Source organism: Mobula hypostoma, chromosome 2 (assembly GCF_963921235.1).
Source record: "Mobula hypostoma chromosome 2, sMobHyp1.1, whole genome shotgun sequence".
Taxonomy (NCBI): domain Eukaryota; kingdom Metazoa; phylum Chordata; class Chondrichthyes; order Myliobatiformes; family Myliobatidae; genus Mobula; species Mobula hypostoma.
The window spans coordinates 227,395,913-227,540,091 of record NC_086098.1 but is presented as its reverse complement, the minus strand read 5'-3'; the positions used below and the strand labels follow the sequence as shown (position 1 = coordinate 227,540,091).

At 44.6% G+C, this 144,179-nt stretch overlaps 1 protein-coding gene and 1 long non-coding RNA gene across 4 annotated transcripts; one reads left to right on the top strand and one right to left on the bottom strand.

Moving 5' to 3' along the window:
• Positions 1–26,977: 26,977 nt before the first annotated feature.
• Positions 26,978–29,103, top strand: LOC134336973 (uncharacterized). The gene is made up of 3 exons (XR_010015911.1): positions 26,978–27,584; positions 27,804–27,854; positions 29,047–29,103. It is a non-coding gene; the product is annotated as an uncharacterized LOC134336973 (long non-coding RNA).
• A 19,496-nt stretch (positions 29,104–48,599) lies between these two features.
• Positions 48,600–142,734, bottom strand: LOC134342904 (protein TMEPAI-like). Of its 3 annotated transcripts, none has more exons than XM_063041584.1 (4): positions 142,281–142,734; positions 77,884–77,958; positions 68,805–68,959; positions 48,600–54,243 (listed from the first exon to the last, which is right to left on the bottom strand). In XM_063041584.1, exons 1-4 carry the CDS (start codon positions 142,381–142,383, stop codon positions 53,698–53,700), a joined length of 879 nt encoding a protein of 292 aa, XP_062897654.1. In that variant the 5' UTR covers positions 142,384–142,734; the 3' UTR covers positions 48,600–53,697. The 3 variants fall into 3 exon arrangements, with proteins under 3 accessions (XP_062897654.1, XP_062897655.1, XP_062897656.1); XM_063041585.1 differs by having other exon boundaries at positions 48,600–54,240; XM_063041586.1 differs by lacking the exon at positions 77,884–77,958.
• Between the last annotated feature and the right edge of the window lie 1,445 nt (positions 142,735–144,179).

Below are 144,179 nucleotides of genomic sequence, written 5' to 3'. Positions count from 1 at the left end.
ATTATCTAAGGTGTATGGAGTTAGTAATAGGACAACTAAAGAATATAGGACATTACAGCACAATACAGTCCTTCCGGCCCCTTAATCTACTTTAAGATTAATCTAATCCTTCCGTCCTGCATAGCCCTATGTTTTCATGTGCCCAAGAGTTTATAAGTGCCTTTAATGTAACTGCCCCTACCAACCCCCCTGGCAAGGCGTTTAATGCATCCACTACTCTCTGTATAAGAACATACCTCAGCCATCCCCCCCCCCCCATGCATTTATCCAATAACCTTAAAATTATGCCCCCTCGTATTAGCCATTTCTGTCCTGGGAAAACGTTTCTGGTTATCCACTCGATCTGTGCCTCTTATTACCTTATACACCTGTATCAAGTCACCTCTCAGTCTTGATGAGGTATGAAGTGAAGATGTGGGAAAAGGGAGGCAGATGTGAAGCACTGAAATGGGAGGTGGCCTTATCGGATAGCTGGAGTAGAAACAGAAAATCTGAGAATGCAATGGAGTCCGTACAAGAAGTAGGTGGGGCAGAGTTGTCTTCAGTAGGATATTAATGAGCTTATTGTGGATGTGTGTCACCTGCTGTACCCCTCCAACATAGAGAATAGCTGTCAGAGTAGAGTCAGAGATGGACCAGGTGGTGAGAGAGAGTGTAGAAATTCATGGAGAGGGAGGAATTAGTACTAATAAAATTATCAGGATATTGGACTTTTGTTGACTGAAACTAAAGATGTTAGGCTCAATAGGTATTCTGTCGACCACCCAAATAATTAATTCCCTTCACCATCAGTATGCAGGAACCACAGTACATCACTTGTTCGCTTAAGGTATTCAAACAGTCCAGAACTAAAGAGGACAAGGTGCATAGGAACACCATCCTGAAGTGGAAATAGATTGTAAGTCCTTCAGATTCATTGGGTCTGTTTAACAGATCTTCTTCAGAAGAGATGATTGAAACCAGAGGAGAGATTGTTCAAGGTACATCGATTCAGTCAGATGGTAGAGGACTGATAGTCAATCTGACAGGAGCAGGAGTTGCACAAGGACTGGACAATCATGTTGAAAATGAAATGATTCTGGCCAGGAAATTGGTAAAGTGTCACCTTCAGATAAGATGTGAATGTAACTGGAGAGAGACTAGATAATGTGAGAGAAAGAAAATAAGACCATAAGACCATAAGATAAAGGAGCAGAAGTAGGCCATTCGGTCCATCGAGTCTGCTCCGCCATTTTATCATGAGCTGATCCATTTTATCCTATTTAGTCCCACTGCCCCGCCTTCTCACCATAACCTTTCATGCCCTGGCTACTCAGATACCTATCAATCTCTGCCTTAAATACACCCAATGACTTGGCCTCCACTGCTGCCCGTGGCAACAAATTCCATAGATTCACCACCCTCTGACTAAAAAAATTTTTTCGCATTTCTGTTCCGAAAGGGCGCCCTTCAATCCTGAAGTCATGCCCTCTCGTACTAGACTCCCCCATCATGGGAAACAACTTTGCCACATCCACTCTGTCCATGCCTTTTAACATTCGAAATGTTTCTATGAGGTCTCCCCTCATTCTTCTAAACTCCAAGGAATACAGTCCAAGAGCGGACAAACGTTCCTCATATGTTAACCCTCTCATTCCCAGAATCATTAGAGTGAATCTTCTCTGTACCCTCTCCAACGTCAGCACATCCTTTCTTAAATAGGGAGACCAAAACTGCCCACAGTACTCCAAGTGAGGTCTCACCAGCGCCTTATAGAACCTCAACATCACATCCCTGCTCCTATACTCAATTCCTCTAGAAGTGATTGCCAACATTGCATTCGCCTTCTTCACTACCGACTCAACCTGGAGGTTAACTTTAAGGGAATCCTGTACGAGGACTCCCAAGTCCCGTTGCATCTCAGAACTTTGAATTCTTTCCCCATTTAAATAATAGTCTGCCCGTTTATTTTTTCTGCCAAAGTGCATAACCATACACTTTCCAACATTGTACTTCATTTGCCACTTCTTTGCCCATTCTTCCAATCTATCCAAGTCGCTCTGCAGACTCTCCGTTTCCTCAGCACTACCAGCCCCTCCACCTATCTTCGTATCGTCAGCAAACTTAGCCACAAAGCCATCTATTCCATAATCCAAATTGTTGATGTACAATGTAAAAAGAAGCGGCCCCAGCACTGATCCCTGTGGAACACCACTGGTAACCGGCAGTCAACCAGAATAAGATCCCTTTATTCCCACTCTCTGCTTCCTGCCAATCAGCCAACGTGCTATCCACGTATGTAACTTTCCTGTAATTCCATGGGCTCTTATCTTGTTAAGCAGCCTCATGTGTGGCACCTTGTCAAAGGCCTTCTGAAAATCCAAATATACAACATCCACTGCATCTCCCTTGTCTAGCCTACTGGTAATTTCCTCAAAAAATTGTAATAGGTTTGTCAGGCAGGATTTTCCTTTAAGGAATCCATGCTGAGTTCTGCCTATCTTGTCATATGCCTCCAGGTACTCTGTAACCTCATCCTTGACAATCGACTCCAACAACTTCCCAACCACCGAAGTCAAGCTAACAGGTCTATAATTTCCTTTTTGCTTCCTTGCCCCCTTCTTAAATAGCAGACTGACATTTGCAATCTTCCAGTCTTCCGGAACCATGCCAGAATCTATCGACTTTTGAAAGATCATTGCTAATGCCTCCGCAATCTCCACAGCTACTTCCTTCAGAAGACGAGGGTGCATTCCATCTGGTCCAGGAGATTTATCGACCTTTAGCCTATTCAGCTTCCTGAGTACTTTCTCTGTCGTAATTGTGACTGCGCACACTTCTCTTCCCTGCCACCCTTGAGTGTCCGGTATCCTGCTGTCTTCCTCAGTGAAGCCTGATGCAAAATACTTGTTCAGTTCCTCTGCCATCTCCTCATCTCCCATTACAATTTCTCCAGTATCATCTTCTATCGGTCCTATATCTACTCTCACCTGTCTTTTACTCTTTATATACTTGAAAAAGCTTTTAGTATCCTCTTTGATATTATTTGCTAGTTTCCTTTCATATTAATCTTTTCGCTCTTAATGATCTTCTTGGTTTCCTTTTGTAAGGTTTTAAAGACTTCCCAATCCTCTGTCTTCCCACTAATTTTTGCTTCCTTGTATGCCCTTTCCTTAGCTTTAACTTTGGCTTTGACTTCTCGTCAACCACGGTTGCATCCTTTTTCCACTCGAAAATTTCTTCTTTTTTGGAATATACCTGTCTTGCACATTCCTCATTTCTCGCATAAACTCCAGCCACTGCTGCTCTGCCATCTTTCCCGCCAGTGTCTCTTTCCAGTCAACTTTGGCCAGTTCCTCTCTCATGCCACTGTAGTTTCCTTTACTCCACTGAAACACCGACACATCAGATTTCGGCTTCTCTTTTTCTAATTTCACAGTGAACTCAATCATGATATAATCACTGCCTCCTAAGGGTTCCTTCACCTCAATCTCTCTAATCACCTCCAGTTCATTACACAATACCCAATCCAGTACAGCCGATCCCCTAGTGGGCTCAACAACAAGCTGTTCTAAAAAGCCATCTCGCAGACATTCTACAAATTCTCGCTCTTGAGATCCAGTGCTGATCTGATTTTTCCAATCTACTCGCATGTTAAAATCCCCCACAATTATCATAACACTGCCCTTCTGACAAGCCTTTTCTATTTCCAATTGTAATTTGTAGTCCACATCCCTGCAGCTGTTTGGAGGCCTATAAATAACTGCCATCAGGGTCCTTTTACCCCTGCTATTCCTTAGCTCAACCCATAAAGATTCTGCACCTTCCGATCCTATATCACCTCTTTCTAATGATTTAATATCATTTCTTACCAATAAAGCTACACCTCCCCCTCTGCCTACCTTCCTATCCTTCCGATACACCGTGTATCCTTGGATGTTCAGCTCCCAGAGAAATGCATCCTTTAGCCAGGTCTCAGTGATGGCCACAATATCATACCTGCCAATCTGTAGCTGTACAACAAGATCATCCACCTTATTCCTTATGCTGCGTGCATTTAAGTACAACACCTTAAGACCAGTATTTGATACTTCTTGCTTTGATTTCACTGCAACTTTATTGCACTGCAACTCATCCCAATGGTTACACATTTGCCCCATCACCTGCCTGTCTTTCCTGACATCTTTACTGCTCACTATCTTAGATTTATTTCTGTTTTCCCCTTCCTCTGCTCTATCATTCCGGTTCCCATCCCCCTGCCAAATTAGTTTAAACCCTCCCTAACAGCTCTATTAAACTTTCCCGCCAGGATATTGGTCCCCTTTGGGTTCAGGTGTTTAAAATGTTTAAACTTATGGAATAAAAATAGGCTGAAATGATGAATCTGCCCTGCTTGTGGATCTTGGGGGTTGGGAAAATGGGACTATATGGTTGGAAGCTCAGGAAGGAATATGTAGTGAGAAGTGACACGGTCCTGAGCAAAGTGTGAGGCTGTGTTAGAAGATTCAACTTTGTAACTCAGAGATTGCTTCACTAAACGTCAAACTTTGATTGGTCCTTAGTGAATGGGTTAATGGAAGTTCACTTTAACTCTTCATCACTGTCCTGGTTTGGCCTCTCAGTTCTGGGACTGTTACACATTCCATGAAACTCAAAATAAATTTATTGAACGGATTCGAAGTAGGCATCTTAGAGTTTTGTGATTCAAAACTGAGTTCAGCAAATTCAGTTATGAGAACTACCGGCATTCTGTGTTGATCATCCTTAGATGTTCCCATCCCTTCTGATGACGATATTTGTGTCTGTGCACAACTACATATCAATTAAATAAAAGCATGCCCATTGAAGATGGCTTTAACTGGTATCTTCACACTGCAGCAAGAGAGAGAGAACAATGTGCGTGCGTAGACAACAGCACATGTGCAGACAACAGATCAATACGTAGTGTTGGGAGGAAGTTATTGCTCTAAAAAATTTAAATACGTTAAATTTTCTCCCCCTTTAGATTAATCCAGCGTAGAACTGTATATGTACAAAACATTCAATTTCCCTTTCATAAAACCATATTCCAAATAAACATGCTTTCACAATAACAGTCCATAACTAATTTCACAGATCTAAAAGTTCAGTTTTAATGGACTTCTTGAAGGTTTGGATAAACCTTTCAGCTAACCCATTCATTGCCGGGTGGTGAGGAACTGACTTGAAATGTCTGATGCCATTTTTCTTCATGAACAGTCGTAATTCTTCTGATGTGTATTGTGGCCTGTTGTCACTGACAATTTGTTTTGCTAAGCTATTTCGGGCAAAAATAGCCCTCAGAGCAGAGACGTCCTTTGCTAAGGTGATTGACGTCATTGATATAACCTCCAGCCACTCTGAATGAGCATCCACAGCAATCAGAAACACGGAGTCCATGAATGGACCGGCAAAGTCAACATGTACTCTTTGACATGGTGATGATGGCCACTCCCAAGGGTGTAACTGCGCCTGTAGGGGTGGATTTTGAACTTTTTGGCACCCTGAACAGCTTTTGGTCAAGTCTTCAATCTGTTTATTCCTGGCCACCACACATAGCTCCAGGTGAGACTCTTCATCTTGACTGTTCTCTGGTGTTCTTCATGCAGATTTTCTAACACTCGGGTGTGCAGTTTAGGGGGAACCATGATACAAGATGCACACATCAGAGTTCTTTGACATATCGACAGTTGGTCCCATCTCACTGAGAATTCTGGAAACATATAGTTATCATAAACTGGCCATTCTTGCATTGTTATTTCATAGACTTTTGACAATGTTGGGTCATTCCTTGTTTCCCTTTGTACTTCGGAGTTTGTTACTGGCAACTGGTCCACCAATGCGGTGTGGAACACCTCTGTTGGGTCACAGTATGAAGACTTTTCTTCTTCAGTTGCCAATAGTGGAAGATGTGACCAGCCATCAGCATTGCTCGGTTGTTTGGTACCCTTGAACTCCATGCTCCTAAATATAGTGCCCAATGTTGTAACCGGGTATCAGTCATCAATGGAATTCCCTTTCTGGGATTGAAAATGGACACAATGGGCTGGTGATCTGCCACTAGCGTAAGCTTTTGTCCATAGAGGTAGTGGTGGAACTTCTTTATTCCACCTACTAGACTAAGGGCCTCTCGATTGATCTGTGCGTATTTGCATTCTGTGCTCGTCAGTGATCTTGAAGCAAACGCAATCTGGCGTTCAGATCCATCTTTCATAATGTGTGACAAAATGGCTCCAATGCCATAGGGGGGTGCATCGCACGCCAGTCTGATGGGCAGGGATGGGTCATAATGGGTGTGCAGTTCATCTGATGTTATTAGTCTCCTTGTTTCCTTGAATGCTTTTTCACCTCTCTCTGACCATTCCCACTTTGCTCCTGTCCGTAATGGTGTGTTCAATGGATGCAGCACTGTGGCAATGTTTGGGAGAAACCGGTGGTAGTAGATTCCAAGGCCCAGGTATGATCTGAGTTGTGACCCATTTTCCAGTTTGGATGTCTGTAGCACTGCTTCAATCTTCTCTTGTGACCATGCTTGTTAATGACATGTCCACAATATGAGATTTAATTCTTGAAAAACTCACATTTCTCTCTCTTTGCGCGCAGACCATACTCACTCAGCTGGTGAGCACTTTACCAAGGTTCTGGAGGTGCTGTTTGTCATTCTTGCCGGTCACGATGATGTCATCAAGGTAACGTTGTGTTCCTGGGGTATCTTGGAGCCCTTGGTCCATTGCTGTCTGCCAAATTGCTGGAGCTGATGTGACATCAAAGACGAGACAATTATACTGGAACAGCTCCTTGTGAGTGTTGATTGTGAGGAACTTCCTGCTTGGCTCCTCAATCTCCACTTCCAGATAGGTTTGTGACAAGTCGATCTTTGAAAAGCTCTCCCTGCCTGCCAAAGATGCAAAAATGTCTTCTATTTGTGACATGGGATACTGCACAGTATGCAGCACTGGGTTGATGTTCACTTTGAAATCTCCACATATGCGAATTGCTCAGACCTTCCCTTTCTTGATCACTGGGACAATGGCAGTGGCCCAATAGCTCCACTCAAACTTGGAGAGAATTCCAGATGCCTACAAGCTGTGCAGTTCAGCATCCACTTTAGGATGTAGTTGTAAGGAATTGGACTTGTTTTATGTAATCTTGGTGTTGCTGTTTCATCCAATTCAATTCTGGTCTTCATGCCTTAAGTTTACCAATCCCCTTCTCAAATTCCTTCTCATTAGCATTAGGCAGTGGTGCCAGTCTCAGGTTAGTGCTACCATTTGGGCTGTCGTTGCCTATTGATGCCACACTGAGAGCTTTGATCGAGTGCCTGTCTAGTTGGATTCTTCTCAACCATTCATGTCTGAAAAGCACTGGCTCTCCACTTTTCAACACATGAAGTTCTAACTGCTGTGTTTGGCCTCCATACCTCACATTTACTTTCTCCTTTGGGAGGCACTTTCTTGCCTGTGTAAGTCTTTTAACATCACTGAGGTCTTCTCTAATGGTATCTTAGAAAACAGTCTGTTGTAGTCTGTCAACACACATACAAGTAGCTGGTGAACGCAGCAGGCCAGGCAGCATCTATAGGAAGAGGTACAGTCAACGTTTTGGGCCGAGACCCTTCGTCAGAATTATGGACAAAGCTGACTCTATATCCGGCTCCATTTTTAGTTTTACACCAGAGACATTATTGTGATCTGCTTCAGTTATACTCTGCGGTTCTAGGCATGACAGTTCACCTTTGTCAGGTTCTATGTTTTTCTGATTCTATTTTACATTCGGTAACTTTATGCATTTGCTTAGTTTTGTGCTTGAGACTTTTTACTTGGTTGTACTTTTTTCCTGCCTTGCACGTTCTGTGTGGCCTTGTCTGTGACACTTTCAGCTGGCTTCTTCTTTGAACCAATGCATCATGGGAAGATTTGCAACATCAATAACATCTTTTGCTTTTTGCACCATTCAGGGACATTTTGTGCATTTCACATTATAACCTCCTTTTCTGTAGTTCTGCTGCATCCTTTACTGCAGACTCTTAACGATATTGCAATGGTCTATGCCCGTTCTAAGGTTAAGTCTTTTTCTGCCAGCAGGCTCTTTTGAGTGCTCTGACTATGCATGCCACATACAAGCTTGTCCCTTAATGCATCAGGAAGTCCACCTTCAAAGTCACAGTAATGGCAAAATTTGCGCAGTTCTGCAATGTATTTTGAAATGCTTTCATCTCTTGTCTGTTTCCTTTTGTAAAACCTAAATCTCTCAGCTATTGCCAGTGGTTTCAGTCTCGATATCTTGCTTGCTGGCTTTTCAGGGGTTACTAGGTTGCATAATAGACTCTATGTCCTTGCAGCCATTAAGCTAAGAAGTGGAGGGGCTTCCTTTTGCTTCTCCACATTGTTTGCATTACAATGCAGTTCAGCACTCTCAATATATGATTCCCAGCATTCACTAACATTTGCAAATTCATTAACCTTCCCGACTGAAGCCATCGTGATGTTATTTTCACTTTAAACTCAGCGTGTCTTTCACTGTTACTCACCTCACGGGTCCTTCGGCTTTCTCATGCTGTTTAACTCTCGCTGTTTCGTCCTGTGATAAATTCTGACATTCAGGTTCGAACTAGTCGCTAACTTGTTGTGCCTGTGCACAACTACATATCGATTAAATGAAAGCACGCACACAGGAGATGGCTTTAACTGTGTATTCACATTGCAGTGAGAGAGAGAGTACAATGTGTGTGCATAGACAGCAGTACATGCGCAGACAACTGTTCAATACGTAGTGTTGGAGGGGAGTTAATGCTCTAAAAGAAATGGATCCATATATTACAACCCTGTTTCTTTTTGTCCTGATGTCATTCTCTTTCTCCTTGATCTATTCTCCTTTTATTGTTTAATCTTTTCCTTTTTTTTAATATAAAATCCACATTATAAATACGTATTTCTCGAGATAGGTATATCACCGTCTATTTTTACTTCCGTTTAGTTTATCAGCATTTTTAAAGTTAGCCAAACCTTATGGCTCTTCTGGAGGAGGTGAGGGCTGTCTTTGGAGAACTCACAGTCTCTTCCTAATATCCTTCTCTCGTCCTCCTCCCGTCCCCTGCTTTCTCGTTTCTCTTACTATTTCCTCAGCAGGTCGGGATAACTGCTCAGCCAGGCTTTCCCTTGGTTTGACCACGCTAATGGGCAGTCCTCTGTTCTTCATGTCTGTAGTCGCCTCTTCCACCGTCTGATATAGCTGTATCCCTCCTGCGTAAAACACCCTCAGTTTAGCAGGGTACGGGGTTTGGAATTTAATCTTTTCTTGCTTTAATATTCATTTTGCTTTGGAATATTCCTTCCATTTCTGTAGGACTGCTGGGGGGTAATCTTGATCAAAGTATATTAACTTCCCGTTCCAAAACACCCTCTTCTTACCCCAGGCCCTTTGTAGAATCTCCGCCTTGCTCTTAAATTGAAGGAATCTAAGTACTATTGAGCGCGGCTAACTTTCTCTGTCTCCGGGAGGCCTTGGGGCGAGCGCACGATGTGCCCTCTCAGTTTCAATCTCCATAGTCGGGCCAATCTCCAGCGCGTCCCGCAGCAACTTTTCTACAAACTTCATCATCCACAACCCCTCTGCTCCTTCGGGAACATTTAAAATCCTGACATTTTTCCGTCGCGATCTTCTCTCCTGGTCAAACAATTTACTTTCCTCTTGACTTAATATTTTTATCGTCTTACTTAGTATCTGTTCCATGTTTTGCACACGATCTTCCATCTTCTCAATTCGAGTCTCTCCCACTGCTATTTTCTGATTGACATTGGCGAGCTTGTACTTCATATCATTGAGTTGCTGTTTTATATCTTTTTGGGCTTCCCTTAACGCTTCCAGAATCCTTATCATATTTGCCGCTTTGCCTGAACGAGGCCCCGCGTCAGCCTCGCCACCACGCGCACGTGTAGGAGAGCCGCTCGTTGTACCTCTCTCTTCCATAGGCTCCACAGTGATGCTTTTTTATCTCCATTCTTTTTCCCCATTCTTGCCCCCCTTATCAATTCAGATTTTTCGAAAGATCTTATATTTGATGGATTAACGGGGCAAAATATGCGTTTTTCCGGAGGAGCTGTTGATTTAAGCTGCCATTCTGGACGATGATGACACTGGAACCTACTGCCTAATCTTTTCCGTCTTCCTTTTTATCCCCGACTGATTTTTCCATCCTCCACATCTTAAAATCCATTTTCCTGGTTCAGATGATAGGCCATTGACCTGAAATGCTAACTCTTTTCTAAGATGCTGTCTTCTTGTACTGAAGCATTAAATTGAATGTCGACTTTTAAAACATTACATAACATTTACAAGGAATGAGAGGAAGATTAACCATCTAATGTAAAATCTTAATTTCAAAGTTCCAAGGTTCAAAGTAAAATTCATTATCAGAGTACATAAATGTCGTCACATCCAACCTTGAGATGACTTGATAACTCTTAACAAGAACAGAGGTTACCCAAAATGTCAAGCAATAGAATTGTTTTATTGGTTCAGAAAGAAATGACAGTTACCATGATATATTAGTACACACAGCCTGCTCTGTAATAGATATGATGATTCCTTCGAGGTTGATCAGCCAGTCAAGCAGTAAGCAGTGAAATGTCCCAGCATCAGCCACGGGGAGTTACAACCCTTTTCATCTGTCTTTTTCTTAGACTAATCAAAATGCTAAGAAACATAGAAACATAGAAAACCTACAGCACAATACAGGCCCTGCGGCCCACAAAGTTGTGCCGAACATGTTCTTACCTTAAAACTACCCAGGCTTGCCCTTAGCCCTCTATTTTTCTAAGCTCCATGTACCTATCCAGGAGTCTCCTAAAAGACCCTATCATTTCCGCCTCCACCACCACCGTCAGCAGCCCATTCCACGCACTCACCACTCTCTGCGTAAAAAACTTACCCCTGACATCTCCTCTGTACCTACTCCCCAGCACCTTAAAACTGCGCCCTCTCATGTTAGCCATTTCAGCCCTGGGAAAAAGCCTCTGACTATCCACATGATCAATGCCTCTCGTTATCTTGTACACTGCTATCAGGTCACCTCTCATCATCTGCTGCTCCAAGGAGAAAAGGCCGAGTTCACTCAACCTATTCTCATAAGGCATGCTCCCCAGTCCAGGCAACATCCTTGTAAATCTCCTCTGCACCCTTTCTATGGTTTCCACATCCTTCCTGTAGTGAGGTAACCAGAATTGAGCACAGTACTTCAAGTGGGGTCTGATCAGGGTCCTATAGGCAAAGGCAAGGCAAATCAAGGCGAGCATCAATTCCACCTAAAAGAGCCCTTAGCTGTGTGCCTTTTGCCTTTGGTGCACAAACATAACTGCCCTATCTAGCACTATCCTTATAGTGAAAATAGATGCTGGATATGGAACTGAAGCCAGCCTTGGGATCAAAAACGACATCAAATTTGTGAATGGTCTATCATCCTTTTCTAGGAAGCTTCTTGGGGCTGGAATGAAAGGTCATAGTTTTCAGGACTTATAGAGTCATATAGCATAGAAACAGGTCTTTTGGCCCAATTTGGGCATGCTGACCTAGATGTCTACCCACGCTAATCCATTTTGCCTATATTTAGCTCATAGTTCTTTAAAACTTTCCTATGTCCAAGCATCTTTTAAATATTGTAATTGTACTCACCTCTACACCAACCCCAAGCAGCTTGTTGCAGAGATCCACCACTCTTTTGTGAAAAAGTTTCCCTTCAGCTCTCTTTTAAATCTTTCCCCTCTCACCTTAACTGAGTCCTCTTTAGTTTTAGACTGCCTTAACCTGGGAAAAGACACTGCGATTATGCACCTTATCTGTACCCCTGATGATTTTATACCTCTGTAAGGTCTCCTTTGCTCCAGGGAAGAAGTCCCAGTGTATCCAATCTCCTAACTCAAGCCCTCCAGTCCCATTATTACTTTCATGAATCTTTTCTGCATCCATTCCAGCTTAGTGAATTCAAGTTGGTCAGTAATTATTTACAGCCAATGTTGTCACAAGTAAACTGGGAAAATTATTGCCAAGACCAAAATCAACTGGAATCCTTGATAATCTGAAAAACCAGCTGATGCATGGGAATATGGTCCATGTGGTGGTAACAAGGAGCAAAAGATGATTCACAATTGCGGTAGAAGATGTATCTAGCTATCAAAGTCAATGAAAATCAGGGAAATTGCATGCCTATGTACGGGGAGTAAAAAAATATGCAAATCTGGTCTGTAGAAATAGTGGAATGCACAACAGATGAGCAGAGCCATCAGTGTTGGATTGCTTTGTGATTAAACTGGAGTGGTGCCAGGCTCTGTCGGCTGGATCATCCTGCTCCTGAGATAAAACAAAGTGGATTTTCCAGCCTGGGTCATTTGGTGCCTTTACATTGGCGGATGATACTGTGGGGCAATGCTTACACTGCTGCATGCAGCTCCAGTGTTCTGAATTTGATCTTGACCTTGTGTGCTGTGGGTGCTCCAGTTTCCTCCGACATCCCAAAGATGGTGGTAGTTTACCTGGCTGCTATGAAATACTCCTGGAATAGGTAGGTGTTATGAAAATTAGAAGGTAGTTAATGGGCCTGTGAGAAAGAGCATCAATTACAGGAAGTAAGTGGGATTTGGGATTGATGAGAATACTCCGATACTGTGCAAGGACTTGATGGCCAATTGTGTGAGAATATTGTGAGAAATATGGTGCACTGTCAGCCTAGAAAATTTTGTGCACGGGAAATGGAGACACAGTCAGCCAGCACATTCTGAACCTGTATGAAAGGGGTGCCCCAGAGAGATCTTCGTATTCAGGTATGTGGATCCTTGAAAATAGACTTAGGGGTAGACTGGGTGGTGAAGAAGGCTTCGGGCATGTTGGTGTTCATCAGTTAGGGCACTTAGTGTAAAATCTGGGAGGTTGTATAACATGCTGATGGGGTCTAATAGGTATTGTTTGGGGTATTGTTTTCAGAAGAAAAATGTTCTTTCTTGAAAAGTTGAAAAGTGTGCAGAAAAGATTTACGGAATGTTGCCAGGACTTGAGAGATTTAGTTATAGGGAGAGGTTGAGACAGACTAGGATGTTTTTCTGTGGAGCATAGGAAACTGTGAAGTGATCTTATAGAGATGTACAAAATCATGAAGGTAGAGGGAACGTACCAATCCTGGGCCCAACATATCGACGTAGGTACAAAGAAGATGTGACAGTGGCCATATTTCATTAGAAGTTTCACGAGACTTGGTATGAGATCAAAGACTCTCACAACTTCCTACAGATTTACCATGGAGAGCATTCTAACTTGTTGCATCACCCTCTGGTATGGAGGGGCCACTGCACAGGATTAGAAAAAGCTGGAGAAAGTTGTAAACTCTACCTGTTCGATCATGGGCACCAGCCTGCCCAGCATTCAGGACACATTTCATAGGTGATGCCTCCAAAAGTCGGCATCCATCATTAAGGACCCCCATAACCCTAGACATGCCCTCTTCTCATTGCTACCATCAAGGAGAAGGTATGGGAGGCTGAGGACAAACATCAACATTTCTTCCCCCTCTCCGCCATCAGATTTCTGAATGGACAATGAATCCATGTACACTATCTCACTGTTATTTTCTTGCTCTCTTTTGCACCACTTATTTAATTTGAATATATATATATATTTATTATTGTAATTTACAGCTTCTTTTATTATTATGTATAGCAATGTACTGCTGCCGCAAACCAACAAATTTCACTTCATATTCTAGTGAGATAAAATCTGATTCTGATTTAGATCCTAATTCTGATATTTTTCCCAATGTTCTGCAGTCAAGAAGAGGACACAGGTTTAAGATAAGAGGGAAAATTTATTAGGAACTTTACAGGCAATTTTTTGTTTTACACAGAGGGTGGTATAGATATGGAATGAGTTGTTAGAAGGGGTGACTGGGGCTGCTACATTAACTTTCAAAAGAAAATTGGACAGTTGATGGATAAGAAAGGTTTAGAAGGTGATGAGGCAAATGCAGGCAAATGGGATTAGGTCGGATGGGCGTCTTGATGGCACCGACCGCTTGGGCCAAATGGCTGGTTTCCGTGCTGCAGGACTGACTCTTAACCCTACAGTATTTTGTACCTGCACTAAACAGGATGTAATTTCAGAACCAAATCAGTCCAGATGCAGACAGTTGATGGATAATTCCTTTTCCCCGCGCGACCTGCTGAGTTCTTGTTGCTCGTTGCTCCAGATTCCAGCTTCTGCATGATTTACACTTGCTTTTCCTGTATAGAAAGGACTCACTGTTTGCCTTCATCAGCCTGTTTAAAAGGGGAGCTCCGATGATGGTGTGTGTATAAAAGGGAAGCATTGCCAGCCCAGATTGATCTGCCTCTATTAAAAGGCAAGTATTATCATCCCAGGTACAAATGTGCCTGTATGAAAGACCTGCTATTTCAGACCTCCGTCTTACTCTGCCAGGAGAATGGGGTGCCTGGCGTATCTGTGACCGTGTTAAAGGGATGGACTCTCAAACTTGATAGTGCTTCTATCGAGAGGGCTACACACAGGTCATTGTTGGCCCAGGACATTCTACATCTGCACACCAGAGAGAAATATCAGTCCATGTCTATACTAAAAGGGGAACGCTGTCATTTCAGGTTCATTCAGTGCCTGTATTAAAAGGGGTGAACTGTCACCCAGCTGAACTGAATAGGATCCACATTCAGCAGAATGGGACACACAGACAGCCTTTCCCCCTATCAAATAGGGGATACTACCTGCCCAGGTTTTTTTATGGCTGTAAATCAAGGGTGAACTTCCAGCTGCGGATCACTGCGTACTTGGATAAAAGGTGAGGATCACCTGAGGGGTGCTCTGTTACTTCCAGCTGATTAAAAGGGAGCACTGTCACCCCAATTCTCTATATCTGTATCAAAAGGATAATGTTGTCTAAATGCTTTAAATAATTTTACTTCTAAGTGTTTTGTTTGATTTAAATTTACAAAAATTCATTTTAGGATACTTCTGGTAAGATGGTGGCGTGTTTGAACACAGTGGCGTCTTGGGGGCCAACAAAGGTGAACTTTTCTTTTATAAGTGTGTTTTTTATGATTGTAAGACTATACTGTACTCCAAGAACAATGTGTACAACAGGTCTACAACATCAGTGATCTGTTCGTTGTTTGGAGCCACAGCTGGCGTGTTGAGGGAGCTGGCAGACGAGTCCGAGAAGGAGAAACCGGCAGTCAGGTAGGAGAAGGAGAAGCTGGAACTCAGCTGGGAGAAGGAGAAACTGGCGGGTGGGTCGGAGAAGGTTCTGAGGAGCTGACCTGGGTGCAGACCGGGCTGCTGCCTGCTACTTGAAAACATCGGAGTTGGTGCACAACAGCAGTGTGCAGAGTAACCAGGGGCGACTGTCTTGGATGTTTCTTTTGTGATTGCAAGACCCTGTTGGACATTGGCAATGTGAGATGCTGCAGGCCTGTTTTCCTTGTTTGGTGGAAAGACAGGTGACGAGGCAGTAGCGTGGGCTCGGTTGTAGTGAGGACAAGGCCTCAAGTCCAGGCAAGACAATGCTGGAGATGGTGTAGCGTGGAGTCTGTGCTCAGTTGGAGCTGGCCTCTCCTATCAGTACTGCCCTCCAGTGTTCAACCGATGGAAGGACAGGCTGGATTGCCAGAAGCTCTACTATCAATTCGCATGTTGCTCAGGGACTTGGACTACACATGTTTTCTTGCTGAACGATGTGTGTGCTTTTTCTTTCTCTCACTGCTTTGAATGTACCTAATGCACTTGGGGCCCCAGAGGAACACTGTCTCATTCGACTGTATTCATGTCGGTCTGAATGATAATTAAACTTGATTTGATTAACACTTTTTTCCTATTTTGTATTTTTTTCAATCATTTTGACATGCATTTCAATCTCTTAAAAATATTCCCCTTTTCCCGCCTGTTATGCAAATGAAAGCACCTTAGCCTGTTGAAGATTTTTCAGCAGTTTCTGGCAGCTCCACATACAGTATGGCAGCATTTAACTCAGGACATCTGTCCTGGTGGGACTCTACCACTGATTCAGCATGTCACCAAAACCCCTGACAAACTTCTATAGATGCACAGTGGAGTGTATGTAACTGGTTGCATCATAGCCTGGAATGGAAACACGAAGCCCAGGAATGGAAAAGGCTGCAGAAAGTGGTGAATACAGCCCAGTCCATCGCAGGCAAAGCCCTCCCCTGAATTGAGTACTTTTACATGGAGTGCTGCCATAAGAAAGCAGCATCCATCATCAAAGACTGCCACCATTCAGGCCGTGCCCTCTTCTCAGTGCTATCATCGGGCAGGATGTACAGAGACCTTAAGTCCCACACCGCTGGGTTCAGGAACAGTTATTACCTTACAACCATCAGGCTCCTAAACCAGCGTGAATAACTTCATTCACCACTGAACTGATTATATGACTAACAAAATCCAAGGTTCAAAAAGTAAAATTTATTATCAGAGTACATACATGTCACCACAGACAGCCCTGAGCTTCACTTTCAACAACAGACTCACTTTGAAGGACTCTTTAGAAATCATGTTCTCAGTATTAATTGGTCTTCTTTTGCACATTGATTTATGCTTTTTTTTGTAAAATTCTATTGTATTTTTCCCTGTAAATGCCTGTAAGGAAATTATGTAACACATATGTACTTAGATAATAAATTTACTTTGAAGTGAGGATCCAACTGGCTTTAGAAATGTTGGTAAATGCAGTTACTTGTAGATCAGTGTTATGCCTAGATATTAAACATGATGCTTATAGTAATGCTACAGGGAAGAATCTATGTATCAGTCTGCCCTTGCTCCCCACTGCCTTGGTGCCCAGGTATCTAGAAAGGCAGCAAATGTTATTTGCTGGTTCCACCACATAGTGGGTACTGCAGAAGCCAGAATGTATTCCATCCACCTCCTGCTCCCACGGTTTCACGTGTCCCTTGTTGGGGGGGGGGTGCAATGCCAGTGCTATATCATGCCCAAGGGTGACCTGCAGGCTAGTGGTAGGAAGGAGCATCTTAACTTCCTTTGGTAGAGACATATCTCCACCCTGCCACCCATGCATTCTAGACAGCAAAAACAATATTTTTTTTGTAAGTTATTTTTTATTGGTTCATCATCAAACAAACATTTCCATAAGATGTATTTCAGATATTGTACATATATATCATATCATCATATTTGCCACAAATTTCCACATAATATTTATCTGAGGTATACACTTATAGAAAAGAGAGGAAAGAAAGGACAAGCAAAAGGAGAAAACTATGTACAAGAAGGGAGTGATCTTTTTTTACAACATATTCATTGATTTGTGAGAATGAGAATAAAATCAGGCCTATGAGGTGTTATGTAGTTGAACCATTTTCCCAGTATGAATCAAATTGTTCCAACTTATGATTAACAGATGCTGTTATCTTCTCCATTTTGTAAATGTCCATTGTAATTTCCATCCATGCGTTTAAAGTTGGGCTCTCCTGTGATAACCATTTCCTGGTAAGAGTCCTTTTACCAGCCACCAGCAGTATATTCATTAAATATTTATCTCTTTTCAACCATTCTTGAGGTACATACCCAAAATATATGGTCTTACTTTCTAAGGGTATTTCACATTTAAAAATGTCTTGTAAGGCATTGTGTATCCCACTCCAATAATCTTTGATAACTGGGCAATCCCAGAAAATATGATCATGCTTTGTGTTTTGATTTCCACAATTTCTCCAGCAAACAGGGAGGTTACTATCATAGCGGGATTTCTGAGAGGGTGTAATAAAATATCTTATCAAGTTTTTCCATCTAAACTCCCTCCATTTCTGTGAACTGGTACACTTCCATTGATAGCTCCATATTATTGTCCATTCTTCTTCAGATATAATTATCCCTCCTTCCTCCTCCCATTTTGTTTTAATGTATGAAGTCGAATGTGTTTTAAGATTTGACAAACCCTTATACACGCTTGAAGTGATTCTACTACCGTTATCTGAATTACAGTATATGCTTTTCTAAATAGCTCTATCAAACATGCACTTGCCTTGGTTACATTTTTAACCCTCCTATTAACATACTGTCGCATCTGTAGATACCGATAAAAGTCTTGTTTTTCTAATAAGTGTTTCTCTTTAAGCATTTCAAAACTGAACAGTGTTCTTTCTTTCATTATATTGCAAAGAACTGTTATTCCTTTAGCTGTCCAGTCCTTAAATCTAGCATCCAGTTTATTAGGCGTAAAATCTGAATCATATGCACACCATTTAAGAATTGCAATATCTCTCTCTCTAGTTTATATTCTTTTATAATAGTTTTCCATATTTTAAGAGTCCATTTCACCCATGGATTATCAATAGTATTTATGTACCTTTGTAGGTTGTTATCAGCCAAAATTGCCTGTATGGGGATGGAAAGTATCCCCTCCTCAATGTTTTTCCATTGAGCGTCATCTGATGGGTTGCACCAACATATCACAGCTCTTAACTGTGCTGCAAAATAATAATCTCTAAGAGAAGGTAGGCCCCATCCTCCTATTCCTTGGCTAATTGCAAAGGCAAAAACAATATTTTAACTTTACTCTTTTGGTTGTGATAACAAATAAATTTGAAAGAAAGTGCAAAAACTGACATGAGAAAGAAAACAAAAAAGGAGTAGTTTTTTCATTCTGCCACTTGATGTCAGGATTGTGCTTTATACACTGCAGCTTCAAGAAACGGCAATGTTCTCTCAGGTGAACAATTTTCTACTCATATTACAACTTTGAAACTCCCCTATAGAAGATTTTTTGGTGATACTTTTGACCCTTTTGACAATTCCCAGTATAAGTGCACAGATTAATATTGACTGAGCATTAATAATGCTGTTCTTTAATACAGACAGAGAACCATAAAGCTTGCATTGCTGAGACTGGATGGAACTTGGGAAAACCTGAGCTGAAAAGTTCTGGATTTCTGTTGTACTGCAGACACATACCTTAACATGCCACATCTGATCAGCTAATATCTCCAGCTTCTATGGTACTATCTGACACCTATTTGTTATTTCCATTCATAATTCAAGTTAATTAAAATGTTGCCCACAATTTAAGCTGAAAAGTTTTCTATCTTGTTCAGGCAATCTTAGGCAGGGCAGCTGATGCATAGCAGGCCAGGTTGTAGAAAAGCTATAAAAAAAATCACACACACTGTTCTATGCATTACATTTACATGTATGTTGGTTTGCAATGCATTTACACGTATATTGGTTTGTGATCACGTTGATACGCATGCTCTATGCGCATAGCATATTGTGTGTACTCGTTATAATCAAGTAATTGTGTTTTCAGGAGTATTTGTGATACAGCTTTGTTGCAACAGCTGTGATACTTTCTGTTATATTTGTGGCGAGTATACACTTAAACCTCAAAGACGGAGCATGATCCCTCTTATTAAGAAAGCCTATGAGCTCTACTTTTGGTGTAAAATTGGCGACCAAGACCAAGCCTGGGCTCCTCACATTTGTTGTGCATCATGCGCTCTCGATCTTAGAGCTTGGCCCAGAGGTACTCGGAAATCAATGCCATTCGCTGTCAGGATGATACGGCAAGAGGAGAAGGACATTGTGACAGACTGCTACTTCTGTCTGACCAGTGTATCTGGTTTCTCTGCTAAAAACAAGAAATCCATTGAATACACCAATCTCCCTTCAGCTGTGAGACCTCTGCCGCATGACGACAGTTTTCCAGTATTGAAACCACCAGAAACATGGAGTCTAGAGAAGGCAGATGAAGTTGCTACGATGCATGAGCCAGGAATGGAAAACGAGACTGATACTGATACAGATTTTGAACCCTTTTACGTCGAGTGACCCTCATTCGATAACTCAATCTGAATTAAATGATGTGGTCACAGATTTGGGTTTGTCAAAGGCAAAAGCGGAATTACTGGGTTCAAGACTGCAAGGACAGAATATTCTGAGGAAGCAACGCTTTTGAAAAAATTGCTGTCTGGTGAAATTAACCAAACTCCAAAAATACCATCTGAGTACTTGTTCTCTATTTCGAGTCAGCAGGAGCTGGAGGTTCCCGGTGGCGATATTGCATTTCTTCAAGGAGGCTTTGAGCAGAGCCTTGAAACTTCTGGTTTGTTCTGCTGGTAATCCCTTTCCATGACAGAGTTGGAATAGCCAGGGGTTTAGTGTTATGCACGTGAGTGATGTGACTTGCACACCAAAGCTAACTGAGTGCAATCAGGGCCTCAGTACTGAGGACGTTGGTTCTCATGGCTCTCCAAGAAAGTTGGAGGAGCTTGCAGAGACAGTATCAGCAGTACCTTTCAGGTGTTTGAGGTTCCTGCTATAAGTAGTCCTGGTCTCAGAGCATATAAAAGGGCAGAGATCGCTAATGCTTTGGAGATCATTCGTTTTGGCAAAAACTGAGATCTTGATCTTTAAATCTCCTTTTCGTCTGATGGCCAAAGTCTGTGCTGGTGCATGGAAGATCATAAGAGAGAGGAACAGAATTAGGCCATTTGGCTCCTTGAGTCTGCTCCACCACTGCATCATGGTCGATTTTTTATTCCTCTTAGCCTTCTTTGATGCCCTTACTAGTCAAGAACCCTTCAGCCTCTGCTTTAACAATGCCCAATGACTTGACCATGTATGGCAATGAATTCCACAGATTCCAAACAAAGAAATTCATCCTCATCCTGTTCTAAAAAAAAACATCCTTCTGTTCTGAGGTTGTGCCCTCCGGTCCTAGACTCCCCCCTATAGGAAGCATTTTCTCCACATCCACTCTATCTAGGCCTTTCCAGATTTGACAGGTCTGGAGATTGTGGTTAGTATCTTTACTCACTGAGAGTAGCTCTTGAGATATAGGAAGTGGTTCCTATTTTCCAGAATACTTCAGTGTGGTGTGGCTCGGATGGATGGATGAGGATACTTATCATGTCAGTGTTGATTGTAAGACTTTCTTTCTATCTCAAGTAGCAACTTGACGATAGCTTAGAGCTTGGCTTCCATTTGCTTGCAGATGCAGGTGTTGTCTTTCGACTGCAGCTCAAGTTCTGAGGTTGAAGGAGACCTTGGCTCAGGGGTGTAGTCACTATAGGTTGAACATTTCCTATTTGTTCAGAAGATTAGCTCCACTCCAGAAGGAAACATTTTGGAGGACAGGTGCAAGTTAGCAGTGAGAAGGATTGGAAAGAACTTGTCAGTGCAATAACATAGCTTTGTTCGGCACCAATCCATAATGGTCTCACCAGGACTTGTTCTGCTATAGATTCATTGGTTAGGATTATGTCTTCATTAATTTATTCCCTCCTGATAGATGGAGTAAAGGGCTTCAATGAAGTTGAAAAAGGCTCTTTATAGAGGCCAGTGCTGCTCTATACAATTCCCTTGGAGTTGTTGTGTTGAAGATTCTGTCCATATGCCTCTGATGGATGGAATCCATACTGCAATTTGGTGCTCTTCAGCCATAAGAAAAAAAGCAGTTGAGGAGGAACCTGGCAAGACTTTTCCGATGGTGAACAGCAGGAAGTCGCTCTCCAGTTAGCTTTACCATTGTATTGAGTCCCATAGCATTCCCCATCCCTCACCACCTCATCTTTAACGTTGATATCCAGTCTTCCAACAGAAGGGTCTCAGGGCTTCCAGTTTCTTTGTAGAACAGAGGTCCAACCACTTCTCTTCTAGTAACATCCTCCTCCCCCTGGTGGAATATATTCTTACCCTGCCTCCCACTTCCTACAAATGAAAAATGTAGCCATGGGCGCTCACATGGGCCCCAGCCATTCTAGCTACATTTCTAACTCTCCTCTCCTCTTTCTTGATCTCTCTGTCTCCATCTCAGGAAACAGAGCATCCACTGACATTTACTACAAACCAACTGACTCCTACAACTACCCAGAGTACACCTCTTCCCATCTGAACCTAGTAAGGGCACCATACCCTTCTCTTAGTTTTTCAGTCTCCATCGCATCTGTTCTACATTTGAAATGTCCTCCTTTCTCATCAAGCATGGAGTCACCACCTACATCTCATTTGTTGTCTGTTATACAGCCCTCCCCCTATCTCCCCCAGACAGAACAGGGTCAGAGCTTGCTCAGTCCGCATCGTTCACCAGCCTACCTATCCAGGACACCATTCTTCAATGCTTCCGACAGCTACAACATGATCCCACCATCTTCCCCTTCCCACCCCTATCTGCTTTCCGCAAAGACTACTCTCTCCATGATTACCTGGTTTACTCATCCCTCCCTCTCCCCAGGCACCTGGTCAAGATGGACGAGTTGAGTCGCAGGGCCTGTTTCTGTGCAGCGTGACCTGTGACCCCAGAGGAGCCAAGAACCTTTGCACAGGTGAAAACTGTGACAGACTTCTGTGCAGTTCATTGGCAGTTGTCATTCTGGAGTTCCTGGTGGCTGGGAATAGACAGGTTATCTGTGAGATGCTAAACTACTGTACCTTAATGACTCTTTGAAAGCATCTTTATTCAGCGGTGCTTCTGCTTGGGAGAATAAAGTTGATTAGAGAGTGAATAGTCCAGTAGTTATTGGTAGCTGTCATGGTATGGGGTGATGCAGGAATATTTGAGATCCCTTGCTTGGATTATGGTATAATCATAGGTGTCAGGCACTTTACTCATTCATGTTCATCTGAAACTAGTGGTACTTATTTACTTACTGGCTGTTATACCACTGGCATTTAGGGCAGCTATGAAGGTCCTCCATCTCCAGCGGCGTTCACTGCTTCTTTCATCATGTCAGTAGCTTCCTCTAAGTTTTCACTACTGCCAGTCATGCAAGTCCCGGATGGAGACTCAAGAATACCATCACACCCAGATGTAGAAGGATTCTTCATTGCTGTTTCTGTAACAATTTTTTTTACCAATCAGGGTTGTCAGTTTATGCTGAACCCCCAAACATGCAGGACTAGTAGACCATTCTTAGTCTGTCCTCTAGCCATTGATGTGTTTGGCATGGGTGGCCCCACCAAGATCCCTGACTCCAGCCAACATGACTCTTCTGGGTCATTGAGGAATGCACACCTCCAAACCCAATGACAAGGTTATGGTCCTCTTGGAGGTGAAACTAGTAGTGCACAGGCCTTTTGCAGGCTCATGAGGTGTTAAATATGGCCACCTTAACAACCTTTCACATGATCACAAAGATGGTCCAAATTAGACTTTCAGTAGGATGTTTACTTCTGCTGGATGTTTGCTCTGCTGGTTTCTTTGCAAACAAATTAATTGAGCTTCAGGGAAGGGGAGTTTGGGACTTTAACATCTCTACTCACCTTCAATACACCATATAATCGGAACTAACTTTCATTAATTTGCAAACCTTTGTCTGTTTCATTAAAAAGTGAGATTGTATTTATAAATACATCCTACAACATACAAACTATTTCCAAATTTTAAGAAAAGAGCAATGTTTTCAATTGAAGTTTTATGGCCTTACAAGAATTGGAGAACATTAGAATCTTTTTTCAATTTATTATCAAAAATGTAAGAAGAGACTTCAATAAATTGAAGTTAATCCTCTCTCAAATGGATGCTGGGATGATTTATTTGGTTTAAAACGAAATTTGATGGTGGAATGAAATTTGGAGAGAAGATAGTATTGGAAAATTGATCGGGCATTGTCAATCTAACATTTAAAAGGAGACCTCAACCTGAAAAATAGCTGGTAATTCAAAAATCATAATGAGAGGATACCAGGTTTGAAACACGTAAAAGGATTTAAGAAAATCATGGTGTTTAATGCGTAAAATCACCAGCCACCTTTCATAGCAGTCACCTTTCTGATAAGAAAGCAACCATCATCTTACTGCTATTAGGTGTGAATCTGAACAATATCCAGGCTGCCAATAAACCTTAGAATTTGTCTCTTAAGTACTCACGGGCCAGCTTTGTTTCTAACTTTGGTTGCTGACTTTGTGAAACTTGCACATTCTCCCCGTGAATGTGTGGGTTTGTCTAACGTACTCTGGTTTCCTGTCACGTCCCCAAGATGTGCTGGCACATTAATTGTAGATCACCCCAGTGCAAGCAAGTGGCAAAAGGATCGAAGGTGAGTTGACGGGCACGGGAGTGAGAGTAAGCTTACATATGGCCCCAAGACAATGTCTCCATGAAAAGAAATTGCCTTTTAAACTCACAAAAGAGCATGGGCCATCTACTTTTTGCTGTTGATGTTTCTGTAGCAGGCAATTTCTTTTTTACGAGGTTGAGTTGCTAGCTCAACACTCAGCCCAGCACGGATGGAAAGCGTGCCAGGGGAGCTGGCTGGATTTGAACTTGGGAGCCTTTGCTCCGAAGTCCGGCGCTGATGCCACTACGCCATCAGCCAGCCAATGTCTTCATGCACATGATTGAAAATATTGATACCTGGTTCTATGCAATTAGGATAAAATATATTTTCAGAAATTTATCCAAATCCCCAGCAAAAGGATTGTGTACAAGTGGTGTAAGGTGACTGTATGACTAAAGAGGTAACAGGGAGAGAGTGTTGTCTGCTGTAGATAAGGTAATTTGTTCACAACGCTCTGGTAAACAATCACTCTCAGCTTTCTTGCTCTGACTGATTTGGCACCCACAGGCAACTTCTGCAATATTAGCCAGGGCATGTAAAAGCCTTCAGGAGCTGGGACTATTGGCTGTAAAGCTGTGCAGGCCCTTCCAAGAACACCCCTCAACAACGGCTGTACATGGCATCAATACACGGCAAGTGGATAATCATACACTGACAAGGCATAGAAAGTTGTTCAGCCCTGGAGGGAAGTAACAGTGATTAATGTTCTTGGTGTGATACTAGGATACCGATGGAGCAGCCTCAGAACTTTGGGAATCCTGCAGTATTTGTAGTGTGGAAGAGATTATATATTAGTGTTAAACCAACAGGTTGTTGTATTGGACTGCTGTCCTGATTTTGTGTTAGATATATTGATAGTGAAGCACAACAGTGAAAATAGATTCTCTGATCCAGAGATTTATACACACCTCAAGGGGCTAGGGGTCTAGTTAATAATCATTCCACTGGCCGACTCCAGTACATGAGTCATAAGGCATTTGATTTGTCATGTTACTTATAACTTCTCTGTCAAGTCCCTGAAGACTACTTACCTAATGTTAAACAGAATCTAATACTGGTTCAACACTGCAGTGAGATTATCTTTGTGAATTTACTGAAGAAGATTGAAGAATATCTTGTGCAGAAATAACTATTTTTAGACAGAACTAATTAAAGTTGACAATAGTGGTCAATTATTTAATTTGCCTTCTGATAGATCATTGATGAATCCTTACAGAAAAAAAAAATCATTGTAATTGCACAGGTCATCCACATCAGTAAATTGTTTGTGAACTTTGAGGCCCTCCCAGTCCAAGAGAGGGCAGGGCTCCCTATTTCTGTTGTTAGCTTTTGTCTCCAGCAGTTAGATCAGTCTGTTCCCTATATTTCTCTTAGAGTTGTCACAGGGAGAAGAGCATGTCCACTGTGCCTCTGGATGGGTCACAATTCAATGGGCAGGGCTCTAGTGACTGGGAAGAAACTGTTGAGAGGGATTCGGCTGTGCTGAATTTGAACCCTTCTTAAAGGCACAACACTGACAACTGGTGAAACGTATACCTAGCTTCATTCAAGTCTTTAATTGCAATCACTCACAGCTTGTTCAGTATTTTACCTGTCAAGACACTTGGTGACCAATCTCAGACATAGGGTACCCAACAATCTCAGAATCCTGACTTAAGGTCTCTCCATGCAAGTCTTGGTCCCAAGTTTCAAAGTTTGGTAAGGAGTTAGATCCTGGTTCAGGACTCACCTGCCTCCTACTCCTTCAATGACAATCTTCCACCTCTGCCATTTTAGTTCAGATCCATACCTTTTCAGCCATCTTTGTCCCATTGTACTTTTGGTTGGCACAATATCACCCTCCATGTATGGCTTCGCTGATGTGTGGCATTTTCATTATCCGTACTGAGCCAGTCAGGTACTGAGGAACGGATGACTGATGGCTCCTGAGAACACTGACAAGAATCCCATTCTCCTCATGGCCTGGTGGTCGAAGTGACCACCAGGCCATGAGATCAAAGTGACTTTGACCATGGAATAATTGTTGGTGCCAGACAGAAGGGTTTGAGTTTCTCAGAAATTGCTGATCTCTTGGGATTTTCACACATGGCAGTCTCTAGAGTTTACAGAGAATGGAGCGAAAAACAAACAAACAAAAAAAAAATCCAGTGAGTGCCAGATCTGTGGGTGAAAATGCTTTGTTAATGAGAGAGGTCAGAGAACGGTCAGACTGGTTCAAGCTGACAGGAAGGCGACAGTAACTCAAATAAACACATGTTACAATACTGGTGTTCAGAAGAGCATCTCTGAATACACAACATGAAGTGGATGAGCTACAGCAGCAGAAGACCATGAACATACACTCAGTGTCCACATTATTAAGTATAGGAGGTACCTGATAAAGTGGCCACTGAGTGTAAGTATCATCACAAAAAAGGCACAACAACTCCTCTGCTTAGAAGTTTGTGGAGATTCTGCATGTTACCTAATCTTTGACAAACCTCCATAGATGCACAGTGGAAAGTATCCTAACTGGTTGCATCATGGCCTGGCATGGAAACACCAATGCCCGGGAACAGAAAAGGCTACTGAAAGAGGTGGATATAGCCCAGTGCAAAGCTTTGCATTTACATGGAATGCTGCCACAGGAAAGCAGCCTCCATCATCAAAGATCTCTATTGTCCAGGCCATGTTCTCTCCTTGCTATTGGCATCAGAAGCCATAGGACCCATAACAGGTTTAGGAATAGTTCATACCCTGCAGCCATCAGGCTCCTGAACCAGTGCAGATAACTTAATCCACCACTACTCTGAACGGATTTTACGATCTACAGACTCACTTTCAAGAACCCTTTACAACTCATGGTTCTCAGTGTTATTTTTATTTCCATAGCTTGTCTTCTTTTGCACATCAGTTGGCTGTCATTGTTCTTGAAGTTTTTTTTGTAAAATTCTATTGTATTTCTTCTGTGAAAGCCGATAAGAAAATGTTTCTCAATGTAGTATATGGTAATATATATGTACTTTCATGATCAGTTTACTTTGAAGCTTTGAAGGTAGCATTGTTGTTGTTCTAGTTCTTGCTTTCCCTGTGTGATTACTGTCTGTGAAAGAAAATTAAAAGAGAATTAAATTTTGAATTAACTTTTGTTGTCAAGCTTGACTAGCTAAGTATTGGTCAAGACTTGGCTCATGAGGGTGATAAGATAAGATGCAGACACTGCCTTATTTGTGCGAGCTAACAATAGCTAGCAATAGATCATGCCAGTGGTGAGGTATTGTTAACCTTTGTCCGATATTGGAGAAGAACTGACTAGACGTGCAATTCTAATTTTGTGTATTACGCAGGAACATTTGTAGTCTTGCTCATACCTAACAAGTGCTCCTTGAAATCACTGACCAAGTATTTTTGGCTGTTGGCTCATACCCAAAGTTTACTGTATAAATTTAAGATCTAACCTGACATTGGCAGAGTTGTAAGGCAATGGCTCCCTGTGATCACATATTAAAGTGTTAACCTTATACCGAGGTCAGTGTCTTTATTTCTGTTTGCTAATGGGGTAAAGTCTCTTACAGTAATTTGTAGATGGAATTCTTTTACAGTAAAATATGGTAATCTCTGTAAATTCTTCGACACTGTCCCTAAAACAATACCTTCTCTCTCGTTTGTGCTTTTAATCTCACTATCTGAAGAAGCTGAGAAAGTTTTTTTTGTAGTTATAAATATTCCTCTGTACTCTTCCTTAAGGGCAATATGTCGTATCAAGTAACTGTGGTCAAGAGAAGGAGCTAATGGCTGGTGAGATATGGATGGGATGTCATGAGATCTCTGGGGAAGACAAGTCTGGGTATATTACTGTCCCTGGAACGTAAATACAAATTTATACTGACAATCTTGAGCTAACAGTATGGACGAAAATGCATTGCTAATGTCCAATAACATAAGCTACTTGACCTGGGGAAACAGATCCATTATTGTCTTCCGACTATCAGCCGCAGTTTGGGCCATTAAAGGAGTCACTTCATTTAATCCTGGCAATCAGCTGTCGGTCTGCAGGACCCATCAGCTTTTCGAGCAAGCTGTATGGGAGAATTGTTAGTGGAAGTGCTTAGGTCTAACTCCCTACCGTAGGAGGCTGTCATTCACCTGTCAGACCTCAGCCACTGCCTGCTTGAGAAGTCCATGCTGTTTCTGGGGCCGGTGATCTGGACCTTTAGATTAACCCATTCCCTTTGACTTTGCCATTCCACCTCTGTCCTACCTCACCTGAGTGACAAACAATCCGAAACATTCCTCTCAGGACAGTCACCTTCTCCGTGGTTGAGCAGCAGTGTAAATTCTGTTTGAGTATAAATCTGCTGGCACTGTTAGACAAATCAATCTCAGTAACTATCTTCCAAATGCCTGAATTGACTGGGTCAAAAGATAGGCCCTGTTTTCTCATCTGATTCAGATATACTCTCTCTCTGGATTTCCTGGCTGGAACAACCAGGCACGAGTGTTTAAAAAGAAACAAACTTCCCAAATCTGAGGGGCTGATTTTCCATTCAAATCTGTGAGTATCAGTAATTGTAGTTTTTGTTTGCCATGAAGTATCTATTTCTTACTGAAATTTACAGCAGTTCAGGAGCTCACTGTATCCTGTAAAGACACAGTAAAATGGCCTCCTACTTCATTCAGTACCACTGGGCACCCAACTCTAAACTGCCCCCCCCCCACCCTTACAAGCGTATCCTAACAAGAACAGTCACCACTAATTATCTTGACTGCTTTTTGGAACCAAATCTTGTAAAACTGATTTGCTCATTTTCACTTTGGTCGTACCAGGGCCAGCAGCCAGCTTCAGGTACAAAAGTCTCAGGATGACTTGGTCATGCTGCCGTGGGTTAATTACATCCCTTTGTCTGCACCCTGCCACAGTGCGGCTAAAAATGTGGAAACTGAGCAAATCACCAATAATTTAACCTCTTCTGTCATCCGATCTGTGCAGTACACTTCGTTGGGTTCCTGTCACAATGGTGGTATTCGGGTCCTCCGGCCCAGTCTACTGAAGCACCTCCTTTATCATGTCAGCTGACTGGATTATGGTATAAGGTAAGAAATATGACAAGCTCTTGCTATCCAGAGCCTCATCCCAGGTGACTGATTATGGTGCCATAGACGGGCAGAGAGCTGATGATCTGGTATCTCAGGACAGAACCCACCTCAAGGGCCAGAACAGTTAACGGGGCATCTACTAGCTAAAACAGTGGGATCAACCCAGTCAATCTCCTCACCATCATCACTGCTTAGTGATGTGACTGCCACGGGCACCTTGTCCACGCTGAACCGATGCACTTTATGCAGATCTCAGTTGTCCGTATACTCCTATGCCTTACCTGTCAAAATACCCTTTAAGCACTGTAATCTTCCCGCCTCATCTGGCAGTGTGTTCCAGATAACCACGTACTTATCCACAAGAAAGTGAAGGGTTGTGAAGACACCACACAAACCAGCCTCCCCTCTGTTGACTCTGTCTACACGTCCTGCTGCTGTATCATCACTTTGGTCCCACCCTGGCCGTTCCCTTTTCTTGATGACGACCCCCCCACCCCACCAGTCAAGCAGAAGGTAAAGGTTGAAAACACTTATCAACCAGACTCAAGGACAAATTCGATTCCACTGTTATCAGACTCTTGAATGGATCTCACAAACATTTCAAGCTGACCTCTTGAACTCCTGATACACCCCTCTGTCCAGACCTTTCAATATTCGGTATGTTTCCAAGTGATGCCCTCTCTTTCTTCTAAACTCCAGTGAATATATGCGCAGTAAATTCTGCATTTTATTTTCTCTTTACTGAGAGAGAGGGTCTCCATCAGTCAGAGTCAACCATTGACGTTGCATCCTAGACCGTCTACGTTCAGTTGATATGCAAGCCTGGGTGGTACGATACGGAGAGCGAGCTGTTGCCCAGGCAGCAGGCTCCCCCTCGCCACACAGCTGATGAATCCAGAGGAAGGACAGAGACAAATACAGTTTGGTACCAGCAATGTCACAGGAGATGCCAGTCAGTGTTGAACTCAATGTAGGACTGCCTTAGGGACTCCAGCTCTGGATCTTTCCTCAGAGTTTACTCCCGAAGTCTTCCCCATAAGTGGGTGTAGCTGCAAGGCAACAGAGGTTTGAGATCAGAATTTTCCTTCTCCTAGATGAGCTGCCAACCACGGCTGACAAGCGCCATCTCCCCTAAGCCTCTGGTTTTAAGATGCTAGTAACCTGCCTTTGACCCTTCTCCTGCCACTAGAAATGGTTCCACTGGGCTTAGTAGCTTAGCCAATCGTGAAGGCTGGACTTGGTTATCAGAGGCTATTTGAGACGCACACCACTGAGGATATTTAGTAGGTAGTGGGATTTTACCCTCACTACCCAACCCCCTTCCCCTCCCCTCCCGGCAATGACAACTGTAACTATGGTGATGTAATTATGTATGTCATGATCTGTCTGGATGGCAACCATTTGCCTGGTGGGTGTGACCACATTGTAAAACAAGCAGCGTAGTCCGCAGATCAGAATACCTTGCTCAGTCTTTGTCAGCTGTTCCTTGGCCTCTTTTTTCCTTGTCAGCTTCATCGCCACCTGCTTCCAAACCTGATTCAAGAGCGCCCCCTGCACTGTGTTTGCTTTCATGGCCCCATTACACCATTCATTATTTTCCTACCACTTTCAATATTTGGAATAACTCTTCACTTTCCCTTTTCCTTACCTATAATTCATATGCATGTATGTTATTGCAATCTTCCTGAAGTTTCACCCAAAGGAACCCTGGCCTCTACACTCCATAATCACATTCATGATCCCCGTTGGCCATCTCTTATCTAAATACTTTCAAATGCCATTCTCTTCTAAATGTTTCACCAGTTCATTCATTATGTCTCTTTATATTTCTACCGAGAGAAGTCGATGTACAACTGTCAAAAATAACTCCCAGCTGTGTTGTCTGAATGTTACACTGAATTTGCACTTAGATGGAGACGCCCCACTGATGATTATGAAAGGTAACTATATCTGAACTCTTAATCACAAAGACAAAATAAAAGCACTCACAGGCTACGCAATGTAATTACTACCTGCCCAGACCAGAGGTTATCAGTCTCAGGCAGACATGGTATAGCCAACATTCTCTGAATCCCAGGAAGGTCTTTCTTTGCAAGTGCTGGTCCCTGCTTCTTGTGCTGTTCCACGGTTTGGTGAGGAATTTAATCCTGTTTCCAGGGCTCATCTCCTTCTTATTCCTCCTGTAAGACAATTGCTCCTTGCCAGTCTAGTTCTTGTCCAACCCATTTCACCCTCCTTGGCCCCATGGCAACAGGACTATGAGTTATCGCTTTACATTCCACTTAGCGGCCCACCAATGTGTGGTATCTTAAGTTATTAATACTGAGCCAACCAAATAGAGAGGAACAGATGGTTGCTGGTTCCTGACAGGGTACAAGGATCCTTTTCTTCTCTGGATCGGGTGGTATTTCTCTTCTTTATCAAGGCCTTTGATTATCTCCATTACCATGGAAACAATCCACAGAGAAAATTAGGCTTTGGTTTCTACGGAGATGTCATCTCACAATTTCAGTTGAACTGGCCCCAGTAGTTCACAGCTCTAATTACTACAGGTGGCTTCCCGAGAACAATTCCCAACTCAGAATTCTGCTGTCAATCGGTCTCAAACACTGCTTCTCTGAGCCTGTTATTGGTTTCTGACTCCCACACCTTAGCATGCTCAGAGAGCTTCATCAGGCATTAACTGGCCAACCAGGTGTCCATTCTATCATTCTGCAAGATGTGTTTTGAGCCTGTGGGTTTCATAGCACAAACAATGATCTTTCCCGTGGAAGGAGGCAGGGGTTTGGATCCCTGTGTAGTTATCACTGTAGGATGTGTCATCTCTTGTGAAGAGAGTCACAATTACAGGATGTCCTCCTCTCCCTCGATGTAGGTTATGAATGAAGTTCTTCTCCACCAAGTTTTCAGAGCTTCAGCAGGTTGAGACCTTATTTCAAGGTAGATATGTGACTTTTTTTCTGGGTGACAGTGGGACTAGACCAGCTCGTTCACTGTGGGACTGAATTGGGGGTAACCTGAAAGGCAGACTCACATGAGGAGTTCTTCCAACTGTTCCTTACATTGGACTCTGTAGGCCACTTTGTCCTTCAGAAGAGCAACTTCTGGTTTAAGATGGTTCTGGTGAAGATCAGCAACTACTTGCTGGTGGCAAATAAAACAAAGAAAACAACTAGATACTTTATTACCTGGTGAACGATCACTGCCAACAATAGCTTGTAACTCCCCTGTCGGAGCTGAGCTTTAGAACCGCCTGTATGACTTGGCATTTTTGCAGGGGGAGCGGAAGTCTTGATCATGCAGGATGGTTGCGGTGTGATGTGTAACAAGGTGCTGGGGTCCGAGCCGGAGAGCGGGGAATCAGCCAATGTTTGGCTGGTGTGGACCTGGAGGCCATTCGATTCAGCAGAACTGAGTCAAGGAGAGCGGAGGCAACGCGGAGTCAAGGTGGCGGGGCGAGAACAAGGAACAATCTGAGCTTTGATTGATTTAAGCACCGAGCTGAATTGGAAAAGATGGACATGGGCCAAATTTAAGTGGCGGACGTATCGAAGTGGCAGGCCCTGGGTCTGAAATCGAGGAATGACCTGAGGTTTGAAGGATTTTAGCGCCAGGCCAGATCGAAAAGGTGAGTGATGGGCCAGTTCAACTGCTGCTCTGCATGTTTTACTCATCTCTGCACTGAACTGTGGCTGTGGCCTGCAGCCATCACCGTGTGGACTCACTTCTGTGAACTTCAGTTCTCAATGCAATTTGCTGACTTTCATTGTCTGCATGTTTTTTTCCTCTTTGCACGTTGGGTGTTTGATAGTCTTCCTTTGTTTTAACGGGTTCTGTTGGGTTTCTTTGTTTTGTAGCTGCCTGTGAGAAGATGAACCCAAAGGTTGTATAAAGTATAGATACTTTGATGATAAATGTACTTCGAACTTTAAGAAACTGCTGCACCTTTACTGCATCCATCCTTCAGCCTTGTGCACACTTCTGGCTGTCTTACCGGCCACAGGATAATTCATCTGCTTGTCTTCAGCCCTTCCAAGTGATGGTATTAGGACAAAATGCGAGTTCATCTGCAGCGCACCTACTCACAGAACAAAAAGCCTATCACTCACCTAGAAGTTCTGATCTTAATCCTCACTGGGATGTAACTTGGGGCTTCAGCTACAACCTCACTGGCAAAACCCTAAACACTACAGATTAGCAAAACTCTGACCACTTTGAACCAAGTGGACTTTTTAAAATCCTAATTGTGTTCTGTGTTGTAAAAGTTGTTTAATTTATATTTTTGTGAACACTGCTTACATGAAGCCGTGTGCATGTGATGCTGCCAAAAGTAGGTTTTTCATTGCTCCCGGGCGTACCTGTGACGAGAAGTTTGATTCTGACACGTCCCTGGGCTGTAATTTCATGTGCAGCCGATCCCTTCCACAACTCATACTCTGCTGTTTGTTTCTGCTCGAGGGAGATCGATGAAAAGAAGGCTTCATTTCAGCCCACAGCAGCAGGCAGTTGTATGTGTAGCCCCTTTACACGAAGAACATGCCCTCTCCAGCCAGTTGATCTTACCACACTGTTGAGCTGCCTTTGATGCTCTGGGAATCTACTCCCACTCCCCACACTCCCTCATCATTGCTGCTACCATTCACTCAGCAGCAACTGTAATACTGTGGAATGTCCCCTTAAGAACACAAGAAAGTAGGAGTAGTCCCTTCCAGCCAGCCCTGCCGTACCATGTGATCAGAGCTGATCTATGCTGGTTTCCACTCCCCTTCGGTTCCCCATCATCCTCAACCTCTCCGCCTTTCAAATACTTATCTACCCATGCCTAGAATATATCCAGTGACCTAGCCTCCACCACCCTCACGGGCAGAGAATTTGAGAGGCTCCGCTCTGACAGAAGAAATTTCGATGCCCTTTAGTTTTAAATGACTGGTCCCTTGTTCTGTAACTATATTCGCTTTGTGTGGATTCTCCCACCAGCCACTAAGGATGGGTATAACAATATCTTGATGTTGTGTCTCAACGTGTCAACATCTACCTCCTAAGGTCACCCTTCACGTTTCTAAACTGCAAGGAATGTGGATCCAAACTGTCTCGCCCCTCTCTTTCATCCCAGGAATTACCTCGATGGTAATCCTTTGCACTGCCTCCCGTGGTGGAGAGCACACCTGACTGGCCACATACTAACAACCGCAAGAACTTGTGACACCCCGGTGCAGAGTACCGTCAGTCTCGGCACGGCAACTCTGCTTTGTGAACCTCTAAAGTTGTCACTCCCTTCGCTACCGTCACAGACTGCATTAGGGTCACGCACGACATTGCCTGGACAGGGAGCCGTTAAGTCAAAGCGCCATCTAACCACGGCAACACTTGAAGAAGGTCCAGAAGGTTCTACCAGTGTAGCAGTCGACAATCATCCTTCACATAACAACACCGGGCCAGGAGAGGTCGGCAGCTCCCTCAAGCCCACCCTCTCATTCAATATGACCACAGCTGATCATCCCCGCCGGCCTCATTTCCTCCTCTGTTCTCCAAATCTTTAAAGAAATGTCATCTCCCACTTTAAATATACCCAGTGGCCCAGCATCTACAACCATCAGTAGCGAGTTCCAGACATTCACCAGAGAGGAAAATCCGGAGCACCTCGATGTTAAATATCTGGCACCTTGTAACCAAGTTACCTTATTGAATTAATAATTGAAATAGTCAGTCTGAGCATTTACCATATTGCTGTGCTTAGCTCAGACTGTCTAGCCCCTCCCTTTCATCCCAGGAATTACCCCAGTGAATCTCCTTTGATCTGCTTTCAGTGGTAGAGACGACTCCTGCTTGGCGACATACTACGCTCAGCTCAGGTGTCATGGTGCAGTGATTCCACTCCAGAAATCTTTTGTTAATTGTAAACATATGGGGATGCCCTGAGGTGGTGAAAGGTGCTACGTAAATGCAGGGTTTTTTTCCTTCTGATGTTGCCACATTAAATGCAAGTTATTGTTGTTCTAGGAAGCTCATGTCATGATAAGTAGCACGTCAACAAATACTCTAATAAACTTCTGTGGATGTACTGTAGAGGATATCCTGACTGATTGCGTCACAGCCTGGAATGGCAATTCCAATGCACGGGAATGCAAGAGGCTGTAGAGAGGAGTAGACACAGCCCGGTCCATCACAAACACAGCCCTCCCCGCCTCTGACAGCACAGGTACTGCCTCAGGAAGGCTGCATCCATTATCAAGAACCCTTGCCAGTTGTGTCACAGCCTCTTCTCAATACCAGTATCAGCAGGAGGTACAGAAGCCTGAAATCCCTCACCGCCAGGATGAGGAACAGTTACATTCCTACAGCTATCAGGTTCTTGAAATGCTTCACACAAACCTATTTCAGCAACAGTTCTTGAACTAACCGGCAAAACCCTAATCACTGCAGCTTAGCAACACCATGGCCATGTTGACCACTTTCACATTCAGAATCCTGTTTATTATCGGAGACAATTGTAGTGAAATTTGTTGTTTTGATACGGGAGCCCCAGGACCCACACCACCAGGCTCAGAAACAGTTATTACCTACCCCTTGACCATCAGGCTCTTCACACAATTTCACTTGCCCCATCACTGAACTGTTCCCACAACCAATGGACTCTTCATCTCATGTTCTTGATATTTATCTATCTATCTATTTATTTATTATTTTAATTATTTATATGCATTCATTATTTATTTAATTATTATTCTTTCTTTTTGCATTTGTACAATTTGTTGTCTTTTGCACAATAGTTGAACATCCAAGCTGAGTGGTCTTTCATTGATTCTATTATGGTTATTATTCTATAGATTCATTGAGTATGCCCACAAGAAAATGGTGACGTTTATGTACTTTGATAATAAATTTACTTTGAACTTCAAACAGTACAGTGCAATACATAAAATTATCGAAGTCACAATGAAAAAATATTAAAAATAAATAGTGCATAAAGAGAGCAAATCAGTGAGGTAGTGTTCTTGGATTCATGGACCATTAAGAAATCCGACAGCAGAGGGGAAGAAGCTGTTCCTAAAATGTTCAGGCTCCCGTGTCTCCTCCTTGGTGGTAGTAATGAAGAACGGGCATGTTTTGGATGGTGAATGTCTTTCAAGATGGACAGCTCTTTCTTGAGGCATCACCTTTTAAAAACCGTCCTCGATGGTCGGGAGGCTAGTGTCCATGATGGAGCTGGTTGAGTCTACAAATTTAACTGTTGTTTTTCCAATTCTACTTTCTCATAAAAAATGTGTATAATTTATGTTTTACTTGTGAATGCTACTTATCAGGTGGTATTTGTGATGCTGCTTCAAGTAAGTTTTTCATTGCTTGACAATAAACTTGACTTTGAACACTATAGTCCACCCCTACTGCTACCATGACCTTGGCCCTGATTGTGTTTATTTCTGCAATATTGACTTGCTTTACACAGTTTGTTTCTTTACTGTATTGTACAATTTATATTTTGTGTTTTGTCCAAACCTATGCACCTGGGACGATGCTGCAAGCAAGAATTTCATTCTACCTGTACCTCACTGTACTTGTGCATAAGGCTATAAACTCAGATGTCCTCACCCACATCTCTTCCATTTCCTGGACATGCACCTTCCTGTCGCCATAAGAAGGATAGAGTTTCTTTTGTCCTTACCTATCATCCCATGAGCCTCTGTATCCAACACATCATCCTCTGCAACTTCCACCATCTTCAATGGGAACACATCTTTACCTCCCACCCACTCCCCGCTTTCCACAGGGATCACTCCTTCTGTGATCCCCTTGTCCATTTGTCCCTCCCCACTGGCCTCCCTCCTGACACTTATCCCCGCAAGTGACTCAAATGCTGCACTGCCCATTCAGGGCCCAAAACAGTCCTTTCTGGTGAGGTGACACTTCGTCTGCCAGTCCGTCTGGGTCACCTACTGTATCCAGTGCTCTGGTTGGGGTTGCCCCTACATTGAGACCAGACAAAGACTGGGGGGACCGCTTTGTCAAATACCTTTGCTCTGTCTGCAACAAGCAGATTTTCCCGGTAGCCAGCCATTTTAATTCCACTTTGCTTTCCCATTTTGACATGTTGTTCCAGGGACTCTTCTACTGCCATGGTGAGGCCACTATCGGGTTCAAGGACAAGTCCTCATATTCTGTCTGGGTAGCCTCCAACCTGATGGCATGAACATTGATTTTTGCAACTTCAGACAGAGTTGGAGGCAGAGTTAAGATGGCGTTAAACAGCAACTCCTTCGCTTGCATTTTTGGAAACAGCTCTATTTCCAGCTTTAATATCTCTATTTTTCCCTTTCAGGGTTCTTTTGAAGACCCTGACCTGGAGTTACACACTGACTTCGGTTCTTTGCGGGAATGGGACCTGTTCTTGGGGTCTCATGACCGGCTGCTTTTCGATATGCCAAGGACGCAGCCTGGAAGACTAGCGTGCCTTCAGAGTTCTGTGATTTCGTGGCTCTGGAGGCGGGCAGACTCGAGGGCGGTGCCACCACAGGAAACTGGTGTGTCCTGGGAGACGGAAGATTGAAAACAGCGAGCTGGCTGTCTGCCCAGAGACCCGAGTTCTTTGGGCACAGGGTTCGGAAGAAGCGACGCAACAGACTTTTAACATTGTAAATCAGTGAGTTGTTTGTTATGTCTCCCCTCTCACTGTGAAATGGAGACATCTCTTTTTCCTTTATTAGGGAGAGAGCCAGAGCCTGTGGTACGTCGAATTACTGGGTGAATGAGTAGTCTTTGGGTGTACTGCAAGTCTGTCTTTATTGACGCTTTGCTGCACGCTTGAGTGCTCGGTCGGGGGGGGGTGCCAATGCTTTTTTCTGGTGGGGCGGATTGTTGCTTTGCTGCTGCTTATGCATGGGAGGGGGAGCTGGGAGGAACTTTGGGTTTTAACATTTAACTGTCATTCATTCTTTAGGGCACGCCTGTTTTTGTGGATGTTTTCAAAGAAAAAGAATTTCAGGATGTATATTGTATACATTTCTCTGACATTAAATGTACCCTTGAAACTTCTCTTTTCCCATTCCCCATTCTGGTTCCCTCTTACCCCTTCTCTTCTCCTCACCTGCCTACCATCTTCCTCTGCTGTCCCTCCACCTATCCTGTCTCCCACAGTCCACACTCCTCTCCTGTCGGATCCCTTCTCCTTCAGCTCTTTACCCTTTCCACCTATCACCTCCCAGCTTCTCACTTCATCCTCCCCCACCCACCTACCTTCCCCCTCACCTGGCTCCACCTATCCTCTGCCAGCGTGGCCTCCTTCCCTTCCCCCACCTTATCCTGATGAAGGATCATTTCCAGTCCTGATGAAGGGCTGAAACAAGCCCCTTTCCTCTCCCCACCTTCCCCCCCCAATCCATCCACCCATACACACGGACATTTCTCCAACTGCAGGCAGGCCTCCAGCCTTTGGCCAATGGACTTTGACTTCTGGATTTCTGATTGACCTTTGGGCTTCAATCTTCCGACTCCCAGTCTAGCTGATGACGGGACTCACGACTCCAGGCCTCGAGCTCTGGGCTTGCTGACTCACTGGGCCTCGTGTCTCCTGCTGGCAAGGAACTGCTGACCCTGGGACAGCCCGACTTCTACGATGCCCTTCATCATCCATCCATGTGACTGGCCTCTGAACATGAAGCACGGAGCAGAGGCCTGAACATCAGATGTCCTTCATATCGACAGTACTGAAAGTGAAATAATCTTAACTTCTGCCTCTTGCCTGAGGAAGACGTCTCTACAACCCACAGGACCCTCATTTGCATCCTTCTATAATTATATTTGATGTTCCCATCGAATATATAATACTTGATAATTAATTTCATTCTTCTTCAAAGGGAACAGTGCCATATCAGCTTTCTCCACAAATTCATGTGTAGCCACTGGAAAGAAAGTGTCAGTCAGGTTTATAACGGAGGTGCAGTTTCAACCACCATGAAGAAACTTGTAGTCCATTCAAAGCCTTTATAAAGTAAGATAGAGTCCTGTGTTAGATTTGAAACCAAGCAGTGCCCGGCGAGGGCAAGAGATAAACTTCCTGATCCTATTTACACGTATCTCTGTATTAATTGAAGATTTTGCTTGAGGTAGGAATTACTTGCTTAAGAATCATCCCTTCGAGGACAGAGGCCCTTCAAAGTGGATTGGTTAACCTGAACAAGAAAGATTAGAGAGTATCCCACACAGCTGGGGTGGGGGGGGGGGGGAATAGTTCTGGCTGATGAACTAGTTCCGGCTAATAAATCAACATTTATTGTTGATAATTTACTTCAGATGGACAGCTTACATGGTGGGCTCCAGAATTTCAAAGTAGCCCACCTAACTATTATGGAACAGAGTGGAAGGGAGTTTTATTTAATCTCTCTTGAGCCTATGGAATAAAGTTCTCCTCAACTCTCCTTACTGTGTTTGGTAGGAGTTTAAACTCCTTACTGAGTTTAAAGAAGGGCTGGACGAGAAGTGGATTTGCATTTAAATGGGAAGAGCACATTGAACTGGGTAAAGATTCCAAATGACTGGAATGAAATTCTTGATGAAATTCAAGCAAAAATATCTGTGATCTGAAATAGAGACATAGATTTATACAGCAGGAAACAGGCCCTTCAGCCTATGATGTCTAAGCCGGCCATCAGTTATGTACGGTTTCTCTGTTAAAGCTATTTTCACTACCTGCCTTGCAGCCTTGGGGCTCTTGGGGCAGCACGGTAGTGTAGCGGTTCACGTAATACTTACAGCGTCAGAAACCCGGGTTCAATTCCTGCCGCTGTCTGTACGCTCGCACCATGACTACGCAGGTTTCCGCCGGATGCTCCCATTTCCTCCCAATTTCCGAAGACATATGGATTAAATGGCATGGGCATTGGGCTGGAAGGGCCAATGCTGTATCTCTTAAGAAAAAACTCATTTAAATACTTAAATGTTGAGAGAATACCTGCCTCTAGCAGACCCTCAGGAAGTGTGTTATAGTTTTCACCACTCTCTGGGTGAAAAAATAAATCCTCATATCCTCTTTAAACCTCGCATCCCTTAAAACTTTGACTTCTGGTCAAGAACGCCTCTGTTCACTGTCTATACCCTTCCTGACTTTGTATACCTCAATCTGCATTCTTCCCACACGACCTTCTCTGAATGCGTAAAGCAAGAAGCAAGCCCAACTTGTCTACTCTCTCCTCATTACTGAACACCATAAGATATTGGAGTAGAACGAGACCATTCAGCCCATCGAGTCTGCTCTGCCGTTCAATCATAGGATGAGAGGGTTGTCTAATCAACAGGACCTGGATGGTCCGAGTCAGTATGCCTTGGAGTTTAGAAGAACGAGGGGTGACCATTTCCAGACATACAGGATCCCAAGCAACCTGACAGGGTAGATGTTGAGATGTTTCCACTAGTGGGAGAGTCATAAATAAAGAGAAGTAGTTACAAGATAAGGGTCCATTTGTTTAAAATAGAGATGCCTAGAAATTTCTACTCTCAGAGGGGAATTAATCTCTGGAATTCTCAGCCCCTGAAGGTGGAGGTGTGATTGATGAAGATGGAGATAGATAAATATTTGAAAGTTGAGGAATCAAGGATAAAGAAGAGGAGTTGAAGTCAGTAGAACATAGAACAGTACAGGCCCTTCAGCCCACAATACAGTGCTCAACTAATTACATTTTGTAATCAAAAAACCCACTAAACCAATCCCTTCTGCCTACACAATGTCCATATCCTTCTATTCCCTGCACATTGATGTGCCTAGATAAAGGCCTTTTAAATGCCTGTTACATCTGCCCCCACCACCAACCCAGGCAGCGCATTGCAAGCACTCATCACTCTCTGCAAAAAAAAAAGCCTTGCGGACCCCTTTCAAACTTAACCCTCTCACCTTAAATACACCCTCTTTGCTATTAGACATTTCAACCCTCGGAAGAAGATTCTGGTTGTCTTGTCTACGCCTCATATAATCTAATGAGCCTTTATCAAATCTCCCCTCAGCATCTACCACTCCAGAGAAAACAATCCAAGTTTATCCACCCTTTTCTTCTTTCAAATCCAGGCAGCACCCTGGTAACACACATCAAAGTTGCTGGTGAACGCAGCAGGCCAGGCAGCATCTCTAGGAAGAGGTACAGTCGATGTTTCGGGCCAAGACCCTTCGTCAGGACTAACTGAAAGAAGAGATAGTAAGATATTTGAAAGTGGGAGGGGGAGGGGGAGATCCGAAATGATAGGAGAAGACAGGAGGGGGAGGGATGGAGCCAAGAGCTGGACAGGTGATTGGCAAAAGGGGATACGAGAGGATCATGGGACAGGAGGCCCAGGGAGAAGGAAAAGGGGGATGGGGGGAAAAAACCCAGAGGACGGGCAAGGGGTATAGTCAGAGGGACAGAGGGAGAAAAAGGAGAGAGAGAGAAAGAATGTGTGTATATAAATAAATAACAGATGCGTTACGAGGGGGAGGTGGGGCATTAGCGGAAGTTTGAGAAGTCAATGTTCATGCCATCAGGTTGGAGGCTACCCAGACGGAATATAAGGTGTTGTTCCTCCAACCTGAGTGTGGCTTCATCTTTACAGTAGAGGAGGCCGTGGATAGACATATCAGAATGGGAATGGGACGTGGAATTAAAATGTGTGGCCACTGGGAAATCCTGCTTTCCCTGGCGGACAGAGCGTAGGTGTTCAGCAAAACGATCTCCCAGTCTGCGTCGGGTCTCACCAATATATAGAAGGCCACACCGGGAGCACCGGTCGCAGTATATCACCCCAGCCGACTCACAGGTGAAGTGTCGCCTCACCTGGAAGGACTGTCTGGGGCCCTGAATGGTGGTAAGGGAGGAAGTGTAAGGGCATGTGTAGCACTTGTTCCGCTTACAAGGATAAGTGCCAGGAGGGATGGGGGGGGAACGAATGGACAAGGGAGTTACATAGGGAGTGATCCCTGCAGAAAGCAGAGAAAGGCAGGGAGGGAAAGATGTGCTTAGTGGTTGGAGGTGGCGTAAGTTACGGAGAATAATATGTTGGACCCCAAGGCTGGTGGGGTGGTAGGTGAGGACAAGGGGAACCCTATTCCTAGTGGGGTGGTGGGAGGATGGAGTGAGAGCAGGTGTGTGTGAAATGGGGGAGATGCATTTGAGAGCAGAGTTGATGGTGGAGGAAGGGAAGCCCCTTTCTTTAAAAAAGGAGGACATCTCCCTCGTCCTAGAGATGCTGCCTGGCCTGTTGCGTTCACCAGCAACTTTGATGTGTGTTGCTTGAATTTCCAGCATCTGCAGAATTCCTCGTGTTAGCATCCTGGTAAACCACTTCTGCATCCTCTCTAAAGCTTTGATATCCTTCCTATGATAAGACAACCAAAAATGAATGCAATACTTCAGATGCAGCCTAACTGGAGGTAGATAAGGCAGAAACATAACTTCCTGGCTCTTGAACTCAGTTCCCTGACTAATAAAGGCACAATGAATATAGGACTGAAGGTGTTATATTTGAATGCACATAGTATATGGAATAAGATAGATAATTTTGTGGCACAGTTACAGAGACTGGCAGATGTGACATTGTGGGCATCACTGAGTCATGGCTGAAAAAAGATGGGAGCTTAATGTCCAAGGATACACATTGTTTCGAAAGGGCAGGCAAAAAGTTAGAGGGGGTGGGGTGACTCTGTTGGCAAAAAAGAAAATCAAATCCTCAGAAAGAGGTGACATAGGATTGAAAAATGTAGAATAACTATGAGTAGAGATAAGAAACGGCAAGGGTAAAAAGATCCTGATGGGAGTTAAGTAGGGTGCCATGCACAATCCTGATTTGATGGAGACAGACGTGAGAGAATGGAGGAACATCTGGAGAAACTTCTGAAATGCTTTTTTCGCTGCCGCTTCTACTGTGCGATCCGGAATCTCCGGAGGGGGTGGCCCCAAATCCTTGGCTTTGCTTGTTGCTCGGCGGCCGGGGTGGGGTCGAGGCGCTCAGCAGAGATGGTGCTCGGTGCTCAGTGTCGAAGGGCTGGTCGGAGGCTCGAAGTTTTCGGACGGACTCAGGGCCGGCTGTGGTCGGGTGCTTCCAATGCATCGACAGTTGTCGGTGCCTGGAGGTTTATGGCAGAGAGAGTTTCTCCCTTCTGCCGCCTGCTATCGGGCACCATCGGGAGTCGATCGGAACTTTGAGACTTTCTCTTACCATTCCCATGGTCTGCTCTTTATCAAATTATGGTATTGCTTTGCACTGCTGTAACTATATGTTATAATTACGTGGTCTTGTCAGTGTTAGTCTTTGGTGTGTCCTTTTTTTTGTGATATCATTCTGGAGGAATATTGTATAATTTCTCAATGCATGCATGCATTTCTAAATGACAATAAACGAGGACTGAGTGTCCTCATAATCTAATAATCTAATATACAGGCCTCCGAACAATAGCCAGGATGTAGGACATAAATTTCAACAGGAAACAGAAAAGGCTTGTAATAAGGACAATGTTATGATAATCATGGAGGATTTCAATATGCAGGTAGATGGGAAAATCAGGTAGGTGCTGGATCCTAAGAGATGGAATTTGTAGAATGTCTATGAGATAGCTTGTGGTTGAGCTCTCTAGGGGGAAAGGGAATTCTGGATTGGGTGTTATGCATTCAACCAGATTTGATCAGGGAGGTTAAGGTAAAGAAACCCTGGGGAGGAAGTGATCATAACGCAATAGTATTCACTCTGCAGTTTGAGAGGGGGAAGCTAAAATCAGATGCACCAGTACTGCAGTGGATTAAAGGGAATTACAGAGGCATGAGCGAGGAGCTGGCCAAAGTTGACTGGAAGGGGACACTAGCAGGGATGACAGCAGAACAGCAATAGTTGGAGTTTCTGCGGGCAATTCAGAAGCTGCAGGATATTTGCATCCCAAAGATGAATAAGTATTCTAAAGGGAGGATGATGCAACTGTGGCTGACAAGGGAAGTCAAAGACAGCATAAAAGCAAAAGAGAGGGAATATAATATTTCAAAAATTAGTGGGAAAGTAGAGGATTGGGGAGCTTTTAAAAACCAACTAAAAAGCCATAAGAAGAGAAGAGATGAAATATGAAGGTAAGCTAGCCAATAATAACAAAGAGGATACCAAAAGTTTTAGTCATAGTCATAGTCATGCTTTATTGATCCCGGGGGAAATTGGTTTTCGTTACAGTTGCACCATAAATAATAAATAGTAATAAAACTATAAATAATTAAATAGTAATATGTAAATTATGCCAGGAAATAAGTCCAGGATCAGCCTCTTGGCTCAGGGTGTCTGACCCTCCAAGGGAGGAGTTGTAAAGTTTGATGGCCACAGGCAGGAATGACTTCCTATGACGCTCTGTGTTGCATCTCGGTGGAATGAGTCTCTGGCTGAATGTACTCCTGTGCTCAACCAGTACATTATGTAGTGGATGGGAGACATTGTCCAAGATGGCATGCAACTTGGACAGCGTCCTCTTTTCAGACACCACTGTCAGAGAGTCCAGTTCCATCTCCACAACATCACTGGCCTTACGAATGAGTTTGTTGATTCTGTTGGTGTCTGCTACCCTAGCACACAACAGCAAACATGATAGCACTGGCCACCACAGACTCGTAGAACATCCTCAGCATCGTCCGGCAGATGTTAAAGGACCTCAGTCTCCTCAGGAAATAGAGACGGCTCTGACCCTTCTTGTAGACAGCCTCAGTGTTCTTTGACCAGTCCAGTTTACTGTCAATTCATATCCCCAGGTATTTGTAATCCTTCACCATGTCCACACTGACCCCCTGGATGGAAACAGGGGTCACCGGTACCTTAGCTCTCCTCAGGTCTACCACCAGCTCCTTAGTCTTTTTCACATTAAGCTGAAATTTTTTTTTCAGATGTATAAAATAAGAGAGGCAGGAGTGGATATCAGACCGCTCGAAAATGACACTGGAGAGTTAATAATGGGGACAAAGAAATGGCGGGTGAACTGAATAAGTATTTTGCTTTATTATTTACAGTGAAAGACACCACAGGAGTGAGTGTAATTGCTATTACTAAGAAGGTGTTTGGGAAGCTGGAAGATCTGAAGGTAAAAAAGTCGGCTGGACCAGATGGACTACACCCCAATCATCCGAGAGGTAGCTGAAGAGATTGTGGAGGTATTAGTAATGCTCTTTCAAGAATTACTAAATTCTGGAGTGGCTCCAGAGGACTGGAAAATTGCAACTATCACTCCACTTTTTAAAGAAGGGAGGGAGGCAGAACAAAGGAGATAATAGACCAGTTAGCCTTACTGCAGTTGTTGGGAAGATGTTGGAGTCCATTCTTAAGGATGGGGTTTTAGGAGGCACATGATAAAAAAAGTCAGCATGGTTTCCTTAAGGGGAAATCTTGCCTGACAAATCTGTTGGAAGCATGGGAGGAAATAACAAGCAGGATAGACAAGGGAGAGTCAGTGGATGTTGTAGGCTTTTGACAAAGCGCCACACATGAGGCTGGTTAACAAGATAAGAGCCCATAGAATTACAGGCAAGATTCTGGCAGGGATAGAAATTTGGATGATTGGCAGGAAGTGAAGTGTCAGAATAAAGGGGGCCTTGTCTGGCTGGCTGCCGGTGATTAGTGATGTTCTGCAGGGGGCAATGCTGGGGCACTTCTATTCATGTTTTATGTTATTGATTTGGATGATGGAATTGAAGGTTTGTGGCCAAGATTGCGAATGATATGAAGATAGGTGGAGGGGCAGGCAGTGCTGAGGAAGTATGCAGAAGGACTTGGACAGATTGGGAGAATGGGCAAAGAAGTGGCAGATGCAATATGGTCATGGACTTTTGTAGAAGGAATAAAAGCGTAGACTATTTTCTAAATGGGGAGGTAATTCAAAAATCAGTCCTTGTGCAGGATTCCCTTAAGGTTAACTTGTAGGTTGAGTTGGTGGTAACGAAGGCAAAGAGGACTGAAATATAAAACCAAGGATATAATACTGAAGCTTTACAAGGCATTATCGCACCACACTTGGGAGTATTGTAAGCAGTTTTGTGCCCCTTATTTACGAAAAGATATGCTGGCATTGGAGAAGGTCCCGAGGAGACTCATGAGAATTATTCTGAAAATGAAAGGGTTAATGAATGAGGAGCATTTGATGGCCCTGGGCCTGTACTCACTAGAGTTTAGAAGAATGAGAGGTGAGGGTGGGGATCTCACTGAAAGCCATTGAATAATGAAAGGCCTAGATAGAATGGATGTGGAGAGAATGTTTCCTATAGAGTGGGTGAGTCTAGCACCAGAGGGCAAAATGTCAGAATATAGAGACATCCATTTAGAACAGAGATGAGAAGGAATTTCTTTAGCCAGAGGGGAGTAAATCTGTGGAATTTATTGCCACAGATGGCTGTAGAGCCCAAGTCATTGGGTTACGGGGAGAATGGGTTGAGAATGGTAATACGTCTGCCATGATGAAATGCATGATGGAATGGCAGAGCAGACTCAATGGGCTGAATGGCCTTAATCAGCCCCTAAGTCCTCTGGTTTTAAACCTTTTATATGAAGGAGGTCCAAATCTATATTAAGGAGGTTGAGGTAACCTACAACAACCCATTGTTTTTACATATTTCCCTAATAAGCCTACGTATTTGTTTATCAACATCCCAGTAGCTATTGGATATAATCCCATCAAAGTGATTGCACCTTCTTATTTTGGAGTTTTATCTATATCTGCTCAGTGGGTGAGCCTTCCATTATGTCCCCTCTGAGTGCATTGTCTCTGATTAATACTGCATCTTCACCACCCCCATATTACCCTCCTCTCCATCTTTTCTATAAGATCGAAACTCTGGAACATTAAGCATCCATTACTTTCCCTCTCACAACCAAGTTTTTGTTAAGGCCACAGCACCACAGTTTCATTTACAGATCCATGCTCTTAAGTTCATCATCCTTACACGTAATATTCCTAGCATTAAAATACTCCCCTCTGTTCCACTGTGTCTATTACCTGTTCGTCCTGGTCATGCTATCGATCTTCCTCTCAATCCCTCCACTTTTTGACCTGGTGCTCTAGATACCACACCCGGCCCCACTGTTTAAACCCTCCTGAGTAACAGTAGCAAACCTACCTGCTTGGATATCGGCTCCCCTGAGATTAAAATGCAACCCGTCCTTCTTGTGCAGATGACTCCTATCCCAGAAGACGTTCCAAAGATCCGAACCTGAAACCCTGCTCCCTGCCTCAGGCATGTATTCATCCAGCTATCTTTCCACTCCTGCCCTGACTACCAGGTGGCACCAGGAGCCACCCAGGGATTGTTACCTGGAGTTTCCACTCTTCAGCCTCTTTCCTAACTCCCTATATTCACCGTGCAGGCCCTCTTACCCCTTCCTAGCCATGTCATTGCTGCCAATATATGCTGCTCAACCTCCTCCTCCAGAAGATCCTACAACCACTCTGAGATGTTCTCGACCCTGCACCCAAGGAGGTAGCACAGATTCTGGAATTTCTCCTGCAGCCACTGAATCTCCTGTCTGTCTCTCTTGGTATTGAGTCTCCTATCACTGTTGCTCCGCCTGACTTTAGCCTTCCCAGCAGAGCCTCAAAGCCGGTCAGTGCTGCTGTGCTCTGACAGCCCATCTCCCAGCAGCTTCCAAAAGGTAGACTTGCTTCTGCAGTGAATGGCCACTGGGGAAACCCCGCATTGCTTCCTATTCCTCTCCCTTCTCTTGGTGGCCACCCATCTATCCGAAGCCTATACTTTGGGTGTAAGCACCTCAGTAAAAGCAAATCCCCAATGGAGCCTCCCCGCTCCAGTTCTATGACCCGGTCTGCGGGGACACTTCCCGCAGATGTAGTCACCCGGGAGACCACGAAGCTCCCAGATTTCGCACATCTTGCAGAAGGGCTGTGAGGCTCCCTGACTTCCCACGTGTCGCTGTAAATTCAGATGGAATGATGCGACCGGTTTGAGGGCTGAATCCTGCTCCCATTTTCTAATATTGTTACATCCACGTTGTACACCCACCGGTCCCAAAGGGCTTCCAGGGAGCTACCGTAAACTTTTCGGTAACAAACAGCATCTCATTCTTGAGCGTGTTTTTTTGCGTTGGCGAATGTATCTCCTGGTTTATAACGCGCTTCTCTGTATCCCCGTCTATCTGGTTGACCAGGTTACTCGGCTCTGGTAGGTCCCGGACAACTTACTACCGTGCGTGACAGGTTATTTCTGGCGATTCTGGGTCCTGGGAGCTCCTCCCAATCCAGAACGCCACACCTCGCCCTCCTCTTCCCCGCCTGTAGCATGGATCCGCACAGGTGCGTTAAGTTACAGAACACTTCCTTCCCTTGCAATGTCCCAACCCGGGTTAGACAGTGACACATCCCACACACCCGCCACCCACGCAACATTCAGCCGGCGAGAGAATAACCCCATCCCCTTCACCTCCATTAACGACAACCCACGCACTTCGTTAACTTTTCATCTTTATTTAAAGTGTTTTTGTAGTTTTAAACGTGATCGCTATAAAATCGACCACAATCGTCTGAAAACAAAAAAAAACTGATTAATATTGTCACTTGAACCATTTTACAAATATGTTAAACCATAAAAGTAGGCGGTCCCGGGGAGGGTGGAGGGTTTGGGTGTGAGCGAGGGTGGGTCGGTCTATCACCCAACGCTTAACAGCACCCACACTGCCGCAACGCTGGGCTCGGGGGTGATCGTTTTGTCTGGAACCCCGTATTCCAGAGACACTGCTTGGTACCTCACCTCCTTCGTTACCGCTCCCACCGAAGGCCCCCTCTGGGAGCTCGGCTCACTGAACAAATACAGTACCGGTGTCTGTGCACACGAGAGGGGTCACTGGTGGAGATATACGAGTAACTGGAATCCTACTGACAATGTTCATTTGTCAGTCACAGAGGCCTACATAGAGACACTTCGGCCCATCTAGTCGGTGCTGGCCTGGTTGTCTGGGGGAAACATTGGTCAAATGTTCTTTAAAAAGGGATCTTCTTTGGAAAGGCCAGTATAGCGAAGCTACTCACTACACGGATAAACTATCCTTTCCTCAGCTTGAAAAGTGCAGTATTTATTTTACACAAATGTTGACCAGTAATTGTAAGCAGACTGTTGAAAAGAAAAGCTCGATTTTAAAAATACAAAATTAAAGCCTTGCCTAAACTTAAGGCAACTATAATGGTTTCGACACTGAAAATCTGGAACGGTGTCAGACACTCACGTTGAGTTAACTTAGTGAACCCTTTCCCAGTCTACACTGGGAGTTTCCACTCCGGGTCACAGCTGGGAGGCGGTTCAAGCTCAGGTAAATCAGCTTCTTCTCCAAACGGCCGGGAGCCTTTTGTGGGGGAATTTTCCTGGAACAGTCGGGCTGCAGTCAGCTGGGTGATCACTGCTCAGTGCTGCCTGCTCCGGGCTCCAGGGAGAGAACGGTGCCGGTGACTGTAACGAGGGACATGATGCTATGCTCAGACCGCGGTGCCCCCACAGCCCTGTCCCAATGGGAGGTGTTGGAGGTTCCTGGGGCCGTTGCGGCGAACTCCAGGCTTTCGGCTTTGAAAGTACGTTTATTTCCTGCGGTCGGGACTAAAATGAGCGAAGGCTGAGTATGAGGGGATACCGCCGTCTCCTCACAGGACCGGGTGACTGCACCTTCGTGCTGTTCTGCAAATCACTGCGCCCGTGGGAGGGTTGCGCAGGGCCGGCAATGTAAACTACTGTACCACACCTTTCATAGCGATGACCGGCTTGGATCAGGTTTAGTACAAATATGTTTCTTTAATTTAACCCCCCCGCGGCCAGCTCTACTTTCTGGAAGAAGGAATGGGGGGTGGGGGAGAACAAATGGGTGTCAGTCAGACATAACGTGAGAGCAGCACCCACTCCCGTCCCTCCCTCTACACTAGGCACCCATACGTCCATCGCACCAGCTGCAATACATTCAGTCAATGTGGTTGGAATTTAATGAGAGCGACTGATAGATGAATTAATGAAAACCTACACCCAGCTTCTCGATCCCGCAGCGGGAGGGGAGTGGGGTGCAGACAGTCGGAAATGCCTATCCTCCCGCACGGCCCGCTGAATTCCTCTGGCTGTAGACTGGTTGTTGCTTCAGACCCTTGTGCTACTTCGGCCCCAGTCATTCTTTAAAGAACCCAGCCCACCCCAGCGCCTGCCGCCCTGGACCGTAGACCCATCAATCTGAATTATTCAGGACCTACAGGCACCGTGTTGCAGCCCCAACGAAATAAAAAAAAATCCAAATTCAGTATAGCAGAATGAAGAACGAAGGGGGCTGGGGGTCTTACCGTTGGTTGCCGTTTATTGTGAGAATGATAATTGAAAATAAACCTGGCAAAATAACTACGCCTTTAATGGTTCCTCTTTAATCCATCTCGACTAGCCCAAACAGATTCAGACTGTAACAGTATGCAACGGCGCTGCAGGCTTGGTGTCACAGATTCCGTTCATTTTGGTTAACACTATTGTTTAAACTACATGCTATTCATACAATATCCATAATATGTGCATAGGATATTTGCATAATATATTCAAGTTATACACAGCACCAGAGACAGAGAAAAAGGAAGGGCGAGAATTGGTCAAAGCAGCAATTTAAACGAGGCACATTTACAGAGCCTGGGAGGGGGTTAACAAAGCTGAAATCTTAAAAATAAGCTCATGTCTCTTCTCCCCTTCCGGATTGCACACAGTTCCTCTCCCAGCCTGTAGAACTCTCAATAGGCCCAACATCAAAACAAAAACTGCCTCGATCAGGCAATTAAAAAAAAACACAAGGAAACTGTAATAACTATGCACAAATCATAAAATCCAGGATGGTGAAAGGTTAGTGCAGTAATTTCAGAGAATGCAACCCCCGGTTGGGAAGGGGTGGGGTGTGTGTTCCTGTATGTCAACACGGGCCAGCACACCAACAGCGATTCATACACACACATATGGAAGGATTTCTGAAAGATTAAAAGGAAAATTGCGGCTGGAAACCACCAGCGGGAGAGCAGAAGGAGCAGACGGGAAGAGCACTAATCCTTTGGAGAAAGGATTGATGAAGAGCGCCACCGACTAGACGTACCGCCAGCTCCAGGATTATTTTAATCCAGCCCATGCGTTGGGAAACTGTTCGGATAAAAAGATACCTACTGTTTCTGTGTTTGAGCAAATAGCCAAGCTATCTGATATTTAGGAGCGTGGGTGGACACACTGTAACTCTGCACCCTCGGTCCAGCAGCCATATACTGTACCAGTTTTGGTGCATCGAACTGCAACGAGGTACTGACAATGAAAAATGGGTCTGAACTCTCGTGAGGACAACTTAAGAGATCAATCTGGGCCAGTAAGTGTTACAGGATCATGTTACCCATTATGTGGGGCAGCAGATATTAAAATAGATTTAAAGTTAACAATTCAAATATATTCATAAAAGACCAGGATACTGGAAATGATGGTGTAGACAAGACATCACACTAATATCCAAAGTGATTTATGCCATTTGCAAATGACGTCTCATGCATCCAAATTCTGTTTCCAGCTATCAGGTAGCAACTTCCTTTTTCTGTAGCCCATTGCTATAGAGAATTCTTCGAAGGGCATATCATACACAAGGAGTGAAGTAATGGGCACCACCATAAACCAAAAAGATGGATTCATACCACATTCACTCACCATTTTCAACTTTATTTCTCCAATAATGCAACAAATTGCAACTGGATGCCATTCTGAGGCGTGAGCTCATTTTAAAGGTTGGACTTTGGGGGAAGCTTTTGTCTCTGAAACTGCTAATTCTGAGAACCAGGGAAAGCTTATACTATAGACACCAGGTTACAACTGAAAACTTCAAACCTTCCTACCAGATACCTTGACCGAGGCAAGAACATTTCAAAAGCAACTCAATTAAAAAAAAATGCCCAAATGCAATGGAAAGCTATCAGGACTTTTGACCAATGAGAATTCTCAATCCCCTGCATAACATGTCACTCTGAATAATTGTTTTAGGTCAAATTGTGGACTCCTCCCCTCTCCACAACCAACTGAGCAACTTCTCTATCATTGTGGGAGATTTCATACAGAGAGGGAAGTAGTCAGACTCTCTACCATCATAATTCAAAAAATTGTAGCCAGTTGTGGTGTTCAAAATGCAAAGATTTTCAATTTTAAAAAATCTCACTCTTGCCTTCTTTTTCCCAATCAATTATCCCTATTTTGATTCCCCCACTTTCCCGAGTCCTTAATTAGGGAATTTTGAGCTCAAAGCTAACTGAGGTGACTACAATGGAATTATTCTGCAATGTGGAACCACTGTATACAGACTATATTTCAACCATAGACTTGGGGTGGGTGTGTGTGTGTGTGTGTGGGGGTGGGGGGAAGCGAAATAAACTGCACCTAGCTCTGACGGTGTCAGAGTTCCAAAACGTGCAGACTGGTTCTAATTTTTGACAGGCTCCTGTCTCCACCCCCATCGCTTGGGCAGTGAAGATTAGCCTAGTCTCCATAACAAAGGGAATGGTCTCACAAAATGGTTCTGCACGTGTATGCACCTGCTAAAAGATAGCAGAACTGTCACAAAATGGTGCCTTATCCCCCCTCCCAACACTAGGCATAAAAAGGACTCAATGTCTTTGGTTATCTTCCCCAACCATCTTGCAGCCTGACAAGTTTTTTTGTTTAAGCTGTACTGCACACTGGATTCACAGTATTAGGTCTGTCACCTCAGAGTCACAAGAGAAGCTTCCTTGCAAATCCCATTATCTAGCTTTGTAGCAGAATTTTATTTTGAATGTCATGTAATGCTTTAGCTTTGCTCTATGTTCTAGTATAAATGCAATTTCTCTTCCCAATGGAGCCAGGGCCTGTAGGATTTTACCTACAGCTGCGCGTAGCTCAGCATTTCTATAATGAAGACCGTATTTGCTCGCTTGTATGTCTGTGGCAGACACTGGAGGCCATTGCTATTACAAGCATCTGCTTGTTACTCATATTACAAAATAGTGCAATGTTTTAAAAGTGTTCATAAATAACTCTAAACCCCTGTCTTTTTTTTAAATACAGAATGTTAGAGACATATTGATACGGCACTCAAAAAACTGCCATCTCTCTCATCTGGGAACTAAACATATAGGCCATTTCAGTTACAAAAATACGCCTGCTTCCACATGCAAATTTCTCATTAGACATATTGCAAGTTTTTCCAAACATAAAATTTTGTGCAAATGTTTCTTTAAAGTTAAGGTAATTAAAGACAGCATTTTACGCACATTGTGTTACGAGACCTTAGTTTAAACAGGGTATTTGAACTCCCTTATCTAATGTAGCTCATAGAACCATCTGAATCTTTATGCTCAAGTTTTTGATTCAGATGCAATGTAACTAAGTATTTTATACAACGAAGGAGTGTTGAGGGGGAGGGTGGGTGGTGGTGGTGGTGGTGGTGATGATGGGGTGGGAGGTAGGGGCAGGGGGCAGGGAGTGGGAGATAGTGAGCACAGCCGGGCTCATCCTCCTGTTCACCCAACGCTCTCTGGCTTACGTCGAAGTGCACAAAGTTGGTCTCAGAAGGGATGTCCCGTCTTTTTATCTTTGTTGTTCCGGAGAACTGTCCCTTCAAGGCCATTGTTCTGAGATTGCTCTGATCTGCTGCTGCCCATCACAGAATGAACACCGTGGCCCTGCTGGTGCTGGAAAAACGTTGACCCTGGGTAGTGGCCGATGACCTCATTGTAAGTGGGCGGAGGTCCTCCCATGCGGCCGTTGCTACTGTAGCTGGTGGCACTGATGCCCGAGTTACTGCTCGGCGGGCAGGGTCCCGCATTATAAATGGACGTGTCTATCAGGTCACTGTCGAAAATAGTCCTGTTCGGGGGAGCCCGCACCGACTCCCGGTTCAGTTCCATCTGCTGCTCGGGGTCACGGAGCTGGAGGGTGCACGGACCCTGGTAGGGAGGGGGCTCCTCGCCATCTGACAGCGAGATGGTGGGGGGGAGGTCAATCTCGTGCTGCAGGTAGGGGTAGGTGGGCTGGAAGCGACTGAACCGGTCACGGTGCAAGAACGATGGCACTGTCAGCCTGTCCGTCGACCTGGGCGTGTAGATCTGCTGCTGGAAGAGAAGACAGGCAGTCAGTCATGTTCCTCCTGAGAGGCACCCGGCATTAAAGTCGAAAACCTGGCAAAGAACAAGAATCAGGCTTATTATCACTGACTAATGTCGAATGTGTGACTGCAGTGCAGTGCAAGACATCAAAAATAAATATTGTGTAAAAAGAGGAACAGTGAGCTAGGTTGATAAACATTTCAGAAATCTGATGGCGGAGGGGAAGAAGCTGTTCCTAAAACATTGAATGTGGGGCTTCAGGCTCCCGTACCTCCTCCATGAGGCTCGTAATAAGAAGAGGGCATGTCCAGGATGGCGGGGGTGGTTAATGATGGGCACCCTCAGTGGCAGGGAGGGCTGTGCCACCATGGTCTATGTTGTTGAGTCTACAATGCCTTCTGCGATCCTGTGCATTGGAGCTTCCTTGGGGAACAGTCTGGCTTTAGTTTGTGTGGTCACACAGCCGTTAATGAAGTTCAAGCTCAATTGTTATTCAATACTAGTGAAGCGAGATAATGCTCCTTTGGTGCCAGGGTGCAAACACAGTACCTACACGCCCTGAAGAGTGACGGTGAACCAGACACTGCCCTGAAGCCACATTCTTGCAAAAACAAGCACGCAGCAGTTCCTCATCTCCTGCAGCCAAATGCAATGTACAGGCGGAGGAGATCCTGGCATATCAACAAACATTCAGGAGACCAGCTGGAAGAACTTGCTGTCTCCAGACATCATCTACTGGGTGGAAATGGGGCATGCCTTCTTCCCCCCCCCCGCCCCCCCCAGCTCTTGGAGAGGTTGGTTAATTGGCCACAGTCATTCGCCCCTAGTATAGGTGGGTGGTAGAATGTGGGGAAATTAGATGGGGATGGAGTAATAAGTTACAGGGAAAAATTCTGGGGCACAATTCAAAATTGATGAACCTTATAAGGCAGACTCAGGTCATGAATGCAGTTCCCTTTTAAGAAAACGGAAGCTGGGACGCTACACCTGTCTACAGGTATGATTGTAACACAGAAGGCTTAGGCTTCCACCCCCCACTATCCTGCCAACGGATGCACAATCTCTGGAAAATAAAACTGACGACCTCAGAGCAAGATTGCTGTACCAGGGGGACATCAGAGACTGCTGTGCACTCTGTTTTATGGAGTCATGGCACAATTTCAGATGCAGCGCTACAGCCTGATGGCTTCACCATTCTCTAAAAGATGGAACAGCTCAGCCTTTTAAAGGTGGAGAAGGTGGAGCATGCTTTATAATTAACTTATCGTGGTGCATGAACATGACAGTTCTGTCTCAGTCCTGCTCATCTGACCTGGAACATCTAGTGGTCAACTGTCCATTTTATCTGTCAAGGGAGTTTGCCACCATCATCCTGGTAGTGGTGTACAATCCACCTCAGGCCAATGTCAGGCAGGCACTGGAGGATCCCAGCAACGTAATCAGCAGGAACGACTTCCCTAACATTGTGGGAGATTTCAACTAGGCCAGCTTGAAGTTGTCTCTGAACTAACACCACCAACATATCACCTGTGGAACACTTGACCACTGTTACACCACCACCAAGAATGCTTACTGTGACGTGCCATCCCAGTCCCATACTTTGGACACATCAGAACATCTTTCAAGAGAGTGAAAGGCGTCAGGACCCGATGGCGTACTTGGTAGGGCACCGACCAACTGGCAGGAGTGCTCAAGGAAAACTTCAATCTCTCACTGCTGTAGCCAGAGGTTCCCATCTGCTTCAAAAGGGCATGAATCATGCCAGTGCCCAAGAAAGGCAGAGCGAGCTGCCTCCAGTTATCTCCCAATGGCACTTGCATCTATTATAACAAAGTGCTTTAAGAGTTTGGTTCTGGTTAGGAACAACTCCTGCCTCAGCAAGGACCTGGACCTGTGGCAATTTGCCTATCACCACAATAGGTCTACAGTGGATGCAATCTCACTGGCCTTGGATCACCTGGACAACAGCAATATCTACATCAGGCTGCCGATTATTTACACCTCAGTATTCAACACAATCACACCCTCAGTACAAATCAACAAGCTTCAAAAAGCTGGGCTTCTGTAGCTCTCTCTGCAACAGGACCTTTGATTTCACCACCTGGAGACGACAGTCTGGATTGGAAATAACCTCAAGGATGCGTGCTCAGCCTACTGCTCTACTCTCTCTACACCCATGGTTATGTGGCTGGACACAGCTCAAATGCCATCTATAAATTTACTGACAACACAGTACCACCTGCCCATCACCCACTTACCCCTCCAACCTGGTTCCACCTGCCCATCACCCACATCCTCGTTCATTTTCCTTCCTCGGTCTTCTTCTCCCACCCCCAAAACTGCTCACCACCCACTTCAAACCTGTCACCCCACCTCCTCCCCCCAACCCCACCTCCCCCCCAGGCTCCATCTCACCGCTCCCCCTCACGTGTACAAACTGGACATTTACCCTTTACATACTCAGTCAGTACCTACCTCCCCAGATGCTGCTCGAGTTGCTCCAGCAGTTAGTTGTGTTGTTCTGTATCCCAGCACCACCTGCCTGGTTTCTCCTTTCTGTTTACCGAACTGCTCAGAGACCCTGGCCCTCCCTCGTCACCTTCTGCCCCTCGGTGAGGTTGCCCCAGCCTCCCGCTCTGGTGAGGACAATCCATGCCCACCTGGTCCTGCCTCACAGCTAAACTGCAGTGCGCTGTACTGTACAACTCCGTTCATCCTCGTCGCCCTGTACTCCTGTCGTGCTGCCAAACCCTTCCTGCAACTCTCAGGGTGCTGCAGCCGTGGTCTCACAGAAACAGGCACTCTGGCCCCACTGTAGAAATCACACCCCTTACTGTTCCCAGTTGCCTGCAGTCAGCCCATGAACCTCCAAACCCTTCCCCTCCATCTACAAATGCTTCCTAAATGCTGCAAATGCACCTGCTCAACCACCTCATTCCAGATACCCATGACCTTCCGTGTAAAATAGGTACCTCTCTTACCTTGTTATCTGGACAGTCTAGCTTTGGACTTCCCACCTCAGGGTAAAGAGGATGACCTCCTTATCCATACCCCTTACGACTTTACAAACTTCTATTCTGGCACAACGACGCAGCCGATAGAGAGCCCTGTGTGTCCTCTTACCCAGCTTACCTATCTGCTACCTTCAGGGTTCCTGAGCACGTTCCCTCGCACCCTATCCTCCCATTTCCACACCTCATCTCCCCTCGCCACACGGTGGCAGAAAATGCTGGTGACAAATGCTGGCAGAAAGATTAGCTCCTTGCTTGTAAACACACTGTATCCATGTGTGTGAAGCTGGATGGATGCTAGTGTTTACAAGAACATTTTGTGACGCCTGTTCTCCTGTCCTTTACCCCCCGGCAGCCAGAAAAAGGAATGGTCTCAAGTTGTCACCACTCTCTCTACTACACCATGAAGGGGTGGGGGTGAGAGATCCGTTAAACTATCCTCAGCTTGATACCAAGAACTCAAAACTCAGCAGGTCAGGCAGCTCCTAATGAGGGGAATAAGCAATTGTTGTTTCAGGCCGAGACCCTTCATCAGGACTGGAAAAGAAAGGGGTAGAAGTCAGAATAAGATAGGGCGAGAGGGAGTGGGAGGTGGTGATAGGTGAGGCCAAGAGGTGAGGGGCTGAAGGGAGGTGATGGTTAGGTCATGAGGGTGGGGGAGGTGATGGTTAGGTCATGAGGGTGGGGGAGATGATGGTTAGGTCTGAGGGTGGGGGAGATGATGGTTAGGTCATGAGGGTGGGGGAGGTGATGGTTAGGTCCGAGGGTGGGGGAGGTGATGGTTAGGTCTGGGGGGGGGGGAGGTGATGATTAGGTCATGAGGGTGGGGGAGGAGAAGGGGTACATCTCCCTTTGGTTCACCATTTCTTCCCTTTATACTACTGTCCTCCCCAAGCAGATTCCTTCTTCAGCCCTTCCAGCTGCTTATTTCACCGGCCCTCTCCCCTTGACTGGTCTCAGCTATCACCTGCCAGACTGTGCTCCTCCCAGCACCTTACTCTGACCTCTGCCCCCTTTCTTTTCAGTCAGAAACGTCAACTGTTCATTCCCCTCCCAAAGATGCTGCCCGATCTCCTAAGCTCCTCCAGTATTTGGTGTGTGTTGCTCCAGATTCCCAGCATCTGCAGAATCTCTTGAATGAGTCATTTCGCTCTAACATACAGTGCCAGGGGGAAAAAGCAATCAAAATCCTTCAGTACGGTGCATTGCAGGTAATCTTTAAATTCATTATTCAGAAATTGTTCTCATGACAGCTCACGGGACCATTACTACATTTGTTCTTGTTAATTATTTTAACATACATTCTCTGTTTATACAATTAACCACTTGAGGAGAAGCAAGAATGTTCCCTCGTGTCCAGGCCAGTAACACCTAGCACTCGACTAACATCACCAACAGATTATCCTGTTGCTAACAGGCTGAAATGCACAACCAGGTAAGAATGGGTTGGGGCTTCCATCCTTGCCGCCTACACTCCACTTGCCGGTTCTGTTGCCTGCCGGCTGGCCCCAAGCTCCCTTCGTACACACAGAGGAGGAGGAAGTTGCCCCGACTACGTGTGAGAGAGACTCAGGAATGTTGAGCTCCAGGAGGTGGAAGAGACGGGAATGCAAAAAGCAGATCACGGCCAGTGTTCCTCTCCCCACTGCCCGGGCCAAAACAGTCTTAGCGGGAGCTGCCCTTGGCCTCTGTGGTGAGGTCTGAGTGACTGGCTCCCACCAGCACTCCACTAAACACCCTACTGATGGATGGCCCATCTGGGAGAAGGATTTTAGTGCAGAGCTGCCTGCAGTGGGAAACACCCATCGACCTCTACTCACAGTCTTAGCTCAATGCAAACAGTTATAAACCTCAGAAGGCAGAGGAATGTGGACAAAGCTCTGTCCCTGATGGAACACTGGCTACAAACCCAATGAGCTTTTCCAGAACAGTGAACTGTTCATCACTGGGTGGGGGACTTGTCCTTATGACACTCTTCCCATCTCCACTGACATCTATCTCAACCAATATTCTCAAAACAGAACATTATTTATCATAAACGCAAGAGATTGTGCAGATACTGGAAATTCAGAGCAACACACACACAAAATGGTGAGGGAGTCAGCAGGCCTGGCAGTGTTATAAAGGATCTTGGTCTAAAACATCAACTACTTATTCCCCTCCATAGATGCTGCTGAACTGCTCGGTTCATCCAGCATTTTGTGTGCGCATCCAGTTAATCACTTTACTGACTGCGAACTCCTGCAGCTCCACGGACATGATTAGCAACAGTGCCTGAGCACTCGGAGGCTTCTCCTGGTTCCTGTGTTTATTAACGTGGTGTTGGGGATTGCAATGCCTTCCATTGGGATGCTGGCTTTGTCAAACCCGACAGCCAGATGCAAAGCTGCCCAAGTCCATTCCAACAGGAGGCAACTTCCACTTCTCACACTAGCTACGGCATGGAATGGTTGTGACCCTCTGCAAAATATCCGGTCAGAATCAAACTTTCTGCTTCCAGCTTGCAAACTGTTTTCTCTAACTAGACAATGTCCATTCACAGACATTGTCTAACTCATTGAGTTCCTCCAGATACCAGCATTTGTAGTCTTGAATTAAGCCATTCCATCATGACCGATTTATTACCTCTCTCAACCCCATTCTCCTGTCTTCTCCCAGTAATCTTTGAAGCCCTTACTGACCCAGAATCCTTGGGGAGAGGAAGGAGATCAGTTCCCAGGAAGACAGTACTCTGTTTCTATGTATTGTACTGGAGAACCCAACGACATGCAGCAGAGCAATGCTTCAAAACACTACAAAACATTCTGCAGAAGGCTAATGCTCATCTTTTCTCTTTTACTATTACAGCAGAGCAAAGCCTCAAGGTATCCCATGCAAAAAAGAAACCACTCTCCTACTCTTGATCTTAATATTTACATCCTGTAGCTGGCTCTGAACCAGCAGCTGTATGCTGAAGTCCATTGCTTAACAAGCCATGTCCAATTCTAAGCCCATGGAAGGAGAAAGGAACAAGGATGCCTGATAGAGAACAGGAGACCCAGGATGCAAGAAAGAGCAAAAAAATTAGTTGGGATGGCAGGTGTGTGGTGTTCTGCAATACAACTCTAGCCATCTATTATTAAAACAGAATATATTCAAGTAACTTTCTATTCCCCCCTCCACCGAAAGCTGACAATTGAGGCCTGAGGGTTGTAGGAAACAAGTGCAGAAGAGGAGATGGGCCTAGCACAGATAAGCCACAAATCACAATGAACAGCAGGGCAGGTTTGAGGGGCCGAGTGGCCTACTCCTGGCTCCTATGCTTTTGAGGCACAATGTTTGAAAAATAATTGGTTTGGCATAAAATCGCAACGTGGGAGGGAGAATGAAGACCCACATCACCATATGTATTCTGCAGGCTGTCTACTAGTGAGGAAGGCAAAGCAACAGTGGCTGTTTTATAGGAGCTGTGCATATTCCTCCCTGTGCTCTCTAACCCAGCTGTCGCACAAAAGTATTGAGATCTTTACAGCCTCGTCATTGTAGTCAAGGGATCTCCCGTACATTACATAGGAACAGAGTACCCTGTCCCTGGGAAATTATCTCCTTCCTCTCCCCCCACCTCTTCCCTATTTTATCTCAACACAACGATGTTAGAGTGTCAAGCACTTACAAAAGCAAAACTCAGACAAGGAAAACTGCAACTTTTACACTAAAGTCTGAAGCAGAATTAAAAGCACAGCCTTTCCTCTCCCTGCATTCCTCTTTCCCATTCTACCATAAACGTGCTTGCAAATATTGAGATTTATTCGCCTGAGTATCAAATTATTCTATGTGGAAGTTAATAAAGTCACTTTCCTCTCTAAGGAGATTTTAAATTACTGACCAGTTCTGATCCCAGTAAAACATATCTTGACCATTCTTTGTTACAATTATTTGTAAAAAGCAGGTTAGCTCAGAAGCACCTCCTCGCACCATTTTATTTTTTATTGTAACTTACAATAATTTTGTTTTGCACTGTGCTGCTGCCTACAAAACAACAAATTTCAGGCACATGTCAGTGATTCTGATCTGGGTGCAATGAATTGTGCTCCCAGTAGGTGGTGGTGTTGCTCCAAAGACAGAGGGGCTGAACCTTTCACCAACTGTGGGCGTCCCTTGCTCCAAAGAGAAAGTCTACATGTGGCCGAACACTGCAGGGACCTGTAAATGTCACAGTCCATGACCATTTCATCAGCAGCAACCATCTTAACATTCTGCTCCTCCTTGGCACGCGAGGGGCACTCGTTTCACTTTGCTCCTCACCTGAAAGACCCTGGGCCTCCACCCTTTCAACTGACAGGACAATTAGGTCAACGCAAAGCTCGCCAGCAAGTGCTTGTGGACAGAGTGGCTGCAGTTCAACAAAATGGTGGCTGTGTCCTCAGCAGCCACTGTGTGGGGGTGGTGCAGCTGCATCGGCTACACAAGTGTGTACAAGTGCACCGATGATGTGTGCCGGAGCCGAGCTCCAAGCACAAAATGCTGAAGGAACTCGGCAGGGGGTGAGGAACCCGAGGGAGGTGAGGGGCAGCTGTTAAAGACCGAGGATGGGGTGAGAGGGTAACCGGAATGGAGAAAACAAAAACAAATGGGGGGGGGGGAGAGAAAACAGAAGTGAGTGGTTACAGGAAGAGGGGTTGGAGATTGCACAGACAGAATACGAGGTGTTACTCCTTCATCCTGAGTTTGTCCTCATCGTGCCAGTAGAGGTGGCCATGGACAGACATGTCAGAATGGGGGTGGGAAGCCGAACTGAAATGTGTGGCCACCAGGATATCCTGGCTGGTGCAGAAGTGCTCGATGGAGGTTTCTCACCACCCCCACCATCTGCATCGAGTCCAGTGACGTAGAGGAGGCTGTACCGGCAGCATCGGAAACAATTAAATGACCCTGCACAATGTTGGGCAAAGTCCGTCTGTCAATCTAACCACAAACAGTTTTGATCCTCTGCTGCAATTTGGCTACTCTGCCAAATAACGTACATCACACGTCTACGCTTGTTCCTGGTTGTAACAGAGGAACCCGTGATGTTTCAGTGACAAGTCTAGCGATGTTGAATTATTCTGCTGAGTTCTAAAAAAAGCCATTGTTGCCAAGACACAATTTGGGAAACTCTCTCTCTGGAGCCTGAAAGAAAGGCATTTAAATTAAAATTGCTGGAAACACTCAGGTCAAGGCAGCATTTGCTGAGAGAGAAAAACAGCCGGTGTTTAAGGTCAATGACCTTTCATCATCAGCACTGGGACAAGCGGGGCGATGAGTTTTTACGTTACAGGGAAGGGAGCAGGGGTGGAGAATGCCTGTGATGAGGTGAAGTCCCAGGTGAAACCGGGTGGCAGGGACGGATAAAGGGCGGCGAGGCCCGCGTGTCAAAGCTGACAGCAGAAGAGATGCAAACAGAGAAAAATGCCCTATCTGTGAGATGCAAGCAGCAGCAGCTGGAGATCTGAGCTAAAGCAGGAGGCTGGAAATACCCAGCAGGTCAGGCAGCAGCTCTGGAAAGAGAAATCGAATAAACATTAGCATATCCACTAGGATTCAAGAGTGAGGGGTGACCTTATTGAAATCTATCGAACGGTGAAAGGCCTTGATAGAGTGGATGTGGAGAGGATGTTTCCTGTGGTGGAAGACTCTAAGACCAGATGACACAGCCACAGAATAGAGGGTGTCCTTTCAGAACGGAGATGAGGAGGAATTTCTTTAGCCAGAGAGCAGTGAATCCCTGGAATTCATTGCCACAGGCAGCTGTGGAGGGCAAGTCATGATGTATATTGAAGGCAGAGGTTGATAGATTCTTAATTAGCCAGGGCATGAATGGATATGGGGTGGGGAGGAAGAAGATGAGAGGGAAAATTGGATCAGCCATGATGAAATGGCAGAGCAGACTCGATGAGCTGAATGATCTAATTCTGCTCCTATGTGTGAGAGAGAGTGTGATTTACCTGGTTTCCACCCGTCACCTTACCCTGCTGTCTCCACCCTTTCCTGTCTGCACCATAGAACACACTTGGCTTCTCATTCTGCCGGCAGGTCTTTGACCTGAAATACTGCCCAACCTGCTGAGTATTTCTGATTTATTATTTCCTAAGCGGGTTTTAAAAAAAAATTAGTACACTGTTCAGTGCTCTAGGATGGCTACAAATCTTCATGTCACTGAAATGACCCGGAAACAGATCCTACATTAATCCCATTTTATCCCAAACAACTCTCCCCGACCCCAGATTCTGCCATTCACCCAATTCCAGGGGCTATTTACAATGACCCATGAACCTACTGACCTTCATGGACCTGGGCCATGGGCAGAAAGCTGAGCACTCACAGGGAACCCACGTAGTTAGGAGGACATGCGAACTCCACACAGACAGTGCCCGAGGTCAGGATGGAACCTGGGTCGCAGGTGCTGTGAAGCAGCCACCTTGCCAGCTGAGCCACTTTAGCATGCAAGGACAACACATGAAGGATTGTGGCTTGGGTAGTGTGACACTCCCTCAATATTGGCCTGGATTTATTAAATGTCACAACGGAAAAAGAGTAAAACAGCCAATGTTTCGGGCTGAGTTGAGTCTTGATGAAGGGTCTCGGCCCGAATCGTCGACTGTTTACTCTTTTCCATAGATGCTGCCCGGCCCGATGAGTTCCTTCAGCATTCTGCGTGTGTTGCTTGGATTTCCAGAAGCTGCAGATTTTCTCATCTTTATTAAACACCGGTGACTTGCGGGCAAAGAGCACCATAAACAGAGCAAACAGGCACAGCCTCAGCACCTGGGTCACACCGAGACCACACGACACTCGCGACAGAAGTAACCGCATGCAACACAATTGGAAATCGACCTCCCTCGCTGGCTTTCACAGGCATGCCAGGAACCATCTGTGCAGGGCAGGAGGTGGCTGGCACGAAGCAAATCCACGGGTGCACTGTGAAATGTTAGGCAGGATAATGGTGATTGCATGGGGACAACTGCTGAACCCAAGGAGAGATTATAAGGGGCTGTTGCACTAACAGGTTGGAGGACCTGGCTTCCCTTTCACCACTGACGTCCTGCCTTGTCAGTCAGCTGGTCCCTTACCCGGAACAGAACTGTTGGTGATACTACTGCTACCACACACAGTATTCAACAAAAACCTAACAGCACCTTCCAAGCAGAGGGGAAATTGCTGGGAATTCCCAGTGGCTCAGTTTTCCGAAACGGCTGGCAATTTTCCCCAAAGTGGTGAGCTGCCACTTGGAACAGGTTTATGCATGTACTTCCCAACACACTCTTCCAAAGGGAATGCAAATCAGCTTTGATAAAAGCACATGTTAGGCCCAGGATTGTTCATGAAATCAAAGATTTCACTGCTATGCAAACTCCTTTGACACTCATTCCAGTACAAACTCAGTCATTTCCAGTCTAGCAGAAACTTCCTCTCCAGCACAAAATACCTTTGGAATTATGCAATAACTATAAAAAGAATTGATCCCGAGTTTCGATCTGACCCCAAGTTCACCCTGAAGGGAGGTTACAGCTCGGGGTTCTTTGGCTCTGTGCGAGATAGGGAATGAGTGAGAAAGTGGATCAGAAAGGGTGTCAATTCGAAGCAAATGGCACGTGGAAGTCTGAATAAGCAGTCTCGATAAATGGTATCTACACTGCAGCAACGGGAGCAGATGGCTCTTGGGGGAATCAAACACATGAAAGCCAGTTAGCCACACTTGGAAAGCCAGCCCAATTTCTGTGAGGTCTGAGACTGCGAATCATTGTACCAGTTGAACAACATCGACCCTGGATCTATGGACGGGTAACAAAACGCAGCTGCGCAATGCCCCTCTCTGGAACAGGGCAGTGCACACAGTATGCAACAGGAGTAAAACTGGATGTGCCAGGTCTCCCCAAACCTCTTTCTCCAGTGAGACCAAGCTCCGATTGGACTCTTGCTACACTGGCCCAGAGTGGCAGAGGTTGAAGGCAGCCAACCTATTCAAGGGCCTTGCTATCCTTTTCATTCTCTCCTCTTCCGTCTCTTCTCCCCTTTCCTGTCCAGCAAAAGGTACAAAAGTCTGTGAACAAGTGCCACTAGGCTTAAGGACAGCTCCTACCCCACTGTTATCAGACTCTTGACTGGACCTGTCATAGCTTAAAAGACAAAATCTCAATTTCCCAACTGATGTTGTTGTGGCCTTTACCCTTCGACTACCTGCACACTACATTTCGCATGATTTAATTATGCATGGCATAATCCGTCTGGACGGCACACAAAAAAATCTTTCCACAGTATCTCGGTACGTGTGGCAACAATAAACCACTCTGCTGCAAGACCGGGTGGGAGGCCGGGGAGACTGACAATACCAGAGTGGGTGACCTGTGGACAATTTGGATTAGTTATCAGGGACATTCTGCTCTGTATGCCGCTCGTAGCCAGGGAGAGGAACAACGCGAACTGCAGAGTACAAACACTCCTGGCTTCATAAGGAAAGATACCAATAAGCTTAAAAGAGTGCAAAGAAAATTTACACTGATGTTGCAACGACCCTTGACGACTGGAGTTATAGGGAAAGTTTGAAAAGGCTAGGACTTTATTCCACAGCGTGCAGGAGAATAAGGGGGATGTTATAGAGGTATACAATGATTAGCTTTGTCACGTGAACATCGAAACATACAGTGAAATACATCATGTGTCAAATCAAATCAGCAAAGATTGTGACGGTGAAATATTTAAGGGAACTGGAGAGGGAACCTTTTCACTCAGATGGTGGTGTGAGCATGGAACAAGTTGCCAGCGACAGTGGGAGACAGTGTGAGAGATGTGGAGGGCTTGTGGTCTGGGTGCAGGTAGACAGGATTGGCCGAAGACCAGGCTGGCATGGCCAGTGGCCCTGTTTCTGTGACCATAACCCAGTGACTGCGCAGCAGCAGTGTTAAGGGAAATGTGATGGAAAACAGATGGAGGTGGAGGTGTTGATGCACAGCACAGAAGGCCAGGTGCAGTGTGGAACACAGGTGACACCACACTCATTCCAGAGAGTGGAGCCTGAAGCCACACGCCTTCACCATCCCTGTAATGTGGGACTCACTTGCCCGAGTACTTAGAGTGCAGAATGCTCACCTACGGTTAATGGAGCTGCAGTCGTGTGCAGCATCTACGGGCAATGAGGGGTTGTTTGTAGCCTCCAGGTCATCGAGCAGGGAGGGACTGGTTCTACACAGGCAGCCTCACTATCTGGGTCACTTTCACGCTGCACAGCACACACGGCAGAAGCCAGCTACCAACTTCCATCTGTGGCAGCACCACATGCACCTGGCAGTCCAAGATGGCACCTGGTACAGGGCACACCCCCCTGGCAGCATGGGGCTGAGACGCAGGGCTGTACATGGACCCGCAGTGTACAAATGCCACTGTGAAAGTGCTCTGGTGACTCGGAGCCCTTTCCAGTGCTGCGTGCTCTATCTGGTACTGTTCCAGGCAGGCCACCAGTCAATTACTGCTTGCATGAGCCTTCGTCTGTACCCGCCCACAGGTCCAGGCAGTGATGAAAGGTCATTCATTAACACAGCTCTGTTATTGCTCAGCCTTTCCACACAACCATAAGATGCAGCGGCAGCAGGCCATTCAGCCCATCGAGTCTGCTCTACCATTCAATCATGGCTGACATTTCTCTCCCCCAACCCTTTTCTCCCACCTTCTTAACCTCCTTTTCAATCAAGAACCTACCCACCTCAGCCTCAAATACATCCAATGACTTGGCCTCCGCAGCACTCCATGGCAGTGAATTCCACAGATTCACCACCCTCTAGCTGAAGACATTTCCCCTTTCCTCACTTTTAAAGGGATGCCCCTTTATTCTGAGGCTGTGTCCTTCCATCAGACTTCCCTACCGATGGAAACATCCTCCCCTCGCCCAATCTATCCAGGCTTTTCAGTAAGGTTTCAATAAGATCCTCCCTCGTCTTTCTGAGCTCCATTGAGTACAGGCCCAGAGGCATCAAACGGTCTTCATTGGTTAACCCATTCATTCCCGGGATCATTCTTGTGAATTTTCTCCAGATTCAGAATCAAGTTTACTATCACTGACATGCGTCATGAAAGCAGCTCTGTGGCAGCAGTACAGCACAAGACAAAAGTTAGCACAAGTCACAGTAAAGAGGGCAAGGCTGCGCTCACGGACTGTTCCAGATATCTGATGGCAGAGGGGAAGAAGCAGTTCCTAAAAAAAATGTTGAGAGTGGGTGTTGAGGTTCCTGTACTTGTCCCTGATGACAGAAATGAGGGTGTGTCCCAGACGGTGGCAGTCCTTAATGATGGATACTGCCTTCTTAAGACACATCTTCAACAGTGGGCAGGCTGTGTCTGTAGATGGAGCGGAGTGAGCCCTTAGATACAAGGCCCACTTCTTCAGCAGATCTCTTCCCCTCCAACTCCACACATACCTTCCAGAACCATAGACATAGAATCAGAATCTTGGCCATTTGGCCCATCAAATTTGTTTTGTTATTTAAACATGGCTGAATGATTTTCTCTCCCAACCCCATTTTCCTGCCTTTGATACCCTTACTAATCAAGAACCTAGTAAAATATGCTTTAACTAGACTATAGCCATCCATGACGACAAATTCCAGATTTTGGCCAAAGAAATTCCTCCGCATTGGCTCTAAAAGAACATCCTATTCAGAGGCTGTGCCCTCTGGTCCGAGACTCTCCCACTATTGGGAACTTCCTCTGCGTCCACTCTATAGAGGCCTTTCAGTATTTGGTAGGGTTCACTGAAATATCAACACCTACCCCACCCCCCAATCCTTCTAAACTCCAGCCAGTACAGACAAAAACCTTCTCATATGTTAACCCCTTCATTCCCAGGATCTTTCTGGTAAACTTCCTCCGGAGACAGGAAACCAGAGTTATGAATTTAACCCTCATCACCGGCAGAAGCCGCAGCTGGAGCTGGAATACGCGTCATCCACACAGGAGCTGGGACTGGGACTGGGACGGGAGGGCAGGGCAGTTGCTCATTACAAAAACCACAGCAGACACCCTGCCATTCATCAGATTTAGGTATGAAAACAATGCTGGGCCGCCTCGACTTTCTGGGCGTGCCTCGATTGATAGCATGTGGCCAGCTGTTGGTGGAATTTGCCCGAGTCAGATGCTGCAGGCTCGAGTTCCACCAACACTCTAGGCTGGTTCCTCGTACTTCGACACAGAGCGCAGACACTGCTCTTTGCAGGCGGTTCCATTGCTTTCCCAGGTGACGAAACTGATCGGAGACCAATGGGAGTTCCCCCTGTTGTCTTGGGAAACATTTCTCCCCCTCAATGAACGTCATTAAGAACAAATTAGCAGGCTGTTTGTGTCTCCTTTTGAGCAGGGCTGAGGTGTTGGTGTCTCTATCATGACAAAGGCAAGTGTTTTACATGACAAAGGCACTTCAGAACTTGCACTATATGTTGGGACGTCTGAAGCTGGGTCTGGTGATTTCAACTCACAAATTATCCTATTTACTGAATTCGCTTTGCACTGAGGTAACCCCCAAAGGGCGTAGGTTCTAGCCGGGCATCTTACCGACTGCAGGTTGCCTTCTTGCCTTCGCATTTGGCTCTGTCGGTTTATTAAGGACCGCGTGGAGAGTTTGTAGTGGTTGAGGAGGCAGGTGATCACCACGACCATCACTATCATCACCACCACTATCACCATTATCTGCACAAACTCCAACTCCGCTGTAACAGAAAGCAGAAGGGCAACGTGAGACAGTGCAGGGAACAGATCAGAGAAAGCACCCCGCCCCCCCCCCCACAGAAACCACCATCTAGAGAACACCTCACCTCACGATTTATTGAGAGACAGAGACAGACCATCACTATAACACTGGGGCACATTCCTGGAGAGGGACGGGCTCCACCAGGTTTCAGATGCCCAAGACACGCCGTACAATGAGCATACCAAAAGCTTGTCATGACGGCGCCAGACGACTCCACCAGGAGTTAAGGACACACATACACCCACACCTGGTGGGAATAGGTCTGTCACTGTATAACTCTACATTCCACACTGACGCCTGGGTCAGTTCGTTTGGAGACAGGCAAGGGCTAAGCGTCATTGTTCACAACCCTCCCCCCCCCACCAACGAGGGTCGGAGACTGCGGTGTGAATGCACACTGGATGGAGGCGAAACAGCTGTCTCAGGCACAATGAGGAACCCAAATCAAGGTGATACTTATTGGGACTAAATTGTCACCTCATGCCTGGACAGCAGAGTCACTAGAGCGGGGAGATGCTGGCCCAGAAATATACTGAAGCCCACACTCTATACAAAGGTGATACACAACTTCAGCTGCTCCACAGGCTCAGGAAAGCAAACTGTTTATTATCTGATAGTTCCCAGACCGGAACTGGCTGTTATACAGGCACAAACTCTAGTCTATCCCATCCTAAACATTTCTTGGGCTAAGTATACAAATTAAATCTAGAACCAAGGCAGCTCATTATGGAGTTGTAGGTGACCTGGCTGACACTGATCTCTGAAAATGACACCAGCGTGTCAGACTGCTGGTTGACAACATTTAATGCAGCAACAGGGACTGCTTTTGGATGTCCTAAACTTGAATAGTAAAAGGTAAAATACAAGAGAAATTTGAAGGATGAGAGAGAGAAAAAAGGGGGTAAACACAAGATAAGTGTAAGCGATGGTTAATGGTTGGCATAGGCCTGGTGGACTGAAGGAACAATTCCCATTCTCGACTGTTCCACAACTTTATACCAGTCCAAAGAAACATTACTGAACTTGGGAGGGTGTTCAACTGACTTCCCAAGCCATGGACTGCAACTGCATATCCTCTTTGAGAAGGAGGATATTATAAATCTTGTTTATTTAATTAGAGACACAACATGGTAACAGGCCCTTCTGGCCCAGTGAGCCTGCACAACCCAATCACACACACGTGAGCAATTAGCCACCTAACCCGTACATCTTTGTAATGGAGCAGCAAATTGGAGCACCCGGAATAAGCTTACATGGTCACAGGTAAAGAGAAACTTGCGTGATAGAAACTACTTACAGACAGCAGTGGTAACAGTTTTGATTACTGGAAGGAGGGTTAGTAACCAAAGCACATAGATAATGGTACAATAACCAGATGGAAATGCATTTCCCTATTTGAGGCAAATAATAATCTGGAGCCCTCCAAAGGTGGCAGACGCAGGCTTAACTGAATGTCCAAACAGTCTCTGAAAATCTCTGACATTCCAGGGCTACAGAGAAGAGCAAGGACTATTGGATAGTTCTTTCAACAAGCCAGCAAGGCAATGATGTGCCTAGTGACTTTTCTCCACTCATTCTACAGGGACATAATGCAGGCACCCAAAAACCAGATCTCAAGAAATTACTGCAGTTGCAGTCTGTTATCCCTCCACTGCCTACAGCCTAAGAACGAGTGACATTTAAGGAAACTGGTTTAGATGACCTTAAATATCACTGCACCTTACAACTATGGTTCACTCCGACGCTGAGATGTACAAAGCCCAAATGCTGCATTCAGCCGTGCAAAGACCCACAACTGGTGCTCACTTCAGAATTCAGGACGTCCTTTGACGAGGTGGCCGATCCAGTTTGAGGCGGCTCTCCTTGAATTCCGGCAGATGGAAACTTAGTCTACTGCTATACGGATTTTGGAATGCTGTGTTCAGTTCTAGTCACCACATTATAGGAAGGATGTGGAAGTTTTAGAGGGTGCAGAGGAGATTTACCTGGATTAAAGAGCACGTCTTGTAGGCTGATCAAGCTGGCATTTTCCCTCTTTGGAGCAAAGGGGATGAGAGGTGACTTGACAGAGGTGTAGGAGTGGCATAGATTTGGGCTATAACTAAAAACATTTTCCTAGAATACAAATGGCTAATGTGGGGAAGCACAATTTTAAGGTGATTGAACGGGGGAGGGGGTGTGTCACAGGAAAGTTTTTTTTAAAAAAAGCAGCACAAAATGTGGTGGGTGCATGGAGCATCCAGCCAGGGGTGGAGGTAGAGGCAGATACATTAGGGGCATTTAAGAAACTCTTAGATTGGCACATGGATGATAGAAAAATAGAGGGCTATGTGGGAGGGAAGGGTTAGACCGACTTAGGGTAATTTAAAAGGTCAGTGCAACATTGTGGGCTGAAGGGCCTGTATTGTGCTGTAATTGTTGGTGAATTGCGTTGACTGGCTAGAACTTTACCCATAAGAGATCTGGGTGCTGTTGCTGAAGAAAAAAGATGTACATGCAGTGTAAAAGCATCAACTCTAACATTTGCCAAACAAAAAAAGTTGTGAAAATATTTGAACATTCTGCTGTCATTCTGGAATAAAACTAACCCATCAATTCAAACCTTTCACACACAGCCTCCTCAAAAAAAAACCAACAACCCTGGAAGACCAGGACCACTCATTCTCAAAGGCAGTGCAGTGGGGCAAAGGATAAAAAAAGGATTTAAATGAAGAGCGTGCCTGAAGGTGGAGTGTGAAGCATTCTCGCACAGCCCAGTCTCCCTTCTTGTAGAAGGGAGAAGCAGCAGCAGTGAGTGATTAGAGCAGAGCGGCTGCTAATCACTATTACTATTCAATTAGCAGGAGACCTTGCTCAATTTTTCACTAGTAATTTGTCCTTGGGGACTGTTGATAGATGTTTAATAGTAGTCAGAGTGGCTCTGAATGCCGGGGAAGGATGTGCAATCGAGGTTAGTGTACTATTTTCCTTTTCTGGTGTCTAATAATAAATGCAGCAAGGAACATGACATAAACGTGCAGACCCACTTCACTGCAGAATGATATGTGAATACCGCTGATTGCTCCCATCACTCAGTGGTTATAGAAGGATGGGCTTTTGTGTGTGAGAGCAAGTTGTACACAAACCACAAACTCATTAATACCCAGATACTGTTCATAGAACACTACAGGCTCTTTAGCCCATGTTATACCGACCTTGTAACCTATTCCAACATCAATCTAACCCTTCCCTCCAACATAAACCTCTAATAATTATTCCCCCAACCCACATGCCTATCAAAGTGTTTTTTAAATGCCCACCATTGGCAGTGTGATCCATGCACATATCACTCTGTAACATACAGTTCTGATATCCCCATATACTTTCTTCAATCACCTTAAAGTGATGTCCTCTTGTATTAGCCTATTACAAAAAGTTAGTTGGTCTGTCTACCTATGCCTCGTTACCTTATACACCTTTATCAAGTCATCCTTCTTTGCTCCAAAGAGAAAAGCCCTAGCTTGTTCAACCTATCCTTATAAGACATACAGTCTAATCTTGACAGTGTCCTGGTCAATCTCCTCTGCACCCTCTTTAAAGCTTCCACATCATGCCCATCATGAGAAGACCACTACAACAATACTTCACGGCTCTTGAACTCAATCCCCAGACTAATGAAGGCCAACATACCATACACCTTCTTAACCACCCTATCAACTTGCATAGCGACTTTGAAGGATCCATGGACATGGAACCAAAGATCTCCCTGTCCACACAGCTGTCATAGCCCTCTATTCTGCCTTCAAGTTCGACCTTCTAAAGTAAATCACTTCACAGTTTTCCGGGTTGAACTCCATCTGCTACTTCTCAGCCCGGTTCTGCACTCTGCCAATGTCCCATTGTATCCTACAGTAACCTCCTGGAACTTCACTAACTTTTATGTCATCTGCAAACTTACTAACTCACCAGTCTACTTCCTCATTCAACTCATTTAAACAAATCACAAAGAGTTCACTTTCTCTGTATTAAGTCTCAGGCACCAAATCATTTGTTTTCTGACCACTGGCTTTTACAACAGCAGCATGGACCCAGTCTTCTTGTCCAAGTCCTGGTTCTGCACAGGATGGTTTACAGCAGATGTCCTACCACACTTGTCCCTGCCCATTTCCATAGCCAGTTTATCAGAGATTGGCCAATTTAGGAAATACCTTCTTTTAAAGCCTGCATCATCATCTTTAAATCCCTCATCTGTATTACGTGACTAACCTCAACAGGCTGGCTTGAATTTAATCCTTTCATGGATCATTCCACCACCTCATTAACCTGGTTGCTTCCTGCCGTTTACACAAACTTTCAGATACCAGTGGCAATCCAAGGACTGCCTTCTTTTCGTTTATGATCTTTACTACTGACATTTCATCTCTGCCACCCTTCAGCCTGGGCAATGATGGGCGGTGGGAATGGAAGCCTGGACCCTGGACTGTGGGTTTAATGAGTCTAACGAGCTGCGGCAATGAAGTGTGCCAGAGCTCAAAGTGGGCAAGGACAGCAGCATGTCGGAAGGGTTGGACTCCAGAGTGGGTAGCTCTACAAAGATCTATGACATTTGATATGTAAGAACGAGACTGGCAGTGTGTGAAAGATAAGTCCAGCAAACGTAGCCTAATAAACACTGATCTTCAAGCAAGGCGATGTTATCCAGAAGACAAGTTAGAGGAGCAAAATTTAGTCCATCGAGTCTGCTTTGCCGTTCGATCACAGCTGGTTTACTTTTCCCCTCTCCCCATTCTTCTGCCTTCTCTCCATAACCTTTGATACCCTTATTAACTAACCTCTGCTTTTAACTATACCCAATGACTTGGCCTCCACAGCCATCTGTGGCAATAAATTCCACGGATTCACCACCGACTTCATTTCTGTTCTAAAGGGACGCCCTTTTATTCTGAGGCTGTGCCCTCTGGTCATAGACTGGAAACATCCTCTCCACATCCACTCTTATTTAGGCCTTTCAATATTCGGTGAATTTCAATGAGACCACCCCCTTCATTCTTGTAAACTCCAGTGAGTACAGTCCCAGAGGGAGCATATCTTAACCCTTTCATTTCTGAGATAATTTGCATAAACCTCCTCTGAATCCTCTACAATGCTAGCACATCTTTTCTTAGATATGAAGTCCAGAACTGCTCACAATACTTCAAATTATGGCCTTATAATCCTTCCACATCATATCCTTGCTTTCACATTCTAGCCCTCTGGAAACGAATACTAACATTGCATTTGCCTTCCTACTGACAACCTGCACATTAACCTTTAGGCATCCTGCACTGGGACTCCCGAGCCCTTCTGCACCTCCAATTTCTGAATTTGTTCTCCGTTTAGAAAAGAGACTACTCCTTTATTGCTTCTAGCAAAGTGCATGACCATACACTTCCCTGCATTGTGCTCCATCTGCCACTTCTTTGCCCATTCTCCTAATCCTTATTTTATGCCTAAGGTACACTTCCAAACAATGTCATTGTCCAGAGTTATAGGGGAGAGCGAGAGAATGAGACACAAAGAGACTAAAGGATAGAATGAAAAGGAGGGAGGGATTGGCTTCCTGTCCCACCTACCCCAACATCAGGCTGTGGCTTTCAATGGCAGATAAGTGCTCAAAACATTAAAATTGTTATTCCAAACAACAGCAATGCAAACCCCTTCCTAAACTAATCCATCACTCTGCACTCTCTGGGCAGCGTGCAAACATCAAATATTAAAACCTTAAACTGTCTGAATTTTATGAAAATCTAATCTGGGCTAATGACAGCTTTCTATGTGGCGCGACGGTGGAGAGAGCTCATTTACATTCTGACAATCAGCTCCCTGCTGACTCACTTTTGGCTGGGCCCAGTGATTCATTTATCCTCTCTTCCCTGAGCAGCAGCTCCCTCCGATTAGCTCACTGCAAAAAGAGTGAAGGCTTCGGGAGATTTCACAAAGCAGGGTAAAGTGGCTCTGGGGAGCATGTCTGGCTGGCTGGCGAGAATGGAATTTTACTTGCCAACAACATGCAGCACCAACAATTTAATAACTCCTGACAAAAGAGAACACAGGTTTAATAATATTCACAGTATACATCTTCTCATCAGGGTGAGGGGTGCATCACCCAGTCCCTGTGCTGGTACTATAATGGATGGATTATCACTGGGTAGCAACCCTCAGCTAGTTATGTGTCTTTTTAAAAACCCTACCACCACAACTTTACTGGTTTGTGTTTTAACTGCAATGGAGTTGTGAATGAGGAGGAACACAAAATGTATTCAGCCCAAATAAATTCTTAACCTCTCTCAAGAGTGCAAAATGCTCAGGTCGAACTTTGGCTCCCAAGTGTATGGTTCGGAAAAAAATCTTTGGTGTAGGGGGCTGACATAGAACATAGTTACAGCACTTCAGAGTTCTGGATGCAGGAGAGACATGATTGGGCTGGAGAAGAGGGAGGAATTTACAAGGGTGCCACTCGCTTAGGAAAACTGCAGCTCTGTAGGAAGATTGGCTAGGCTGGGATTGTTTTATTTGTAGAGGAGGATGTAATTAAGGGTGTTAAAGAATAATGGTTATGATGGTCTTTGACCATTGTCTTGGGCAACCCTTTGGGTTTGGTAGATAAGCTAACCCCAGTGAGAAGTGCAGACTCTTGGTACAGGAGGTAGGTGTGAGGCAATTCACTCCTTCTGCTACTGATGCAGAGTGTCCATGTGCTCTTGGAAGCAGGGAATGGAGGTTCTTGACACAATCCTGAACATCCTCCTTCACTTTGACTAGCCATGGGAAAGGGGGGGGGGGTTAAGACAGTGACTAGAAATGCCTCCCCCCCACCACCCACGCCGGTGATGAAGGCCAACCTTGAAATGAAGTGATTGGTAGAAGGGTTAGAGGGGAGGAGCACATTTTAAAAAAATATAAAAATCTAAAAGATGTGGTGGGTGTCTGGAACTTATTGTCTGAAAGCGTGGGACAGACAATGATCTTCATTGTACTTAAACAGTGCCTGGGTATGTACTCTGAGAGGCATGACCTGCAGAGCGACAAACCCAGTCTCAGAAGTATGGAGGGAGGGGGTGGTGGCCGGAACTAGATGGTTAATTCTCGACCAACACAAATGTGAATATCTCTGTGGAAAAGAGAAACATACCCTTCAGCCCCCTGAGTCCAAGCTAACCACTAAGCATACGCCTACACTAATCTATTACCTTGCCAACTGGACTTCGAGGTGAATTGTCCCGAGTTTGAATCCGGCCGGCTCCTTGCAAGCTTTCCACCCATGCTGGGTCGAGCATCGAGCTAGCAACTCGGCCTCATTAAAAAAAGTCAAATGCTACAGATACGGAAAAAATGCCGCTCGATGCGCCACAAGGCGCGAGAAGGAACAACAACAATCCCATTGACTAGCACTTGGTCAATTCTCCATACCATGCCCCGTGATTCTACAGCCATCACTCACGGCTCCGTTCTGAAAGGGAGAGGTTTGTACCCACACAGCCAGCTTCCCACGTGCTAATTCCTGTGATGTAAGAATGCTGCTTTAGATGGTCAGGTCAGACCTGGCCCATGGCTCAGTTTGTGAGGAGATCTGTAATGGCGTGTGGATTCTGTCACCCACACCAGACGCTGTGAGGGAGTCTCACTGCACCAAGGAACCGGTCTGGGATTGCACCTCGACATGGAAGACTGAAGCGATGCTCCGAGTTAGTGTCGTACCAGAGAACAGCGCTTACCTCACGACTTCCATAATCACAGACAGATCAAGCACTTGCAACAACTAATAGATACACTTTTAAACGCAACCCATACATATCACAAGTAAACCACAAGGATAAGCATTGTCCAGGATATCCATGAAGATTTCCCTACCAAACAGGATAAGCTAGGTGCATCCAGAATGACATCTCACCCAAAGGTTTTCCCCACTGATCCTTCAGACAACACTGAAAACTCTGGATGGCGTGCTCAGATCTCTGGATGGTGTGGTCATGATCACAGGGATTTTTTTAAATATATATATATAAAATGGAAGATTAAATTTACTGCTGCATTTCTTACACTACACAGCGACACCACCTCAACTGTGAAGTGCTCTGGAGGGTGTGCAAGAAAACTCCCACATCGCTCCATTTGCACACGGCCTCCTCTGCAGATGGAAGACAGGCAGATATCATCGTTCCCCCAGACACTTTGCAGAAGGCAAGGGTGTCCTTGTGTTTTGACGACAGTGGTAAGGACACTACACAAATCCCTTGCTCAGCAGAGTGCCATGGCATTTCTTCACATCTCTGCAATACGTTAGGAAAAAAAACTTCTATGCTGTTTAATGAACAAGCCTGTACACAGGATCTTTGCTGATTTACTGTACATTGACTGCATCGAGTACTTTGGGTTACCAATGGACACAACGACACCAACGTAAACTATCAGCATAAAAAGAAAGACCAAAGGAAATGCATGAATTAAACATTTCAAATAAATTTATCTGATGAGAGATAGTGACAATAAAATAGACAGCATTTCTATAAAAGTATTTTAAAGACTTGCAGATACTTTGAACAATGCACGTTGACGATATTCATCTCGAAATAATGAATGGGAAGAGTCTGGTCATGATTTTTCCCCCACTCTTCTGCCAGCCTGAGATGACCAGAACCAAGTGGGAAAGGGTCATGAATCGATCCCTTGTGCTTAGGGCCGTTTTACTGTAAAGTGCCTGCTGAAACCCACAACAATCGAGTGGTGGTAAATGTTCGAGACCTACACAAAATGCACAACATAGAAACAGCCAACTAGCTCTAACAGTCTATGTTGTCATTTATGTTCCCAACCAGTCTCTTCCCAACTCTCTTCATCTAAACCACCCCCCACATCTGCACATACCTCTAGTTCCTTCCTCCCTCATGTGTTTATCTGTGCTATTAGCTTCAACCTCTCCACGTGGTAGCAAATTCGATTCTGCATTTATTAGAAAGGAAAGGTAGATCAGAAAATAACAAATTTGGTTCCATAAAAAGTGAAATAAAACAGGCTTTCATACTCCAGTAGTGACTCTGGTTGTAACTTCCACCAGCCCTACCATTCACTTGTGTCTCAGCATTCTGGCCTTCAGTGGAACCCAGAATTCAAGGCCGTACCACAGGGGGCATGCCTCCAGTTGTCAGGGCCCGAAGCACTGCAGAAACAAAACCACTCCACTCTCGCCCCTCCTTCAATATTCTTTTAACCTGCACTTTCATCATCTCGCCATAACCTGCAGCTCATTATCCATTAAAAGATACACTGCTGAGAAACAGGATGGGAAGTGCAACTCAAAAAGTTGTTATTTCCTACCAACCCATTGCAGGGATGGTGACAACAAAGGAATTGCAGGGGGTGGGGATGTGGTGTGTGGGGGGGGGGCGGAAGAAGAGAGAGAGATTTCAACAGGCACAGAGGGAAGCCAGGTGTACTTTGGGCAAAATAAAATCTAGTAACCAAAAAGGAGACATGCTGTTCTAAGCCTGGTTTACAGGTATGGACTTTACTTGGAACCAAAATGTCATTAAACTTGGCACTGATGAAGTGCTTTTCACACACAAAAAAAAAGCAAAGACTAGAGAGGATTATGAAAGCAAATCTTTCCCTTAGGTTCGCAGCAGATGTTAGACAGTGAGAAATAACAACAGAACCAGGAGGTTCTGTGAGCACCTGACACCATTGTGGTCAACTCACCTGGATTCATTTACTATGTTGTACAGGATCTACAATGTGCATTACTTACAAAAGCACAGACATGCACATTTGGTCAGGTAAATTTATCTTCAAGAATGGATAACACTGCCTGCTGTATAGCAACTCTCAATATCTTTCAGAACCTGAAGTGTGTCTGACAATTCTATTCCATCCCTTCAACAAAAGTGTTTGGGAGCACCGAGCACCCCTACACCAGCTCACTCAGACCAGCAACCCCACCCTGAACACCACAGGCCATCAACCTAACCTCATCCTGCACCATGACCAGAGAAGAGTTCAATTGATTAAGAAAATGTTTCAGTAATGCCTATCTTTATCACTGGCCTTTAACTTTGCCCCATTGGAATTGTGTTTCACCTCATCAGTTCCACCTTTGGATGGAGACCAGGACCAAGTTCACAGCTCCTGACTCCACCAGACCCACTGGTGTGAAGCTGCACACCCTTACATTGTGCAACACGTACAACATGCTGGAGCAACTACCAAAGAGAATAAACAGTTGGCCTTGCGGGCTTTTCTTCAGTCCTGAAATGTCAACTGTTCTATTCCCTCCACAGATGCTGCCTGACCTGCTGAGTTTTGCGTCTACTGCTCAAGCTGTCCAGCATCTGGAGGATGTCTCTGTGTTTACCCCAGCATTGTATCTGCTGTTTTGCCACATTAACATTGATGAACCCTCTCATGCTCAGATCCACGTGCTTTCTTTATACAAAGTTTATTTTTTTCCCCTCACACCGTGGTCTGCCCCCAACTGTTCCTCAGAAGGCAGTGCTCAACCTCCGTCTTCCTGACAACCGCAGTCCCTCTGGTGTAGGTGCTCCTATAGTGCTCTTGGTGAGGGAGTGCCAGGATTTAGATCTATAATGAAGGACCAGTGATGTGTCCTAGTCTTTGGAATTCCCTGCAATCTTCTGCTTACTGACCAATGACCAATTTCTGTCTCTCTAAGGGTTGCAGATGTTGGAATCTGGAGCAACACTCTGCTGGAGGAACTCAGCAGGTCCTGATGCAGGCTCTTAACCCAAAAAACGTCAACAACTCCTTTCTTTCCCACAGGTGCCGCTCTGTCGCTGGGTTCCTCTAGCAGATCATTTGTTGCACCTATAGGAAGCTGACACTCTCAAGACAGGTTGAAGGGAATGTTGCGAATTGACATTCTCATTGCATTGACGATAACAGAGCAAATACTCCTCATAGATTTTGTTGCACTTGGGCAAGGGACATGTAGTAGGGCGCATCCCATGTGTCAGAATTTAACACAACCCGTACTACCACCCCTTAACTGGAGTGAAACCACTCCCTCAGGAGGGACTGAATCTTACTTCCCAGCTCCATCTGATACAGCCCTCTGGATAGAACTAATTTTATAGAACACAAGCCTAACAAAGATCCACAAATACACTGAAGTTGCAGGAGAAAAGTGTTGTAGATCAAGAGGGGAGAGTCAGACATTGACAATTCTCAGCTCTCTGTGGAGACCACGGCAGACTGCGTAAGTGAGGATACAAAAGGCTCGTTCTTTTTATTCAATGAGCTGAGTGAATTAACTTGGAGCAGCAGAGACGGTCTCTCTTTCAGTGAGAGCTGGCTACTGTTTATGTAGATGTGAAGTAACAGATCACTTTTGACCTACATTTGTCACATGCCTGTCTGTCTGTCTACTGTGCAGGCAGAAGGAAAAGGAGGCCCCCTTAAAACAGCGAACAGTGAAATCTGTTGTGCTCTTCATTCAATGAGTTTTGGGTGGTGGGGGCGGGTGGGGAGGGAGGAGAGAGAGAGAGAGAGAGAGAGAGAGAGAGAGAGAGAGAGAGAGAGAGAGAGAGAGAGAGAGAGAATGGGGAGCTTTGGACTTTCTCTGCAGTTGGAGGAATCCTCGCTGAGCGAGCCATCCGTCCAAGCTGCTACGTAATACTGCAGACAGCGGAATTCTGCCTGTGTCTGATGCACTTAATCCCAGCACTGCGCAAATCTGAGGAACAGAAATGGGGCAAGGGAACACAAGCTGAAACTGTTCTTCAGTCCCAAGTCTCCCTCGTCCATCTCTTAAGAGTCTTGTGTGAAAATATGAACAATGGGAGTAACAGAGGGAGCTAGAAACCCTTCACATGAATATCAAGGATGCTAGACTAAAATTAATAACTCCCAGGAAATGGTTAAAGGTACTGAAGGGAGGTGAATTTGGCACAAGTTCCTATTTTAGTGAGATAAATCCTGCAAATCCCTCGAAACCCAAATGCTGGTAGAAGCATGAAATGAGGAGGTGGGAGAAGAAAAAAAATTGCAGCCGCAACAATTTTATCTTTGTGTTGTCTTCACTGCAGTAGTGTTTTGGTGAACGTTATTTACATTCTTGTGTACAGATGCTGCAGTTTCACAAGAACCCCGTTTGCCAGCTGAAGCCCTGCCACGTTAAGAGGAAATCTGTGACCTTTGGACACAGCCCCTTGAGGTTTCAGTCTGCATTTTCCCCCTCCCCCGCCCCCCAAAACCTCCAAGAAAAAAAAGCAAGGCTCTTGTGCAGCTTGTATTTTTGCATGGGTGAATAATGAAAACAAGAGACAACTCCATTAAAAGGGGGAAAAAAGATGGGAGCCATTTTTGTTAAAATCCTTCCAGGCTCACATTCAGAGACATAGAACAATTACAGCATGGAAACAGGCCATCTCGGCCCTTCTAAGGACATCACGACTTATTTTAAAAGGACATCTGTCCTTTTAAAAATCTGTTTCAAAATGAAATGCAAACTCATTACCTTTAGCCCTTCTAGAACATAATGGGGTGGGGGGGGGTAACAATTGGAGGATTGTGCCATTTGTAGGAGTTATCCCTGTGTTTGAGGAGACTTGGTATGACACATGCAAATTTCTACACATGTACCATGGAGAGCATTCTAACTGGTCACGTCACCGCCTGGTGTCGGGGGGGGGGGGCACTGCACAGGATCAGAATAAGCTGCAGAAAGTTGTCAAGTCAGCCAGCTCTATGGTGAGCACTAGCCTCCCCAACATAGAGGGCATCTTCAGAAGGTGGTATCCATCACTACGGACCTGTCAGTCAGGACCTGCCCTCTTCCCATCGCTAATATCAAGAAGGTGGGACAGGAGCCTCAGACTACAAACACTCAACGTTCCACGAACAGCTTCTTCTCCTTTGCCTTCAGATTTATGAATGGACAATGAAACCATGAATACTATCTCAGTATTTTTATCCCTCTCTTTTTGCACTACTTATTAGAGAGAGACAGACACATATATATACACACACACACATACACATATATACATACACACACACATACACACACACACACACATATATACACACACACATACATATATACACACACACAAACTTATTGTAATTTATAAGTTTTTTTTATAATTTACTGCTACTGCAAAACAATAAATTTCGCAACATATGCCAGTGATATTAAACCTGATTCAAAGTCTTCCCACTCAACGATGGCAACTGCATTAATTAATGCCCTCAACTCAGACAACCCAAACACTTCAGAAACCACACAATGGAGGGCCTTGAGTTCTGCCTCTCCTCTCCCCACCCCTCCCCCCTTATCAGATAGTGACAGCTCAGGAACCAATCAATATAATAATTGGGAGGGGGAGGTTGTTTGGGAGAAATGGACACAAGTAGTGGGTAAAATGCACACAAGCACAACCTCCCCCCTCCACTGACACGTCAATTTAATGCAACACTTCTAAAATTAACCAGCAGCACAAAGACTAGCAAACATGTCCACACCTAGTTTATCTGTCCATCCCGATCAAACACAGAGACAAAACATTGTGCTGGCTGCCTTGTAAACTGGGTATCTCACACTATAAACACAGGATGCAGACTTCCAGCTACCAATGAACCTTGCAATCTGATCGTTCCTCCCTATTCGAGATCATAACCACCATTAACCTGAAATATTTTTTTAAACAACAAAAGGAGGAAATCTGCTAAGTCAGTGATGGAATATCACTGGGGACAGACAGTTCTAGGAAGCACAGTGCTTTCAGGTGAGTGTGACCTCTGAAGGACTTGCAAACCCTTCCCCACCCCCCCTCTCCGTCTGCTGACTTGCACGGAGAGCTGGTGAAGATGCTGACACCCCACAGATTTTATACTGCAGCACAGGGAGAAATTAAGCCCTCCAGCAAGAGCTACATAACTAACTGACTGTTTCTGTAAATGAGGTCTACTCTGAGGTGCCCAGAGTACGCACTCTTTGGTTACATTGGTTGGTTTAACATAGCCTGTTACTGTTGGTGGCAAGTTTCCAACTTGTCTGGCAAAGTCAGAGGCATCACCTCACCTACAAATGCTCTGCACCCTCTCTCATCCTTGTGCTTACAACAGCTGCCCTCAACAAACTGGAAAGCAAAAATGAACAGGCAAGTCAAATGGCCACAACTCAGCATCAGCGCTTCAGTGTTAAGCAGCAATGTTCTACAGGGTAATTTTAATGGCCCATTGACTTTCCACCTGAATTAACAATTGGAGATCAATGTCCTCCAAGTCAATTCTGGGGTGCTCGCAGAAGTACACTGTGGATTATCCTGGACCCTAATCACTGTCACGGTAACTATCTGCACTGACCTTTTACACTCTGTGCAGGTTATATGGGCTCCCACTTCTTTATTAGCAAGTTTGGCGGTACTGCCTTGAGAGTGGAGAACTGTCAACCATACTCATTCCATCAGGTTTGAAGAATGCCTTCCAGTCCACGAGGGAGACTTTTGGGCAGGTGCTTCCTTTGGGGTGGCTATGTTGTACATTCCCAACGGGCTGCAGTGTCAGTACCACTGATGCAGCTTTGACATAGATTTGTTTCCACCGGCAGTGGGACTGGTGGATGGGTGCAACCGAATGAACTAAACTTGCACTCTGGGTACGTGCTGCAGGGCTTTCACAGGCAGAGCGGTATTCCTGAAGTAGGTACCCCTGCGCAGTAGCCAGTTTGCAGACAGCCCAAAATTAAAACGATAGATTTCCAGATAACCTGGTTTCAGATAATAATTAACCGAGCAAGCAGTTGTTCCTGCTGGGCTTCGGATTGTTTGTAAACTGAAACTTTGGGAACAAGGTATTTAGTGGGCTTTCTTCTGTTGGCAGTAGTGGCAACTTGCTGTAGTACTTCTGGTGACAGCAGCCCCCAGAGTGATGTTGGGAAGGGAGTTGCAGGGTTTAGACCCAGTGATGACAATGAAAGACCACAGATACATTTCCAAGGCAGGATGGTGACTTGGCTGGGGGGGGGGGGGGGGAGGGTGGGAGAGAGGAAGTGTTCCCATACGTCTGATGTGTGTCAGGAAATGAATCACTTGTCACAGGAAAGCCAGTCTCCGACCTGCCCTTATAACCGAAATACACTTATGCAGCTGTGTTTCTGGTCAATGGTGACCTCCAGAATGTTGATAATGTGGGACTTGTATTCAAGGGAGTTGCCAAGGACAGGTGGATGGACTCTTTCATTAGAGGGACTCAGTGCCTAGCACTTACTGCTGCATGTAGACATGAACAGAGTTGTAAGTGGAATTTAACATCCCCATTTTTGACTGTTCAATTCCATTTGCAACTCAGCCCATGTCTGCTTGCAGCAAGACCTGGACGAGATTTAGGCACGGACTGAGAAGTGACAAGTAACACTTGCAGCAGTGAAAACTAGGCACTTACTGAAGCAGCTAAGGGTGACTGGGCCTTGGATGCTACCTGAAGATCTCCTGCAGGGTGCCCTGGGGCTGAGACTCCACATCCAAGAGAGAATGTACTGACTTTGGAGAGGGTCCAGGGAGGTTTACAAGAAGGAGCCCAGGAATGAAAGGGTTAGTATACAAGGCTTTGGGCCTATACTCACTGATTTTAAAAGAATGATGGGGAAAGGCCTAGATCTGGGGTCCCCCACCATTTTTGCACCGCGGACCGGAATAATATTGACAATATTCTTGCGGACCAGCTGACCAGGGGGGTGGGGGGTGTGGTATTCAAGTAGGGTTAAACTCACCTCAACATGTCTTTTACAGTTAGGGTTGCCAACTTCCTCACTCCCAAATAAGGGACAAAAGTAGCAGTCAAATCCTGGGACACTTTACTCCAGGAAAGACTACAATGACCATGAAGTCTTGCGCGGGCACCTGTGCGCGCATGCGTGAACGTGCCGATTTTTTTACCCACAAATCGGTTTCGCCTTCATCTTCCCAACTATACTGTACAAACATTATTTCTACTTTACATAGGCTGTGTATTTATCATATAATTCCTGCTTTTACTATATGTTAGTGTTATTTATTTCCGGTTTTGTGTGTTACTTGGTATGATTTGTTAGGTTATTTTTTAGGTCTGGGAACGCTCAAAAAATTTTCCCATATAAATTAATGGTAATTGCTTCTTCGCTTCACCCCATTTTGGCACGAAAGGTTTCATAGGAATGCTCTACCTTAGCGGGGGAAATACGGGACAGTTGGCAACCCTATGTTCAAGTTCAACAATGCATGACAGGGAATGAGGAAAGGTGCAGCTGACTGATATCGTTTCCTCATGGCCCGGTAGCACATGCTTTGCGGCCCGGTGGTTGGGAACCGCTGGCCTAGATAGAGTGGACGTGCAGAAGATGAGCCTGGACCAGAGGGCACAGCCTCAGAGTAGAAGAATGACCCTTTAGAATAGAAGAGAAGGAATTTCTTTAGCGAGAGGGTGGTGAATTTGGAATTCATTGCCACAGACAGCTGTGGAGGCCAAGTTATTGGATATATTTAAAGCAGAGAATGATAGGTACATAATTAGTAAGGGTGTCAAAGATTATGGGGAGGAGGAAGAAGGGGGTTGAGGGGGAAAATAAATCAGCCATGATTAAATGGTGGCGCTGACTCAATGGGCTGTGGCCTAATCCTGTTCCTGTCTTATGATCTTATCAGCTGGCTGATGACAGGGATTGGATTGACTGGACAGTGAGCAGTCAGATTTATCCTGTGAACACATCATACTCGGGCAGCTTTCCACATTGGCAGGGCAGGGAGCTGAAACAGCCTGGGCAGACAGGCAGTGAGGTTTGGAGTGCAGGTCTTTGGGAGTACCCCCAGGATGTCACCGAGATGCAGCACAGAGCGTCATAGGAAGTCATTCCTGCCTGTGGCCATCAAACTTTACAACTCCTCCCTTGGAGGGTCAGACACCCTGAGCCGATAGGCTGGTCCTGAACCTGGCATAATTTACATATCACTATTTAACTATTTAAGGTTCTATTACTATTTATTATTTATGGAGCAACTGTAATGAAAACCAGTTTCCCCCTGGATTAATAAAGTATGACTATGACTATGTCACCTGTCCATTGGCACCCAAAGACGTTGCTGACCTAAAGAGTTCCTCCAGTACTTTGCGGGTTGCTCTCGGGACATTGCTGGGTCTTTCCTGTATCCAGCATTCTCACTGCTTCTTGATAAGATGTGGTGGGAATCAAATCGACTGAAGACTAACATGTGAAGGTGGGGAGAGAGGAGGGGTCTCAGGAGGAAGCATCATCACTTCTGGCTGAATTCTTCACCCTTTTCGTTAGGACTTCAGAAGCAGGAGAATGGGGTGGAGAGGAATAATAAATCAGCCATACTGAAACAGTGGAGCAGACTCAATGGGCCGAATGGTCGAATTCTGCTCCTGTGTCCGGGGCTAATCAACCAAACTGACTAAAGGAACGTGAAGCACAGATAAAGGAAGAGGTTTCAATACAACAGCTGTCCCCATCTTTTCCTTCCTAGGTTGTATTTGGTCTATTTAAACATTGTTAGAGTGTCTCAAACGGATTCCAAACACATTCCTTTGGAATGTATTGCAGACAGCAAAAGGTGCTGCCGTTCAGGAGTGTGGACCTCCATCCAAAAACACCTGTTTTACTGCCTTGCACTCATTACTATCCCCAATTATCAGGATCTAAGAAATATCTCCCCCCCCCCCCACCGACGAATGGCCTTGTCACATGAGTCGAGTATGTGGGCCCTGCTCTGAAAGCTTTGCACAGTTTGCACTGAGCGCCTTCATTAGCTGATGCAGAGGGGCCCCTGATCGCTTACAGCTTCGTCACCAGCCCAAAGCTTTCCAGCCGATGGCGTACAGCCATTGCTTCAATGCTGGGAAACATAGCAGCCAGACCGACAGGCGGATAAAGAACCAATTACTCCAGAGTTGCAGAGAAACGCAGCATTGGCCATTCAGCCACACTGAGCACAACCCACCCACCACATTTTATTTTAAAACCCACACTTTAATTTTTCATTCTCCTCACATTTGTATCAGCTCCCCCCACCCCTAGATTCCACCACTCTCCTACGCACAATTAACCTACCACCCCATCGAGGGAGTGGGAAGAACAGGAGGAATTGTACAGAGACAGGGAGAACGTGCGCACTTCACACGGATGCAAGGTCGGGATTGCACTTGGGCCACTACTGCTGTGAGGCAGCATCTACACCAGACGTGCTGCTCATCCTAGCGACACTGGCTGAGGGAGAAGTATTTGCCTACACATTTTGACGGAATTACACTCCTCTTCCAATGTGAGGGTTTTCATCCAGTCCAGAGGGCTGTTCACTCAGAGGATAAGGCCCCCCCCCAACACCCCGAGTTAGCACGGTAAGCCAGCCAGCCCGACGTTTCTTGAATGGGTCGGAATTTCTCTCTCATTGCCAGCAAAACATTTTGGGAAACTAAGGGACTTTCATTCAATGGATGTTTGTTCTTTTGAAATGGGAAGTTCACACTGCTGTCATTCACATCCTCCATTGTGCTTGGATGTAGTCAAGATGGTGCCTAACCCACATGAAGGCACTGTTAACTCGGCCTGTGGCGCCAAGACAATATCCATTTTATTCTTGTTAGCTTTGATCCCTGTCTCTGGTCCATTAGTGCATTAGCTGTAATACTATCAGACCTCTCCCTGCCACCTGACATGGCAAGTTGCTCAACAACACCCAGTCTTGCCAAAGGAGAGCCTGGACAATTTGTTTAAGCACCATTTTGGTACCAACGAGATATTTCAGCTACCAACCATAGAAGTAACAGCTTCTAGAATGGAGTCCCATTGTCAAACGTGTCCACCATGATACCAGTGATGTGCTGTAGGAGCAGAGCGCTGTTGGCAAGTCCTGCCCGCCATGTTTAAAGGGGCTCCACCTGTAATCCCAGGTGGATGCAAAGATCCCATGGTACTACTCAAGATACAGGAATGACATCCTAATAATAAAGACATTCTCATGTCCTGGGTAATATTTCCATTAAGTGGCTTCAAGGTAGTTTAACTGGTCATAGGCTCATTGTTATTTATGGTAAAAATGTAACTTCTCCCATTCTTGGTTGCTTGCACAAGATGCTACCAGGCTGTACTGTGAGATTCTTTAGTGAATGTGCAGGACACACTGGTTCCAAGGCAGTTTATCCAGCGTTCCAGTGAAGAGGCTGTGTGAAATTTCCCTACTGACCGCTTGAATCTTGGAGAACACACAATTATAGATTCTGCCATTAAACACAAGCTGCCTGGAGAAAACAGTCAGATTACAGCAAACAGGCGTATTCTTACACATGTGCAATCTGCCAGCTAAAACACACCAAACTGTGCCTCATTTGTCACCAACGATACTCTGAAGGTGGTGCACCTTCTACTTCCAAAAGGATAAGAGGTCGTCCATCTTCTCTTCGAGGGTAGTCAATCACTGGATTTCTCTGCCAACTTCCCAACTCCAAAGGTGGAGGGGGTCAGATCGGTAGATGGGTTTAAGGTGGAGATAAGTTTCAAGATCAAGGCATTGCAAGCAATGGGGACTAGTACAGAAGTTGAGTTGAGACCAGCAATGATCAGCCACAGTCATATTGAATGGCAGGGGCAGGCTTCAGGGACCTGGTGAGTTCCTCCGGCTTCTACTTGGAGTTCCTTCCCTCAGCTTTTGCATGCTACAGGATTCAACGTTCAAAAGTGTGTTGGCAAAAGGTTAGGTGAAATTTTCAATGCCGTGTTGTTCCTCTGACCCTTTAAGATGGTTGTTGGGACAAGTTCTACAGTGGTTACTGACCTCTCTGAAGCACAGCATTGTTGGCAGGGCCCGTGCAGTGCGGCAGGCAATGGTGAGACCTTGCCTGGTCAGCTGCTACTAAAGATGGAACACTTCCCTCAAGAGTTTTAAGATCACGTATTTACCCACACAGATATTTCAGCAACTGCAAAGGTTGACTGGCTAAGTACTGAAGGCCTGCTCAGAATTAGCATCAGACTTTAATCACTAACATACATCATGAAGTTTGTTGTTTTTGCGGCAGCTATACGGCACAAAAAAGATTACCTTACGTTACAATAAAAATAACATAAATAGTGCAAAAGAATTGGTGTCAGAGTTCATTCAGGAAGAAGCTGTTCCTATAACTTCAAGCACTGGTCTTCAGGTTCCTGTACCACCTCCCTCCCTGATGGCAGCAATGTGAAGAGGGCATGTCTTGCCACTCATTTAAGGTTATGACCTCATTGTCAACCAAAATAAAATGTTTAAACAGACACATTCTCACACCATATTACACAATGAAATGTTTCACCATAATTATCTGAGGCAGGGACTGTATTACCTAACCTGATGCTCTTGGGAAGTACTGAATTAGCATCTTCCAGGTGAAGTTATTACTTGGGGCTTCTATAACCTCCCTAATGGAGGGATGTCAAAGACCTTGACTGCAGAATCTCAAAAGGTGACCAAATAGAAACCTCCCGAGTGCCCTGGTTGATAAACATCTCCCATATAACATTACAAAACAGATTATCTGAACCATTCCTACTGCAGTTTCTGGGCCTCACAGTACCCAAAACCGCTTGTTTCAGACATTACAATGGCAGCCACATTTCACAGGTTCTGATGGCAGTAGCTGTTGTACTGCTTGAAACAAGTATGAATAAAGCCATACAGATTCTCCCATTCTCATTTATCCGGTATTTATGTATCCATAACTCTCATAACTGGGAAATGTTTAAGAACATTAAGGAATGCCATAATTCTTTTCTTTAAAAAAAATGCAAATTATGTGATTGTGTTCATGCACTGTCTCCCGTCACTCTGCAGCACGACGAAATGATAACCAGCCAGACTGCGCATAAAAGTCTCTACATAGCCGACATACATGAATTTTAATTCGAGTGCTATGCAAAATAAGTATGAAGTGACATTTTTAGTGTATTACATTTATACACAAAAGGAAGTTTAGTTGTAGGCTGTTTAGCAGCAACATCTCTGAAGACTTTGCACTTCGTGATGAGAGTACAATACAAAATATAGAGTTATAAAGCAAAACATTTGTTTTGAAGGAACATTTGATGACTCTGGGCCTGGACTCAAGTTCAGAAGGAAAGTTGTGGGGGTGGGGGGGGGGGGGGAGAATCTCACTGAAACCGGAGCATGTAAAGTGGACATAGAGAGAATACTTCCATCAGTAGGAGTGTCCAAGATCCAAGGGCACAGCCTCAAATAAAGAGACCTCCCTTCCAAATTAAGGAGGAGGAGGATTTCTTAAGGCTGGTGGTTAACCTGTGAAGTTCATTACCACAGCAGGCAGAGGACGCATGCAAGACAGACATTTCTTGATTGTTAAAGGGGTTAAAGGTTACAGGAAGATGGTGCAAGAATGAGGTTTTTTTTGGTGTGGGGGTCGGGGGGAGAAAATTGGCCATGATGGGAAATAATGAATGTAAACATTTTGACAAATTTTCATGCATCTAGTTACCTCCACCTCCCCTCAATTCCCCATTGACGTTTTATGGCTGATAGCTTGCTGTAGACTGCAGTTCTGGTTGCCAGGTTGTGGGAAGTATGTTACTGCACTGGAGGGAGTGCAGAGGACATTCACCCGGATATTGCTAGGATGGAGGGTTTCAGTTGGGGGAGGGGGGGTGTTGGATTATTTGGGTTTGTTTTCCTTGAAGCGGAGGAGGCCGAGTGGGAAACCTGACAGAGTTGTGCAAAATTACAAGGGGTATTAATATGATAAATCATTTTGCCCATGGTGCGATATCAGAGGGAAGGAGATGTAGGTTTAAGGTGAAAAGTAGGATGTTCTGCCTGCAATGGAGGAAGACGCATCTCCCCATTTAAGTATCTAGATGAGCAGCTAAATCACCAAGGCAAAACGTGGGTAAATGAGATACAGGTACAATGAGATGGAGGGCTGAAGGGTTGTATGTCTTCATGACAAGACCTCCCTTCCAATGCACTCGCTTTGACAGGTGGCAAACAGAAGCAGCCAATGACAACCACCTTTCCAAAGATCCCACTGATGATAGTTCAAACATCCCATCCAAGGCACCACTGCAGTGGTTCAACGTGCAAGTCCCAAACTCACAGCATTAAAAAAAACCATTACAAGGCACTGCTCAAGGACAGACTGTCTCACTACCTGCACCATAGAGCGCGCTTTGGTAGAAAGATTAGTGCTTCAAACAAAATGGTCACACACACTTCATGTGCCAGTCTCCCCATTCTTCACCTTCCCTCCGAGATCGATGGACACAATGAACCTTCCCACTCCAGTTTCTGGTGTACGATGTTTGTCCTCTCTGGAAAACTGCATTTTACAGCAAGGTGACAAGAGAGACATCCGATGCTGGTGCAATTAACTGCAAATGGCCCAATTCTTAAGGCATCTTTTGCAACTTGATAGACTTGCAATACTTGATAGAAATGGATAAAAATTCTATGAAAGGAAACAAATAGAAACACAGCAGGGAGAAAACACTCCTATTCAGAAGAAATAACAACCATTTAGTCCTGTTCCATCCCAAGGTTACCTTTCACCCAGTTTTCCCACAAGCCCTACAAAGAAAACCTAGACTTGTCTTCCCAAACTCAATTGTCACAATTGGTGAATTTTATTTTGTTCTCAGAATGCCTGCATCAAAACATCTCTATTGGAAAATTTTGTTTGTCCTTCCAAGTGCTGAAAATACAAGAAGCAGGATGAGGGGAAGCAAGCAAACACACACACACGCGCACACAGACACACACCAGCAGTGTGAGAGTGAATCAGAGTCACACACACTCAGTGAGTGGAAGCGTTGACTCAGGTCCCTTTTCAACAGATTAATCAGCAGCCAAAAGGTAAAACCCACAGCTGCATCATATCTAGACAGCTGTAACAAAGAGATACACAGGCAAGCAGAGGTTGCAGTTTTTTTCGTTACGTGCAGGAGCTACATCTATGCTGTTTTAGCTGCAGGAACCTAAAAAGGTGCTTTTTGTAAAAAAAAGAAATCACAGGACTTATCCTGAAGTCTGGCTCAGAGGGAAACTGCCTGCGTCAGGACTGATTTGGCTGGTCTTTTTTCACCCTTCCCTAGGGAAGAAATATATAGAGCTGGTACATAAAGCAACACAAAAAGAGCGCTACGGGGATTGTACAAAGTGCTAGACAGCACAATTCTTTGCAAGGGCAGAAACCAGACATCCATTTGTACATGTGGATCAGCTAATTCTGGCCAAAAAGGTGTAGACCTTGACTGCTGATTGGAAACAATCGTGCAGAAAGGCTGGGATTTACAGCATTCATTTAGGAATGGTGCCTTTAATATCCTAAACTGACTTTACAGCAGAATTATCAAACTAAAATTAACACTAAATCACAGGACTCTAATTTAGACAACCAAAGGCTTGGTCAAGTTATTAAGCAGCACTTTGAAAAGAGAGTATTCCATTCCTTACCCTCAACATATTAACATATAGATTACAGATCCATAAAACAATTTGTACAAACTGTTTTCAGAGTTTTAACCTGCAAGATCAACCAACATACATGGAGATGTAATGAAGGAGTGGTCAAAGCCTACAGAACTATGCCCAAATTGTTGCTGCAAGTTTTCCATGTGCACAAGACTAAAAAGTCAATTGAATAATAGAAGCCAGTTATACTTATTTTGCAAATATCAAGCTCCTAATATACATGGAACAATCAAAGATCACCTAGAAATAGGAGTCTCAGCTAATACCTAAGCCCACCCCCACCCAGGATGAAAATATAGTTGTGGCAGTTATGGTGAAGGACCCCTATATGGGAGAGATTTACAAGCCCGATCAATGGAGAGAGGATAGAGAGATGCTCAAAACCCTCAAAAAGCCAGCACCAGTTTGTAGGCACCATCACCAAGGTCAGCTTGTCAAAGACCTGTTGGGATCCACTGTACAGCACAGGAGGATGGCATTCTGTTTCTGGACACCATCCCATTATGCAATATACTGGATCTATTTTTTCTGCCCCAACCCAGCATCCCTTGATCCCTAACATCTTTATGTAAAAGAAGTTTTATTTGAAAACAATTGAGCACACTACCACATGGAGAACAAACTGATTGATTTATAAAAAATAAATGATCATTCTGGTAAACCACTTTCTCCAAAGCCTTCAAACCTTTAAGTCTGGCACCCTAAACTGGACTCAGTATTGCAGCTGTGGCTGAACCCATCATCCAGAAAGTACTGTGTGAGGTCTTGTCTCCTAATCTCACCACAATCCACTGTAAGACCTCTATCTCTCCTAATTGCCATTGTGCTAATGCGGACCACAGCCACTTCATGACAGTCATTGCTCCTCATACACCCTCTTTAAACATCCCTCAAATGGGCTCCTCCCCCCCCCACCATTCTAACCTCCACGATCCTTTGTTCATGGAAGTTGTTATCCCTGGATCCAAGGGAGCAACATACCACCCTTGTTTCATTGTCTCAGTCAGAAAAATACTCAACTGTTCTCACCATCATCACCCACAAAGAGTGACCAAATTCCTGATCTTTGCCCCACCTAGTCTCCCTCCCCTTTATTTCTCTTTAGCAATACTAGTCACTTCATTGCTGGATCCTTGATTCTGTACAATTTCTGATATGCTTATTGGCTCTTATGGTGAGCATGGCTTATGAGGAAAGGATGAGTGAACTAGGGGTTTTCTCTTCAGAATGAAGGAGGATGAGAGGTGATTTGATAGAGATGTACAAGATAGAGTGGACAGTCAGTGCCTTTTACCCAGGGCAGAAAAGGATAGTACAAGTGGGCATAACTTTAAGATGACTGAAGGAAAGTATGGCAGAGGGGGAGAGAACGTCAGAGGTAGGTGTCTTTATTTTAATGAGAGTGGTGGGCGTATGGAACAGGCTGCCGGGGGTGGTGGTAGAGGGAGACACCTTAGGGACATTTAAGAGACACTTGGATAGGCAGATGGATGAAAGAAAAATGAAAAGGGCTATGTGAGAAGGAACTGTCAGATTGATCTTAGAGTAGGTTAAAAGGCTGACAAAATATGCCCAACATCTGCTGAGCATGGCATGTTACGAAAGGTTGAGTGAACTAGGGTCTTCCCTCTTTGGAGCAAAGGAGGATGAGATGTGACTTGGTAGAGGTGTAGAAGATTATTGAAAGACATAGACAGAATGGACAGCCAGCATCTTTTCCCCAGATCGACAGTGGCCAATACCAGCACACATCTCTAAGGTGAATGGAGGAAAAGTTTAGAGGTAGGTTATTAAATATTTATTTATTGAAACAGTAGTAGGTGCCTGCAGTGCACTGCAGGGGTTGGTGGAAGAGGCTGATACAATGATAGGCATTTGGACATTAGAAAAGTAGAGGGCTATGGACACTGTAGGAAAGGAGGGTTAGATTGATCACGGAGTGGGTTTATAGAAGTTGGCACAACATCGTGGGCCAAAGGGCCCATTCCGTACTATTCTATGTCATGTCATTTCAATTAGCTGTGACCACAATCTGGTGTTCATTTGATGAATTAGATAGATAATAGATACTTTATTGATCCCTTTTGGTCTTTTAACCACAATTTAGTAGCTTGATGTTCACCATTACTGTTGCCTTCAGCCCTTCCCCAAACTACACTGCTGCCACTAAGAGATCTGAACTTGGTGTCTGGATAGTAGATCCAATACCCAATAACTGCATACCATCGCTATATCCTTGATTTGACTTCAATGGAACTCATTTCAAAAAATGAAGAATGTGGCACATTAAAAGATGAAATCCGCCCCCCCATACCTTTCATTTAATTTACTCTCAATCCATCATCTCCCTACATCAACATTTTGTTCAATGTTATTTGTTCTTGAAACAGTCCCAAATCACAAACACACTATTCTTGACAACATTACAAGAATGTTAATTTTATCCTAAGCAGTGTATAAATTCACTACCTTTGTAATTCACATTTCTCTCAAGCAACAAATTGCACAAAATGTTTCTTTTGTTTTATAGGTGTCCGATCTTATTTCGGAGGGACATGAAAGGACCAGAAGCTGTTAGGAGTCCTGCAGGGCAATGGAAAGATATGATATTACTCCAAGCATTTTGGCAGCCTAGAGTTTCTTGTCACTTCATGCTGGGCACACCAGTGCAGAATTTTCTGCTCTCAGATTCAATGCTGCTTTTCCCCATCTGTTGTTAAACTGGAACATTAGTCATACTCATCCTTCTGGAATAACTAAGACAGCACTTTGAAAGCAGCCAGCCTTGCTATGTTAAATCATTAAAGCAACCGAATACCAACTTTTTTTTTTGGAAAATGATTAGAAATTTGTAGAATATGTGGAGTGAACATTTCTTTTCTACTGAATTTTTAAAAAAAACAAATTAAAAAGGATATAGGACAATTGATTAGGAGAGACAGGAATAGAAACAGGAATTATTTCTACTTGACCCAAGGATAGTTAACCTAAATTGGCAAGAGCTCCAGGATTATCCCTTTGGGTTGCTCTGTTTGAGTATTCCATAAGAAAAAACAATAAGCATTGCAAATCACGATACCAGTTTAACAAAATGCTGGCAATACACTGCAGACCAGTTGGTGTCTATCAAGTAATACACAGAGCTGGCATTTCCAAGTAAATTTACTATCAACCTACAACTTAAGATTCATCTCCTTTCAGGCAGCCACAAAACAAGAAACCCAAAAGACCACACAAAAATAGACAAACACCCAATGTGCCTAGAGAGAGAAAACTCAAATCATGCAAACAATAGAAGCAAGTAGCATTCAGCATGAAGGTGAGTCCTCAGATACGAAGTCTGGAGCAGGCTACAGCCTCAGAGCAACCAGGAGCAGAATAAACATCACGGAGTAGCAAGCAGAACCAGCCTAACCCTTAGCTCTGGTTCCAACACCCTGCATGTTCAATCCATTTTGCCTGGCGTTTAAATTGTCCAAGCATTGGGTCACTCCTTGCTTTAAGCCTGGACCCAGTCACATCGATACACTCTGGGCTTGGACCCCAATGCCACGTTTCGCCCCGTACCCAACCTTTCCAAATCGACTGGGCACTTAAATCGTTTTAGGTGGAGAGACCTTGAATCTGCCTCTCCTCTTGTCCGCACGCCCAACTTCACCTTAAATACAGTACCTATAGAAAGTATTCATCTCCTTGAAAGTTTTCATGTTTTATTGTTTTACAACATTGACTCACAGTGGATTTAATCTGACCTTTTTTGACACTGACCAACAAAAAAATACTTTTTCGTGTCAAAGTGAAAACAGATCTCTACAAAGTGATCTACTAGTATTAACTACAAATACAAAACACAAAAAAATTGATTGCACAAGTATTCACCCCCTTCAGGTCAGTATTTAGCAGATGTACGTACCTTTGGCAGCAATTACAGCCTTGAGTTGGTGTGGATAAGCCTCTATCAGCTTTGCACATCTGGACACTCCAATTTTCTCCATTCTTCTTTAAAAACTGTCAGATTGCATGGGGATTGTGAGTGAACAGCCGTTTTCAAGTCCAACCACAAATTCTCAATTGGATTGAGGTCTGGACTCTGACTTGGCCACTCCAGGAAATTAACTTTATTGTTTTTAAGCTATTCCTGTGTAGCTTTGGCTTTATGCTTGGGATCATTGTCTTGCTGGAAAACAAATCTTCTCCCAAGTCTGCATCAAGTTTTCCTCCAGGATTTCCCTGTATTTTGCTACATTCATTTTACCCTCTACCTTCACAAGCCTTCCAGGGCCTGCTGCAGTGAAGCATCCCCACAGTATGATGCAGCCACCACCATGCTTCATGGTAGAGATGGTGTGTTTTTGATGATGTGTGGAGTTTGGCTTATCCCAAACAGTGTTTAGTCTGATGTCCAAAAAGCTCAATTTTTGTTTCATAAGACAAGAGAACCTTCCTCCAGCTGACTTCAGAGTCTTCCACATGCCATCTGGCAAATTCTATCCAAGATTTCATGTGAGTTTTTCCCCCAACAGTGCCCTTCTCTTTGCCACTCTCCCATAAACCTGCAACTGGTGAAGCACCCGGGCAACAGCTGTATGCGCAGACTGCCCCACCTCAGCCACTGAAGCTTGCAACTCCCACAGAGTTGTCATAGGTCTCTTGGTGGCCTCCCTCACTAGTCTCCTTCTTGCACGGTCACTCAGATCTTGAGGATGGTCTGCTCTAGTCGGTTTTACAATTGCGCCATATTCTTTTCATTTCTTGATGATTGACTTAATTGTACTCCAAGGGATATTCAGCAACTTGCACCTATCTCCTGACTTGTGCTTTTCAACAATCTTTTCACGGAGTTGCTAGGAGTGTTCTTTTGTCTTCATGGTGTAGCTTTTGCCAGGATACTGACTCACCAACAGTTGGACCTTCCAGGTACAGGTGTATTTTTTTTTACTACAATCAAAACACCTTGACTGCACACAGGTCTCCAAAAACAGATCTCCATTTAACTAATTATGTGACTTCTAAAACTAATTGGCTACACCAGTGATGATTTGGTTGGGGGTAGGGGTGGGGGTTGAATACTTATGCAATCAACTATTTTGTGTTTTATATTTGTGATTAATTTAGATCACTTTGTAGAGATCTGCTTTCACTTTGACACAAAAGTCTTTTTCTGTTGATCAGTGTCAAAAAAAGCCAAATTAAATCCACTGTGATTCAATGTTGTAAAACAATAAAACATGAAAACTTCCAAGGGGGTGAATACTTTTTATAGGCACTGTATGCCTTGCACCTGCACACTTTGACCCTTGACTCAGGGTCACCTTTGCTCACCCCTTCATTGTTTGCAGTGATCGTTTATCATAATTTTAACAGAAAAATTGTTATTAATACTTACTTGCACATCTCATTTTGGTAACCACCAGTAAAAGAGCGTGCAAAGAACTAGAAAATGGAACTGGATTTAGATTGCTGAGAAAGGTTATGTGCAATTGTCTGCCTGTCTTTGCACATTCCTGTTTCTGCTCTGAGAAAAGGGCAGTGCGTTCTGGAAATCACCTCAAAATGAAGCAGGAACCCATCTCTCCCCATCGCATTTACAAATGAGATGGATGTGTATCATGCATGCCACAGACCAACGAGCTGAGAGTGAAAGTAGGACAGGATGGGATGGGTTTAAGGGCTGAATGGTCTTGTGGGTGTAAATTTCAATGACCCGAAGTGCGGGAGAGGTAGAAAACCTCTTGCATTTTAAAAGCTGATTTATAAAATCCAGCTGAAACAACATCAAAATCAGAAGCCACCAGAAAGCTGAGCAGATGCTTATCCAACTTAGCAAAACACAGCTGGCTCAGTAACTGCCCCTCCTGCTGTCCAGGCCTGAAGATTTGCTTCCTCGAGAAGGATCTTCTGCCTGAAGCATTCATCGGCATACAGAGCCTCGACTACACATTAAGGGCAGTGGGCTCACTGGGGAGCTGTTTTGTCACCGCAGTAATGCTACTTTATTTAAAAGGTGGCAAAGCGTTTGATCTCACTCTCCGTTTACCGCCCAACTGCAAATGGCTGGGAAACTGTCGAGTGGACAGAGAGATGGAGCTGGCAGGGAGTGGTGGGGGAGTGCCTCCACCATGACAGGGTCAGCATTGACATTTCCCGGTAGGGAGGCCATCCTGTCTGCTGCCCAGGCACCAGCTCTACAAATTATTACTGTCTCACCGCCTGCTCTTTGTTGTGGCAAGGCTCCTCATACCATTCAAAGATTTATTTGTCACAAAAACACCAACACAGTAAAATGTGCCCATTTGTATCAATGACCAACACAGTCCAAGGATATTCTGGGGTGGGGAAGCTTGCAAGTGTTGCCATGCCTGCAGTACCAACACAGCATGCCCACAACTTAGTAACCTGCACGTTTTAGAATGTGGGAGGAAACCGGAGCATTCAGAAGGAGCCCAGGCGGTCACGGGGAGAACGTACCAACTCCTTACAGACGGCAGCGGGAATTGAAACCCTATTGCTGGCGTTGTAAAGCATTATGCCAGCTGCTACACTCCTGTGCTGCCCACAAGCATTTACCCAGCTCCCTCTTACACGGAGGCACGACTGCATTTGGTAGCAACACGTTTCCAAATCTGTGTTACTGAAATTCCTCATCCAGCTTCCATCACACTCATCAGAAATTTATGCCCTGCGTGACAGATTCAACATTCAGTGGAAATGATCTCCCACTACTTGCCCTTGAACCACATGTGAAGTATTTACAGTCTCTCTACACAACCGCCACCAAAAATCCACACAGCCTCCCTCTGCAGATGATTTGAGAATGACGCCTATCCTTGGGAATTCGATTATGTGGGCTGGAAACTGCCAACCAGTCAGCAGGAACCTCGAATGCAACTTCCCCCACATCGGTGACAGACATCAGTAGACCAGGAACCCCAAATGTTCAAGTTCATCACTTCTGTTTAAAGCATGCACGCTTCACTGTACCATACAAAGCCAACTCGAATTCACCATGTTTAATTCTACTAACCACCCCCCCCAAATTATCTCACGCCTTTTCGTCATATATCACACTCCTAACATAACCAGCATCACCCACTGCTCTAGTCCACATTCAGGCCTCTTTACATTGCCCAAGGAACAGCACATCACCAAGATTTCATAAATTTTAAGTGCTGATCACAATCCGAGCTGTACCAAGTTCCATTGGAAGTGAAACAAACAGTTGCAGTCTTAAACACAACTTGGGAATGGACGGACACACAACAGATGGAATTTAGTGCTGAGAAATGCCAAGTGATGCACTTTGGCAGAAAAAATGAAGATGACAATATTTACAGTACATCTACAAAGTGTGTGCAGGAATAGTGAAGCCTCCTCACATGCGAAAAAAAGATGTGAAAGTGGCAGAACGATGAAGTGAGAAAGTAATTAAGACAGAACGAGAGCTCTCTCGGCTTTTTAAACTGAGGCACAGGAAAGGAAGAAGTCATACTATGGAATTCAGGTTAGGCCACAGTTAAGAGCACTGCATTCGAGGAAAGATTTAGTAGAAATGGCCCAAAAGACAAAGGATTTCAGATTTGTGGATAAAGTAGAGAAGCTGGGACCATTCCCTTTAAGTTGCAGGATGGAGAGGGTGCAGAAGTGGTTTAGAAGGATGACGGCTGAACTTGAGGGCAGGAGGACAGGTAGAACAAACTTTGGTTGTTTTCTTTGGAGTGGCATAGACTGCGGGGAGAGCTGACGGAAGATTATAAGATTATGAAGGACAGAGGACAGGTAGTGGACAGCTGGTATTCACCCCGCCCCATAGGGTTGAAATGTCTAATACTAAGAGGTACACACTTAAGGTGAGATGTGGCAAGTTCAAAGGAGAAGTTCAGGGCAAGTTTTCTCCCAAACACTGGTTGGTATCCAGAATGTTGTAATGGTACACACTTAAGGTGAGATGTGGCAAGTTCAAAGGAGAAGTTCAGGGCAAGTTTTCTCCCAAACACTGGTTGGTATCCGGAATGTTGTAATGCTGTGCCAGGGGTGCTAGTTGATACAAATGAGGCATTCAGGAGGCTCACAGATAGGGATATAGACATTATGTAGGCAGATGGGATTAGTTTAGTTACACATTTAATTACCTGTTTAATTAGTTTGGGCAGAATGACCCTTCTCTGTGCAGTTGCGTTTGTATTTCTGTATCCTCCACTGATAAATTGGTCAAGGACACAGGTTTAAAGTAAGGGGGGGGGGGGGGAAGAGCCAGGGATGTCAGCAAGTTTCATGACCTATAAATTCAGTCCTTGGAATGCCAGTGACAGCAGCAGAAAACTGGGTAGATGGTTTAGGCGAGGGGAGAGAGCTAACACGACCTCCAAGTGTAAAGTAACACAATTTCAATTCTATATATAAATATGCATCTTTCCTGCAAAAAAAAAATCAAGTGGACATTCAGAAGGATAAAGGAACATAGAGCAAAGCCATCTTCCAGCTGCTGGGAGTCTTTGAACAAAAGTGATTAGAGGAATACAAGTTTGCAGCTCAGGCTTTGGGCAACACAGGGTGTTTTGGAACTGGAGTCCAGCAGCTCCATCCAAGTACACCTGCAAGATGCCGTGCAGCACCCCTCCCACAGCCTTGAGGTCACTACGTGTGGGGGCTGCACTGTAGTCCTCCGAAGAGGCCATCCTCCAGGGAGCAATCAACTCCCTCAAAGCAGGAAGCAAAGGTGCTGGAGAGCCACACTGCCAGATTAGATTGCCAGCTCGTTGAGGGCCTGGTTTCCCCATCACACTGTTCGACCTCGAGCTTGTTCCTCACGCACCCATCTCCAACAAGATAGCATAGAAGGGTCAGTAATTACAACATCAGGAGGCCCTCTCTACTGACCATTCTCCAACCACACACACTCATGCTCTTGTTCAAGTCTTTCCGTTCTCTACTCATCCTATTCTACTTAAGAACCTGCATTTTATTGCCTCCTTAATCACGTCAGATTGATCCAAAATCCTGCCGAGCCACCTTGGAATAACACTCGCAGATTGTGGCTGAAGTAATCACCTGACAACTTCAATCACAAGTGGAAAGGAAGGATGAGACAGCCAAGAAAGATTCAGATTTTTCACATGTACATTGAAACAGTGAAATGCATCGACATTAACAACCAACACATCTGAGGATGTGCTGCGGGCAATCATATATTCCAATGTTAACATAGCATGCTCACAGTCTTCAGCAAACCAATACACACAGCAGCAAAAGAGCAAAACAAGCCCTTTCCCCCCCTGACATGCACGCACCTCCAAACCCCAGGAGAGGCCGCCAGTCCCTGACCCTGGACTCTGACCCCAGGAGAGGCCGCCAGTCTTGAGCTCCTGGCTTGGAATTGTAGACTCTTCCTTTGGGCCTGTACCCCCTGTACTCCTGTCTGCGTTGGATCCTGTCTTCGACCTTTTGGGCTTTCAGCCCCCATACTTGGAGTTCTGGATTTTGACCTTCAGCTTTGCCCTCTGGATCTCTGGTACCGACCCCAAGACTTGCCAATCACAGGTGCAACCTTTGGGCCTCGACAGGCCGGACCTCTGACCATGGAGAGCCTCGGGCCTCGACTTCCTGACTCGTGCAGACCCCCAATCCTTGTGGCCTGAGGGGCCACTGGCCCTTGTGACTCCCACCCGCAAAGATCTCCGCCTCAGGACTTGCCTTCAGGATCACTGACCTCCGACCATAGAGCATTTCCACCTGACTCTTCGTTCATTCTCCCTCATCCCTGCACCTAAACATTTACCCGACCCTCAACCCCTTGCGCTGTCCCCAAAACCATTGTTATGAAGCGAAAGGAAAACATTGTGGGCCACACCACTGGTGGACATCGCAGCTCAGCGCCAAACAACACATCCATTCACCATGACGAGCTCAGGGACTCCAGCGGAACCGGGACAACAGCTGCCCCCCCCCCCACCCCGGTCTTCCCAGTGCTGTGGTACTCTGTGATGTGCAACGGTAGCACAATTTGGGACGATGGGAGGCAAAACAGGATCAAGCTACAGAGCGAAGGGGGTGTTTGTAATCTGGGACACAGCCGGAGATCCCATGAGAGGTTTGGAGTTTGAAAAACTAGGTCACGTTTGTATCTACAGTTAATTAAAAATACCTGCACGGATCAGCTTTTGCAGGTTCAGGCAAATACCGTGACAAGGAAGATTTTTTGGCTTCGATTAGGCCACAAAGTAACAGATCAGGGTGCCTCGGTAGCGGTTAACATCAGAGATAAGGGCTCAATTGCCACCATTGCCTGTAGGGAGTTTAGTACATCCCTCCCCACCCTCTCTGGCTGTATGGGATCCCTCTGGGTGCTGTGGTTTCCTCCCAGGTGCACAGATCAGCGAGTTGTGGGCGTGCTATGTTGGTGCCGGAAGTGTGTTGACACTTGCAGGCTGCCCCCAGCACACCCTCAGACCGTGCTGGCAACTGACACAAACGAAGCACTTCACAGGATGCTCCCCCGGTACAAGCTCATCTTTAAATCTTGTTGTATGGCCAGAATGGCAGTACCTACATTTCACTCTACGCGACTCTTGCCTGGAGTCAGAAAGTGCGGGGCTGGGAAGACTCAGGTCAGGCAGCACCTGTGCTGAGAATAACTGGACATAGCACATCAACGTGGAGCCCTAACCCAGCCATCCTCTCCCGTGACACTGCCTACCCCTGCCAAATATCCACAGCCTTTTTTGCTTTTCAGATTTCCAGCATCTGGAGTTTCTTGCTTTATGAACCCTTGTTGAGGGTTATCAGGCAGCTACCTGATGCCCGGTGGAAAGATTAGAGCAGACATGGAGTGAACTCTGCCCTCAGGAGGTACAACTTTCATGCAAATTAACTATTTACTACCAGTTCTTTCCAAGAGACTTGAAAAAGAGATTCCAGGGCATGGTTTTGTAGAGGAGCTTACCTTCCACCTTGCCACGAAGTGTGTTAGAGAAAACCTACTTTACATCACTTTCTCCTTCCCCAGGATTAGGGAATGAAGGAGTAGAGGCCATTGGTTTAGAGAGGGGAGAGATTTAATAAAAACCTGAGGGGCAAATTTTTCCACTCAGAAGATGTTCAACATATAGAAAGAGCTGCCAGAGGAAGTGGTTGAGGCAGGTACATTAACAATATTTAAAAGGCACTTGGACAGGTAACATGCGTCAGAAAGGTTCAGAAGGATTTTAAGCAAATTTAAGGTTTCCGTTTAAGACTGCGTTGGTGAGTCTCAGCGACTTCTGGCTAGTGACTAATGAAATAAAGGAAACAACTAAATACAAACAAGAGAAAATCTGCAGACGCTGGAAATCCAAGCAATACACACAAAATGCTGAGGGAACTCAGCAGGTCAGGAGCATCTATGGAAAAAGAGTACAGTCAATACTACGCGCCGAGACTGTTCGGCAGGACTAAATACTTTGTTAATCACACTTTTTCTGATCATAGTCTGTAACTTCCCTTCGGGTTCGGAGGCAATTCGATGCAGCAGAACCAAGGTGAGGCAGCGGGACTGTCACGGAGAGCGAGGAAGGCCCGAAGTTACAATCTAAGTGCTGGGCCAAATCAGAAATGTTGGGTACAGCAGAATCGAGGCAGCATGGTTTGGACGACGATTTACTTGCAGTTGCTGGGCCAGATTAAAAAGGTGAGGATGTCGGGGCCTGAGGCAAGGTTCAACTCGCTGCTCTGCGGCTTCTACTTGGCTCCGTGCTGAACTAAGGGTCTGGGGATAGACTCTCCGCGGACTTCAATTCAGAATGCCATTTGCTTGCGTTCATTTATTGTTTGCGTTAATTGTTTTCTTTCTGCACATTGGGTGTTCAGCAGTCTTTTTTTGGGGTTCCTTTGTTTTGTGGCTGCCTGTAAGGAGACGAAGCTCAAGGGTGTATAATGTATACATACTTTGATAATAAATGCACCCTGACTTTGAAGTGGAGCAGCTTAAACAGACACCTTGGTTGGCAAGGACCAGTTGGGCCAAAGGATCTGTATCTATGTTGTATAACAATAACTTCTTTGAGGGATGTTCAAGAAAGCATCTCACTAGAAGCGTTTCAGAACTTTCCCGGGTAAGAAAGTAGGCCTGTGGTCAGTCACCCCTTGTTAGCGGGAGCTTGCTGTCTGTGAGTTAGCTGCCACGTAACCTACTATACGATAGTGACTGCACTCCAGGTACTTTGAGAGCTGAAGAATGCTGGATCAACGTGAGTCACTCCTCACACAGGGACAGTCAGTGCCGAAGAGCAAGGAAAATAATACCTCGATAGTGAACCAGGAGACAGTGAAGGAGAGTCAGGTGTCAAAGGGAAAACAAAATTCATAAGAGCATCTCACTGGAAATGTTTCATCATTTTCCTGAATAACTCACAGAAGGCCCAAGGGAGATGAGTAAAGTAATCAGAGACCAGCTGACTCAGAGTTATATAATAAGAGTATCATGACCTCAGCCCTCTTTTCCTTGTTCCTGTCTCCTTCCTCATCCCTCCAATCCCACCACCCACAACAAATCCTTCCCCAATTTCATACTCCCCCCTCCCCAAGAAAAGTACTGTGACTGTTAACATAATTCAAAATTCACTAGTTTTGTGCATCATGAATACTGAGATATCAGTGTATTTACGTAGGATTCTTAATTCACTAACAAACAAAACTGGGTAGTTTGTGCATCATGAATACTGAGATATCAATGTACTTACATAGGATTCTCCTTGTAACTGCAACATAGTTCCTGAACTCAGGCATTGCATCTTTACTCAATTATTGTAAGGAGAACAAATCAGAAATTAAGCTGTGCCAGAAATCCTAAAACACCACAACTTAACCTCGGTCCCATGGGTCTTCAGACTAGGACTGCAAAGTGCATTGAATATTTCTGGCCGTATTTTGGGTTTCAGCCTCTCTGACACATCCTGGGGATGTGTTAATGCCAGTGGAAGACCATGAATCAGCCCTCATTAGGAAAATGGAGTTGGAGAAGGTTAGTAACTTTAAAATTCTTTGTTGTTAATACATCAGAATCTGTCCTGGGACAGATTCTTTGATGTATTCAAGTGATTCTCCAAGTGTCATCACGAGGAATGCACAACAGTGCCCCCACTTTTAGTCTTGAGCAACAAACTTCAGTCTTCTGCTTCTTCGGTAACACTTCAAATGTGACCTCTAGATATCTATAAATCATCTCTTCACCTTGTTGGCTGCGAAGGGAACCGCGTCAGCTTCTCTCATCCCTCAACACCACTCGGATGTGTCACTCCTCCCACCTCCACATCGAGATTGCTACGGGAGTACCTCACACCACCTCCCCACGTCCCTTTACTAGGCTCCGCAAACAGGGCCCAGTATTGCTGTTCCCCACAACTGCAGGGAATCTGTCACCCAGCGGGGTTGAGGTACAGCTCACATACCACTGGCAGACACAGGCACAAAGTTACACCCAGGATAGGAATGTGGCCACTTAATCTTGTAGGTATTTGTGGCTGTTGTGTTTTGAAAAAAGAGATGCATTATGTGGGTAGATTCTGACCCTTGTTATCCAATTTAACCAAAAACTGCACCACGCATATCAATAAATAGGGCATTGGAAGTGTAAATTTAAATGGCCTGGGGCAGAGACAGGAAGTCCCTAACCAATCCTACCTTCAATACAAGCAATGTTGTGATTATCATATGGTAAAACTTATACTTTATTGTCGCCAAACAATTGATACTAGAACATACAATCTTCACAGCGATATTTGATTCTGCACTTTCCGCTCTCTGGATTACAAATATTAAATATTAAAAATAGTAAAAATTAGTAAACATTAAAAATTTAGATTATAAATCATAAATAGAAAATAGAAAAATGGAAAGTAAGGTAGTGCAAAACAACACCGAGAGGCAGGTCCGGATATTTGGTGGTACGGCCCAGATCCGGGTCAGGATCCGTTCAGCAGTCTTATCACAGTTGGAAAGAAGCTGTTCCCAAATCTGGCCGTACGAGTCTTCAAGCCCGTACAAAAAGTGTGTTGGCTGGGTGGGTTGTGTCCTTGATGATCCTGGCAGCACTGCTCCGACAGCGTGCGGTGTAATGTGAGTCCAAGGATCGAAGATTGGTTTGTGTGATGTGCTGCACCGTGTTCATGATCTTCTGCAGCTTCTTCCGGTCTTGGACAGGACAACTTCCATACCAGGTTGTGATGCACCCTAGAAGAATGCTTTCTACGGTGCATCTATAAAAATTAGTGAGGGCTTTAGGGGGCAGGTCAAATTTCTTTCATTCTCAGGAAGTAAAGGCGCTTTACTTCCTGAGAAAACTTGCACCTCAGACTCGGTTCCTCTATCAATGCAATTTCTAGTTGGTGTGAAAATATTAAAGCATACTCTAGCTGCCTTCTTGGTGCCCATAAAGAGTGAATAGCAAAGGTGCTCCCATACAGGGGAAGGGAACCAAGGTATTCAAACTCTTAGTAGTTTGAAAAGACCAATGGCTGGGTCACTTCTGGGGCCAGCTCAAAGCTCTGGTGTCAGACCAAAAGTCACGTGGACCAGATGGGAACAGCAAGTTCCTTAAAGCATCCCCTTCCACTATGACTTTTACACAACAATCCCACAGCCTCTCCTCACAGAGTGTCTACACCAAAGTCATGGGCACATCTGCTCTCTCGATTCAACCAAGACACCAACAACATTGTGCCTGCCAAAATAGGAACCAATGACTTGTGGACAGACGAGTTATAGAGCCCCACTTTTGTTAAGGGGCAGCTTCATACAAACTGTTTTTTGATATTTTGTTGCTAACATCTCATACACCCATGACAGGATTTAAAATTAACATCTGGATTATTAACTGAGGTACCTGGATTACAGGCGGAGTGGACCTATCACGTACTGCACTTGTACTTCTGGTATCACAATCTAGGCTGCATACAATGCTGCCATCTTCTGATAAAATACGTACCGGGGGTAGGGAGAGGACAACAACACAATTTTAAAGAGCGGGGAAGTTCTCCCCATTACCGAACACTAAGAAGAGCTTGCATTGCTGGGAGCCTGCCTGGCCGTTGCCTTTCAGACTTCACTTCAGCAGCCGGTCACCCGCAGTGAAGCAACCTTGATGCGCTGAGGAGGGACGCAAAAGGAGGCAAGGGAATGCTTGACTTTGCTTCTCTCCCCCTCTGACCGTGAAGACTCAGAATCAACGAATTTGAGCTCCAGCACCCAGCAGCTTCATAGGGATCATCAAAGCTTCATTACACACCCACCTCTTCCGAATTCCAACACTAATCAGAGCAGCTATCAAATCCACATGACTGGAAATTTCACACCGAATCATAGGGCATGCATCCCATTCGCAAAGCAAGACACAACAGACATAGCTACATTCCACTGCATTGAACTGCAAAAGCAGAGTCTATCTGACTCACTCTCCCAGCTACGCCATTCAACAAAAATCACCGATTTTTCAACCACAGCAATGCCTCCCTCTACATTCTCTTAATATCTAAAAACCTTTTCAACTCTGACTTGAACACGCTCAACTACTTAGCCATGACAGACCTTAGATACAGAACTTTAAATGTTCACTAACCCTTAGCAAAGAATCGCACCCCCCCATGCTACCTTGGATGACCGACCACTAGAGGTCTGCCCACATTTATTATATCAAGCCCTCTAAAAATTATTTGTACTACTTAGACCACCTCTCTTAAACTCAGAACTATCAATATCCAATGTCTACACAGCCAGGAATCAATGTGGTGAACACTGATTCTATTCCAGACTTGATCATAATATTCCAGTCTCACTTGGGCTTGATGTAGTTGTAATGATAACATGTTTAGTCCTGCAGGAGTAGCAGCCCTCTTGCTCTGCAGAGAACTCGAACACTTAGAGGAATATTTTGGGTTCAGGCACTAACAGTCTCACTAGAGACTTCGTTTTCTCCTTTTACTCATGCACCATCTCAAGCAGCCCACCAACACATCAGCTCATATAATTGGCAAGAGAAAGCGTTATTTATTGAATGGGTAGATAATGTTGCAATTAAACTAAAAATGAAAGGAAGTGAAATGTGTACCGTCTATAAAATACAGTACTATTACTCCACCAGGCTGACACCAACTTTCTGACCTTTACCATTAAGGGGCAGAGGCACAGAAAACCATCAACTTTGTAGGTTCTCCTCTGCCTTGCACACCATCATGACTTGGAAATAAGTCACTGTAGCTTCATTATTGGGTCTAACTTGCAACCCAACAGCACCTTGACTGTTAGGACTGCGTAGGTTCAAGCTGGTGGCTCGTTGCCACCTTCCTAGGGGTGGGGAATGAATGTTGGTCTCATCATCACCTAGTTCCCTCAAAGTGAAGTAAATAAACAAGCCTTTAGTTGGGACCATCTGCTGCCCGGACCCCGTGTAATTTTTCCACACATTGGAAACAGGCAATGGTTACTTCAGAACTCCAGATCAGACATTAGGAAAGATGCCAAAAGGAAAGGAACATCACGTCATTACAAAGAATGCTGATGGTTTCCAGATTCTAAGTAGTTTCAGGACAGGAGGAGGCCAATTCTGTTCACTGTAATCAGTCACAACTATTGACTCTAATCCCATTTTCCTTCTCTTTCCTCAATCTTTTAATATTTTTTTGGAAAAAATATCTTGTTTAATCACTAGGCACTTGTGGTAATGGATACCACATTTATAGAACCACAACATCTTGCAACAGACGAAGGCCTTTGTTCTGCAAAGTCTTTATTCCTCCCTGTTGGATTTTACTTGTTGTTTAAGACTCCTCTTCAAGCAAATATCCCATGCTAGTCAAGTTTATAGTCAGAAACATACAGCATTGGAACAGGCCCTTCAGCCCTTCGTTCCATACTGACCGTCACCTTGCTATACTGATCCCAGTTATCAACCTGTAACTGTCTGTGCCGTGTCTATTTGAGTGTTCATGCAGATACTTAAAGGCTGCAAAAGTACTTGCCCTAACAATTCATAGGGAGTGTTTGTAGACTTCTCAGATCACCTCTAAACTTTTCTAACTAAACCTCTCCCCGACACTCAAACTTATACCTTTTAACTTAAAACAATTTTACAATGACGAGAAAGTAGTTATTACTTACCCTTTTTTATGCCATCTGTTTTACAAAGCTCAGTTGGGTCCCCACTCAGCCACCTCTGCTCCAAGGAAAACAAACTCATTCTCTTTATAACTAAAATGACCTATCCCAGGCAACAGTTGGTGAATCTCCTCAGTACCCTCTCCAATCCAATTACGTCCTTCCTACAGTACTGTGACCAGAACTGTATACATACTCCAAATCTGGCCTAACCAATGTTGCACAATGTTGTACCATAACCCTTTTTATCCCCCAGCTAAAAGGCAAGCACCTCTTCACCTCATCTCCATATACTGCCATCAACAGGATCCTTGGCCTTGTAGCTTAGCATCTCAAAAAAAAGTTTAAAAGTGAAGTTACAAGTAAATTCTGTGTCTTGAGACCAATACAAATACATAAAGAGAACAGGTACAACACTTTCATAACCTCAAAAGGCACAGCAGGTGCAGGAAATGTAGAGTAACACACACACAAAATGCAAGAGGAACTCAGCAGGTCAGGCAACATCTATGAAGAGGAATAAGCAGTTGCCATTTTGGGCCGAGACCTTTCATCAGGACTTTCATGACTCTTCTTATATAATACGCTGTGAGTATTTGGGCAAGTGCAAACTGTTTATGAAGAGTTACATGTATTTTGATTAGAAATTCTGAGAGCATGCTTAGGTTTCCTTCATTCAAGAAACAAATCCTTTCTAGTGAATTTGCACAGAACATCATATTAACTTGGACAACTAGAGTGTGTTAAAGAAAATCACAAAGCAAAAATTGCTGGGGTGCCGACATTTCTCATGTGGATTATCTCATTGCGAGAGTGACGTTGATGTTCTCATGGCCTAATCTTATAAGCATTGCCTGAGCACCCTGCAGAGTACACCTGTGTTCTCACAAAGGCCGCCTTTGTTGCAAGATAAAGGTTGTGACTAGAGATTTTGTAGAATTCTTAGACAGATAGTCCACGAGATAAGGTGTTGACAGCAGACAGCCAGCAAGTATCTCACTGCAGCCTTGTCTGTGACACCTGAATAAACAGGAGCCATTTCCCCTTCAGCAGACCCACCAACGCCATAACCATTTGATGTTACAAGGTTATTCTTGTCTCAGCACTTTGCAAAGGCAAGAGGGAAACAAAACATTTTAAAGACAGTTATGCCCAAGGATCATCTCTGCGACACAAGACCATAAGACATAGGAGCAGAATTCAACCCATTGAGTCTGCTCCACCATTCCATCATGGCTGATTTATTTTCTCTCTCAACCCCATCCTCCTGCCTTCCCCCACAAAATGTTTGAGACTCTTACTTTCACTTTAAATATACCCAAGCATTTGGCCTCCACAGTCGACTGCGGCAATGAACTGCACAGATTCACCATCGTTTGGCTAAAGGGACCTCGCATCTCAGTTCCAGTGGGACATCCATCTATTCTGAGACTGTCCCTTCTGGTCCTAGTCTCTCCCACTATAGAAAACATCCTCTGCACATCCACTCTATCTGGGCCTTCCAATACATGGAGATACTGGTGTTGTGCAGCCTATCCTGCTTTACGCTGCTGGAAATGTTTTTTTAAAAAAATAGCATATTTGATTAGTCTCCATCTACAGGCCGAAGACACCAGTTAAGCATGCAGGTCAACATGAAAGACACTCTCACCGTACCCAATGTCACCACCTCTGGATCTCTAATCTACACGAGACAATGCTTCGAACTTCAAGGTTCTTCAATCATTCTGATTGCTGTGTTGGGAAAGGAACAGTAACCACTGCTGCCCCTACTGTGACTGTTGTGGGAACGCGAAAGGAGCAGACCATTTGCTGCTTTATGAAGGATGAACTGGCACCAAAGGATCAAGCAGCCATGGCCAAGGTCTATTTTCTACCAACAGACAACACGTTGTGTTGAGCATGGTTTGCCTGGATAGTACCCCACGGCTTGTTGCTGTAATACTTTCCCTGATAATCCAGGTTCCAAATCCAGGACTCACTGAAACATCAGGATTTTAGAATCCACTGAAACATCAGGATTTTAGAATCCAGAGTGAGAAGCCAAGAGTTTCATCTTTCTTTAAAGAAATGTTTACTGATATAAAACAGTGTGAATGCAAACCGCACTGCAACATCTGTAGTGTGATAGACATGCTAGACTGTTTAATAGACAAATAGAATAAGTGATGAAAATAGTGTTCTACAAATAGCGCTATTTCTCATACTAATGGCAATCAGAAGTCACACTTTGGAGAGTACTGACACAGCCAGCTGGAAAAAAAAACACTCGACAAACACAAGACACAGGCAGGCTAAGTGACATCTTGCTAATCCTGAAACTGATTGATCAGTTCAAATCTTTTATTCTAGGTACTGCACATCACTTCCTGACAGCAGTTACAAAAATGAATCGCCACGGGTACAGAGGAAGAAAGTATAGAAGTGCCCTCAAGAATCAAAGTAACAGTAGATGCCGGAAACACTTAGCAGGTCAACCAGAGGGAGAAAATGATAACTGATTCTTTGGATTTGGAATCAAAGATGAAAAGCAAGGAAATTACCCAAGAATTCAATTTCATTACAAGTTTCCTCCTCCTCAAGTTGTTTACACAAGGAATAGATCTAAATTTCTTGGTGACTGATAGCTCTGCATGCATGAACCTGAATGTTTATATATCATGTGTGCATTCGTGTAGTATTTCCATGGTCTAACTTGACCCTGCCCTCCTTTGAAGCCCAGGGGCAAGTTGGATCATCAGGAGCTGGACATTCCCTTCCCTGGCTCAGACATGAGGAATAGCTGCAGACTGCATTGCTGGGTACCTCTGACCTGCACAGTTCACTGTGACCACAACCTTGCAGTCTGACTGGGTGCTAGAGCTAGGAGTTGCTGAAATGGTACAACTTGCTGTGCTACGAATTAGCACATCTCAATCTCACTGCAGGATGCGAACAATGGCAAGAGCTGATACAGGAAAAGTCACAACAGAGGCAACGTAAAATTCCAAATCCGGTCTATTAACCATACCCTGAAGTAGTGGTTCACACCAGCTGGTTGATTTAGCTTGGTGGGGTGGGATGGGGTAGGACCTTACAGTTTCAGGCTCGCAACTCTCCAGGCTCTGCATTCTCCGCAACTGACTTCCAACAGATATGAGCTACCACCGACCAACTCTGCTCTGGGAGTCCTCGCTATATGCCTCTCCAGTTTGTGAGACACTGCCCTCTCAACCATTCTATTCCCTGCTAGGAACTTGATATGGCACAACAGAGCCCAAGGTCAAACCTGAGACTTCTCAGCCTGCACTTAAAATGAGGGATTTTGATGTAATGATTATGGAGAAATTTGTTCCAAGTGGCAGAGAAGCATTACAGACTTCTTTTTAAAAAAAAAGTGAGTTGTTGCAACCTGGGATACAATAAAAGGGAATGGTATTTGAAAGACAAAGACACAGGGAGAGAGGCAGGTGTGAGACAAACTGGATTATCTTGTATGAAGCCAGCATGGTCTTGAAGGGCTGAGTGGCCTCCTCTCACGCTACAGCCTGGGATTCTGCATTGCCCTCAGATAACTCAAAGAGCTAGCACAAGCATGATTGACCAAATGGCCTCCTGCTCAGCTGGAAGATTCTAAGAGTGGCAGATGGAGCAGACCATTCACTTCTACACTTAAGCTGCTATAGGTTTCTACCACTTCAAAGATCGCTGGCCGATTTTAACAGTGCCTAATTTTGCAAAAACTATTCCTTGGAAATTGCACAATTTTTTGCTGAAGTATTGTGTGTCTAATCTGCGCCTTCCTTTCTTTTCTGCTATCAAAAAGATAATAATTATCACCTCAAGTGAAAGGGTGTCACTGTACCGCAGGTTGCCAATCAGTCCCAGTCCTCACTGGCACTTCTGAAGTCTTGCCTTGCTAGTTTGTTAGAGGTTGTTGACTGAAAGATAATTAGACTATTAACTCACTAGAACATTTTGTACGGGGAAAAAGGTCAGACTTCAGCCAATTTGGCCCACGATGCAACTTTCTCCTGCTCATGTCCCAGCGTCTCTAAAGCTGCACTGTCAACAACAGCACAGCCAGAACACCAAGAGAACTCAAACACTGGATCCAAGCCTCGTTTTGTTTTGAAACAAAATGGAACAGTGATGTTGCAGAAAATAGAAAAACATTCCTATATCCTAGCAAATGGAACACAGGGGAGGCAATTCAGCCCTTCTAGCCTGCATTACCAATCAGTTCATCTACTCTCCCGTCTACTTTGCCTGTTATCCTTAACAACATTTAAACTCACTTCCTAGAAGTGTTCATATCACTCCCAGCCTTCTGAGGAAAGCATTTTTAACTTTGTTTAAAAATTATGCTTCCTTCTTTGGAGCTCTGTCAGGAAGAAAATGGGTAAAATTGGAAGTACCAAGTTATTTAATCTTAAAATTCTCAATTTAACCATCCAACAAATCACCCTCGTCTGTCTCCCATCCTTTAAGATAGTGCTCAAAAACAATCTTTGAATGCATGTTAAATTTTCTCCCTAAACTCCCATTCTCTTGTTACCGAGTCAAAGTCATTATCCTGGTCTGTGCAATAACATTTTTGCCATCTGTGTCTGATCACCAGCATTATCTGGTGCAACAGACACACACGGACACAGACAGCTGTAACTCAGCAGGTCAGACAGCATCTATGGAAAGAAAGAAACAGTTGATATTTCGGGCTGAGACCCTTCATCAGGACTGGACATATCTTGTGTGCTAGATGCATACTCTTATGCAAAAAACCAAGTGGCCATTTAGCTAACCAAACTTGCCTTGTAATATAGTAGCAGTAGTAGTTGAGTATGATGCTCTTCCAAGGTGTTTCCTTAATGGAGAATGCCTGTGTGTGATTTTGTTTAACGCGGGGAGGCTGAGGCACGGGCAGCTGCCATGCAGTCCTTGACAGATTGACGTCAGGGTCCAGTGGCATGGAATGCAAGACGACTGGGGACCCTTCACTGCCACAGCCTTCCTCCGCCTTCACTGCCATTGAGATGTGGCATTATCTCCTGCTAGTTCCACCATTGAGGTCTTGGTTGGATCGCCCTGACTGGACCCTCCCTCTTGACCTGAACAGGAGCCAAGTGCCAGATGGCTAAAATCAGGAGGCATTGCTCTAGGGATCTCAGGAACTCACAAGCCCACCCACAATGACAAGGTGATGATCCTCATTGTAATATCTGGAACAGTGCACCATAATGAGCTAAAGAAATGCCAGGATGGTAGGATTCAAACGAAGATTACTCTAAGGATAATGAGATTGGGGAAATCATCTAGCGTTATTGCCGGGATGGACCAAAGTAAGTGCATTGTATTCCCCATCCCTAGGTCTGTGGAGCAAACCTTACAGATGAGAAGTACCCAGACTATTTTAATTCAGCATCCATATGAGCTCTGTTTTGTCCATTTAAGCCAACCTGGCACAAGCCAAGACAATTCACAGGAAAAATCCATTGTTTTTGTGATATTTCTCAGATTTACTATTTGCCATTTCTAGCTCAGCTTATTTTTTAAAAATCTGATGGTTCCTCTTGTGTGAATGAGGCCACATGTTGTTACCCCCATAATGCACTCAACCTGTTAACTTCCTTCCCCCCCCCTCAGTTGTAGGGTTTGGGTGTGGCCCAGAGCCCATGTCATTTACAAACAGAGCCTGTAAACCTTCAGAACAGCCTTAGCTTGACTTCTAGATTCTATTGCACTCTTCAATACACCATAAAGCAAGTTTTGTTAGCACTCTTTTAGTTCTTCTAGTGCTTGGTACACAGTGAGAAGGATCCCATGTGCTTTTCATATCCAAACTTGACAGATTCAGCGGCTGGGCTACAACATTCCCTTTCGTCCTCTTCAATCTTCCCAGAGCTCTGCTTTTATCCATCCACACTTCCTTCATTCCTATACTGGTTCCTGGACACATTTTCACTGATGAACATGCCAATGAGCTATTCTGGCACTAATCCACACCCCTGCCTCCCAGACTAAGACTTCATCCAGTCAACTATGTATTGTGACTAGTGCGCAAAAGATGCACAAAATGTTTTAACAAAGCAAGGGAAATATCCGATACTGGGACCTAGGATGTCAGGACCCTTATGGTCAACCCTGATAGTGAAAGGACAAATGTCAAAGCACCAGTGTTTCCATACCATGATAGTGGGCTGACATCAACATGTCAGTCAGGACAGGCAGGAGAAGGCCAGCTCAGGGAATCGGGCAATGAATACACCTTCTGGAGCAGCAAACTAGAAGCTGAACACTGTTCATGGGGTGGGCATTGACATCAAGGTCAAGTCAGTGTGGTATCTCCACAACAGCTCCTGTGGGATGGGCGAATACCTTCAGATCACAATAACACAGAACCAAGACATTACAAATCAGAAGGGCATTGAGCCCAACGCCAGAAGCAATAGATGAGGTTTGAGGTCCCTGCTATGACCTTGGCGGAGTAAAGTTCTAGCCAGAGGAAGACAAACTGACCCCCCGGATGATGTCAATGCCCGAGTCAGAAAAGATGTCAGCAGGAGGAAGCAGGGAAAAGCTTCTGCCCCCTTCCTTTCCAGTACTGATGCTGGGTCTCAACTCAAAATGTTGACTGTTTATTTCCACAGATGCTGCCTGACCTGCTGAGTTCCTCCAGCATTTTGTGTGAGTGTTTCCCAATGACGTATTCTCCCTTGCTAAAACTTCAGCATGGTCTCATCATAATCAATACCCACTTCAAAAGAGACATGTTAAAGACCTCAAGGTCACTCTCCAGTCCAGACACTGGCAACTACTAGATTATATAATGGCAGCAAGAAACCACAAGAATGTCTGCATCTGTGATTAAAAATGGGCCATAGTCGGCATGGCTTCCTTAAGGGTAAATCTTGCCTGACAAATCTGTTGGAGTCCTTTGAGGAAGGTAGACAAAGGAGAGTCAGTGATGTTGTTTACTTGGATTTTCAGCAGATCTTTGACAATGTGACTCACACGAGGCTGCTTAACAAGATAAAAGCCCACGGTATTACAGGAAAGATACTAGCATGTATGGAAGATTGGCTAATTGGCAGAAGGCAGAGAAAACAGCAGGACTGGTTTGGTATGAATGAACAGGAGATGCACAAGCCAGATTACCACAAACGCAAGATGTTCCAAGACCAGAAACTCCACCAATGCATGGGCAAGGTCCAACAGTAAGAAAGAAACCTGTAGTTTAAAAAACACACAGATGTTTGTGGGGAAGTGCAAGGGTCATAGTAACAGCTGATTCTACGACACTGACTAGGACAGCTTACTTCCCAAACACTAATGGACCCACCTTGCTCACAGCCAGGGATGGTGGCGAACCTATTATTCCGGACAGACATGCATTTATCCTATGAAACCTTTAGTATGATAAATAAACCAATGTCAGTGTTCCCTCCCAGCCCAATAGACTCAACAAAGGCCCAGAATGCATTCAGCTGGATCTGCCCCAGGTGGGTCAGGTTGCTCATATGACTGATATCAGATATTCTGTTCTGAGCCCTGGCGCAGCAAGAGATCACCAGGTGGACAAAGGATGTCCTCCAAGCTTCCTGAATAATCCACAGTGGCCTCACAGAAACCTCTGGCACGTGATGATTCAAAGTGGAGAAGGGGACTGTTCAGAAACAATTCCTCTGGTGGGTATAGGGTACAAGGAAAGTGCTTTCTCCTGATCTACCCACCTCTCACTCACACTTGTAGCACACTCTGCAGATCCCACAGTGCCCTCATTAGTCATTTCAAACCCATAAAACCAACAGGATGTAAGTGCAGAATGGGGCTATTTGGCCCGTTGAGCCTGCTCCACCATTCCCTCATGGCCCATCCATTCTCCCTCTTGACTCCACTCCCCCGCCTAGTTATCCCTAACCCCAAGAAACCACTAAAAGTAGCACAGACCGATAGCTCTTAAGTTTTCTTCTTTAAAAAAGTACCAAGACGAAGAAACTACTAAAACTTGCTAGATTACACGGTTGTTTTTTTTTTGCCCAAATGCCTTGGTGTTGATCTTGTCCAATTGCATTGTCACATTAGGATGCTTTACCATTTTAAAGTGTTATGCAAAAGTCAATGTTGGTAAAGGAGAGGGTAAAAATAAATAAATAAATCAGCTTTTATGCTTTTACTGAGTTTGTTATCCAGCTTTTACAGAAGACGAGCGGCAGGACTGCTGGGCAATGAATGGAAGGAGCACATTAGCAGGATATAGACTACCCCAGCACTGCACTTAATATGCACTATCATCCACACATTGCTGGAACAGCCATACTTGCAAGGTGGAAATAGCCGAGCCTTCGTTCTTCAGAGGAATGAGCTGAGATTCGAATCCAGGCAACACCCGTCTCCTCCCTTTCCTCCTGAATCACCAGCAGAGGGAAGAAACTGACAGTTGAGACATGTATTTGCCCATGATGTCTGCGTGTTTGATGTAGCTTAATCATTAACTTGTGCAAAAGGATTCAATCTCTCAATAGGTAGATCAGAAAATGGAAATTAATGTTATTTTTTGTATGACTCTGAAGAAATGCCAGGAGGCTAGATAGCCCTCGGGGACATAACAAGCAACACTTGCTGGTTTTACGGAGGGTGAATTTTGGAAACGGGATCTACAGCTGCAATTTGTATCACAAGGGTCCTAAAATAAGTGTATTTTAACTTTGTTACGTGTGCATACACACTACCAGGATCACCCTGTACACCTTCTAGTCTGAAGCCACAGTCTCTTTAAGGCTTATGAACCACCAAGGCAGTGCTTGCTTAAAGAACAGTTCCATAAATGGTCCCTGGGTACTCCACATAGGCTGCAGAGAATGAAAACAGCTGCATGAACTTTTTAAGGATTGTTCATCCATCAAAAGGCACTTAAAACATTGCCTTGCCAAGAAGTGGTGGGGCTGGCAAAAGCAAAACTACTGCATTGTAGTTAGTTCTGTCTAGATAAAGAGTCTCCCATCCATGTGTGCATAAGACCAACAGTCAATTGAAGCATTTCTGTTTATGACTGCGAGTCAAATTTGGTGACAACCAACAAGTGTCTTCCCAGTAAACAAAACAATGTACCTTTAGTGTAGTTTGATGTCAAATTACAGAGGTGCAAACCAGCCTTAGAGAAAAGGAGTATTGTTAGAAAACTCCAAGGAACCATGGATAATGATCGTAATACTTTCTGCTATATCTGACAATGTCCTGATCACCATCGTTCTCTTGAATGCTATGGCTTTGTTGAAGTAGGAATGGCCGAAACCAATGCAGTCCTATGACACTTCCGTGCAAATTCACAATCTTAGTATTAATGAGTTGTCCAACTGTGAGGGGCATCCCAGCTGGAAGTAATCTCAGCTACAGATGGACATTGCTGGCAAGATTCAGGAACAGGAATTCTGGATGAACGTCTATTTTCCAGTTTGAGAAACGCGGAAAGTAATTGAGAGAATTTGGCACTGGCCACGGACGGCTGAATAGCTAACATGAATTTTCAAAGGAAGGTCATGTTTGACCAACCTTTATGAGAGAAGACACAATGGTGATGGAGAAGATGGAATTATTACCAAGATTTTTACAAAAGATTATTCGCAAACTTCCACGCAGAAGATGAATAAGGTCAGAGAACATGGAGTTAGAAGACAACCTGCAGAAGGGATATGTTGTAGGGCGCAGGGAGTGTAAGTAAAGTCACAGTGGAAAGGAGGTAGTGGTATACCGCATGGGACAGTACTGGGACCACCGCTGTTCATGTTGATATTAATAATTTGAACTCTGGAATTAAAGTGACGATGACTAAATTTTCCAAATGATACCCAGCTGTGAGGAGGGCAGTAATAAACTGGTGTGGCATTTTTTTTTAAGACTATGTTCAACACAAGTAAAGGCAAGGTAGCACACTTTAGTGGTAGGATGATTTGGAAGGTGAGAGTCTCAGAGTATAGATAAAGAAACCACTGAAATTGACCCCCCTCCCCCACCGCACCTTCCCTCCAGTTTAGCAGTGTTAGAAAAGCTAGCATTGGGCTTACTTCTAGAAACAAACTGAATATCCAGAGTTACACTAAACTGGAATTGAACCTTGGTTAGAACACACAGTGTTGCGTATTTTTCTGGTCACCATATTGTAGAAAGGCACTGGAGAGGGCGTGGAGAAAATCTGAAAGGACGATGCCTATGTGACGCGGCGTAGACTTGAACCGCCGCTGAAAGGTCATCAGCTTGAAGGACATCCATTGGTCAGCTTGAAACTTGTTGGCCTTCCAGCACAGCGAGGTGAAGGACTGCTGCCGACTGGCACAGTCCATGCTGCTTAGCAACACAACGAAGCTGGGTACAGCCAACGTTGGCGCTCTATGGGATAGAACAGTGTAGGCCCTATCCACTACAACATATGGAGCAGCCATGTCAGCTGGGATCGCCCCTTGAACAATCAAAGGATGCATCACCTCAGGAAGGCAATGGTTCTACCTTTGTGCTTACCTTCCCCCCCCCACATATGTTTACACTACTGAATGCAATTTCTGCACTGTTCCTTTGTACAACAAGTCTTTATGAAATATGAAAAAAATGCAGTAGAGAGGATGACCTAAAATAGGTCTTTAACTTATGGGAGGTATTGATCGAACGTTTCCACTTACCTCAAGATCTCACAACTTGGGAGAAACTGAAAAAGGATTAGCGCTTTCCTAGTGTATATGATTAATAAACTCTCCTCCGGGTACAGAAAGAAACTGTTTCTAGCAGTGAGAAAGTGGAACGTGCTACACAGCAAGTAGTACTGATGCATTTAAGAGAAGGCTGGCCAAGTTGGAGAAGATGGGGGTAGGCAATAAGAGCTGTTCAAGTGAAGTGGAGCATAAATGCCAGCATTCACTGACTGGGCCGAATGGCCTGTTTTGTTGTATACATCTCATGTATAATTATTTATGAATAATAACTGACAAAGAGAAATAAGACTAGCATGAAAATCTGAGTACTGTATAGAGTGCAGGTCACACGGTATCAGATGCTTCCCGATTAGGTTGTTATACAGTACCTGCCACCTGAGGTAGCCACTAATGTCCAGAAACACAGAAGACCACAGATGCTGGAATCTGGAGCCAAAAGCAAACTGCTAGAGGAGCTTCACAAATCAAGCAACATCTATGGAGGGAAAGGAATTGCTGGCACAGACAATTCCCCTCACCCTGCCCTTCCCCACAGATGTTGCTCGGCCACCGAGTTCCTCCAGCAGTTTCCTGCTCAATGACTCACAATCAAAATAAGGAGTAGCGTATTTTGCCTCACGTTCTGACCAATATGTAAAGATAGTTTAATCACGCCTACATTTCATTGCTATTTGTGGAACGTTGTATACAAATTGCATGGCACCTCTCAACTATCCCTTCTGACAGTATTTTGCGAATTAGTAAATTTGCTTTGTGATGTTCAGAGGTAGTGGAAGGCACTATATTAACACAATCTTTCACTACATGCTCAGATCAAGGGAGGGCAGACTCAGCACAAGGAGTTCACCTTGGTTTAAGGTTGTGCAGTTAGAGACTCACTGATGTAACGAATGTCTGGGGAGAAAGCAAAAGATTAAAAGATGTCTGCATTTGGCTGTGATCATTCCTTACATGCATCATTAGTCTGAAGTGCAGTCCAGAAAAGGCATATTAGCAACAAAGAGACAACAGCAGCAGGAGCTCTCACTGAAGCCCATCCCCTGCTATCCCCAGACCCAGGACTCCACACAATAACAATTTACACCAACTTCCCTAGCAGGAGAAGAGACCACACAGTTTAAGCACAGACTGATGAGGAAGGCCAGTATTTGTAAACTTCCTGGCTGATTCTGTTTCTCAAGTCAAGTAATCATTTTGCTTCAATCAATTTGAAACAATCACCCTGCACAGTCCATTTATGCTGTATGTAACAAACTAGTTCCCATCTCAATGAATGGGCCGGGCAGCTGAACATTACGTGCAATGCTGGGTGAGTTGGTGTTGGGTACAGAGCAAGGAGTCATTCGGCACAGAAACAGGCCCTTCGGCCACCATAAGCATGCCAATGACCATACCCTAAAATTAACCCCCTTTACCAGCACTTGTGCATAACCTACTATGCCTTGGTGACTTGAGCGCTCAGCCAGATGCTTGTTAAACATCGAGTCTCTGCTTGCATCTTCTCAAGCAAAGTGTTTTTCTGGATGAAAAATTCTTCTTCGAAATCACACCCAACTTCTTGCTCATCCCCTAAATCTATGCTCTTAGAACTTCTGTAATGGGGGAAAAAGTTTTTATTATGTACACTATCTATGCATCTCAGAATTTTGGACATGTATAACTGGTCCCTCTGCAACCTCCTACACTCCAAGGAAAGCTAACCCAGTATATATTTTTCATAGTTCTTAACTTGAAGTAGAGAAATCATTTCATTTTCACTCCTGGCCATTTCTGGCATCTCCAAGCCTGTATGCTTGAAACTGCAGTGAGCAAAAGAGTTCTGAATTGTGTTACAGCTTATTTCTCTCCAACTATCAGTAACAAATATCACTATTTTTAATTCAAAGACACGCAACTGATGCTATTTAAAAACAGTTGACTCCAAGCTTAGTGTAGTGTCTAACAGTGAGGGAAGTGCATGCGACTGACACTAGTTAGAAACTGTTCAAAAATGGTCCCCATGTGTCATTAAGTGGCATAGTGTCCCAAATAAACAAAAGGAATGCCTTCTATTTTTGAGGAGTCCCACGTAAGTGGCTACCCCCGTTAAACGATGGCCAATTAACTGGAATCCACTGTACATGCAAGTTTTGGAAGATGAAATGGAATAAAGCTCAGTGACCAAAGAAAACAGGAAAGATTTTAAACAAGGAATTAGAAAGGCTAAATGGGGCCATGGAATGCCCTTGGCAAGGATTAAAGAGAATCTCAAGGTGTTTTAGATTGTACCAGTGGGACAGATCTATTGAACACCAAAGGGAGGAAGTTGTGTGCAGAGCAGTGAGGTAGTAAATGAGTATTCCCCAAGGTTCGGAATGATGACGAGATCAGGATTGGATATGTTGATATTTAGGGCTTTTAGTATTAAAGTGATGGTGCTGAGTACCTTGAAAGAGTTGAATAAGTCCCCATGGCCTGATGGAATCAATCCCAGGATAGTGAAGAAAGCAAGGAAGGACACTGATCTCTCCAGCTTCATTAGCCAAAGGCGAGGTCCAAAAAGAGAGCAGATTAGGCAATTTGTTCTTCTATCGAAGACAAGGATAAACCAGGAAATTAAAGACCAGTGAGCCTTACATTGAATATTCTTAGGGGTAGCATTAACTTGCATTTGGAAAAGCATGGACTTATTAGGGACAGTCAGCATGGCCTTTTGTGGAGGGGGGGGGGTTCCAGTCTCAAATTTGGTTGCGTTTATGGAGTTGATGATTGAGGAGGGTACAGCAGTGATTACTGTCTAGTACTTGACATTACTACTATAGTATTTGCCTAGGCTGGGCAAAAGATAGAGTCACACGGGGTCTATGACAAGATGGTAAATTGCATTTGAAATTAGCTTGGTCCGAGGGGAGGTGTTGTCCTGACTGCAGAACCATGACCAAGCACGGGCAGCATGGTAGTGTAGCAGAATGCTATCACAGCGACATGGGGTCACCTCTCCCGCTGTCTGTAAGGAGTTTGTACGTTCTCCCTGTGACCACGTGGGTTTCCTCCAGGTGCTCTGGTTTCCTTCCACATTCCCAAGACGTACGGGTTAGTAGGTTAATTGGTCACAAGGTGTAATTAGGCGCTTTGGGCTCAGTGGGCTGGAAGGGCCTATTGCCATGTTTACAATAAATTAGCAGGGAATAGAGAGGTACAGGCCACATACAGGCAGATGGGATTAACTAGATTAGCATCACAGATAGGGAGAGTCAAAAGGTTTCTGCCTATGTTATGTTGCCTGGGATGGAATACATCTTGGTGAATCTGTTCTGCAGTGTCTCCACCACAAACACATCATTCCCATAATATAGTGAGTGAATGAGATTGCACACAATATTTCAGCTACAGTCAATATATTATATAACAACATCAAGACCTGACTGTCATGATATTCTATAACCTTGCTTATGAGGGCAACCACCCCCTCTGCCTTCATCACCACACTATCTACCTGTACTGCCACCTATTAGCTTTGGACTTTAACACTGAGTTTATTACAAGATTAGAGTCAAACATCATGGAAACAGGCCTGGATCTTTGGACTTCTACACCAAGATCTATTTCTTGCTCTGTGCTCCCTTAACTCAATCATTTATCTTGCCCTTATTGGATGTCTGGAAATAATCACCCTACGTGTACCAGGATTAGATTCCATCTACCAGTTGTCTGCCTAATTTTCTCAGTGATAAATACAATTTTTGAATCCCAAGATTATCCGCCTCATGGTCAACAATGCTTACTAGTCATCTGAAAAGTTACTAGCCATGCTTCCTACATTCACACCCAAGTCATTTATGTATGTAATACAAGTACTGATCCCTGTGGTACACTCACCAGTCACAAGCTTCCAACCAACCTTCCATTCGTCTATTAAAAAAGATTTGTGGATCCAATTTGCCCTGGATCCCACACACTCTACTTTTGGACCAGCCTTACTCAGAGGGACCTTACGCAAACTGTTACTGAAATCCAGTAAACCCCATCGACTGCACACCCTTCATCAGTATACTTAGTTAGCTCTTCAAATTACTCACAGGATTCTTCACTAACAAATCCATTCTGGCCATCCCTCCCTAATGAATACCCGCCTTGCCAAGTGTAGACTTACTTGTCGTTCAGTTTTAAAAACAAAAAAATAATTCCCCAACCACTGACTTTAAACTAACTGATCTATAGTTATGTGGCATAACTTTCTTCCCCCCCCCACCACCCCACTGTCTTTCTTTAATAAAAAGGTATCAGTTCATTATCCTCCTGTTACCTGGCACCTCACCCAAGACCAGTGAAGAATTCACTATCTCCGCCCCAGCCATCTCCTTCCTTGCTTCTACATTGGCATGGACAAAAGGTGCAATTCCAGCCCCTCTCCCCCCTCCGCCACCCCCCACATCAGAGAAACAAAAACAAGGAGCCCACATTTAGAAATGAACACTCCTTCACAAGAAGTTCAACTTAGACCTGGAACTCCTCTCCCAGAATCAGGAGTGTTGAGGCAGAAGTCAACGTTTCTAAGCCTCCTTGCCAAAGAGAAATCCAACAGTTACAAAAGCAAAATGCAGCCAAGTCACAAAACCAAGACTATTTCTCAGTCAAGACAGGAGGGATTATCTTCTGAAATCTTCAACCCTGCGATTTTTTTTTTTTTAAAAACATTACTGCCTCATAAAAGCTTACAAGACAGCTGGCCAAGTTCACCCTGGCAGACTATACAGTTTGCTCAAAACCCAGACAGGGCGAACTGCACACACCACACAAGCTGCGTCTGTGAGAGGGAGAGAGAGGGAAAGAAATTACAACCACCGTACAAAAGAATCAGCTGATGCATAAAGAATCTAACCAAGGAAGAAAGCAGCTGTCTCCTCACATTGTACTGCTGCTCGCAGACAGTTTAATCAGGGCATGACTGCTCACCCAGTACAGATAGGATAACTCTCTGATGACAGAATTACACAGCCCTAACTGTTCCGGCCACAGAGCTAACACTCTCTAGCATTACTGGGCTCACGTAGCATATTTAAATCCTGACCCAGACTTCATGATGAAAGTCAAAAACAAAATTACAGCTGAATTGCAGACAGGACACATAAAATTGCAGTAAAGTAATACTTATATTAATTGTGGTAATTTGCAGAAGTTAGTTGGCATTTAGTTTCTGGAGGAAAATACAGATTAAACTTTGCAAACATTTTACAAACTGTTTAATCGTGTCTGTGGAGTTTCTTACCTTAGTAACCAGCATTTTTCAGTACACATTCCTTCTGCACTATAACTCATTGCTCTAATCCAGTTATGTGATTGGGTTCTACAGTAGATACAGGGTCTGGGACTGCATGGACTGAAGGCATGCAGTCTGGATATCAGGATCAGAACCTGATTTAATATCATCGGCATATGTTGTGAAATTTGTTATCTTCACGACAGAAGCCTCAGACTGGGAGTGGAGAGGATCAGACAGCCTAACACATTCCAGTAGAGGCCTCATATTGTAGTACAGAGGGTATAAAGCATGACAAGATGTCGCACATGAAGCTGGTCAACAAGACAAGAGCCCGTGGTATTACAAGAAAGATACTAATATGCATAGAAGATTGGCAGACTGGTAGGAAGCAAAGAGTCAGAATAAAGGGGGCCTATTCTGCTTGGCTGCTGGTGACAAGTGGTGTTTCACAGGGATCGGCATTGGGACCATTTCTTTTCACTTGATACATCAATGATTTGCATAACAGAATTGATGTCTTTGCAGCCAAGTTTGCAGATAATCCAAAGGTAGGTGGAGTGGCAGGTAGTGGTGAAGGAGCAGGGAGTCAGCAGAAGGCCTTGGACAGATTGCGAAAATGGGCAAGGAAATGGCAGATGGAATATAGCGAAGGGAAGTGTATGATCATGCACTTTGGTATTAGAAATAAAGACAGACTATTTTCTAAACAGGGATAAAATTAAAAAATCAGAAGTACAAAGGGACGGGAGTCCTTGTGCTGGCTTCCTTGCAGGTTGAATTGGTGGTAAGGAAAGCAAATGCAATGTTAGCATTCATTTTGAGAGGACAAGAATACAAGAGCAAGGATGTGATGCTGAGGCTTTATAAGGCATTGGTCAGACCACATTTAGCGTATTGTGAGCAGTTTTGGGATCCTTACCTAAAAAAAAAATCATGTGCTGGCATTGGAGAGGGTCTAGAGGTGGTTCAGGTAGTATTCTGGGAATGAAAGGGTTAACATCTGAGGAGTGTTTGATGGCTCTGAGCCTGTACTCACTGGAGATTAGAAGAGCGAGAAGAGATCTCATTGAAATCTACTGAATATTGAAAGGCCCAGACAGAGTGGATGTGGAGAGGATGCTTCATGTAGTGGCTAAATCTAGGACAAGAGTACAGAGCCTCAGAATAGAGGGATGACCATTTAGAACAGAGATGAGGAGGAATTTCTTTAGCCAGAGGATGGTGAAACTGCAATTCATCGTCACGGACAGCAGTGGAGGGCAAGTCATTGAGGACATTTATATCTGAGGTTCACAGATTCTTGGTTTGTCAGGAGGTCAAAGGTTAAAGGGAAAAGGCAGAAGAATGGGGTTGAGAGAGATAAAAATCAGTCACGATGGAATAGTATTACAGACTCGATGGGCTGAGTAGCCTAATTCTATTCCTATATCTCATGCTGCACCATTGTTTTGGGATTGGACTGGTTCAAGTCCCCATGGACTCACATGTCCCCATGCAGAGGTATGCAAAAGTTTGGGCACCCCGGTCAAAATTCCTGTTACTGTGAATAGTTAAGTGAGTAGAAGATGAACTGATCTCCAAAAGTCAAAGTTAAAGATGAAACATTCTTTTCAACATTTTAAGATTAGTGTATTATTTTTGTTTTGTACAATTTTAGAGTGGAAAAAAAGGAAAGGAGCACCATTGCAAACACGAGGAATTCTGCAGATGCTGGAAATTCAAGCAACACACATCAAAGTTGCTGGTGAACGCAGCAGGCCAGGCAGCATCTCTAGGAAGAGGTACAGTCGACGTTTCGGGCCGAGACCCTTTGTCAGGACTATGAAGGAAGAGCTCGTAAGAGATTTGAAAGTGGGAAATCTCTTGCTAGCTCTTCCTTCAGTTAGTCCTGACGAAGGGTCTCGGCCCGAAACGTCGACTGTACCTCTTCCTAGAGATGCTGCCTGGCCTGCTGCGTTCACCAGCAACTTTGATGTGTGTTGCTTGAAAGGAGCACCATGCAAAGTTTGGGCATCCCAAGAGATTTGAGCTTTCAGCTAACTCTTTACCAAGGTCTCAGACCTTAATTAGCTTGTCAGGGCGATGGCTTTTTCACAATCATCATTAGGAAAGGCCCGGTGATGTAAATTTCAAAGCTTTATAAATACCCTGACTCCTCAAACCTTGTCCCAACAATCAGCAGTCATGGGCTCCTCTAAGCAGCTGCCTAGCACTCTGAAAATTAAAATAAATGATGCCCACAAAGCAGGAGAAGGCTATAAGAAGATAGCAAAGCATTTTCAGGTAGCCGTTTCCTCAGTTTGTAATGTAATTAAGAAATGGCAGTTAACAGGAACAGTAAAGGTCAAGTTGAGGTCTGGAAGACGAAGAAAACTTTCCAAGAGAACTGCTCATAGGATTGCTAGAAAGGCAAATCAAAACCCCCATATGACTGCAAAAGACCTTCAGGAAGGTTTAGCAGACTCTGGAGTGGTGGTGCACTGTTCTACTGTGCAGCGACACCTGCACAAATATGACCTTCATGCAAGAGTCCTCAAAAGAAAACCTTTCCTGCGTCCTCACCACAAAATTCAGCATCAGAAGTTTGCAAAGGAACATCTCAACAAGCCTGATGGATTTTGGAAACAAGTCCGGTGGACTGATGAAGTTAAAATATAACTTTTTGGCCACAATGAGCAAAGGTATGTTTGGAGAAAAAAGGGTGCAGAATTTCATGAAAAGAACACTTCTCCAACTGTTAAGCACAGGGGTGGATTGATCATGCTTTGGGCTTGTGTTGCAGCCAGTGGCACGGGGAACATTTCACTGGTAGAAGGAAGAATGAATTCAATTAAATACCAGCTAATTCTGGAAGCAAACATCACACTGTCTGTAAAAAAGCTGAAGATGAAAATAGGATGGCTTCTACAACAGGATAATGATCCTAAACACACCTCAAAATCCACAATGGACTACCTCAAGAGGCGCAAGCTGAAGGTTTTGCCATGGCCACCACAGTCCCCTGACCTAAACATCATCGAGAATCTGTGGATAGACCTCAAAAGAGCAGTGCATGCAAGATGGCCCAAGAATCTCACAGAACTAGAAGTCTTTTGCAAGTAAGAATGGGCGAAAATCCCCCAAACAAGAATTGAAAGACTCTTAGCTGGCTACAGAAAGCACTTACAAGTTGTGATACTTGCCAAAGGGGATGCTACTAAGTACTGACCATGCAGGGTGCCCAAACTTTTGCTTTGGGCCCTTTTCCTTTTTTGTTATTTTGAAACTGTAAAAGATAGAAATAAAAAAGTAATCTTGCTTAAAATATTAAAGAAATGTGTCATCTTTAACCTTATGCCTTTTGGAAATCAGGCCATCTTTTACTCACTTAGCTTTTCACAGTAACAGAGATTTTGACCAGGGGTGCCCAAACTTTTGCATGTCACTGTGTGTACACAGGCAACATGGTAGCGTAGCGGTTAGTTGCTCGTGATCAGGGTTCAATTCCCGCCACTGTTAGGAGTTTGCCCCTTCTCCCCGTGAGCGTGCAGGTGTTCTCCAGGTGCTCCTCACTTCCTCCCACATTCCAAAAGGCATGCGGGTCGCTGATGCAAACAATGCATTTACCCTATGCTTCAATGTACATGTGACAAATAAAGCTAATCTTTCTCATTGAAGTATTTGCATTTATATAGCACGGTTAGTAAAGTGAAGAATCCCCAAGTCCACTAGACTTTATTAGTAAAGTCTGACACCAGCCCACTTCAGAAAATAACAGGGCAGGTGACTAGAAGGGCAGAGGCAGTCTTTCTCTGTAAGAGAGAGAGTTTTGCAGAGTTTAAAAACTAGCAATGATAGAAACCAGAATAGAGAAAGGCCCAGAAGTGGAAGCACAGAGATCTGATAGCAGACGGCTGGAGGAGGTTACAGACATAGGGAGGGATAATACCACATCTGTAACTTTCTCAACTATTACTTGTACAGAGGGATTTAAAAATCAGGCAACTAAATCCATGCTTGGGGGGGGGAGCGAGCAGAGTGGGCGCTTCTGTTCCAACATGAGCTTACTCATTATCACCAGTCACAGCGCTGTATTGACCAGACCTAATGCAACAACAGTACATCTTCCTCAGGGTTCAAGGGCATTCTTTGGTACTGTGTTGCTGATGTTTTCAACCCTATGGTTCAAATGAGCACAGCACTGAACTTTCACACCCCATTCTTAGTATTGCAGTAAATCTGGTGATCAGAAATGGGTGTGGCCATTTTAACCAATCTAATTATAGTTATCTACAACCAAAATAGCTACTTCTGAGATCTAATATCTACAATTAATAAGTATACACAATCAAAAATGATCCAATTGCTATTTCACTAGCAAAGTTATCAAAACCTTAGCTCCGTGTTACTAGTGTGAACATGGCTATTGAAATTTAAAAATCAAAAATATTTGCAAGTGTATATACTCAGTGGTCACTTTATTAGATACACTCGTGCATCTTGTTATACAAGTATCTATTCAGCCAATCAGTGCATGAACGCATGCAGACATGGTCAGGAGGTTCAGTTGTTGTTCACTCTGAACATTTTGAATGGGGAAGAAATGTGATCTAAGTGACTTGGACCATGGAATGATGGGGAGGCTTGAGCATCTCGGAAACTGCTAATCTCCTGGGATTTTCACGCACAAGAGTCTCTGAAGTTGACAGATAGTGCGAAAAACAAACAGAGACATCCAGTATGCAGCATTTCTGTAGGTGAAAACAGCTTAAAGAGAGGTCAGAGGAGAATGGTCAAGTTGACAGGAAAGGCAACAGTAACTCAAACAACCACATGTTACAAAAGTGGTGTGCAGAAAAGCATCCCTGAATGCAGAACATGAACCTTAAAGTGGATGGGCTACAGCAGCAGAAGATCATGAACGTACATCCAGTGGTCATTTTATTAAGTGTAGGAGGTACCTAATAAAGTGGCCATTGAGTGTATAATGAATTTGTATTAGAAACTAAAAGAACTGCAGATAGAACATAGAAAACTCACAACACAATACAGGCCCTTTGGCCCACAAAGTTGTGCCGAACATGTCCCTACCTTAGAAATTACTAGGCTTACCTATAGCTCTCTATTTTTCTAAGCTCCATGTACCTATCTAAAAGTCTCTTAAAAGACCCTATCGCATCCGCCTCCACCACCATGGTCAGCAGCCCATTCCACACACTCACCACTGAGTAAAAAACTTACCCCTGACATCTCCTCTGTACCTACTCCCCAACACCTTAAACCTGTGTCCTCTTGTGGCAACCATTTCAGCCCTGGGGAAAAGCCTCTGACTATCCACATGATCAATGCCTCTCATCATCTTATACACCTCTAACAGGTCACCTCTCATCCTCCACCGCTCCAAGGAGAAAAGGCTGAGTTCACTCAACCTACTCTCATAAGGCATGCTCCCCAATCCAGGCAACATCCTTGTAAATCTCCTCTGCACCCTTTCTATGGCTTCCACATCCTTCCTGTAGTGAGGCGACCAGAACTGAGCACAGTACTCCAAGTGGGGACTGGCCAGGGTCCTATATAACTGCAACATTACCTCTTGGCTTCTAAATTCAACTCCACGATTGATGAAGGCCAATACACCGTACGCCTTCTTAACCACAGAGTCAACCTGCCCAGCTGCTTTGAGTGTCCTATGGACTCGGACCCCAAGATCCTTCTGATCCTCCACACTGCCATGTTGGAAATCTGCACTTCATCTTTAGTCTAGGCACACTACAGCCCTCAAGACCCAATATGGAATTTAACTATTTCAGCCTTTAACCATAACCAGCCTTTCCAGTTTGTGGCAGAACTGGCCAACTTTGATGACCTGTAACAGTCTGACTTGCCGAGTATTTCCAGCTACTGCTGTGCTCTATGTCTCATAAAGGGGAATCATCCCACAGGATCCACCAGGGACGTTCTACACGGACCACACTGCCTGGCCGATCTCTGAAAACATTATTGCAAGGGACTGTTCGTGAGAAATGATCCAATTGAATGGACTGTTCCAAGGCAATGAGGCCAGGCCCATCACTCACAGCAGTGGAACAGATAAAAATCTTTATCAGGTAGGGACATTTGGTGTTCGTGTACTCAAGCTCGATGCAGCCTCACACATTTTCCTTGCCTTTTCTGGAATTTTGTAGATTGTCTCTCTGTGGACACAAGCCAATTTCCAACATTTGTTCAGCATGGAAATTAGTTCGGGTAACAGCATTGTACAAGCGCAACCTACATGTAGCCGTTAGTGTCAAAATATTTGTTGCGACATGTCTGGTTTGGTAGTGTAGTGGGTAGTGCTTGTCGCTCTCACTTTCAGCTTCCACCATTAACTAGCAATCTTGCAATAAGGAGAGCTGAATGTGCAAGTCTCTCCCTGCCCGGGGTACACAACCTCTCCAGTGGCAGGCCTCATTAGTGCCTCCTCACCGGCGACACATGGAAACTGATCTCCTTTCGGACTCAGAGGACAAGGAGGAGGTTTGGCCCCTGCACAGGTAGCACACAGGCACATTGGTGTGTGGACACGCCCTAGCGCTCATGAACCAGATCCCCAGCTATGGGTAAGTAGTCCCACTATCTCGTGGGTAGCCTCAGGAGAGAGGAAGACTACGGAAGAAAATCCAGACAGCAAATCCAGAGTGGAGCCTCTAAGGAGGCTGGATGTTATTAAGCATCCTTCAGGCAGCTCCTGCAGCCAAGCTGGTGCCATAAGTATTGCTTCACACCTTTTGGACTACACCAGTGAAGCTGAGAGGGGGTCTTGACAACTGGGTATCTCAGGATCTCCATACCTTTCACCCCGGCTTGATGATCATCATCACATCGCCCATTGTCCTTCGAGACAGATGGATGCCAACCACTACATGTAGCCCCTGCCCCATTGGTATCAACCCCAAGATCAGCTTGCAGCTGATAATCCTATTCCTTCCACCATCCCACATGACCAGCTGAAGTCCCGCCTCATCTATGCACTCTGTCCAGTCCATTCATTTAGATATACAATGTTGGATAGGCCCTTTTGCAACAACGAGCCATACCGCCACCTATTTAACACTAGCCTAATTCCAGGACAACTTACAATGACGAATTATCTGGCGAGCCTTTGTCCTGGTTCACAGGAGAAGGTGCAAACTCCTGACAGGTGGCACTGGATTGGAAATCCAGAATGCCGTGACCTGCAATAGCATTGCACTAACCGCTTTGCCCGAGCACAGCTCATCTCCTCCACCACGGTGCCCAAGCACAACCCATCTCCTCAAACCACACTCCCAACATCTTCTAGAAACTGGAGCCAGCGGTAAACAGGACAAAGAGATCAGTTGGACCCAGGCACCAAAGGATGTGTCCTTGCTTTTCCTACAACTGTTCTATCCCCAGCATCCGGGCCCCCCCCCCACACACATCCACCCACTGAGGGGGCAGTTCAAATCGGTCACAGATACTCATCGACTTGCAAATTGATAACAGAAGACAGCAATATTGTCCATGAGATTGGGCCCAATGAGCGTGTTGATTACTCATTTTTAAATATACTAATTAGAAGTCCAATTAGCCAGCATCTGGATTTCTACTCTGCCACATGTGACTGTGCTGAATGGTATGGATGACATTGAGGACGCAACAGGATTCACCTCAGAAAACAAAGTTAGAAGCTTCCTCCAACAACCAAACTGGTTTATTAAAAAGCAATACAAATCTGTTTAGTGACAAAGAGCACAGCTCATGATGTACATGCCGTCAGACACAGCAAATCAATTTAGTCCTTCTTTCAACATCAACCCCACCACCTTCCCCTCCCCTCTCTGCAACTAAAGAGCTGTGTGGTTCAGACAGGTCAAGCCCTTTTAAAAGAGTCTTCTTAACAGTACAGATTCCCCCAAGACTCATCAACATTTAAAAAGTGAAAGCCTTGGCCCTTAATTAGTGCAGGCAACTGAATTAAAAGGTGCAAGTAACATCAGCCAAACCACCAACATAAAATGATTTACAGCAAATGAGGATACAAGCACAAGCAGGGAGCCAGCGACACAGACAAGCAAGGAGAGGAATTGTATAATAGGAATGGAAAATGATTGGGGGTGGGGGGGAGCAAATACAAAGAACCTTGGATTAAAAAAAAGACAGAAGTGAGATCAGAAGCAGACAGACAGCAAGATAAACAGAGAGTCTCATGGGGAATACTGATTTCAACGACCTGGACAGGACCTCTGTATAGAGACTGAACGGGCACAGGAACAGTGCCTTTCAGACCACAGATGTGCCAGTCTATTACAACCTGTGTATTCACTGAGATGTACTCTAAACCATCACTTCGATTATTAAAACTACTGAATGCAAGCAAAAATCTCAGCACTAGTACTTCATACTGAAAGTAACATCCACGTTTGTCTCAATTAAAATAATTCATTCAAACTAGAAAAATCCAAAATTCATTAAGGATCCTCTACAACTGAAAGAGTTAAGATAGCCTTTACATAGAAAATCTGTAAGGAGCAGAATTAGGCCATTCAGCCTAATCAATATACAATCTATAGCATATATAAACAAACTAGTTTCTATGCAGATCTCTCACAGCTGATAATCCAAAGGGAGACCTCAATCAAATCTCTTGGTATCTCATGGTCAGCATCAGAGATGCACGAATCGCTCTCCTCATCTCTCAAATGGCATGATCCCAATTGGTGCTTTCTCCAAAGAATGATTCTCATCGCAAAGGGAAAGAAAGGAGGTGGAGGGCACTTCACATTTCTTACTTTACCCTTCCACAAGCGAGTGAGAACAGAGTGGAGTCAAAAATGTTCACTCCTTCCCTACTGAAAAGCAGCAACTCTTAGAGGCCATGGTCCCTCCCTTACTCCAGCAACCATGCTCAATACTGAACGTGGTCAGGGAATGCCTGAAGACAATTCGATTCGGGAGGGCAACCCTCTTAACTTCCAACCCGTCCAAATAGCATATCCACCAGGGCTCACTGGCATGTTCCTCCTTTCCTTTCTGCAACAAGTATTAAATTACAGCATTTTACAATGTGTACTGTGAAGCTGAAAAGCTAATATAAAAAATATTTTACACATTTACAGTCAATACATTGTAATGTCATTAACATGAAGCCACAGAATTATACAACACAAATTCAGGCCTATTGGCCCCATCAAATGCCACTTACACTAATCCAATTTCATTTTCTCCATCAACTACCCCATTACCACTCACCTGCTCATTACAGGGGATTTACAGTAGCCAATTACCCACTCATCTTAAAGAGATATAGGCAGAAATAGGAGCGACCAAATGAAACTAGTGCTGTCACAGGGAGATTGTGCAAACTCTACATAGATAGCATGGGAAGAGAGAATTGAACCTGGCATTTTTCAGCCAAGCTGTTGTGCACTGAGCAGATTTATTTAGGAGAACAGCACACTGGTTGTCCTTTTGCAATGAACAGAGCAGGGTAGGCATTTGAGGGAATTTTCTTGTTGCCCATGTCCATCTCCCCCAACAATCCTACCCCAAATCAATACTTGTGAGAGTGCATTCCCGAGCACATGGTCCTTGAACCTGGAGTGTGCTGGCTGGTAACACTTGGTTTTAGGTGGTTCTCTCATCGGGAAACAGGCGGGTCTCTGGACCACTTGCATCAAGCTGGTGGTCTTCCAATAATAGATAATATGCATCTTACTTTGTGCCCCATCGAGCTCAAGGGTAAGCATTAATGGCAAACCGGGAAACATACAACGCTCCCTCTCCAAGTTGGTACAGAAGGCCAAGGGCAACAGACCCTTCCTCTGAGATTAAATATTGCCCCAAAATTGTACCCTAACTGAGATCAACCATCTCAAGGTAGACCAGGTGACATTACAGAGTGTTCCAACCATTACATGGGGGCACAATTAACAATAACTAACTTTTCTCATCCTGTGTATTTGCAAGTTTGTGCTTGATATTCAAGGCTGGGAACTTTGTGATCAATCCAATTGATTAAAATGGCATTGGTGAAACTGGAGTTCACTCCACACCTCTACCAGGCTCTGCCCTTCATGAAATTACGCATGTTCTTTCAAGTAACTTCAAATATCCCAGAGTGAGAAGTGCTGTTAAACAACCCAACAATCTTATAAAATGAAGGGAGAAGCACACTTAGCATAGGGTTTTCAGCCTGATCAAGCTCACAGCTGGATGTTTCCTATCCGTAGTCGTGTCACCCTGCTCCATTCTCAGTCAGTGTCTGCTATGACCTGTATGAAGATGTTAATACCGCTATTTGTCCCAAACCTTCAGTAGACTTTAGTCCAACATTTATATGGCAAGCTTTACCGATGTACTATTGAATAGTGCTTGACACCAAGCCATGTCAGAGTGCATCAGGACTAATGACCAAAAGTTTGATTAAAGAGGCAGGGACTACACAACATCAACAAAGGAGGCGAGATAGCGGGATCGCCAAAGCATAGGGCTTGGGCAGCTGAATGCACAGCATCCAATGACAATGCAATAAACAAGTTGTAGATGCCAAATAGGCCAGAATTAGATGAGTTCAGAGATTGGGGAGGCTGTATCTTGCAGACACAGGCTGGAATAATGACCTAGAAATTCATCTAACAATTTTTACAGCATTAAAATTGTGTCAGGAATCGCTTTAAACAATTTCAAAAAAAACTAAGATATGAAAATCACTACCACCAGTTTCCAAGAGAAAACCCAAGCGCTCTCTTGTAAAGAGTCATTCAATACCAGGAAGGGCAGGTGTCAGAGGTTGAATTTCTCACATTAGTAACACCTTTCCTTACAGTTCTGATGGTACAAATTAACCATTGTAACAAATGCATCACAAATGCATCTCTTCCAGGACCTGGGGAGTGTTGCCAAAAGTTAAGTGCTTTCTACAATCAGGAAAGAAAGGGAGCAGATTGTTCTGGAAGAGGAAGAGGGCAAAGGACCCCTGGAAAGGCTGAAGAAAGGCACATGAGAGGCTTCCACCTTGTGAAAAATGGCACCAACAGCAAGGGTATCTCCATGAACTTTGGGGAGCCTGAGCCTGCATTCCAGCCCAATGCCCATTACAGATGGGACTCCAAAAGCTGCACTTAGAGGTTCCCTGCTTTGCCAGATGACTCTCCCTTTGCTTCTACATTATAACAGTGACCAGTAAATCACCACAGTGGCATCTTCCAACACAGGGGTACAACACATAATCAACCTGATAAGACAACTGTCTACCTGCACTGGACAGCAGAGTCCTGTGTCAATTCCTGCACACAATAATTCAGTACTAAATCTGTACTTACCATCAAGCTGCTGCTGTAGATTGAGAGTAATTTATAACTAGCGCAAAGGATCAAGACAGCACAGATAGATCTACTCCACATATAGCCGTGCAATATCCAACTTGTTAGTCCCCATGCCAACAGATGCTATACACTTTAGCTTGAGACCGCAGCTATACAAGCATCGACTCATTGGCTGTGGACTTGAACAACAGGACATTTAAGGTAAGAAGGCACTCCCATTTTCACATTAACAAGCTTGTAGCTTCAAGCTAGAAGAAGTGTCTAGAAGAAATGCAACTGAAACTGAAACTTCAAAGGAGCGTGGCAAGTTCAGTTGTCAGAGTTTCCAAACACCGGCCTTGACCATTTCAATCAGCATTAAATATCAGTTCTTTCTTTCTTTGTCCCTCACCCATCTCTTTATTTCCAGCAGAGGTTGTTGATTAGTCAGAGTGTCAAAGGATACAGGGAGAAGGCAGGAGAATGGGGTTGAGAGGCATAATAAATTAGTCATGATAAAATAGCAGAGCCGACTTGATGGGCTGAGTGGCCTAATTCTGCTCATCTTGTAGTCTTCCACACAATCTTATGAAAGTTTCTGATACAGAAAACACTTTCAGCCGTGTTAGTATCCAGAGCCCAAATTTAAGATTATAAAGTGAGAGGAAGAGGACAATTTTATTTCATCTATCATAACAAGTGGTCTACAATTCACTGCTTTGAAAGAGGATGTCAGAAAACTCTGATAAAGAAATATAAGTAGGTATAACACACACAAATTACTGGAGGGGCTCAAGCAGCATCTATGAAGTATATTCTAACAGTCAACGTTCTGGGCCGAGACTCTTCATCAGAACCGAAGCACGGACTGTTTATTCCTGTCCAGAGATACTGCCTGACCTGCCAAGATTCTCCAGCATTGTGTGTGAGTTGCTCTGGATTTCCAGCATCTGCAGAATCCTTCATTTTTATGATAAGTAGTTGAAAGGGAACTAAAGAATGGGGAAAGAGGATAGAATTGGGAATGAGATATTTCCTTCAAACAACTGAGGCATAGGGAGGGCAAGGGAATCTTCATTTCTGTTATAATACCAGGTGCTACCTGAAACACATCAAAACAGCACTGACACTTGACCTGACCAAGTGGCAGACAACTCCAACATAAAACACACCCTTAACTTTATACCAGGAAAACTAAATTAGTCCTGGGAACCAGTGATACATCTTGGGAATAAAAGTCAACCAAGGTCTTAGAAAGGAAACAGCTGGAATTTACAGCATTCCCATTTCCCCTGGCTAATGATGCAGATACAAGTTTGTGAAACAAAAAGGGACAAACAGTTTTAAGGCAATTCATACAAAATGCTGGAGGAACACAACAGGTCAGGCAGCATCTGTGGAAATGAACAGACAGTCAATGCTTCAGGCAGAGACCTTTTATTAGGGCAGGAAAGGAAGTGGGAAGATGCTGGAATAAAAAAGGTCTGGTGAGGGGAAGGACAAGCTAGAAGGTGAGAGAGGAAGCTAGGTGGGTGGTGGGGGGGGAATGAAGTTGAGAAGTTGGGAGGTGAGAGATGGAAAATGCAAAGGGCTGGAGAAGAAGGAATCTGATAGGAGAGGAGAGTGGACCATGGGAGAAATAGAAGGAGGAAGGGCACCGGGGGAGGTGATAGGCAGGTGAGAAGAGGCAAGAGGCCAGAGTGGGGAACGGAAGAGAGAAAGGGGAGGGGAAAAGCTACTGGGAGGAGAAGTCAATGTGCGTGCAGTCAGGTTGGAGGCTCCCTTTATAGAATGAGGTGTTGGTCCGCCAACCTGAGATTGACCTCGTTGTGGCAGAAGAGAAGGTCGTGGACTGACATGTTGTAACAGGGATGGGGATAAGAATTAAAATGGTTGGTTACTGGGACCTTCTGCTTTTTGCAGATGGAGCACAAGTGCTTAAAGCAGTCTCCCATCTTATGTTGGGTCTCACTAACAAAGAGGCTGCAGCATCAGGAGCACCAGATACAGTAGACAACCCCCACAGATTCACACGTGAAGTGCTGCCTCACCTGGAGGGACTGTTTGGGGACCTGAATGGAGGTAGGGGAGGAGGTAGATGGCCAGGGTAGCAGGGGATAAGTGGCAGGAGGAAGATTAGTGGGGAGGGGCAAATGAACAGGGGAATCATGGAGGGTGCAATTTCTGTGGAAAATGTGGGGGCGGGGGTAAAGATGTGCTTGCTGGTAGGATCCAGTTGAAGATGGCAGGGGTTGTGGAGGATGATGTGTTGGATGTGGAGGCTCATAGGGTGGTAAATGAAGACAAGAGGAACTATCCCTGTTAAGGCAACGGGAAGATGGGGTAAGTGCGAATGTCCGGAAAAATGGTGGGTGAGGGCAACGTCAATAGTTTTAAGGCCCTCCCTTTCCCATTTATGCTGGAGGTGGTTGTATTAAAACCCATGGTCAATTACTGACTGGATGACATCTCACTGGTACTGCACACTGGGACAAGGAGGAGTCAATGAAGAAGGAAGAAATGGGAAAGGAGTGGAATCAGCAAATGCTCCCATTTCCAAATATGGCCTTGACCCAATGAGCTCCATCCCAGGAATCAGATAATATTTTGCACTCTGCCAACCTCAGATTCTGGTCGGGATTTGCTAGTCTCCAGTTGCCTGGCAAGGATGGCATTACCTAGAGACTAATACCAACATCCACGCTACAGAATTCTGCACTAGAACAAGACACAGGCATAACATTACTACTTGGGACAAAACACGTACGAGCTGTTTGATGTGCCGTCACGTCCAGTTATTGAGTCAAGACCTGATTGGAACAGGCTTATGGGGGGGGGGGCAGGGGGGAAGGTGTACTAGTAGACCAGGGCAGTGAGATAGAAGAGTGGGTGTTTGACAACATAAGTAGATCTCAAGCGTCTCGATGATCCATGAGAATTGAGGACATAGGAGGGGCAGCACAGAGGCTAGGACAGAGTCACACCGAGTTGAAATGGTGCACGATTTCAGGGTCTGATTTACTTTTGCAACTGTGAATTAGGTTACATTTAAAATAAAACAGCTCTTCTCATAGGTGTGAACCTCAGTCAGTCTTTCTAAAAGCAACTGCCTGCTGCTTGGAAATAATGTTTGAAATGGAACAAAATACTGTCAGAGAGAACAGAATAACTACGATTAAAAACATTCTAAGAGGCTCCCTCGCACCAAGAGAATGCAGTGGTGGCTCACAACACAGTGGTTGATTACAGGTGGGGTTCATTGTCACTCCCCTCCCCAGAAACATGAAGCACCTGGAGATTTTATGAAGTGTGTACAAACTAAACAGCTATACAGATTACTGACCAGAATCTAACCAACACTTCAGCCTTCAGGCGCGGTTGCAACGTTGATTAGAATTTCAGCATCTGAAGTGTATTTGACTGCAGAAAGTCAGTAATGTAGAAGGAAATGCATTGTACTGGTATTTAAATAACAACAAGCTGAACAACAGATCCTTCAAATCTGACAAAACAATCAAAACCTGCCAGACAAACACCACACAGTGCAGTACTGTACCCCAATTTTAATCCTACTGTCTAGACTCAGCAACCTGGGCTGGCTATGCAGCATTCAACAAATTAATTCATTACTGTTCTGTAAATTTCTATAATTACTTTTATGATACATTTCTTGCAATTCTGTAACCTGTAAAGAAGCATCCAACAGCAAATGCCAAGTAGGAGCACAAAAACAGCACAAGGCTGATATTCAAGCAGTTCTTAATGATTGACAAAAAGAATTAAGAGTCAACATTGAAAAATATTACAACAAAATGGCAATGAGTGGAGGGAGAAATGCAAAAGATGTCTCAATCTTCAGCCCTCATACAAACATCTGAAGTCTGACAGTGGGAAATCTTGGCAGGTGGCAAAAGATGATGCATTTGAATCAGGATCTGTGGTTTGACAGTAAATGTTAAGTAATGCTGAGCACACAGCGACATTGCTTTAAAAAAATTATTTATGTAAACTCTTGCCAGACTCAATTGTAAGCTGCTCCCCTGAAACCCAACAAACCTGTGCTGTCAGTAATTAGCCAAGCAGCAAATAAATGAGACAATTCCTCCATCAGAGAAGAGACGAAGTCACAAAGCAACATCTGATCTACACGGGCTGGAGGTGTCTATGACTGGGAGGTAAATATCTGCACCCATTTTGGCAAGATTGTGTGATCACCTTCCAAGAAACAGAACTCTTAATATCCAACAAGGGTAGGAAGAGAACACACAGCCTCAGTCAACTGCTGTTCCATTCCAAATGACTGGAACAGTGAACATTTCAAAAGTTAGACAGAAAGCTTTTATTTTAAATATGTTCTTAATAAGCAATTATCCCCAAAATTAAAATAAGCATACTTGAAACAGTCAACTTCTTTCAACTCACAGAATTTTTCCAATAATCTTAAAATTGTTTCATTGTTCTGGAATATAACCCCCTGAACATCATGTCTGGTCACAGTACAATGTTACTCAAAGTTCGGATTATTTTTACTCAAATCAATAATGAATTGTATTTTATAGAAAGCCAGTGAGTATTCAGACATCCTACAGGAGAACTGTTAGAATGACTCATTCCTTTTAACAAATCATAAATACATTCTATTAAGTGTAGAAAAGGATAAGCACCCCCCAATTCCTTTACGGTTTTGTAATGAATTGTGAGAAATGCCATAAAAATGTGACACAAAGAATGCTTAGTGCGTTTGAATACATTGCATGACAAGGTCATCTGAAGATACGCTGGATTTGACTAGACCAACCCGTCTTAGCCAGGTACAGAACGAGACCAAACATTCTGATCCAAAGGGAAGCGAAGGGGAATGAAACAAAAAAAGGCTGAGGGTGGAGGCAAGCCTTAAACGAAATCAAGCACACTTGCCCAGGATTTGACTGCTTCAACAAATACTGAAAGTGCCCCAAAACTGCCTTAATAAAAAAAAACGTGTCGGGAGGTCGGAGGAAAAGAGGGCGAGCAGACGCCTCCGTTACAGTCCGGGAGTTGTGGCCTCGAACTTGGCCAAAGAGCGAGTAAGGGAGAAAATAAAATCCAGAAACACGGGGGAGGGTTGGCTTCAAGCTCATCCAGACCACCAAAAAGTGAAAGAGCGGCACAAAATGAAGGCAGATCGGCATAGATAGAATTTAAAACACGAGGGGGGAGGAAATTTCTGTGAAAAAAAAATCCACAAACTCTGACAGGAGCGAAAACTCCAGGCAGCCGAGGCTAAAGCGCCGTCTTCACTAACAATACTGCCAGACAGGCAACCAGACAGACAGACCCCCAAATGCACCCCCCACACTCTCACCGCTCCCCCTTTATTAAAAGGAGTCTCTTTATATTAGTTGCAAGTGTCAACATTCAGGATCTTCCCCCCTCCCCCCAAACAATGCCGCATTTAATTAAAACTGCATATAAATAAGATGTTTCGATTACTTACTAATTTCCATACTCTGGAACAAAGAGCGTTTACAGTTGCATGTGCAGGAAACATTGGGCTGATTCGTGGCGGCTGTGCTGTTCAGACCCATCAAGTTGTACATTTAATATGTGAGGGGGGAAGAGGGGGGGAAATAAATAAAATTAAATAAAGGCAGCCAGGCGGCCCCTGGAGAGGGGGGTGGGGGGGGAAAGAAAGAGCGAGGGAGAGAAAGAGAGGAGCCTTGGCTGGGCTGAGTGCTTCAGGCTGGCCCCTGGAACAGGGAGGGCAGCTGGGTCCGCCTCAGTTGTGAGAGAGCATAGTCAGGGAATGCGAGCCCAGTCCGGTCCGGTCCCCGTTACTCAGTCTCTGCTCTGCTCAGCCCGGCTCCGGAAACACCAAGTGCTACTTTGTGTCTGGCTGCCTCTCACTCACGTACAAGTAGCGCCGCAACCAGACCTCAGCCGCTGCCACTCAACCGACCTCAGCCCCGCCTCCGCCCGCCCGACGGACCGCACGCCCGACCAATTACCTCCCAGCATTCCCGCGCGCGGCCGCCAATCAGGGACGGAGAAAGTCGACGGGGGGCGGGAGCTTAGGAAGTTCGAGTTCGCCTGCATGACGTCACCAGCGAGACAGGGCGCGACCGACCAACTTCTTGGTTAGGCCGCCCCGGTGATTGGCGTGGGCACCACCCAATAAGAAGTTCGCAGGGTGCGAGAGTAGCGCGCTGCTATTGGAAGCGCCAGGGAGAGCTGGCTAATCGTGGGAGAGTGAAGAGGCGTGACGGCGGAGTTTTTGAAGCTTTTTACACCAGAGATGGGGAGAAACCAGGGGCCGAAGTTGACGTTGGAGAGTTTATTGATGTAAAAGAGAGCCAATAGGAACTAGGCTGGCACGGCCATCCGTAGTTTAATTGGACAATGGGAAGGAAGGGCGGAGATCATTTGGAGCACACACGTGGGCCAGCACCACTTGTTTCATACGAGTACAGGGAACTAAAGAAGCAGGGCAGTGTTTGTTAGCATTCCTCTTTTATGCTCAAAATGCAGGGTACGATTATCAATAGGAATTTTCGGTTCACCAGTCAGCAAGGCGATTTATTAACTTCAAATAAATTAATCCAGCGCCCTAAATAATGAAAAGAGATCATGTAAAACCGAATGATTAAAATCTTGATGAAGCCTGAGTGCTGATGTTAACATAAATAAGCAATTTCACAAAGTTGCATTCTTCATACCTTGGAAAATTAACTAGAAATGAGATAAGGCACTTTCGTAAGCGGGCTAACGTTTGCAAAAATACTAAACCGAGTCAAAGTCGCTTTGGTATTTCGAGAATACATTTGGAGAGTTGTGCAGGAGAGGAACAGGATGCAGCAACCCAGATCACGTTTACATTTTCTCTCGCACTTCGTATACACACACCTCGGAATGAATGAAAACAAAATAAAGGCTGCGGTTGGGGGAGGGATCGTCTGTGTATTCAGACAGACTTTACAAGGCAATCTGCTCTTGTAAAGCGTAACCTTACGTTGACCCGAAAATGATACAAACCGAATCGACACTGTTTTCTCTACATCCGTCTGAACTCCTCCATTTCCTTCAGACTAATATCGTAAATGCAATACTAAGAATAGAGTTGCCAAATAAAAGTATAGGAAGTATGAAGATTAATGGAAGCTGTAAAACAATCATGAAATCTTAGGTGAAAATAACAAAGCGTGATATGAAGTTACCCCGCTGACACCCAGGATCCTTATCTGCAGTCTGCGTACAAATCTCGTCGTATAAAAGTGATATTCTATGACCTTAGATCATGTTACAACTATCGGAGAAAGTGTGGTGTGACTGATCTAGATACTGCTGCTGATAAAATGCATTTAAAATCTTTCCCTCTGTACAGTATCTATTTGATATT

Bases quoted from the DNA above. Each gene is read 5' to 3' on its own strand.
- LOC134342904 (XM_063041584.1), bottom strand. From the start codon at position 142,383: ATGTACAACTTGATGGGTCTGAACAGCACAGCCGCCACGAATCAGCCC. The intron at 68,960-77,883 runs GTATGTGCAGAT...TTTCTGTTACAG, and splicing joins GAGGGAGGAAGGAACTAGAG to CGGAGTTGGAGTTTGTGCAG. The intron at 54,244-68,804 runs GTAAGATGCCCG...CTTCTCTTCCAG, and splicing joins AAGAAGGCAACCTGCAGTCG to CAGCAGATCTACACGCCCAG.